The sequence below is a fragment of the Artibeus jamaicensis genome, unplaced genomic scaffold (genome assembly GCF_021234435.1).
Source record: "Artibeus jamaicensis isolate MK-2021 breed Jamaican fruit bat unplaced genomic scaffold, CSHL_Jam_final contig_3230, whole genome shotgun sequence".
NCBI lineage: Eukaryota > Metazoa > Chordata > Mammalia > Chiroptera > Phyllostomidae > Artibeus > Artibeus jamaicensis.
Genome location: NW_026521764.1, coordinates 119,608 through 263,786, shown reverse-complemented (window position 1 = coordinate 263,786; position 144,179 = coordinate 119,608). Strand labels below are relative to the sequence as shown.

General features: G+C 37.1%; 2 protein-coding genes across 2 annotated transcripts; one reads left to right on the top strand and one right to left on the bottom strand.

Annotated features, from left to right (window-relative positions):
• Positions 1 to 9,443: 9,443 nt before the first annotated feature.
• On the top strand, positions 9,444 to 11,964 carry SP8 (Sp8 transcription factor). The gene is made up of 2 exons (XM_037163883.2): positions 9,444 to 9,464; positions 10,468 to 11,964. Exons 1-2 carry the CDS (start codon positions 9,444 to 9,446, stop codon positions 11,962 to 11,964), a joined length of 1,518 nt encoding a protein of 505 aa, XP_037019778.1.
• A 21,287-nt stretch (positions 11,965 to 33,251) lies between these two features.
• On the bottom strand, positions 33,252 to 128,762 carry ABCB5 (ATP binding cassette subfamily B member 5). Its single transcript, XM_037163916.2, has 27 exons — positions 128,710 to 128,762; positions 125,606 to 125,663; positions 123,061 to 123,211; positions 117,156 to 117,210; positions 110,575 to 110,766; positions 110,326 to 110,497; positions 108,075 to 108,199; positions 107,813 to 107,990; positions 106,345 to 106,458; positions 105,902 to 106,012; positions 103,718 to 103,843; positions 102,214 to 102,417; positions 93,194 to 93,364; positions 76,179 to 76,340; positions 74,553 to 74,690; positions 66,527 to 66,670; positions 65,519 to 65,623; positions 65,271 to 65,348; positions 60,240 to 60,323; positions 52,355 to 52,558; positions 49,500 to 49,600; positions 48,511 to 48,651; positions 40,222 to 40,378; positions 39,676 to 39,873; positions 38,363 to 38,569; positions 35,053 to 35,199; positions 33,252 to 33,449 (listed from the first exon to the last, which is right to left on the bottom strand). The coding sequence occupies exons 1-27, from the start codon at positions 128,760 to 128,762 to the stop codon at positions 33,252 to 33,254; spliced, it is 3,774 nt and encodes a 1,257-aa protein (XP_037019811.2).
• Positions 128,763 to 144,179: the final 15,417 nt, after the last annotated feature.

The window sequence follows — 144,179 nt, the reverse complement described above, 5'->3', positions numbered from 1 at the left end:
CTTCCAATAGACTGACCTTGGGTCCCACCGTCAAATCGTTTCAGGCCGCAGCAACTGCTTTTTCCAGTTTCACGAGGGGAGGAGGAATTGGCCAGGTTAAAGTAGGCATAATCTAGCAAAGTACTTGAAGCACCATCCACAGAAAAGTGAGAACTTCTGTCCTTAGTAGTTGCCCTTTTGAAGGTAACAGGCATTCCATTTCTGGGCTGTAAATGCTCAGTGTAGACTCCAGAGTAGTGGGCTTTGGTGCTTCCACTGTTTGCTTTCTTCAGTGTTGATCAAAGTCCTATGTGTTAGCTTTACGACGCCCCATTGGAAGATGTTTTTAGAGCAGTTACAGACGACAATAATCAGTTCATCTTACTTCCTTCACCTTAAGGAACATTGCAAAAAAATTTAAAAGGACTCCTTTAAATAAAGACAAAGAGAGGGAAAGGGGCACTGCATTGCTATTGCCGGTTAAGTGCAGACACTTCCAGGGGAAAAGGTTTGATCCTCATTTTCCCCCTTCCAAAGTCCTGCAACCCTGGCCCTTGTTTTGAATTAAAATGGGGCAGCCTTCTTTCATGGCCAGCAGGGTCCTTGTTACTTAAGATTAGGGAATCCTCACAGCAACTTTGGGGGAGGGGTGATGCTAAGGATTGGGTAGAAGGAGCTGCGGAAACAATTCAGCAAGTCGGAATGTTCGGTAAGGCGATTGTGGGAAATTGCCTTCTAAGTATCTGTAGACATTTGTTACTTTTCCAGAACCCATAAGCAAGAATCAAGATTTTATTTCATCAAGAGGTTACATTAAAAAAGTAACCTCTACTGAGTATTGGAGTTGATAGTTGTCAATCCTTAAATTAAAACGTGTCCCCTATTTCGACTAGATAGGCGTTTCTGTCAGGACTTGGAAGAGGGACTTCCCACAAGATAAGGTAGATGCCCTTGAACTCAGTGATTAGTGCATCACATCACAAATTTCCTAGAGCTGATGTAGATGTTTTATTTACAACACCTTCTGAAGTGGGGGGGTGGCAACTGTTAAGGGCTCCTCTCTCTGTGGGCTTATATCCTGTTCCCTATCCCAGCAGCCCCCGGGGCCCCGGAAAGAGCCTAAGGTGGCCAGTGCAGGTCTATTTAAAGGGGCAGGAGGACCGCATGGACGTGACGCCATAAACAGCAGTAATCCAATTTGTAGTCTGGGTTGACCAAATTAATCACTGATTCCTTCTGTTTCCATCCAGACTCTTCAGTCACCAGGAAAATCCTCTCCATCTTCTCCAGAGAAGGAAACATAGTATTTGGCCAGTTGGGCCAGGACCATTGCGAAGTCTTGCACAACTCACTGAATTCAGTTGTAGGAGATGTTAGTACATGAACCGGCAGAAGCTTTCAATGTGTAGAGATGAGTGGGTTTTGGGGGGGCTAACTCTAAACGAGGAGGGCTGCAGCGGCGGGACTCACCCCCACGGCTGTGCTAGACCAAAGCACATCCTGGGTTCACACGACACGTTTTGCTGTGACCAACACAGATGCCCAGTCTGATGACCAAGGAAACTCTCCAGGTTGATTCACCGTGACCCAAATATGGGACCCTCCTCATTTACTGGGAGGAATGACTCCCTGAACTTGGGAGGCACTGGAAAATATGGCACCGTGGGCAAGAGCGTGCGTGTGTACATGTGGAGGCACACACACATGTGTGCAGGTGTTGGAGCACAGGTGAATTTCCAAACATCTTTTGAAGTTCTCTTCTCATTTGTAATTTACAAACACAGTCAATTACAAAGAGCTTGACAGTGTTATCAGATACCTTACATGCACTGTCAATTTTCCTCCAAAATTAGGTTTTCGTTCTACTCTTAAAATTCTTCGCCAAGAATTGTGTGAACTGGCCTTCCAAATTCCCCTCTAGGAAACACTAAGTCAAGAGAACCGGCTTCCATAGATAATATGAGCCAGGTAGGTTTTTAAATAAAAAGTTACTGTGAAGCACACAACAATATTCCAATATACTTTGCAACCTCTTTCAAGAAAACATATCCTTCACATCCCCATGAGAGTTCTTTGCTCTAATGTCCTCCGTGTAGCTTCTGATAGTCCCACTTCTTAAGAAAAGGGGGAAAAAAGCTTAGCGAAAGCCTGCACCCAAGTTTTGGTTGGGATTCAATATTCTAAGCAAAATATGCTCAACAGATGATAGTAGTGATGAAGCCAGAAAACAACTCCAGCTATTTAAACTGCCAAATGAGACATAAAGCTGCATTGTAAAAATCATCTGGAAAACAGGTTTTCCCATTGAAGTCGCTATGTGTTAATTACTGTGAGCTGGAAGGCTGGAGACCCAGCGCCTGGAAGCCGACTTTCACCCCGCATACGTAAGCCGAGAAGTGCTGAACCGCAGCCAGGGGGCTCCTGCGCGGACTCATTGTCATGCATGCCTAGACATTAATATGTGTTCGTGGAGGGCTCGTGCAGTACGAGGTGTTATTTCCTTATAAAGAAACACCAGGTCTCGCTTTCCCTTCTTCTTACAAAATTATTCGCATTATTTATGCTACATTGAGCGATCTAATTTCTTCGTGATAGTCAACTAATTGCTCTGGCAGGTAATTAGAAACGGTTTACAACGCAAAGGGCTTTTGCATTGCCCCTCGGATTATTAAATTGCGCTGTAAATTATACCATATTTGCTGGAGAAAAATTCTTTTGAGCAAGTTCTCTTCCTGCGATCCGAGATGAAATCGGCTCCCCACCCCACCCCCCACACACGTACCCCTCCCTAGCCGCCCCCACTGCCACCACACCCCCTGCTTTTCCTGGACTCAGAGTCGAATGATTCTAAAGCACGCGATTTTGTTCGTGTTCACTGGGCCGAAATAACGTGGCCATTATGGCCTGAAATGGGCCAGGTTTGAAGCGAGCTTCCTGCGCGCCTGCAATATCCAGCAGGCATGTGGGAAAAGAGCGGCTTAAATGGGGACATCTGTTCAGTGCTGCTCATCTTACTCTTTACAGCCAGGTCAGGTTAAGAGAATAACCTGTTCGCCACCTTTTTTCTTGTTAATAAGACTATTAGAAAAAAAAAAAGCAAGCACACACATACAAACAACACTAATTGAGCTGCCATATAAGCAAAGAATGAGACACACAAAGGTGGCAGCTGAGTTACAAGAGGAACTGTAAAAAATCATAATTTGGCTATTTCAGGGGAAATCTATGGAACTCCTGTAAGAAAAAAAATAAGAATATGTGAGATCAAAAGTGCTCTCTATGAAAAATGGGTTTATATAAGGGATTTTAAGACCTCCTCAGAAGATGGTTTGTTATTAGGTTTTTGTTTTAATAAAATTGACCTGATGGTAAATGCCAGTGGAATTTTTTTTCTTAAGCTTTAAAGTACTCAGAGGCCTCCGTCGCTTCTGTTGTTGGTCCTATTTTTGTCTGTGTTACATCTGAGGGTCCCTTGACAAACCCCAAGTGGGAGCACCCTAGTTTGTCCCCCGATTTTAGAAGAGAACTGTGTCCTCTTTCAAAAATATCACCCATTTGTAAACCTTGTACGATGCCTTGAACACATGCGTGGTTAAAGCCAGAGACCCGGTGCAGCTCCTAGATTATTTGTAATTAAACACAATTCCCAAAGTAACATTTATCTTCCGAAACTGCGATTGCAATTGTCAGCCGTCTGGAGGGGACGGTGAGGTAATCCGGGAGCACTGCCTCTTCCAGTAACAGAACGGAATGAAAAGAAATCAATAGTGTTGAGGTTAAGAATTTAGTAGTTTTTAACTCTGCGTGTTAGCTGTGAGAAAGTGATATGTAATACCAGAGAGAAAACAGCCAAAGCAAATCCATTCTAGGAAACAAATCGGGGAGGAACTCATCTGAATGTCGAAGTCTCCTTTTCTCTCTTGCCTCGAACAGCAAGAACACACACCAGACACACACACACCATTCTCCCAAAATGAGGGAACCCTCCTTTCCTCGCGGTTCCTGCATTTACATGAGGAAGGAGGAATACGAAGTGCTGTAGCATTCATTGTGGATTTCCTCTGTGGGCCGGTGGAGATGAATATGAAATATACCACGGAGTGCACGCCTGCCTGTAGAACTAGCCCTGGATCTTGTCAACCTACCAGGAGCACGTGAACATTATGCATGTAGACAACAAATAAGGAGATATACATGTTTGTTCCTTGAATAGAGGAAGGTAGACCAATTTTGCTAAATATCTTCATATTTCTCCTATGTATACCTATGAATTTACCTACATAATCACATGATTGACACATGGAGAAAGTCCCTCTTGTCTCCTGAAAGTATGCAGCGTGAATGAATGCCCTAGCTAACGTGACTCAAAGCACAGGACATCCTAAGTTAGATAACATCTCTTAATGAAACAAACCATCTCTAACTTTTGAATGCTTTGAAGTGGCAGAGAAGAAAAAATAAATATTAAGCAGTAGGACACGGAAGGAAAATATAGGGTCGATTAAGAAAAAACAAAACAAAACTATGAAATGCTTTTCCAAGGGGTCCCATGTATTCAAAGAGCCAACGAGGCCGAGCTTCGCCTCCACCGGGAGAGCCTGTGCGAGCAGAGCGAGTCACTATGGCTTCGCTGTGGTCAACAAACGCATCCAATTAAGCAGGGCCAGGAAAGTAAGGACGCGGCTGTAAAAGTGGCCGGACAGTTTGAAACCGAATAACCTCACTAATAGGGGCCATTGTTCAGCATGGAAGTTCTTATTTTCCAATCAGGAAAATGCAGCCCTCTGCGGGTTCTGGCCGACTGATCCCTTCCCACCTACGGCTCCACAATCTGCCACCAGCGAGGGGCTTTTATTACCTCCCTTCCCAGGAAATGTTAGGCAACTTCCTAGAAAAGCCGCCCGAAAGCAGGAGTGGCCAGCAAAAGGGCACCCCCTCCGGAATCCACAGGTGCACGGCTGGCCAGGGTTTCTTTTCAGCGGGAAAAAAACTTGGACCAGAGAACTTCGGACCGAACCGGGAGACACCCCCACCTGGCCCAGCCCTCTCCTCCCTCCCCGCGGCCGCGGGCGGCGCCCGGCTGCTTCTCTACCCCCATCACGCTTGATTTTCGGAGCCAAGGCATCCGCGCGCGCGAGGCCCCGGCCCAGTGGCCGGGGATCGGAGGCCGTCTCTCCTTTTCGCCCGCCAGGGATGCGTGGCAGCACCGCGTCCACGGGGTCCGCAGCGGACACCCGCCCGCCTGCTTCGGAGGCGAAGGAGGCCCTGCCGACGCTCGGGAAACGGAGAGCCCGCGAGCCCCGTTCACCCCGTACCCAGCTGAGGTGCGCGCCTGTGTAGTTCACGTGCATCGCCCCCACCCCCTTTCCCCTTTCGGCTTTTTCAGTGCTGTGTATACATCGGGCCACACTTAGGCTGAAAACCGTATTTGGTGTAGATGTGACGACGGCCGCTTGAAAGCCTGGATAACTTTGATGTTTTCGACTATAAATCCCTAATTGTACTTAATGGTTACAAATGGCTTTATTTACTTGTCGCTGTATCTACGCATTTTAATCTATTTGACCAAACAGTAGAGGCATGTTTCACTCCCCACTCCCTGAAAAGGAAAAGCAGGGATCGAGGCCTCTAATTTGCTTTTAGGACCTTCTATTTCTTTAGTCCATAGAGCTGAAGGCGCAAGAGCTCCAAATCACAGCATTGATTAGTCTTCGAACCCGCCTGAGGCGGGGGTGGGGGGGTGGTGGAAAAAAAAAACACACCTCTCCTTTTCTGCTCTAAGGAGATGTTGATGTAGATTGTAGATGCAAGGTGTTAGATATACTTGAGCAAGTTGTCCCAGGATGTAAATTAGGTCCCAAAAGCTGTTGTCCAAATCGAAGAAACAGAGAAATTAATCTGGGAGACTATCCATCATCACCGGTAATAAAGAGAGCGACATGGATGAGACAGATGATATGATTAAGGGGCTGTGGTCGTTTTAATTAACTTTTTGCTGTCCTGTAATGATCAAACTGGTCACCAGACCCGGTCAATAAGCATGTTAATATCAAACAAATAAAACCAGGGATGATTAAAAACCTCCTGGTTTATTAAATTTGAAATTCAAATGAAATTTATGCTGCAGATGCATACTGAATGCTAATAGATTTTAGCTTTATTGAAAGTGGATCCCACAGGTTTGCAAGGAACAGCAAAATATCCATCTACCCCCTCCTTGCCAGAACATTAAACTTCATTTGGAGTGGGGAAGACTTTTAATTGTTAGAAAGCCAGTACTTCCTATCTCTCTTCCCCTTCCCCTTCCAAACCTCTGTTACCACCATATAATACTTAGGTAATAATGATCAAATGATCAATATCACAAAAGACAAACTGAACTCTATGCAATGTGCAATGCTTTGCTAGTCAGGCTGTGTCTACAGTGAATTACAGATGTTCCCTCGAGTGGGGGATTAAAAAATGATGGAGTCACTTCTCAAAAGTGGAGAAAGGTGCCATTAAGACTAGTTACACTGAAACCTGAAGCAACATTATTGCTGTTTTAATGTTTGGTCAATCATATAAGTTTCTTTGTCTTTCCTTTTTAACTCTGCTGTCTTATGGATTAGGACAAATACTAACCACTTATTGGGGGATAGGGGTGAAGGGAGAGTAGTATAAGAAAAAAAATGCACTTTGACCAATATTAGCATTATGAAATAAATACCCAACTTTTTAAATGGGAGTAACTGGAATGCATATACATTTATGTATTATTCTAGTGAAGATCCACATACAAACTCCTGTGCAAATCCTCAAATGCTGCAAGCCAACCTTACATAAATGGAAGGATACAAAGTAGTCATTAAATCCACACACGAATTGTGACCCATTGTCCTGGGAAGAATTCATATGATTCTAAAGTGAATTTAGACAAATGAAAAAAATCTTAAAATTAGGTACCTCAAAATAGTCATCATATGATGCTGAGTTTTTCTAATTCCTGGCATATTTTAAAGAAATGGTGGTGAAGGGCTCTTTACTCTCAGAATTAGGATTTAACTTTTAATAGTCCTGCCTCACTTTCTTCCAAAAGATAAGAAGATAAAAAGATTAAACATTCACAGAAGGGAGTCTTCTCTCAAAGTATTTTTTTTCACCCTCCTTGAAGGGTGCCGGTATTGATTAGAATTAAACCCCAAACTTGAACAACTGTATATTAGGTCCTTAAAATGAATATCATTATAGAAGGAGACCAAAGCAATGAAGTTAATTCTCTTTTATTTGTTAAACGGAGTTCCCTCCTTCCCCCACCCCTTCCTCCTTCTGGGCTGGCCTGTCACGCCTTCTCAACATGCTAAAATCATTCAGAGTGGCTTGCAGGGAGAAACACGACATTTATGGTGAACGTCAGCCTTCACAGAAAGCAAGCAGTTCATTAATTTACTTCACACTTACTTCAAAGTATAAGAGTGTACCTTGCTCCCTTAATCAATAGATATGATGTACAGTCAATATCCCAACAATGTTAGGAAGGGGTTGGAAACACACACCCTCACACCACATCAGCCTCCTCAGGGAAACTTACACAAATGATGCTGCCTGACTGGATTTCAGTAAGCCCCAGGAGGACCTTTTTTGTTTGTTTGTTTTGTACTACATCTCTGGAAGCTGTGTTACACTTGGGGAGTGTTCCAAAATGATTAAAAATTTTTTTACGCAGTCAAAAGAAAACAAGTCTCCCAGCTAAAAACATTTTATTCAATCCAGCCTTAAAAAATAGATTTCTGGGAGCATTCGTAGCTGCTTAAAATATGAATTACTTTTTTTAAAAACATGAATATTCAGTAGGGCTGCAAGGGCTGTGGACTTTCTGCTACACTGGTGTGGTGCTCTCTGTGGTTTATGATGTTCCCTTGTGGTGGCAGTGAAATTGTAATAACATTTCTGAAGGCAACTAGTAACATGAATGGCAAGCCAGTGACTAAAACCCAGTGAATCTGAACTGAGTGTACCTATTAACATGCACACACATTCACAGATATCTGACCCAAACACTGTCAGATGCAGACGCCTCCATACATGTGCTCCAAAATTTGTCAAAACCTTGTCTCTATTCTCAGATAAATAAACCCCACACATATCCATTAACATTCTAATTTTTCTCTCAGAAAGAGGCAGTGGGGATTTCCCGTGAAAACTTCTAAATTCCACAAAACGCTCCTCAATTTTTCACCCAAAGAGAATACAATCCTCTCTCGTCCCCTTCTCTATCTAATCCTTTTGTATTGAAATTTACTCATCGCCACGGGACAAACACACCCCTTCCCGTAGACTGAGACTGGCACTTCCAAAGACGAATCCCTCCTCAGGAGGAAGGGGAAAAAAAAAAAAAAAAAAGAAAGGAAAAGAAAGCCACCGCAGCAAAGTAACGACTGGTGAAGGAAGGCGCACACACGCCCTAATCACCCCTAAAAATACCCTCAGCCTCCCCACCTTTCTACCCTGCCTCTGTGGAGTTGGAAAAGGCAAGGTAGGTATTAGTACGGTTTTCCTTTAAAAATGTAGTAACAATGTCCAAGAAGTTAAAAAGAAGATCACTGAAGATTTTAGGTCCAAGGAACCAGGGAGCTGGCGACAGGGATGGTGTTTGCGCGTGTTTACTGACTCAGCCTCCCCCCGCCTCGCAGCTCCTTCTGCAAACCGCCGGTCTCCCCGCTGCCTCCCGTCGCGCACTTCACCGCGCTGCTCCTTTCCCCACCGCAGCTTTGTCTCACACTCACGCGCACACACACGCCCCGCGCTCACGCCCGTCGCCCTCTCCCACACACACGCACACCGCCTCCCCGCACCCCGCCTGGAGCGCGCGCACGCACGCACCCTGCCCCCTGCTCCACGCGCACAGACAGACCCACACTCCTCCTCGCCCCTCCCGGGGCTCGTCACTCGCGGTCGCACTGTAGTACACTCACTCACACCTTTCCCCCCAACACTTTCCTGGTCTGCCCCCCTACCCGCCTTTGTCACCCGCAGCCCCGCTGTCACCCCCCTTCTCTGCACTGCCCCTCCCCTCCCCTCTGCTCTTCCCCACAGTCACTGTCACGCCGTCACACTCCGTCCCTACCCCACTCCCCGGGCTGCACTGTCTCCCAGCTCGGACACACGCGCGCAGCTACACGGTCTCCCCGCCAGACACCCGCTCCGCGCCCCGCGCGCCCCGCCCGCCGGCCCGCCGCGCACCCCCGGCCCCCCCAGCGCGGCCAGCGGCTGCGCCGATGACCTCACGGCGCGCGCGGCGCGGCCCGGCGAGGCCGCAGATTGGCTGGCGGCGCCTCCGCGGCACTTCAAAGCCGGAGAGGGAGCTACAATTGTGGTGGAATGGGCGGAACTGATCATTGTATTGCACACCTCTAAAAAAAACACTGCCTCTGATTTATCAATATAAAAAAGATCCTCTGAGAGGAGGAGGGCACTTTTGTGTGATGGCAACTTCACTTCTAGGGGTGAGTCTCAGGATTTTCTCTTGCTGGTTTAATTAGTTTCCTTTTATTGCCGATCGGAGGGGGTTAAAGTCGCCCCGGCCAGGCCACGGGCTATCAGTCTCTATTGAGAGCTTTTTTTTTTTTCCCCTTTAAATACAAGTGAGTTTGGAGAAAAGAAAGAGGGGGAGAGGGGAGGCAGAGTCACTTTTTTTCAGCGCAGGAAAAGGTTCGGAGGGCAGTTAGACCAGCCACCGCGCAGCGCCCGGCCGCTCCCTGCCCGGGAGACGCGCGCCCTGCCCATTTCGCAGGCGACGATTTCGGGGTAAGGAGAGCAAGTTTTTCCTCCTGGGCAAACTGCAGATTTTCCCTCTTCCCCTTAAAAAATTCCGCAGCCCGCCTGGTCTTGCAGGTACGTTGAACCCGTCTCATTTTTTTTAAAAACTATTGTAGACTTTTTTTTTTTAAAGTAAAGTGAAAGAAAGGCAAGAAGAGCGAGTGAGCCAGCCTTATAGTTTGACCTCTTTTGGCCTGGGAGACACATCCCGGGACAGGTTTCTGGGGATCGGAACAGAATTTTCGAAGCTCTTTCTGGATTACACAGGACGCGTTTTTAGGAGCAATCCAGTGGTATTCCCCGAGGCTTCTCGGCAAAGGAAACTTCCTTTCTCCCTAATCTGGACTTTTTGCTTGCTTGTTTGTTTCTAAGTGCCTGGGGCCTTGTGTGCACGAGAGTGTTGTTTTAGGTGAGAATATTTGTCAAACTCTTCTTTAGCATGGCGCTTTGCTCCCGAATCAGACGCCAGCAGCCAAACTTGTCCCCTCACGTAGAGTAGGAAGCAGCCGGGCGCCGGGGCTGTTGGGGGAGCCAGGTGAGTTGGCGGCGCACGCCGCAGCGAGAGATGGGGTGCCAACGGGGCGTTTTGAGGGCTACCAGAGATCTGATGCAGCTTTCTTTCCTCCCTCCCCCACCGGCCCTTTGCCCACCGCCCCTCCCCCACCCCTTCTCCTCTCCCCCTTCCCGCAGGAAGAACCGAGGTTGGGATCCACTCCTCTGGCCATGCTCGCTGCTACCTGTAACAAGATCGGCAGCCCCAGCCCGTCTCCCTCCTCCCTCTCGGACAGCTCCTCTTCCTTCGGCAAAGGCTTCCATCCCTGGAAACGATCCTCGTCGTCCTCCTCCGGCAGTTGCAATGTAGTGGGTTCCAGCCTCTCTGGCTTCGGTGTGACGGGGGCCTCCAGGACCGGCGGCTCGTCCTCTGCGGCCGCGGCGGCCGCGGCGGCGGCGGCGGCGGCGGCCGCCCTGGTGTCCGACTCGTTCGGCTGCGGCGGCTCCCCGGGCTCCAGCGCCTTCTCCCTCACCTCCAGCAGCGCCGCCGCCGCAGCGGCCGCGGCGGCCGCCGCTTCCACCTCGCCCTTCGCCAACGACTACTCCGTGTTCCAGACCCCCGGCGTCTCCGGGGGCAGCGGCGGTGGAGGCGGGGGCGGCGGCGGTGGGTCCTCCGCGCACTCGCAGGACGGCTCGCACCAGCCGGTGTTCATCTCCAAGGTGCACACCTCAGTGGACGGGCTGCAGGGCATCTACCCGCGCGTGGGCATGGCGCACCCGTACGAGTCGTGGTTCAAGCCCTCGCATCCCGGCCTGGGCGCCGCTGGCGACGTGGGGTCGGCCGGCGCTTCCAGCTGGTGGGACGTGGGCGCGGGCTGGATCGACGTGCAGAACCCGAACGGCGCCGCGGCGTTGCCCGGCTCGCTGCACCCCGCCGCCGGGGGGCTCCAAACCTCGCTGCATTCGCCGCTCGGAGGCTACAACTCGGATTACTCGGGCCTGAGCCACTCAGCCTTCAGCAGCGGCGCCTCCTCGCACCTGCTCAGCCCCGCTGGGCAGCACCTCATGGACGGCTTCAAGCCGGTGCTGCCCGGCTCCTATCCGGACTCGGCCCCGTCGCCGCTGGCCGGCGCCGGGGGCTCCATGCTGAGCGCGGGGCCGTCGGCGCCGCTGGGGGGCTCCCCGCGCTCTTCCGCGCGCCGCTACTCGGGCCGCGCCACCTGCGACTGCCCCAACTGCCAGGAGGCGGAGCGGCTGGGCCCGGCGGGGGCGAGTCTGCGGCGCAAGGGCCTGCACAGCTGCCACATCCCGGGCTGCGGTAAGGTGTACGGCAAGACGTCGCACCTCAAGGCGCACCTGCGCTGGCACACGGGTGAGCGGCCCTTCGTGTGCAACTGGCTCTTCTGCGGCAAGCGTTTCACGCGATCCGACGAGTTGCAGCGGCACCTGCGGACCCACACCGGTGAGAAGCGCTTCGCCTGTCCGGTCTGCAACAAGCGTTTCATGCGCAGCGACCACCTCAGCAAGCACGTGAAGACGCACAGCGGCGGCGGAGGAGGCTCGGCTGGCTCAGGCAGTGGTGGCAAGAAGGGCAGCGACACCGACAGCGAGCACAGCGCTGCGGGCAGCCCGCCCTGCCACTCCCCGGAGCTGCTGCAGCCCCCTGAGCCCGGGCACCGCAATGGCCTGGAGTGACTTGCACCCCTCGCCTGTCCCTCCCCTTGACCTCCTCCCACCCCGCTCCGTTTGGTCCCCGCCTGTCCTGGTCTCAGCTCCGGCCTCTACACTGCATACTGCTCTCTCTGTGTCTCTGTCTCTCTTCTAACTCCTTGTGTGACTTAAGTTTGTAAAGGGGATATGAACATGTAAGTAACACGCATTGCAATTCCGGGCCCTGGCTTTCCCCTCCACCCCGTGACGCCGTCCGACACAACCCGAACACACGCCCTTCTGGGCCTTTAATTCTCGCCTCCCCTCGTCCTCTGTCCGCCATCCCAGGGTATGACAGGCCTATTTTAGAGGGAAGCAGCCCTGGAGGTAGAGCTGCATGATTCCAGAGCCTGGGAGATTGGCCTGCACTCGGGCGGGAGCAATTCAGCTGAGCAAGGTTGAGCACCGCTGTGGGGAGAGCGGGGCGGGCGGCCTGCGCAGGGTGTTCTGCCGGGGACAGCTGCGTACGTGGTTCCAGAACCGCGGGGCTCGTGCCCGGCCTGCGCCCAGCCGTCGGAGCTTGGTGCTTGTGCCCGGCATCTGTGCTCAGAGATCCGGAGTTTGCAGAGTTTCGCTCTCCCAGCTTCAGCTCAGTCTCTTTTTCTTTGTTCCCTGAGGTGGAACCGATGCAAGTTTCAGCTAAGGGCAGTCTTAGTGAATCGCTACAGTAGCCTTCTTTCAACTTTATAACATTTTTTTAAAAACTAAAAACCTACAGGGAAAAAAAAAAAGGCATCCTTCCACTCGGTTTCTAGCTAGTTTTTCCTCTAGCAGTGAGCAAGTCTTTCTCTTCAAACTGTGCTAATATTGATCCCAAAGTTATTTTGATCGCATTAGCTTATGGGGTGGGGGTGGGTAAGTGTAGGTGTCTTTCTTATGCAAAATACCCCTTTCCGGTGAGAACAGATTCACTATCTCCGTGTTTGTCCTTTTTCTACCTCGTTTTTTCACCACTCCCGAGCCCAGTCTCCTTTTTTTTCATGCTAGTCCAGACATCAATTTGTATAGTACTCATTTCTGTAAATTCTTGCAGTTCATTGACTATTCTTAGGGTGAAACTTTTTTTTGTGTGTGATTTAAACTAACAAACAAGTGAGGAAGCTATCGTTTATTCCAGACGAGGCTGTAGTTTAAATGCCAAAAGAGGGAACATGGGGGGCGGGAAACTTTGTAAAATATATCTGAACCTAATGGTTTGTACAACTGGAGAATCGTTCTAGATTAGTTACCAATTAACTATAACTCCACCAGTGTATGGATGCGAGGTGCAGTTGTCCAGGAGACGATTTTGTATAGTATTTTTCTTGTACATTACTCCCAGTAAATATTTGAAAATATATTGAAGTAAACTTGATTTTTTTTTTTGGTTACCAGAAAATATTAAGAGTTATTGTTGCAGTTCTGAGGAGCTGCAGGTTTTTTGAACTCACTTCTGGAGGTGCAGAGCCACAGACGCACTTTCGGGGCCTAGTTTTGCTCGAATATTAATTTAGATAGGTATCAAACTGTAACTAAGACAATATTTGATAAATGTGGGATGACATTTAATTTAATGGAGCATGTACTTATTTGCATTTGCTGGCAGTTCAGGCATAGTTAAAGTGAGAGTTATCCTATATTTCATAACTGGGTTTGTCAAAACCCATGTATTCAATAAATTGTCCAATTGAAACTCAACTAACTTTGGCCTTTGTGTATTTCCTGAAGGTAATATTGTTAGCTGTTAATCAACACTCCTGATAGTACATTTAAATGTTTGCAAATTCTGCAAACTAATTGCTCATTGTAATGTTGAAATAATTTGGATATTTCACATTGAAATGAAAAGCCTTTCTCTGGAACATTTTAGACTTGCATTTTAAATGCATGAAATGTAATTGATTTATTTGTAATATTTTAAATGGTATTAATAAACACAGATAAAAGACTAGGCCAGTTAATTTGTTTTTGTTTTCCTTTTTAAACTGTAGACATTTGCATTTTTTCAGTTAAATATCTAATTTAAACAAAATATAATTCTGTTTTCTGATAATATTTAAATAATTGCCTTTAATATGAGGTAGAATGATCTATTTGGCAAAACTGTTTTCTCCATTTACAAAGAAAAAGATTAGTGTCTAAGAAATATAATTAATTACTTACCAGTAGATTTAGCTCAAAGCATCAGGACTTACTGACCTCTTAAAATCTGGACTAAGTCACCAAACAATTCAAAGAAATTTCCTGTGTTGCTTCCTTCTCATTCTCCAGGAGGAGTCCGGTTGATTGCATTTGGTATTTAAGAGGGCAAGACTTACACTGGAAGATCAATACATCTAAAATAAAAACATGAGTTCGGGGATAACTTTTGTTGTTAGGGGGTGGAGGAGGTCAAGCTAACAAAGGCTTGTTTTTGGCATTCCATGTCTTAGCTAAAGATTATGTAGAGGTAAATATCAGTAGTAGATGCCTGTTGAAATGAGTTATCTGTTCTTTTAAAGTCTCTAAACAGCCACCAAAGAAAAGGAAGGTTAAACCTTAATCTATTTACTAGGCTTTTGTTCATAGGTGTCAATGATGCCAATAAAAAATATTGTCTTGTTATGTCTAAGTGCATTTAAGCAATGAGTTCCTTGAGCCATACTTTTGAAGGTAAAAAAAAAAACCACTTTAAATGTTGATTGTTGTTATATCAAACTATTTCACTATTAGATTAATATTTTGAATCAAATTGAATAAAAAGTTAGTGTTCAGATTATTTTAAGTTTAGCTTACTTCTTTCGGTTTGCCTTCTCTCCGCCCCAAGTTCAGTCTGGGTGTGTATCTCAAACTGAAAACCTTCTATTGAAATGTATATAAAGTCATTATTACCTGTAAAAACAAGTGAGACTATAGAGTGCTATGAATACTGTAAATTTAGAAGAAACAATCGATTAGTGATTAAAGTGTTTCAGGATAAGGTAGTGTATGCTTCAGTAGCTGAGTGCCTGAGTCCTGCCGTCTCTGCAGATACTCGAGACCTCTAGTCCCTAGGGTTTGAGGGAAGCAAGTTAGTTCTGAGTCTTTGGTATACTGTAGCTCCAAATAATGGTTTGAAAAAGTAAAAGTCTCTCTTTCTGTCACTCTTTCCTAGGAATAACACGCAGAACACAGTTTAAGTGTTGTTTCTTTTTTATTGAAAGTTGCAGTGCTGAGGAGGAACCGGTTCTGAAGGAGTTAAATGTAGTGCCAGGTAAGGAGAGCTGCTTGGTGCGTGTATAATATCAGTTGCATTACATACAGGTCGCATTCATTTTAAGAGGTGGATGGTGACATATTGTCTAGGAGAAGATTTCTGTGGGGCAGTTGAAGGGGGACAGATATTTCTGAAGTGTAAAATTCAAACTTTCACTTTCTTCTTTTGGCGTCTCCTTCCGTTTGTAGCTTTGGTGTATTTTGTTGTGATAATTGTTGAACAGTATTTCTAGGCTCCTGTTCCGCAGGGTGGGCAGGGTTCCCTTTTGGAGATGGACATCCTCTTTTCAGAGGACCGTGTGGATGAAGTACAAAATTGTGATTTCTCCCTGCCTCGTCCGTGATAAAGCACCTCTAACAGTGCCTTAGAGGCTCTCTCAAATGAAATCAAAGGCCGGGGTTCACTGGCGACCAAGGAACAAGCTTCCAGTCTTGCAGATCAAGGTAGAGTTAAACTAGTTGTTGACCCAGAGGTCAGGCCAGCATGTATCAGCCCAACCTCAGTCCAGCCTTTCTGTTTACCTGCCTTATTTCTTCCCCAAACTTCAGTGTTTCTTCCTTCTACTGCTTTCTCCTTCTCTGGCTCCACTCTTGCTTAAGGACATACATGACTGTGATTTGTTGAGGTTGGACTATCAACAAAAATATTTTATGATAGAAGCTTAATTTAAACAGATGCAGTGAGTGACTTACTGTTTGGTTATCAGCTGATCTTGGAAAAAGTTCCTGGATGCATTCGCCCTCCTTCCACTGTCCTCATACTTCAGTTTTGTTATAACTTCTCAGCTGGGCTTCCCCTGGGGAGAGAATGCTGAAATTAAAAATAAAAGACAAGCAGGTGGTGAGATGAGACTCCTGAGTGGGCAGATCAATAATCCTGCCATTAACATTTTCATCCCCCCTCAGATCTTTTGGTGAGATTATTGAATGTAATGTTACAGCAGGCCTGTAGAGGAATTTCTTTAAAATAAATATTTTATCTTAGAGGATTAGATAAAAGGTCAGATGGAGGTTGAGGTTGGTACATCAAGGAAGAAAATTTAGAGGAAAAGAGTATGGATTTAATTGTCCTTCACTCACCTAATATGGTAGAGATAAATATTATAATGAAAGAAGTTCTGCATTTTGCTCAGTTTTTCATACAAATAGCTTCAAAGGGGGATTGATTTAATGCAGATATTTTGAATAAATTGGGGTTTTTAGTTTCCTGCTGATTTTTTTGCTGCTTCTGTCCAAACTGGCATTATTTTTTCCTACACCCCTATGAAAAACTCAGGTATGATCAAGTCTCTTCCTTTTTAAAAATATGATTTCTACCGTTGTCTGCTTTTTCTTAAAACATAGCCCCGTGGATTAATTTTATCGTTGCACTTAAAAGAAAATCGTGTTGAGAAGCAAAAGGAGTGAGGTGTAGACTAATGCGGTACTCATTTTTAAGTTAAGACTATCTGTGTGGCATCTTTTGAAGACTTTGCTCGATACACAATTGTTGCCGTTGTTTAAAAAATAAGATTCAGTATTTGCCAGTGCCCCTGTTTGTTCCCTGCTTCCGGATTAGAGGAAAGCCGGTAATTCCTTGCTATCCCGAAGCTCGGGCCGCTTTGGTTTAAGGTGATGCGCGTCAGTGGGCGTCGCTTTTGGTCCGCTGCTCTCCCCCTGCACACAAGTGTTGATCTGCTAGAGTAGCGGGGAGGGGGATCTATTTTCTTTGGTCCCTGGGCGCGTGTTTAATTTAATTTGATTTTCTGCGGAGTCTCCTGGCGGTGAGGGAGGAAGCAGCCTTCTGCATTTTGCTTTGGCTCCTGACCACAGCCAGGCTTCAAGAGCTCTAGGGCAGCAGAGAGCTTAGGGGTGACTGAGAAACCAGACTTAAGCGCCTGCTCCAAGTTGTCACTTTTCACTGTTGTTCGAAGGACATTCTTTCAAGTCCATCTACTGGGGCTTCTTATAAGCCCACTCCCTGATTTTGCTTCTCAGGCAAGCACTTTGCTGTGAAGGAGGGGACCGTGGAGGCGCCCTCTGCTTCTCTTGCAGGGCTGTTGGCTGAGGTCTGTCTGGACTACCCGAAGTTTCCTTCATTTGCCTTTTCAATGAATTCGGGGGGAGATTTTGAGCCGGGGATAAGTTCCCTGCCTTTCGGAATGCTGCGTCTTCTTTTCTCGGGATGTACCCGTGCGGGCTGCTCGCAGACGGACCCCCAACCCCGCGGCGGCCCGCCCCCATTCTGCCTGTTACAGGGAAGCGGGGGCAGCGGGGCGGGGGTCGGGGGTCTTCTCTAGCAGCCCCCGCCCACAGTCCCTCCCGTGCTGCCGGGCCCGCCGCCGGCGCACACACAGAGGTGCCGCAGATAGCGAGCGCCACCCTGCGCCCCACGCCCGCTCTGCAGCATGCCAGGGGCGGGCAGTGCCGGCCCTCCGGCCCTGTGCGCACCCACCCTGGGAATAACGGTGGTGAGCCTCCTCCAGGTGCACCTTCTGCCTTTCAAAAGACAAAGGGGCGGGACCCGGGTGGAGGATTCCCTTCCCTTCCCGGGCTCTCCAAACATCCTGGCTGCTCTCAGTCATCCAAGTCAGCGCCCGGACCTTGGGGACTCCGTCTCACTCTACCCAGGGTGGCAGGCCCCACATTGCGTCCTGCCGGTTCCATTGTGGACTGGCCAAGGTTGTTTTCACCAAACTTGTTTGGACTTCCCTCTTGACCTTAGTGGTCACTGCCTGCCCGCCTTCACCTACTGTGGTCTTTTCTTGTCCAAACTGTGGTGTTCACTGCCATCTGCCTCCCCTCCCGCGGAGGTCTTCAGGGAAGTGCAGCGTTCTCTATCGGTGGGAAGTTTTATTCTTGTCATTTTATTATGGCTTTGCCAGTCTCGAAGGAACTTGCGCACCTTTTCCCACGCTGTTATTTTAAAGGAAGGAAAATTAAGGCTAATTAGCTGTGAAACTCTGCCCTTTTTGATTTCACTAATCAAAGAACAGGTTAGCCACATTGGTGACTACCTAGGGGAGCATTTTATATAGACATATAATCCACTGTACCTGTTGAACAGAACTTTTTTTTTAATCGTGTAGTACCTACACCCCAATAACTTCTCCAGGGCTTTCTTCCTCTTCTCCTCCTTGCCTTTCAGTCCTTTGGGAGTTGGGAGTGCCAGCGGCATTCCCCGGCCCCGTATATTGGCAACATCTGAAGAGAGGTGAGGGTGGATAGCCCTGCCCGAAGTGCGTCCCATACTCCCTTGAAAGGTTTTAGAGAATGTACCCTCAACTCAGGGAGGAAGGTGAGGGAGAAGTCAGCTCCTAGGAAACCTCTCTCCTGCCTCTGTCTTGGGCACTTCTAGGACTTAAGCCCTCTTGTCTTAGAAGCTCATCATGCAGGTTGGATTCATGGTTCCGCTTCGTATTCCGGAGGTATGTCAAGGATTAAATTTGTGACTTAGTGATGGTTGTGCATGCACCACGTGTGTGCGTTTAGGGAACCTTCTGATGAGGCTGGAGCATAAGCATCCTTCTCGACATCCACATGCGGGGAGTTCTCAGAGTCGTACCCCAGTGCAGGGGCATGGCTCCGGCCATGGCTGGCCTATGGTTCAATCCACAGCCTCTGCTGGCTCGGATCTCTGTAGCAGGGAAGGCAGGGTGATGGCCTCTCTGATCTGCAGTGAGGGCCTCCATCGCCAAGCCTCTGCAGCTGCCCGTGGAAGCTCTCTGTCCACCAGGCGCTCCCAAATCCCCCACCCCCTCCGCCACCTTCCACCTACCCCGCTGGTGACTGGAGCCCTGCCCCCACCCCTCTCTGCGGCCGGAAAGCCGGGAAGCGCAGGAATGCCGTGTTCTCTCATCCTATTGGGCTTAGGTGTTGGAAACCACCGGAGGACAGAGTTTCAGTGCTTTGATCTCCCGTTCCAGCCATTCTTTAGCACAGAGGGGTGAGTTTAAATTAAATTTCTTTCTCTGCTGATAAGTTGTAATGGGCCTCAGAGGTGAATAATTATGCAGTAACATTTCATGGGCTGTTGGAGTGGGAATTCCCACTGCGCTGTCACTAGGAACAGAATATCCCAAGGAAGCTACAAGTATCTTTCAGACCTCAGCGCAGATGAACTCGTTCTTGCCCACTCTCACTTTTCTTGTCCCTGCAAAGCAGTTTGTCGTCACATTTTTTCATTCAACTTTTATTTGTGGTTTTAAAATACTTTAAAAACCTCTCCTGAAGGATCTTGTTTGAGGGTAAAAAGATATTTGCTTTGGTGAGTAAATATGAATTCCTATCAGGACAAGGTACACATTGATAAAAGCTGGGCTGCGTTTTCCTGGGAACAGGCAGATTTCCTGGGCTTGCCTCAAACCACCCAGAGTTACTCTCACCACCTCTCTTCCCTTGTTTTGGTGAGTTACTACTCTTTTGCTTGACTCCTGAGTAAAAGGGTCAAGACCCGGGGCTGCACCAGCCAGTGTTCTGACCTACTTGGTTTGCAGTTCAGAAATGAACTTTCCCTGGGGGGTAGGGGGGCCGTTATAAGGAAAAATGCATTTGCTGCTTCATTGGAAATACTCACCTATCTACCAGGGAATGTGGACTTAATTCTTTAAGATTTCGATTTATATTTAATTTCTCCCCAAGACACATAAGAAATAGCATCAACAATTTGAATATTTCAATGGGTCATGACATGTTGAAACTCAAAAGGAAATCAGACTCTTAACCTAAATCAAAGAAATCTAAATTTGTAATTTAAAAGCACAATGGAATTCTTTATTGTTTTGTTTTTCAAAGAAAACCCTTTATACTCCGTTTACATCAGTGTTTCCTTGCACAGCATTTTCCTTGTTTACTTTTCTTCCCTTTAAATTTCTTCCATTAAATACACTGAGCTCCCACAAGCTTTAAGATTTCTAAATCAACACATAGAAACTGGAGCCTGCTTATCAAGTTTTCACTCCTCTCTTGGCAACTAATTTGAAAGGGCCCAAACAATGAGTTGATTTACAACATTATGCTCAATTCACCTTGTACTGTAAGAGAATGTTGGAAAAAACCCTCACTAATTCACCTGGGGTTATCTTTATGTCTTTGAGGGAACCAGTCTTTTCAGCTTTAAGTTTTCTAGCTGTTCCATTTTAAGCACAGAAATGGAAGAAAGTAGATGTCCACTCCCCCACCCCCCACAAGAGTTCAGGTGATTGTCTAGTTCAACTGAAATTAAAGGATTTGTGCTGCCCAATTTTGCACCCAATTTAATGTCCCTAATTACGCAGTTACCCTATCATCAGGTTTCCCGTCATTTCAGGAAGTTTTGTGCTCATTCTTCTACACTGATCAATGCTTCATTTCTCTATTACATTCTTAGCCCTTAGTTTGGCTTTATTTTTGTTTCCTTTTTTGCTTAAGCAGTTTCGCTTCCCTTTTAATTTAATGAACAATGGTCTTTGTAGGGGAGGGGAACCTAGTGGCAGGTGGGAATGCATTTATAAGATAGTCACATTGATTTAGGGAAGTTTAAAAAATATCAAGTTATATATATATTATTTAACAGAATTTGTCTCTACAAACAAATAGAAAATATGAATTCTCTATTTTGAGGGGGGATAATCAATCATCTTTATAATATTAAATTATATCTTTCTGAACTTTAAGAAAATAAGGTTCTTCTAGGTGGAAATTCAGTAGCCTTTGTACTATTAAGCAAATTAAGCTTTGCTTTCTCCCAACAAATATTCAGCTTAAAACTTCGATGGTTAAGCTCTTGTAAGGAACGTGTATATTTCCTATGCCCTCAAAAATACCATGTTTTAGTTTGTTATCACAGTCAAATGCTGTAATAGCAATAGAGACCAGTAAAATAACCTTGTAAATATTTTGGTGAAAAAACATGATATATTCTTCAGTTGCCTATACTTTGTAGAGAGCATATGATTTCCTTTATTTAGTATATGGTATAATTATTAAGTGTGAACATATTTTGCTTCATGACGTGTTTGCCTGAACATTTTAATATGCGTGCCAGGAAAATCAGAATCATTGAAGTGTTGTTCCATTCTCAAAGTTTTACCTGTTGTGCTTTCAGAGAAAATTTTGCTTCACAAGAGGGATATATAATAGTAATCCCTGTTATAGAGAAATGGTATTTATGTCTGTGAAGTGGTTCTGGAGCTACTCTTAGTATTTTATGTTCCAAAAGCAGTGGTATATTTTGTTTTGTTTTTTTTTAACTTAATTTTTTAAAGTAAACTTTTCATTTGGGAATCATTTTCGATTTACAGAAAAGTTGTAAAAATAGTACAGTGAGTTCCAGTTGTTTTCCTTCTTGTTAACACCTGCCATTACGATGGTATATTTGTCAACCCTAAGAAATCAACATCGGTATATACATTAAACAAAGAACGAAAGGCAACAAGTGTTGCATGGCACACCTGTCAGTGGTAGGTGGTAGCTCAGCAAAAGGTTGGCCTCTTCTTGGGCGGCTTCTCATGGTCAGAGCTTCTTGCAGTCAGCTCGCCTGTGCAGAGGCCGTGTCCTGAGTAAGTTACTACAGAGCTAGTGCTCAGGGGTCTGTCTTTCAAATAGTTTCTTAGAAGGAAACATTTTAATTTTTTATACATAATTAAAATCTAAGAAAATATTGTATATCTAATTCCATGTTTATTTTTATTTCATGTTTGGAAGCACCGGATTAACTTTTGAATGGTTGATAGTTTCACTTCAAACTAAGAAAAATGTATTTTTAGCAATATTCTGTTTGTAGTCTAGGCTTATTTTGTATGCTACAATTTTGGATGACTTACTTATTATTATTGTCCTTAATATAGTAACTACAAAGTACGAATAATCTAATTATTCAGGTTGTTTCCTCCATATTTTTCAAGTTAAGTTTTAGGGTCATTTTTGTGGAGGAGCTGTATCTCTGAGTATAAAAAGCTTTAAAATCTTAATGGTTGACTTTTTAAAATAAGCACAGGTAAATGTCTCCTATACTCCATGGAGCAAATACATTTACATGGATTTTTGTCTTGTTTAAGTAAGATTGTAGGGAGTTTCATGAAAAAGAAAATTATTCTTTATTTAGAATGTATTTACACTTTACCTAGGGTTGCCAGATAAAATACAGGATATAAGGTTAAACTTGAATTTTGATAAACCATAAATAATTTGTCACCATAAGTATACCCCATGCAATATTTGGGGAATACTTCTAGTAAACATGATTTTTTTTAAAGTTCAAATTTGAGTAAATATCCTGATTTTTCATTTTTAAATGAAACTCATATATCTATAAGGACAAAGCTTGAAAAAAAGAAAATATAAAAACAAAGTAACTCATGCCTGTTCACAAAAACGCTGGGGATAGCGTTCTGTACTATTTTAAAAGGGAAATGAAGGACATAATGAAGTTAGGATTTACTCTTTATCTGCAGGTGACAGTTGATTTTCCGATTATTCCTTTGTGCTTTTTAGTTTTCAGCTTGTGTGGCTTCATTCTGTCCGGGCTATCCTCAAACATTTACCTAGCTCTAGTACTACCGGGCTGTAATCAGGAGCTACATTTACCTAGCTCTCTGGAAAGTAATATTGTGCTGATGTTTGCTGCTCAGCCTCTCCACGCTTTTTTATTATAATAATGCTGTAAGAAAGGAAGCACTTTGTGCTTTATACCCACCCCCTTGTTTAATTGCTCTCACTTAAACTGTCCAAACATGGACTCTTATTCCAAGAAGTCACGTGTAAGTTGTAGCAGCAGTACTACATATGAAATTCACTCGCTAGGTGTTCTATAAATTATGACCAAATAATCAGAAATCAAAGTACTCTATCCCAGGTGAGTCTGTCTTTCTGCTGTGGAAGTATTGCTATAGGAAATAGAGGTACTAGCCACTCATTTATTCATAGCATTTTCTCAAAACACAATCCATTATTGCCCTGGCTGCGTGGCTCAGTTGTTTGGAGCACCATCCCATCCACCAAAAGGTTGCAAGTTTCGTCCCCCGGTTGAAGCATGTGCATGAGGCAACTCACTGATGTTTCTCTCTCTTTCTCTCTCTCTCAAATCAATAAACAGATCCTCAAGTGAGGATTAAAAAAAAGAAGCAATCCTTATTTAATGTAATGGCTTTCTGTTTTGTGGTTCATTTATGCCATTCATTTAATTTTTCTAATAATTTCCTATCTCTCGATAATGATTACTTGTGATTATCCCAGAAATAATGATAAAAATTCTGCATAGCTTGTACACAATACAGGCTAATAAGGGGTCAGGGGAAGAATGAACCCGACATCTAAGGTTTATCCATATTGCCTTCACACAGCTCAACGAGGAAGTAAAAACAGTATTAACAAGTGGTGTATGCCCATCAGATAAATCATTAAGAACAATACAGCCAGTCTTATATCCATAAACAGAATGGATAGTGTAGGTATTTAGGACCTACACTTAAAAGGCAGCCACCCCTTAGATTCTGCTTTCATCAGGCAATAAAACTACAATAGTGAGAGTTCAGAAGAAACTGGTAGGTGGGAAGTTTAGAGACACTTAATTTAAAGGCTGGCTTGATGGTAGCACTCCCTGGAAAATTGAATTTAAAATTAAATTTTAAACAGATTCCCACAAACTGCCATACTTATATTTTCACTTCGTTTTATAAAACCAATCAGATATTCATTTGGATTAATAAATATTAAAAAATATAATTATCTCTGGGAATTCCAAAGGGAGGAATTTTGGACAAAATTAGATGCTCAGTGAAGATAATCTAGAAAGTACTAGAAATTGTGAAAAAGCAGAGAAAACAAATTACCTTAACACCACTTCTGAGATACAGCTGTGTTTTTACTTATAATCTTTTTTCTATGTGATTTTCTTTTTACATGTATGTACAAGTGTATAATTTGCTTTTCTCCCCATTAATATTAAAATAAATTTTCCTTACTACTAGAAATTCTCTGTAAATATAATTTTAAACATTTATAAGATATTTAACTGTATATATCAACTTTTTGCCTACTTCCCTAATACTGCATATTTAATTGTTTACAAATGATTGAACATCCTTATGCTTGACATTTTGTTCAAATTTCTGATTATTTCCTTAGGATACTAGAAAAGGAAGAAATTCTTGAGGGATAAGAGCATTTTAGAGGCTCCAAATAGAGATGACCAGATTACTCTCCTGGAAATACGTAGCAGTTTGTATTGCAGGAAACAGCAGTTAAAACACACTAATTTCTTAGTCTTAGTTCATTTAATAAGGGAGGGATGAATTCATTATTGCTTTAAGATGCAAATTTTACAATCAAGAAAATGTATTAAAAAAGAAGTGATTTTGGAGAGTAATAAAAGAATCCTATTAAAAAGATGCAAATATTAGATTCCTGTACTTTTCCCATATATTTATTTGCCATTTTCACTTCCTCTTTTGTGAATTGCCCTTCCATGGTTATGCCCTTTTCTGAACAAGAGTCCACTTGATTACAAAATGAGGCAAATGATCTGGGCTAGTGGAGAACATTCTGGAAAAAGTGAGTGCTGGCCCTGGAAGCAGAAATTCCCTTCATGCCTTTGCACCATAGAATTGGGTCCCACAAATAGATTCCCTTTTATTAGTAATAGATTAATTATGGTAAGAGGGCAGATGTGTTATACTAACATTTTACAAAAGAATTTTGGGAAAACAACCAGTTGTATTTCCCAATTAAGACTGGACATTGTTTTGCACAGGCATGTGGTACTAAAATATACATTCAAATAAACATGTTAGCCATAACTGGTAGAAAAGTTAAAAAAAGATTCAATCAATGTGTCTATAGGATACACAAAAAATGACATTTTAATGACTTTATTAATTGAATTAGCCAGATGTTTTGGTCTCTGGCTGCATGAAACTTTTAAGTTTATTCATTCATTCATGGCCAACACGGGCAATAAATCTGATTAGAGTCAGCTGTTATAACTGGACAAAAAGATTTATTTAAAAATTTGGTATTTTGTGACCATTGGAGAAGTAGTGTCCAAGAGTTCTGCTGCCTGTAAAGTCAGGTCTACTTAGTCAGCAATTAATTCTAAGTTTTTAAAGTTTCCTAAATAATTCTATATAGTTAAAAGAGTAACTCTTTAGCAAGCTTGAAGTTTTGCAATACCTTGGTGACATATTCACTAGCACTTGAAATGCTAGTGAATGCTAGTGAAAAGAAAAGCTTAACTACAACCACGAAAGATTCTTAAATTCTTGAGTTGTTGAGAGGAGGGAGAGGAAGATGGTGAGTAGATGGACTCGTGAAATCCTATCACATTACATCTTATCTTTAATATAGTCTCAGTTTGTAGTAGAGATAAGAGTTTAACTTAGAGTGATATTTTAAGTGATTTGCTTTTGTTCAAAAATTTAAAAAATCAAATCAACAAATACTGAATGTCTACTTTGTGCTAATACTTTGGGTTAAAAGTTAGCCTTGAGCATGATCATGAATCACAGTCATAATTTGAGAACTCACCCATAGTTGTAAAATAGAAGTTAATTCTGAAATTCTTTCTTTAAGGGAAAATTTTTGTTTAAAAAAATGCTCGTCATCTTGCCCTTATGACTCTAAAATTAACTATTAAAAAATTAAAAACATGTAGGTATTATAGTGTAACAATTTTAAAATGTTCTAAGTATGTTAAAATAAAATAACTTCAACCTTGATCTGCAAGTATGTATGCATTTATTGGAAATTAAGCCCAATCTATTTTATCTAAAATTGCTACAAGGGGACAGAGGTTAATTTAGTTTGTCCTCCAACCAAAGTTACTTGATTATTAAGTAAATTTAAATATTCTGTGGTGTAAAACAAACTAAGAGAACTCAGTCATGGTGGTAAATAGACATTTAGAAAAGGTTTTTCTCAGTTTAAGAAATTATTAATACACTGAAACTCAAAAGAAACTAAAAAAAGGAAAAAGTAAAGAAAGGAGACAAGAGCTTATGTCTTTTTAAAACTCTAGTGCAGCAGAGAAAATAAGTTACCACTTACTGGTATTGATTAATTGTTCTGCATAGCTCAGGTTTACAACTTTTATTAATAAAGTCTATAGAAAGTGACTGGTTTTATAGACAGATTTTTTTTATTGTCTACAGCAATGCTTCTCAACCTTTCTGTTGTTAACAAATCCCTTTGAGACTCTGATAAAAACTATGGATCTTATCTTAAAAATATGTTCATCTCAACACCTTTCTGCTGCCTGTATATGGAGATTTAGAGCTAGAGGCCCTTTCAGTCCCTAGTTTGTATTTTTACTAAAATGGCCCACAAAATGTGTCATTAAAAATGTACCATAAAATTAGAAGAATTTTAATGGCGTAAATCAAAGAAAGTGGCTTATCTTTGGCTGTACAATCTACCTTGATAAAAATTAATACGGAGAAAGGAGGAGGGTTAACTCTTGTCTGACTGTGGAGTTTCTGTGAAGATACTAAATTCTTATTGAAGGAGCAACTTGAAGTATGTAAGAGAAAAACGTGGGAGTGTTGTCCCTCACGTTTCAGAAGTGTATGATCAAAATTTTGTTATGTTTTATACTTCTGTTGCTTACTTTATATATGCTGGGTTTGTGATACAGTTTCTAGTGGTCACTCCAAATGTCTTAATTGTGTCTAGGTTAATGCCATAGGCATTCTGCCAATATATAGGATGTTATTGTTAATCATTAAACACCCTAATTTTAAAACAATTTCATTACTTGAGGTGGTATTTATTTTACAATATTTGGAAAGTCATTTGTATGAACAGGAGCCTTAGTATAGTTAAGTAAACCTAAACCACTTTTGACGACTCCACCTTAGTCAACACTTTACCTCACTACTTTCTTTCAGTTACATTTGTAAATCTGTCTGTGTTTTTGCATGATATAGCTATCAAGATCTCTTTTATCTTAACCAGGGAGAGGAATGATGCACTGGCTAGTAGGTTGCAGAATGGGACAAAAGAGTTATGATAAACACCCTGAAGACAAAGATAGCAGGGATTGTCTCTCTCCCGCAGTGAGAGACAATCTGTAGATATCAGGGTCTAATCTTCCCTGATGTTTGTGAGTGTGTGGGTGTGAAGGTAGGGAAGACCAAAGGGTTGTGAGGAGATCATGCTATTGCTGGAGCAGCTGTATCACAACCCTTCCAAATTGTAACTGGGTTTTGTACAAGAATTTTTTCAGAGTATGGATAGGCAGAAAAATCCAGCTTCACACCAGAATGTTAACCAAAGAAGAATCTGTACCTTTTGTGTTTTCGCAGTGCAAGGAGGAGGCAAAGGGCAAGTTCTTTCTCTCCCTCCCTCCTTCCCTTCCTTTGTCCCTCCCTTCTTTTCTGTTTTAAAGGCAACAGCCTTTAAAAAAATATTGGGGTGTGTGTGTGTGTACAAGGGGGGGGGTGGTGGGGAGACATCAACTTGTTGTTCCACTGTTTTATGGATTCATTACTTGGTTCTTGCATGTGCCCTGGCCAGGTATCAAACCGGCAACCTTGGTGTATTGGGATGACACTCCAACTAACTGAGCTCTCAAGCCAGGGTGAAAGTTATTTTCTAAGGGAACAACTCAAAAGTATCTTACCATTTCCATCCAATTCCATCTCAGAGGGATAATGGGTCAGCTGTGGAGTCAGATTTTCTGGGTTATAGCCTCATTCTCTCATTTCCTTGGTGTTTGACCTTGGGATAGTTCCAAAATTACTCTGTGCCTCATGTAGTAAAATATGAAAAATAATAGGAGGTATTCTACCGTCAGTAAGTTAATGCCTATAAGGCTTAATCCAGTGTCTAATACATGTGTGCTCAATGCATATAAAGTTATTTTTAGTAGTTCTAGTTTATTTTATATTATTAATTGTATTATTATTATTATTTTTTTCCCCAGGGCAGGGGTGAAAACCACTCCCTATGAACCCATCACCATTGTTCTCCCAAAAGTCTTCTTTTTTTTTTTTAATGTTAAATTTTATTTAGTTACTTTTCAAGTACATTTTTTTTAATCTCTTTCTCCCATCCCACCCCCCCCCCCCCGGTCTCCCCCCTCTTTCCCACTCCCCCCCCAGTCTTCATCCCCGTGTCTTTCATACTTGTTCCTAATTGTATTATTATTATTGCAATACTAATGCTGGGAACATTCCACTTTATCATGGACCTTTGTTACTTTGGAGGTTTTCTACTTTCCCCATTTTGGGATCCCCGTTGACCTTGTTCTTGATGAATGTCTCTTCATTTTTGGCTTAGCTCTAGGAAACTGGGAACTAAGAGAATTTATGAAACTAATATAGGCAAATGTGTAATTTTACCTGAATTGGGGCCATGGGACTAGGAATTTAAATTTAGATTTGTACCTCTCTTCTTAAGTTTTCTGAGAATTCGATAATAGGATATTTTTTCTTCCATTACTAAGCTGATTGCTGGAGTGCATTACATTCTTTGTTGCTTGTTTTCTAATAGGTTTTTCTTTCTTTAGCTCTTGTTATCTCTCTCTCTCCCCTTCCCCCCCAATTGACCTGAATGTTTTGGTAATTTAACAACTTTAATCCTTTTCATAGAATCTCTTCATGATTTCCAACTGGGTAGAGAATATTTTAGCCATTTATTATATTACTGTGATGTAATAGAGTTGGTGATCAAACAAAATACCTCCATTCAATAGCAAATTTTTGGGGCTTATAAAGAATAGCATCCCACCATTTACATCTACAAAAGCACAGATCCATCCACTAGACCATTTTTCCCTCAGTCTAATAATGAGGCTGTGATTACTTGTGTGTAGTTTTTCACACCTCATTGTCTGGTTTTTGTTTTTCTGAAATCTCAATAAACTAATATCTTCTTTAAGGAGATCCTCAAGCTGTTTAAAAAGAAAAACATTTTCCTAGGATTAAACTTAATTTTAAATCATTAATAGAACGTGTCCAACAAATTCAATTATATTGGTGATGACTTTGAGCTTATTTTCAAAGATATTATAATCACATATACTAAGCTTTTGTCTAAGAGGTATGTGTCTTAATTTTTTTTAGTTTAAAATTCTCATTTTTCTGCCATTTTACCCATTACAATTTTTAAAAAATCTATGACACCTATACAGGTAAGTCAACACTAAAGGAAAAACAGATCTCATACCTTGGGCTGAATTCAGTCTTGTTCCAATGGTGTGGATGTAGAGAGTATTTTTAGGGTGTGGCTGGCTAATTTTATTAGACCATGTAACTGCTGCCAAAAGTTTGGTTTTATCCTCACACCAACCCGAGGGACTCCTATGAGCAATGACTGTGCTTGCTGTTCAGCCAGCCATCTCCCTGCATAAACTGTAGAGAGAAGTCCTCGATGCTATGGTTGAGACTGTAGGCTCTGGAGTTAGACAAGGATGTGAATTCAAGTCCAAGCCTCAACAAGTTGCTGAAGCTTCCGTTTTCTTCTCTTTAAAGAGGGATAATATTAATAACATGTGCCATTACAGAGCTGATGCAAAGACTAAAGAGAAAGTGTACATAAAGTGTTTATCCCATGTTTGTGTGAAAAATTTTACCAAAAAAATGTTAGCTTTCATTAGAAGCAGTAGTTTAAAATGATTTTAGGAATATTCCCAAAAGTATGGGGTCAGAAGTGCATGAAGCTCCTATATTTACAGGATACTGTTTTTACTTGCTTGCACATAAAGTTATTAAGTGAAAAGAAAATAAGGTTAAGTAGAATTTAGTATAAACTTCTACTTAGTAAGTCTAGTCTCAGGATAAAAGGAAATAGCAACAATAGCAGCATCCAACAGAAGTGAAGACAGACAAATGCATTCCAAATCCTGGCCCAGAAATGAGGATAGATAGCATGTTGTGATGGAAATGTATGGGACTTGGAGGCAAGAAAAGTGAGTTTTTGCTTTCTCATCAACATATAATGGTGATGTTGGACTGGATGTTTTCAGGGTTCTCTCTGAGCTTATCCTCAATGCAAATATATGAAAACTTGTCTTCTCCATGGACTAAGAGTTTCGGTGTGTAGCCTTTGTAGCAGACTGAGTGATGGCCAGAGAGGGATGGATGGCGATGTGACGAAGGCAGCGGAGACCAGAGGGATGCAGGCCCAAGAAACGAGCAGCATCTAGAAGCCGGAAAAGAACGAGGAAGAGATTGGTTCGCAGAGCCTGCATGAACTGATTTTAGACTTCTGACCTCCAGAACTGTAAGATTAATTTGTGTCGTTTCAGTCCACTAACTCTGTGGTAATGTGTTAAGCAGCAACAGAAAAGCAGTACATGCTTTATCAGCACGGTTTCGTTAGAAAGAGGTAAATAGCGTAGCTTGAGGTAAGGTGAAGAGATGTTTGGTGATTTTTGCTTTTAAAAAATATGGCTTTTAAATGAACTTTTTAACTTCCAGTAATTATTGCTGATAGCAAGGCAATGAAGGCTCAAAAGCTACTGTGTCTCCCAATCTCTCATTCTTCTAGTTCAGTTTACCCACTTTCTTCCCTGGATTAGTTCTTTTTTTTAAAGATCTTATTTATTTTTAGATAAAGGGTGAGGGAGGGAGAAAGAGAGGAAGAGAAACATTGATGTGTGTGTGAGTTGCCTCTCATACCCCCCAACTGGGGACCTGGCTCACAACCCAGGTATAGGCCCTGACCAGGAATTGAACCAGCAACCCTTTTGGTTCACAGGCTGACTCTCAATCCACAAAGCCACACCAGCCAGGGCTGACTGGTTCTTATAAGTGAACTTCCCAATCAATCTAAGATTCCACATCACAAACCCGCTTGGAATAAGACCTCTAACTAAACAAAGAGCACATAGCTCAATACTAACAGGAAATCTTTTCACACAACAGGTCATGTGCAAAGTACCTGTGCATACTCTATGCACACAATGGTACAACAGGTCAGGTGTAAAGCACTCGATGCATACCATGGAAGTGACACATTGAGTAAGCTAAAAACCAGGTGATTAGCTATGACCTAAGTTGACTTAACATGAAAACACACCACAGCTTGTTTTAAGGAGTGGCAGGATATAAATAGGTTGGCTGGGTTAGTTATGAAACAGGAGTGACATGGTAGGTTTTTTTTTTTATTAACATCTGTGCCATAGCTTATCCTTGCTGAATTGTTTCTATTCCACTGGTGCTCTCATTGGTGTTGCAGTTATTTTAAGACTCACTGAACAGCCTTTCCTCATAGGAAGGAGTCTCTGATAGATCCTGGCCTCTTTGGTGAACAATTTTTGTTGTATTTAGAGCTTTCTAGGCCAGGTATTTACAGGTCCCCACCTCCTCTCTTTTTAAACTGGTACATCATTATTATCTCTTGTTACTACTGTATATCCAAACCCAAAGGCAAAGGAGAAGCAGAGGGCACGCCTGAACAAGTTTGAACTGAGGTCATTCTGGGTAAGTATTAGCATGTGAATCATGACTACCAGAAATCAGTGTTTTCTTGAGACCAGGAAATACCTGAGACTAAGGGATGTGTCATAATATAAATAAATGTCTTGAGGGAAATTAGCCAGTGTATAAAATTCGGCAATGTACACTCAAATGCAAAATTATTTCAAAATTAAATAAAACCAACTTGAACTATGGTACGATTAAAATTAAAAGAAAATTCAGGTAATTAAAATTACATTTGCCATGTGAATGCAAAGGAAAAGTTAAGCGAGCTAAGAATAGAAGTATCCTAGCCAATGGGTCAACAATGACTGATCATAACCCATGACAAGGTGAAGGTGTTAAAGGTACCCCTGCTTCCCAAAACTGTGCCTTGTGCCACTTTCCTTTTAGGAAAGACCTACGTTAGTACCTGTTTTCTCCATCCAAAAGAAGCCTGAAGAGGATGCTCAGTTTTTCGGTAAAAGGGTTAAAGTGAAAACAGTGTTCAGGGTTTGTTCTGCAGCTAGGGGTTACAGAGGCACAGCACCAGCTGAGCTGAGACACTGGCAACCCCGGGCTGTGGAACTACACTCTGCACCCCAGCATCGAGTCGCCAAGGCTTGGAACTGTCTGTGAGCACCTGGGCTTTATTTCGATTTATTTTGTATATCTGTTAGCAAGATTATATATTACTGGAAAAGTGTACTTTAGATAGGTTGGCTGTGTCACTGTAAATGAAAGAAAATATAATTAGAATGGAAATATAATCACTACATGCAATTACATATATGGGTAAATGGAAAACATGACTCAGATTACCAATATTGTTATTTACACAAAACTTTTAAATCACACATATATAAAATAAGGTATGTATACAATTTAAACAAATCACTTGATTAATAATAAAGGTATTTTAAAAATTTCACCCATAATAAAAGTAGCTCTTATTTCAAGTAAATTTAAGTGTTCATATACTGGTAGGCCTGTGATTTATTCTGCCAAACCCAAAACTCAGAATAATGGAATTTTCAAGATGGATCACATGAAGCATTTCACTTACTGGCAAAGTGAAAGATAACCACCTAGTTCATCAGAAATTTTACACTGTCATCCTGCCTATCCCCCTAACAAAGCAAAATAATTTTTGGAAACAGTGAATATTCATTAACAGAAACATTGAGAGAGATATTATGAGAGAAATTCCTGAGGTCTAGAGAAAAGGACTGGCTCAAAGTCCTCTAGTAAGAGTTACAATGTGCTGGAAGTTCCAAATGAAAAATCATTCTTCCTGTAATGCCACAGGCCCAGCTATATCTTACTCTCTCTTTGCTAAAATCTTTCAACTTAGTTAACTTGATAAATTTTCCCTCCTGGAACATAGTCCTGATTTTATAACAGAAGTTGGTGGGAAAATCAAGATTCACTTTGCAGAAAATTGCTCTATAAGCAAGAATGCTAGAACACTTTTATAAAGTGAGGGATACAGGCATCATTTTACTCAAATGAGTTTAGGAAATTTTTGTTTCCTTTAAAAAATCTGAAGGGAAGATGGTGTGTAAACACAACATGTCTGTACTTGCAGAGCATGATTCTAGATATTGATATATCAGTAAAAGAGATCAAAGCATGCCGAACAATTACTAAGTAATCTTTCTTTTCATCACACAAAGATCAAGGTATGTGCTAACTCTAACAGCATCACTGCACTGACTGTGCATTTACTAATTTAAAATACATGTCTTGATTTCTCAGGAGCTCTTGGTGAGTGCCCCATTCCTTTATTTTTCCATTGTGCAGAACCACTATCAAGTCTGCATTCTGTATCGTGGAGAGTCTGTGAGCCACCACTAGGCACGTCCTCCCCTTACTGATCTCATCAAGGGCATGCTGGACCACCTGGAAGAGAGAAGGACTGGTGATCACTAGCTCACATTAGATGCTAATAAACTTACCTAAATCAAATCAATTAAGGGGATTTAATAACATTCTTTGTTTATTTGCTTATTCCCAAGGAAGTTGCCCTACTTTGAGAAATATTCATCCTATTCGACAGAAATCTAGAAAAAGTAATTATAGACATTGTAAGTAAGACTTTTAATTGGACAAGTGTTTTTGGACATGTGACAATGAATAAAAATGAAATGGTTATTTGTATGTAAGTGGTTCCAAATTCAAGGTCAGAAAGTAGTATTTCCACACATAAGTAGAATTCATTTACTTTCGTCATTTCTTTTCATAGTATTTTTTAAATAGAATTTATCTGTAAAACTTTTCTGACCAAAACAGTATCTCAGCCACAATAAGGTAATAAGGCTGTATAAAGGAAATAAGACTAGAGGTCAAAAGCAATATTTGTTGAATATATAAAATGTTCCAGATTTAAATGTATCCCATTTAAATCTGCAATAAACCTGTAAGGTGGGGCATTTTCACTTTTCTGATGAGTGAACTTAGATTTGAAAAGCTTCAGTCACTTCACCAAGGTCACATTGATAGTAACTGATGACACTGATGAAAAAGAAAGTTTTTCTTTCATAACACACTGTCTCCTTGGAAATCAAGAATGATAATCACCTACAAACAACAGAAGAGCAATTGAGTAGGAGTTAACCATATGAGCTCTTAGGTCAGACACCCACTATTGGCATTTAGGGAAGTTACTTTACTTTTCTAAGCCTTAGTGTTCTAATCTGTAATGAGCACAATGATAAAATAACCTAGTTTATTGAATTGTTAAGAGGATTGAGATAACAGCATATAGTGAACAGCCAGTAAATACAAGTTGGGGCAAATGTAGGTTTATAGTTGTGAGTATGCAAAACAAAGTTTATTCTTGTATTATTGTTACTGTATTAATTTCCATATGGACAACTGTAAATCTATGTTTGCCCCACCCTGTATTAATTATTATCATTTATTTAACCAATGTTCATTTAACAAATAAGTGCCCACTAAGAGTAGGAAACTCCTGAGGGACAAAGGATGTAGCAAAACCCAACATCTGAAGGCGTTGGCGGTGTGGGCTTCCTGTCCCCGGGCTGCCTGCTGCCTTGCCTCCTTCTCAAACGGAGCTAATCCTCTGTAGGAGATGGAGTAACCAGCAGGCTCTGACGCTGCTGTGCAGATCACTGTTACACAGGAAGGTTGGTAGACTGCCTTCTTAATTTGTTTGGCTTAATAGGACTAATAACAAAATAGAAAAGTTAAATTTCTTGTGCTTTTTTCTTGAGTGGATAAACATCAGGCATCTTTTTAAATAATGAGACAAATTCAAGAGAGGAAACCTTTCTAGAACATGAGATGCCCTGGGTCCTAACTCTCTCCCACTTCCCCACCAGCCCCTAACCTTATTTTACAGGCCTATTCTTAATTAGAACTGGTGACCCTGTGACTACAATTCTCTCCAGTCTGTTTCTTCCTTTAAACTGACTTAATTTCTTCCATGATACTTCACTCTCATATTTGATATTATATTCTGAGGTGAAAAAGAGGATGTTACCTTTTCATTCTCATTGTCCAGGGCTGAGGTGGCTTCATCCAACAATAAAATTTTGGGTTTTCGGAGAAGAGCCCTTGCAATAGCTACTCTTTGTTTTTGTCCACCAGAGAGCTGTGCTCCTTTCAGTCCAACTTGTGTGTTGTATTTCTATTACAGGAACATGCAATTAAGAGAGCAAGGCTTGGTTATTTAAATTACCATGGCAACTGTGGGCGAGGACTATCTAAATATTTCAAATTTTGCTACTCTGGAAAAATTTGTGTCCCAACAAGTGCTGAAGTGTATTGTTGTGCTTTGTTGTAAATAAATGCTAAACCAGCAGTAAACACCATCTCATTTACATATCTAATCTGATCACATGCAGCAGACTTTTGCCAGTGTGCTCCTACAAAGGAATTGTCTGAATTAAAGCATAAGAAAAAATTATTGGCAAAAAGAATTTCCAAGTAAACACAAATCTTTTTCCATTGTTACATTGCCTTCTATTTTTTGAGGTCAAAATAACTTAAAGCATCTAAGCACATGGGAACTTTTTGGTTCCTTTATTTGGCTTTTGCTAAATCCCTATCAGCAAATCCCTCCAGATGCCAGGATGCTGTTCTCAGTGTGCAGGTAGGTATCTTTCTGACTATAAGTTAGGCTGGCGTCTTGATAGTGACATTTAGCATTTCACAATGTTTCCAAAGCTCTCCTACTTACTAATGACCCCCTCCAGTGTTTCCCTCTGTAGAGGGTAAAGGAAATTTCTCATCTCCTGTAGCCTTTGTAGTCTGCTAAGTAACGATTGGTCGGTTTATTTGGTGAAAGCAGTCTCCTGCTTGTTTTCCAGATGGTCCCATTGACTGCTTCCCTCCAAGGTTTCACACCACTTTCTAGTAGTGGTAGCCAGTTGTCTAACAAATACATGCCTTTGGTACCCAGACTAGAATGGGAGGGGGGATTAGTTCTACTGGAAAGTAATTCCAAGGGTAAACCTTCTAAAAGTGAATCCTGTGGCAGATCACAGAGAAGATGCAGCATGTGATTATATGCTGTTCATTTTGTCTTAGTACATTGGAGAATTGGAATACATTGTCTCTCCCTTTACATTTGACTGCTTCAGGAGGTGCCACTCGGGCAAAGTGAGTATGAAGAGAGCCTATGACATAGTCTTATGACAAATGTGTCCACTTATTTGAAGTTCATTTTTCAATTTAAAGTACACAGTTGCTTGCTTTATATAAAACAATGCGTGTCTGAATTATTAGAGTTCAGTGAATGTGTCTTCTCCGAAGTGAAATTCTCTACAAAGAAAACAGACTTCAACCATCTCCTTTGAGATTTTACCTGGGACTGCCTCCTAAAATTTATTTTTTATGAACTTCAGAATTATAGGGCAGAGTAATCTGATAAAACAATGTCATTTATTTCCACACACTGCAAAATTTCCATCTACATTAGAGACTCCAATCTTAAACCCCAAATAGAGAAGATTGGGGAATGATAATGGGTTTGTAGCTGTTTCAGCTAGACTTGCTTAAATTGTAGATGGGTTTTTCCATGTATCTGAAGAAGGTTCGTTCAATACTATTTTAGAAATTACTTTGCATTTCTTGGCCTTCTCTGGACTGTAGGAAAATATAAGTCTCAAGGATGAATTAGATGAAAATCAAATTCAAGTGTTTTGCCTATCATTAAAAAGAACAGATTATAAATGTAGATGTGCACATTGTCTCAACAGCAACTTTAAAATGTTTTCAGGTCCTTAAACTGAAGATTTTTGTTTTTTTAATGAAGAATCATAGAGTTCCATTCTTTTCTGTTTAAACTGAAAATCTAAATCAGTTTTCTGGCAAACACTGGGATGGTGAGTGTTCGGAAATCACCTGTTTTATGAGTTCTGTCGAGAAGCGATCCAGCCATGTACAATGAAAAATAGAGACATTTTCTGAAGAAGATACAAATACAAGGAACTTTGTACACAGGACAATGACACCTCAGTCCCCTTCAAAGTAGGTACCTTGGGACCTCACACAGCTCTTCCATTCACCATCAGCTGCCCTGTCATATTTTTCTGAACCTCACCAATGGTCTGAAATCTCTTCCCTTTCAAAGGTGATTTTAGTTTTGGGAAAATCCAGAAGTCAAAGGGCACCAAATTGGGACTGTAGGGGGACTGAGTCACCTGCCTGATTTGATGTTTCACCAAAAAACTCTGTATGAGATGTGATGCATGAGTGGGTGTATTGCAATGAAGCTGCCAATCACCAGTTGCCCACAGCTGTGACCTTCTAAATCATCTCAGTAGTTCATGTGAAGGAATGTTCAAGCTTAACACAAAATTGGATACAAATTCATTGTTCTACTCCCTCAGTCAGTTTGAATGCCATGGCCACACAGTAAATATGCTCACTCACTGGCATCTACCACCCCCACTGACTAGTACAGTGAAGTTGTCATTGTTCATGCTCATTCTAGTCCACTCTTGGCTGCCAGGTTACATGAATGTCATGCACACTGACATCATTATATTAACAATGGTTGGACTTTTTCTCGAGAGACCTGGTATGAGATGCTCAAGGGCAATAGCTTCTTACTATGAAACAGGGGCTAAAAGCCATTTGGGTCCTACAGGGAAAATCAGAAAGAGTCTAATCCTCAACCAGCTGGAAAATCCTGCAGGGCCCTAGGGAAGAGTTGCAGGGTGGCTCCAGTGGTCTAAGTCCTACCCAAGGAGCCATGATGTGGCTTGACTAAGCTGCCACTGTGTGTAATATTGTGGGGACCAGGGGACATCTAAACATGGTCTGTTTCTCGGAGGAGCTTTAAGACCAAGGCTGTATTACTTAAAGTTGTCTCCCACGCCCCAGGCTGACACTTCCAAACACCTGCAGGTCATCTCCATGATACATACCATACATATATTACCCTTAGCACACTTCAGATTGACTCCTTGGTATTCACCTTTGTGAAATCCTGAGGGCTATATCTGTTTAAGCATTCCATTTTTTTTGGTTTAAAAGAAAATATACTATAAATTGTGTAGTATATTATAGTATAAATTGTATAGCAATTTATAATCCAATATATGAATATTTGTGAGGAAATATTTCATTATTCATTCTAAGTAGGATTAAAAAAGGCTACATATAGCCTCATGTCATTTTGACCACAAAACATACAAAATTTATGCATGTAGGGGGAGGGGAGGAAATTAATTTTAAGAGCTTTTGGAAATTGGAACTGGGAGTGGCTGCCTCTGAGCTGGCTCACTAATCTGTCTAGGCTAACTTAGCAGCTTTGTAGCTCAAGATTTCAGACATTCTCTTACCTCAGGGAGACCCTCAATAAAAGAATGGATATTTGCTGCATTTGCTGCTTCTTTTATCTCATCTAATGGCACCACACGGCTATTATCACCATAGGCAATGTTCTCAGCAATGCTGCAGTTGAAGAGCACAGGCTCTTGAGAAACAATTGCTATTTGGGAACGGAGCCATTGCACGTTCAACTCCTTTGCATCCACACCATCAAATAGCTGCCAAGACCAGAATGGAGAATGGTTTGTGCAGATCCAACACCGTGTCATATTACAGTTCACTGTATTCAAACATATACAAATCATAACAAGAAGTTTAGGCATTCAAGCTATTTAGTAGTATAATGTTACCCAAGGAAGGCTCATAAATCATGTGTTGCATACAAGCCAACAGTGAGAAATGACTAAAATGCCAACTCCCAAACTTACTTGTCATTTCTAGGAGTGGCCACATATTCTAGACACCTGCTCAGAGTTGAGAATAAAGCCTGCTGCTCTGTTCTAAGTTCACTTGGAAAATGAACAACCTCCACTCTAACAGGACTGTTGCATTTCATCAATTGTCACTGAGAATCAGTGATGGGGAAAAGGTGGCAAATTACAGGAGAATAACAACTAATAAGTACTAACAAAAGTCTTTGACTTCTAGGGGCTTTTTTGTGTGTGAGGAGGAAGAGGCAGAACAGGAGGTGGTGTTTGTGTCGTGTGTAATGTAGTGGTGGTTGAGGGGAAAGGATAAATGAAAACCTGAAAATAACGTAGAGTAAGAAAACCCTCAGGTGAGAAAAACAGTCTTTGGAGTTCAAAGGAGGGAGAGGTTGCATTTTGAGATCAGGATGCAGGATTTACTGGAGCTAATTCAGATAAGCCCCAATCATGAATAAGGTTTTGAGAACTGGGGTTGGGGGTGTTGAAGATAGCCAGGGAAAATAGCAGAACACCTTAACCAGGGAGGCAGAGGAAAAGTATTATCTCTCTCTTAAACCAGAACAAAATAAAGGAAGAGCCTGGATATGGATATTAGACCATTCTTCTAAACATTAGGCCTGTATTTTAAAAGAATTCCATGGCTTATAAGATCAAAGTTTCTACTGCCATAATGGTTGAAGAATCTTTGGGTCTTTCTACTCAGCCTCAAAGTCCTATCCATCATTTTTGTTACTGGTTTGCTTGTCCTCTTAGTAAAGGGATAGAATTTGTTTTCTTTCTCTTAGCTACTGTACTGTTTTGCTCTACCCAAGCCAGTGAGGATGTTTAAGCTCAAGAGACTGTTTAAGAATAGCATCACCAATCCACAGATAAATTGTATTTAAATTAGGTCTTACTATTTGTCCTTTCACGGGGTCATAAAATCTCTGAAGGAGTTGGACAGAAGTGCTTTTCCCACAGCCACTGCTCCCAACAAATGCTACTGTCTTCCCTTTCTCAATACTGAGGGATAAGCCACGAAGGATGAGGACATCTGGACGACATGGATAGAAGAAAGAGACTTCTCGAAACTCTATATTCCCTTCACATGTGTCCTGTGAAAGAAAGTTGGCAGTATTTAGAAGGATGCCTTTGAGAGGCTGTAATACATTATAGCATTCTGGCTGAGTGCTTTCTGGAAACTGTGCATGTTTCCATACTATTTTAATTTTAAACATCATATTCCTCTCCGTAGAGCTGCTGATTTCACATTGGCTTCTGTTACTTTTGTTTACATTTTTATATCTGTAATTCTTGTTGTGTTTACTACTGGGCTTCACAAAATTGCTTGAAAGCCCTGGTTTCCTTCAGATTCACTACATAGACACAGTCCAATCTGCAGATTAACTGTTAATATGGACAATTAACAATATGTGGACATTTAAAATCATAGCTGTACTTACTGGTTTTTTCCCTTCTTGACTATAGCTGTCTATAGTTGGCTTCTTTTCCAATAAAGCAAATAGATGTGCAGCCCCAGATTTGGCTCTTGAATACTCAGGTGCCAAAGCAAGTGTTTCTCCAATGGCCATAGCTCCATATGCAATTGCAGTGAAAACTCTATTGGAAGATAAAGCATTGGGATCTTAATTAGCCCCATTTCAAACAATGGCGTACTAAAAGTAAAGGAAAAAGCAGGCACAGGAGTATAATGTTTTGAACCAGACAACACCACTAATGCTAAAGGCCCAACAATGATATCTCTTTTGTAATAACTGCAATAACCTTTGAAGCTCAGGTAATCTTAAAAGTTTCTCTTCCGCACTGGCTGGCATAGCTCAGTGGATCAAGGGCGGGCCGAGAACCAAAGTGTTGGTGGTTCGATTCGGGGCACGTGCCTGGGTTGCAGGCCAAGTCCCCACTTGGGGACACACAAGAGGCAACCACACATTGATGTTTCTCTCCTTCCCTTCCTCTCTCTCTAAATATAAATAAAAAAAATCTTAAAAAAGAAAGTTTCTCTTCCAGTTAGAGACACAGATTAAAGGCCCTATCTAGTGAATATAAAATTTCTTAGCCATCTTGATATAAGGCTCACTTGCTTGGAAACATGAGAGAGAATTCAACTGACATTAGGAGGAATGAATGTCTGGAAGTGAGATCTGAATGTACACATTCAATATGAGTGTTCTCCCCCTTTTTTCTGCATATACTATCATGTAGTTAGACCAGATAATTGATGCCATATGATTTTTAAAAAAGACATCAAAGCACAGAGACTTTGTTAAGCTCCTCAAAACAAAACCTGATTAAAATGTTTTGCAAATGATACTTGGAAGCATATAAAATATTCATGGAAATGTAGCATACCACACGATCATGGTTAAATATTATTCCTTTCCATTTTAGACATGAAAACATTTTACTGAAATGAAAAATAATGCATCTTAGTAAGCAGAGCTAAATGTATATTTCAGCTAAGACTGGATAATAAATTTCACAGGCAACATCTAAACATCAGACAGTAAAAGGAGATCACAGAACCCAGTTGCTTGTGTGCTGTGCTGAATCACAGCAAGGTTAACAGGTGTGGGGTCCTTATGAATTTCTCTGGAGATGGCACCTATCAAGGGGTGGATGTTGATGCAATCTCTTCAGTGACCCAGACCTTAGGTCCTGACTCTCGTTTTCACAAATGTTAAACATAGTATAAAATATAAAAACACCCAGTTTACTAAGATGTTGGATGCTAAAATTATTGTAGCTACTAGTTCTGTGATGTCAAGGCATTTTAGTATTAATATTTAACAGACATTGTTTAAAGCTCAAAATGCCTTGCAAAATATTTAACACCCAATTATAAATATTGGGAGTGGTTATTGAGTTTAGGTAACACATCAGGGGTTTTTCTTTTTTATAATGCAAAGAAAAAAATCAAACTGCATCAGATATAAGCCTCAGTTTAATCTATGAGCCAGCAGGTGAGATGGGAAGATAATTGGATTATGAGTCAGGTGACTTGGATTCTGTTCCCACAGGGATAAAGGCTTTTCAGAACAATTGAGAAAATACCTTCCTCTTCTGATTTGAGAGGTCTGAAAATTTTTACCTGTCCCAAATTTCAACTATTATAAGTCAGTTAAAGCATTAGGTATAAATGTATAAAGGCTAATGTTTTTGTTACATCCCTTGTGAAATGGAAATTTATCAATAAGGGGAGAGGGACCTTCCATTTAGAACTTGGGTCTGTGAGAGCTAAATGACCAAATGCACAACAGCTCAAAAAGAGAAGTTTCAGCAGAGGAGGTAGAATACCAGTTCAAAGCCCCGATGCTGTCTTTATTGTGTACGTGTTGAGGGGAATGTGAGTGGGATGGGGGTTGATGTTCATGAGGGTTATATGGGTAGAATCAGGGACATTTCATCTCCTTTATATTTTTCCCCAGGTGCAGTAGGCCAAGGCTAGCCTGCTACAGAATCTGTCCTAACCTAGTCCAGCCCAATTCATTAGAGTAAACTAAACTGCAATTGACTTCTACTCAGTGTTTAGTGCACAGCAACCGGTGCTGTCACTCCATGTCAGAGTTAAACCACATCCTTCAAATCTGGTCCAGATACTTGGAAGCATTTGAACCAAGAGCCTACTCCAGAGAAATGTTCAGGCCAACTTCCCACGCCACTGCTTGTCTGGGGGATTTCATCTACTTGGGAGTATATAAAGAGGAACAATTTGCTATAATAACAAATGTTTTAAAGTCACTCTCATCACATTTGTTAAAGTATTAATCTATAACAATTGCCTGTATATTCCCTTCATGCCGCTAAGTAAGATGACAAGAAACATTGCATAGTTCAGAAATGATTTTCATGTTGAACTTTTGATGCATAACTATGTAAAATGGGAATTAAAAATCCTAAAATTTAACTTCCATAACTTTTTTAAGCTTAAATTGTACATGAAAGAATAAATCTTATCCACAGTATTATCCTTAAATGGATTTATACTGAATTTATACTTCTATACTGAATGTACAGTAAAAATGTTTGGGTTGGTAGGGGTTGAGGGAGAAGAGTATTGAACAGGAAGGATTTTCAGGTGCTGGGTCTCCTCTTCTCCAACCTTATGGGTTCTCCATGGGTTTATGGGGCCATTGTCACTGTATCCTCACTACACTGGTCTTTTCAATCATGTCCAAACAGTGGGAAATCCCGTTGCTCATCGTTGCTGCTGAAATACAATTTCAATTTTATAAAAGATCTTTTGGCTAAGAAGAACACAAAAAAGCATAGAAATAAATAATCCTTATTTAAGACAAATGGCAAGTAGGAATATCCTACATAGTTACTGGTTTGGGTCTAGTTTTCCCCTTTAACCCTGCTCCCATATATAGTTCGTACCACTTTGGTGACTTACTCTAAGAGGGATAACATGGGATTTGGGGGTTAGGGGTTCAGAGTGAGGGCTCTGAAGCCAGATGACTGGGACAACATACAAACTCCACCATTTATTTGCTGGCTGTGTGACCTTGGTCATGTTCTCCATGTTTCTGTTTCCTTGTTAGAAAACCAGAGATGACAAGGTTATATACATCTTAAAGGGTTATTGTGAGAATTAAATACATTAATAGCACAGGGTGCTTAGTATGATGCATAACAAATGTTTAAGTTATTATTCCTTTCATAGAACTGAAAATTAGTGAATGGCATGCTTTCTGTTGGAAAATAATATCTCACAGTTCTATAAGCATAGATTGGCACAGCAGATCAAATTGCAACATTGGAGGTCCCCAGTTTCCTTTTTCTGACTGGAAGGCAGAGTATCTTTCCTCACGGAGGTGACCATTGTAATTATTCCTATACTCACACTCGTTTCTCCTAAAATCCATATAATAATCCAAAACTCCTTTCTTTCCTACCTAAATTCTTTCTTCAACAAATGGGAAAGAGAATATACACAATTTATATTTATTTGGTACTTTGGGTTTTATAGAATGTTTTCATATATGTTAAACCATTGGATTACCTAGGAGATAAGGGCAGCAGGAACTCTTATCACTTCTTAACAAATGAGAGACTTTAGCCCAGAGAAGTCAAGGCTAGATTTGCCTAGGATCACTAACCATGAAACTTGGGACTGGAACTGGAACCTCTTTATTCATTGTTTTCCCTTACATGTACTCTTTCCAACAGCAAGCTGGCCTGAACTATCGATCTCTGCATGTTGGAGTTTGTTACCACTTGCCTCCCCTATTAGAATCTTCAGAGGACCCTAGATATCAAATCTCCCTTGATTTGTCTCCTTTAGGTCCCTCCGGTCATTGACCCCTCTATTTAGTCTCCTTATCTGTCCACCTCTCTTCTGGATAATCTCTGGGGAGGAGAGGGGCAGAAATTGGGTGGCTGCCATCAAAGTGAACACTGGAGAAGACTTGTTTTCTTGGTTTGGCTAACTAAGGTTGCTTTCCAAATTACAATGATCACATACACAGTTTTTCCAGGGCTTTCCAGCCTACCAGAGCAAAGGTAATAGTGGAAGCCTAGTTGGCTTTTCTCTTTCCCCATTATTCAAGCTATCAACCAACTACCAATATTTATTGAAAAATCTGGCCTATACTGCTCTTTTGGTCAGTAATCACATTGAATTTTCAAAATCCTATATGATTTCCTGTCAATAACCGCATTTGGAGTTTTGAAGGACTAGGCCTCAATACAAAAGCCTATACTGGCTCTGCTTCACAGGCTGCTTTCAAAGCTGTGGCTTTATTATTACTGTACTGAAGGCTGTCATGCCCGGATTCTTTCTCAGCTGTGTGCTCTACTTTGCTCCCTGCTAATACATGTAGCAAAGAAGAAGGAACAGACAGGAAAACTCTGAAGTGGGGATATGAAGCGTTAAAGAAACTTCTGCTGGTCAATAATGGTTTCTGGACAATATTGCAAAAGGAAAGTCAGCTAGAAACTAACCTAAAGGCACTAAAAATCAGACAGAAGAAAATTATTTTCTATTTCTCAAAGTCTACACATTTATAGTGAAGTAAATAGAAAGTGTTAACAGGGCTAATGGAAGCAGAAGGGGACAGTTTTACAGAATGTATGTGTATGAGAGCCCAAACAAGAGATTTTTACCTGCCTATGCATTGGTGGCAAGGTAGCAGAGTGAACATTTTATCACCTTTAAAAAAAATGCTCATTTCAGAGAAAATTCTATAACAATAGAGATGGATGGAGACAGCTTCTACTGTAAGAAATGTGTGTGTTGATCTTTAACTGGAACAGAATCAACAAAAGAAAAAAAGCAAGCAAAATATAACCAGAGTCACTGAAATTAAGAACAATCTAACAATAGCCAGAGGGGAGGGGGGAGTGGACAGTGTGAAGAAGGGTGTTCAGGAACTACTATAAAGGACAGGTGGACAAAACCAAGGGGTAGGGTGGAAGCAAGGGAGGTGGGTTTAGAGGGGGTGGAGGGGAGGGGTGGGGAGAAAATACAGACAACTGTAATTGAACAACAATAAAATAAGATAAAAAAAAAGAAATGTATGTTGCTTTCTTTTAAAGGAAGAAGTTAAGGCTGATAGTAGCCATGCTGATAAACTAATACTATGAGTACTTTAAGGATTGTGCCTCTCCCTTTCATTTCTTATGGCACACTGTCATTTCTTAAAGAGAGACAGCTTACCCATCCCTATAGCTGTAAATCACGAAAATACATGCACAGTTTACAGGTGAATAAAACATCTTTAATAATAAACTAAAATATAAAAAAATAAACTAAAGTAATGACTTCCCCAATTTTTATATAAATCTAGGAGATTTCTAATAGTGGCCAAAAGAAAACCCTAAAGTTTTAAGCAACTATGGAGAGTAGCCTGGGATTCTGTCTCCGTGTTTATATTTCTTGAAAAAATGTGATCCTCAGATTCTATTCCTCAGAACAATCTGTGATATTTGGTAAAATATAGATTCCTGGCCCTAAACCAGATCTACAAGTATCTGGGTTAGAATTGTGGGGTGAGTTTTGGGTATCTGCATTTTTAACCAGCTCCTTGATTGGAAACTGAGTTTGGAAACCATTGATCAAGAGAATGACACAAACTTCTTTTTACCTAAGGAGCATTCTAGAAGGATAGAGTATCTTTGTAAACCTCTTCCATTCAATTAACCGATTAGATAGAGAGCTATCACCCTAGATTCTGGGATGCACAGAGTCTTCTAGGCCAGGCGTAATTTAGTGTGTCTAAAGGGACACTTGTGACATATTTGTGGTGGTTGGGGGGAATACACTGGGTTTCTAAGAGGCTAGAGATTTTGGTGTTGAAGACAAATCTCATCTATTCACATTTTTGCATAGTTCTGTACTCATATTTTCCAGAGACTCTCTCTGTTTTGTCCAACTATAAAAAGCATAGGTATGCTTATTTTGTCTGTAGTCTCATTAAATGAAACTCAGAAAGTAATATGAGTTGCTCTACCTCAGATAGTTCCCGGTTTCTTCCTTTCCTCGGGGCACTGGGGAATACCAATGTCATATTATTCACTAATCATTACTCTTATGTTGATAATCTACATATGTTCTGACAGCTAAAATGCTTTGTTCAGAAATGACCCTTTTTAAGGGATTTCATGAAAAGTAATTCAGGAAATATCATATGCTAGTAGGAACAGGAGTTCTTTTATTGGGGCCTTTGATTCTCTTATATTTTAGGGTCGAAAAATAACATCAAGCAAGCTATTTTTTCCACTTATGTTAAGAGAATCAAACCATATCTAGATATTCAAATATTTAGAAAACTAAGAAGTTTTTAAAAAAGTAATTTTACAAAAAGACTCTATGAAAGTTTGTCTACAGAATTAGTAACAACAGTAAATCGTAATAACAATAATAATAAAAAATGTCTGCCAAGCAAAGTCTCTGCCATATTGAATCATGAAATTGATTTGTGCTTTGCCACTTACTGATTAAGTGACTTTGGGAAAATTAGGTGACCTCCTTGTGTCTTAATATTCCCCATCTGTAAAATGGGAGTCATAACATTTCACAGGGTAGTTGAGAGAATGAATCAGATAATGCATGACAAATCTTTAATACAGGGTTTGCTGTTACAGTCACTGTCATATGAACAGAATGGCCGGCAGTCTTGAAAGGCCCTTTTCAAGAAACACCCTGCCTGATTTCACCTGTAGGCATGACATTAATCAGCATGATGTTGAGATTGTATCATTCTTTAACTAAGAAAATTCTTTACTTAGTTTTTTTTTGTTTACTTGCTTTTAATCAAAACAAATCTCAGTATGCAGTAGACTCCCCAATAAAAGCTTGGTTGCCTTTGACTCAGACCCAGTTCTGCTGCCAAACTACTTGGTGTTAGGTGTGAGGATGTAAGGGGGGGGGAGTAGAATAATCTTGAAAAATAAGAGTGATATGGAAAAGTTGACTCTGGAAGCACATTTTCAGGAATGACTAGATTGCTTAATTATGAAGTCCAAATTTCCTCCTTTATTTTTATTTTATTTTTAATGTTTTATTTATTTATTTTTAGAGAGAGGGGAAAGAAGGGAGAAAGAGAGGAAGAGAAACATTAATATAAGAGAGAGACATTGATTGGTTGCCTCTCATATGCCCCCAACCAGGGACCTGGCCCACAACCCATGTATGTACCCTGACTGGAAATCAACCGGCAACCTTTTGGTCTGCAGACCAGCGCTGAATACACTGAACCACAGCAGCTGAGGTTCCTCCTTTAGTTTTGATTCAGTTATTAACTCAATAAATATTTATTATGTGCCTACTATGTGCCAAGCTTTTGGTTTTGGTTCTAGGGAAGCATCGGTGACCAAAACAGGTTAAGGTCTGCCCTCCCTGAGCTTACAGCCTATTCACTCAATAAATAAGGAAACAAAAAGATAATTTCAAGTAGTGGTAAGTATTATACATAAAACAAGGTGATAAAATGGAGAATGATGATGAAGAGGGGCAGGGGGATTGCTTAGGGCCATCAGCAAAAGGCCTTTTGAGGAATGGACTTAAAAGCAGAGGCCTGGATGGTGAGAAAGAGGTAGCTTGGCAAAGACATGGGGAATGATCATTCTAGGCAGGGGGAAGACCAAGTGCAAGGAGATGGTAGTTTCAAGAGCAGAAATGGCAAGTGTGGGGCTGATGTGCAGGTCACAAAAATTACAGTGGTGGATAAGGTTGGAGAAGGAAGGCAGAGGCACAACATTCATACCTATGTAAACAGAATTCCAAAATAGAAGCTTCAATAAATATTTTGGGAAAAGGCAACTTTGTTGGGATGCCATAATTAATTTCAAATGTGACTTTTCTGAAGAGCAATACTGACGTGTATTTCTTCTGGAACATTTGTTTAGCAAAGAACTCAACCTCAATGATTTACAGTCATGTTTGATAAAGCTATCTGTACCTTCAGAGTTTTATGAAGCTTCACTAATTCCAGAAGGAATGGATGACCAAAAGGCATATTTTACCTATACATTCCCAAATTCTGATAAACTGAAATAGGGAGCAATTCACTTAGGAATTTAACTCAATAGATTACCTGTGTTATATCAGTACCAGTATTTTACCAGCTAGATTGAACTTACAGATATTAAATAACAAAAAAATTAAATATTTTCCCAGCATGCCTTTCCCATATATATGATTTAAATGATAACACCTATAAACTGGACATCTTTCTGGTTAATTTAAGTACATGGCTCATTAACAAGGTTTATATATTTGTACAACTTACATGAACATGCCCTCTGGGGTCATTCGTCCAGCTTGAATTAAATAGACTCCAAATCGAAACCCCACTGCATAGGCAAAATATACAAAGGCATGGCTGAATGCATAACAGCATCCAATGATCTGTGCTTTCTTCAAGGTATTTCTGAAATGCACAAAATTTACTAAATAATGGGTCATAAGTTATACCAAGAACATTTTAATAGATGTAGAGTAAGGAATACAGAAGACTAGAAATGTTATTTAGGGGATATACATTTTCTAAGAATTAGAAAGCATTTTTATAATTACTGAAAATTATTATTGGGAAAACAGAAAATGTAATGATTTTCTCTATAGCTATACACTTAATTCAGTATAACAAAATTGCCTCTATCTACTTTTAAATGAATGGATAAGACTGAAAGGACAGTTAATGAAAGAGTTAAAGAGATTTAGTTTAGAAGTATTTATAAATATTTTCTGTCCTAATCTTTCACTAAGAGAATAAAGAGTGGAAATTAAAGGTCAGTACCAATCACAAGCATGGCTACAAAAGGGTACAAAGCTATCTCTGTGATAAAGTAACACAGAGTCTCACTGAGTATATGATAATGAGGACTAATTTAAAATTAAAAGGGTTGATCCATTTATTGTGTATATATTCATTTTAAAATGTGAACCATTTTAGAGACTCAATTTAAAATGCTGAGCAGTCTTGTTTTCTTTCTTGAATTTATTTTTCTGGTTTTCCTTCAGGAAAATAAGAAAAGGTGTGCACTTAGTAAAAGCACATGGCAATGTGGCAGGAGCTAAAACATATTCTAATGGTGCTTGCTCTCGATTACTCTTTTAGTCTTCTCTTGATGAAGTCAAATGAGAAATTATGATATGCCATTACTAGGAAAGATTCCCAAGCAAATGACTTGGCAGGCAAAGCACTGGGGTCACCAGGAGTACTGCCTTTACAGGAACAAACTCTAGTTAATGGAGTCAGTATGAATCTACAATCACCTGTGCTGAGTCTGAAGCGTCTCCTCATATGTTTGCTCAAAAGCTTTTTCTCTGGTCAGTGACACTATAGTACGTATATTTTCCACAGCTTCAGTTGCTATCTTATAAAATAGGATAAAAAGAGATAGAAATAAAGTTAGTAAAGGTCAAAATTCTCTTGGTTGTGAATTTCAGTCACTTACATAGGGGACATATTAAAGTAATGAAGTCGGTAAGTTTTCCTAATGAGTTTCTTAGCTTCCCTTTTTCTTTCCCCTAAAATAAGGTAGGAAAATAGCAGTTCAGGATAATAGGCTCAAGGAAAATTTCTTCTGAAAAGATTTAGTCCATTGATCTAAATTTAGCCTCCTTCAATTTTTTACTGAATTTCTATTTAAACTGGTTCCATAGGCTGAAGTTTCAAACGTTAGTGAGCATTATGTCCATATGTAATTATGAAAAAGAACTGTCCTATGAATTAAAAGATAATTCAACAGCAGATATAATCAAATAAATAACTATTTTATTCTAGCAGAGAAAAGCAAATTGCAACCAAAAGCCTCAGGAATATTGCAGTAAAGTAACAGGGTGTGGCTATAGAATTATGTACAAGCTTCAGCTGTTTCTTACTTTATTGTCTGTGAAACAAGATATTTAATTAAAATCTAATTGATGCTTTTTCATATTTATATAGTTTAAAAAAGGAGTAATCATGTAGGATCCAAAATGGAGACTTTTGGCTTAGAATAAGTTCATGGACATGGGAATACACATAGACTTGAAAGAGAACCTTGCTGCTTTCACATTCTGTTTCCAGACTGGCCGAGTGAGCTGTGGGACAGTGTAAGACCTAGGTGTACACCAAGTATTCTTTGAAGGGAAGTTGGGGTTATAGGGAAAGACTAAGTTGCTGGACTATGGCCAGGAAACCTGAAATCTACTCTCCATTTTGATGTTTTGTTTGAAATTCTCATTAACTTAAAAACTGAACTCAAAGAAATCTCAAATTATAACATTCTGTGGTATGCAAAGGAAATGGGTAAGAATGCTGAAACCTTGAAAAAATTTGAAATGAAGAAAAAACATGTGATCATTTTTCACATTGGAGAAAGTGTTATTATGAATTTAGAACCTTAGAATAATGCTTCTTTAAACTAATACTTCCATTTTAAGTCTTAAAAGGAAAACATATGATATTTGTCAAAAGCTATACATGCAACCAAAGAAGGAACAATATGTTTTATTTATCCATATTCTCAGTTTTGGTGTCTGAAAAATTGACTGATTTAAAGCTACTGGGAAAGCTACTGTATATTCTGTGATTAATCACACAAAAAGGAAAAATCAAAGGGCGCATGTACAACTAAAGCTCATGACACAAAAATTAAGATGAGTAAAATATAATTAATTAGTGTCCCATTAATTTGGGAGTTGTGATGATTTGCACATGGGGAGAGTTAATAAATTTTCACTGTGTTAGTCACAAATAATACAGTATGTAGTTCAGTCTGCACTGCCCAAGCAAATATTCCAAGGTGCTTATCTAGTGCAAGAAGCGTGGAAAGATCCAAGGGTCATGCAAACCCAATTTTGATGGGTCACATGTTTGACGTCCCTCTTCATGAATATTCTTGCTCTTTATAATGTGTGAACTGTGATACAGTCACTGTCTTACAGACCTTTAATGAATATTAAAATCATTTTCATATTTAGGGGATGTTTAACAGTGTGCTAAAGACATGTGAAACTGTATTGTGAGAATAGGTTAAAGATCTGGGGATGGATGGACTAGACAGGACGCTGCATTGATGTGAAGTAGCTTTCATAAGAAACAGGCTTTGGATCTCTAGCAAGATGAAAGCCAAGAAGAATAGGATAGAAGACCACCAAAAAGAAGAAGAAGGAGGCAGAAGAGAAGGAGGAGAGGAGGAAGAGGGGGGAGGGGGAAGAGAAAAAAGGGAAGGGGAGGGAAGGAGAACTGAGAAAGTAATGCACTGCTCTCAACTGAAGAAACAGGATGGGTAGAGATGGATGGACACTTGACAGGTTGGCAGGGATATTGTACAAGGGAGTCCTGCTTCGGGTGCCTGATTAGATAAAACGACATCTCTTTTAATTGTTAGATGTTATGGCACTACAATAATAATGTTTCCCTAAATCTCTAATACAAGACTATTTGCATGAATATGGTTAATCCCAAGAAGCTTAAATATGTCAAAGCATTTTCCAAGAAATTAAATAAATTGTTTATTTTAATCAGCATAAAAATGATTCTTGTTTCTAAAACCTTGTTTTAGTGACTATCAATTAAAAAATGTGCAGCACTTTGTATTCAGTAACTATAATATTTCTTCTTTATTTTGAAAAATAAAATACCCAGAATTATTCAAGAAAATTTAATTATTTAACAATCAGAAGACAGGGAATCATATGTTAGCAAATTCTCCCATGATGTGGTAACAGTAATAATGGCTTACATTACTGAGTACTTACTGTCCAGATGCTATTCTAAGTGTTTTGTACATAATAATACTATTTCATATAATTTAAAAATCTGTAAGTGGATAGTAGTATTCCCACTTTACAGATGAAGAACTGAAGTCTAGAAATGTTGATATACTTGCTCATGTCACACATTTATTAGTGACAGAATATGGATTCTAATTCAGCCAATTTGACCCCAGAGCCCATGGTCTAAATCATGCACTCCATTCCTATAACAGACCTATATCCTATCTTTAACTTGCCTGTGTGCATTTTGGTACATATATACCACTTTATAGATTCCTAAGAAAGGAAGTTAACATATTGTAAAAAAGGGATCTCTGACTGTTTTCCCTTAAATGTTATAGTGATAACAACGGTCTTTATTTTACCTTTCCAGCACGCTTAAGTTCTTGTTTATCCTTGTTGGCAAATCCAGTCATTGCTGAGGTTTCAACCATTCCTGTCAGAGCAAGTACTGGAGCAATACTCAGAATCAAGAGTGTCATCTCCCACCCATATATGAAGGAAATGATAACTGACAGTCCCATGTTAGTTGCATTTTGTGTTAAGACACCAATCCTTGAACCTGTTGCCTATAATCAGATATATTTTAGGAAAAAATATCAGTTAATTTAAAATTTATAAGAATTGCTATTGTAGTTTCTTGCAAAACAAGGTAGGCTCTTTTTTAAAAAAAGAATTTATACTTAGATTCCTTTTATTTAGAATAACCTTTTTTTTTCTTTTTCTTTTTTTTTAAGCAATGTCCCCACTCCCAAGTTGGGCCAGTAAAGATTACATGAAAACTGGCACACCTATTGGTTGGAATACAGATGCACCAAATGAGGATTTAAAAACTTTCCGAGCGAAAAGTAGAACAACAACAACAACAACAACAACAACAACAAAACAACGAATCTCCTAGCATTTTCCCCAAAGGTTTCACTCTCCCACCACATGTGGGTCCAAACCCAGCCCTGCCCCTGCCCCTGCACTGATGGAAGGCTGGCTTCTCAGCCACTCTGCTAGGGGAGAGCTGAATTGAATAACTGAGGATATTAATTAAAATGTACACTTTGAAAGGGAATTAAAAATTATATCTTGAATTCCCTTTCTGTACTTTATAACTTAATTTCACTAAGCAAAGTCCAAAGAGGTATTATCAAAGTGGAAAATAAGTTGGAAACATCATGGTATAGGGTAACAAAAAATTTAAAAATTAAATAAGTAGAAATATATTTATTACTATTTTACAAAAACCACATGTTTTTGAATCAACTATCAGTAGAGGAGGTGAAACATAATAAGGAAAATGTTAAATTCCTTTAGTTCTGGGATGAAAAATGAGACCTATTTACTTAGAAACACAGCTATAATCAACCAGTATGTCAATTCACATTTTAAAACATATATTTTACTTGGATCATGAAAGTATGACCATTGGAAAAGGTTTAGATAAAGCTAAAATTTACATCCTTCCAGACACAAATATATATATTCAAGTTAGGATTGTTATGTATATGTAGCTTTTTCTTTCTGGCTTTTATCCCTTTACATTATACTATAAGCTTTTCCCTGGGTCATTATAAATAGTCTTAAAATATTTAGATTGCTTCTTATTTTTCACTACTACTAATAAAGATGTAATGAGCATCTTTGTGTGAAATATTTGTGCTTGTATTTCATTTCATAATGTTAAATTCCTAGTCTAGAGTTATATGTTAAACAATATATGCTCTTACATTTTTGGTAGCTATTGTCTAATTGCTTCTCTAAGAATTATATCAGTTTTCACTAAAGTACTTCTAAATTAGTATTGTCATAGAAGTAACAACAATAAAAAGCCCTTTTTCTCCCCCGGGAGAAAAAACTTATTCCTAAAAAAACTTCTGTGCCTTCAGTTTCAAAATTGTATTTGGCACTGATCCACTATTTACAAATTTCTCACTAAGTTATCAAATAAAATTCCAAAAAAGTAAAAACAATAAGAACCAACACCAAACCAGCCACTAAATACTGAAAACTAAGATAGCCAGATAACCTATTTTAAGTGCCTTAGGGTATAATACACACAAACTCTAAGATCTATGAGGTTGAAGTAGGAATGTCACTTGGTAGTTAATGATGACTTACACTCTGTCTCTTGAGAGTTTAAGAATGAGATAAATGTTTTACATACAAAATTATGCAGTATGTTAAAGAAAGAGGTAGAGATACATCTCTAAATAAACATTTGAAAGCTACTTAAAATTAGTGCAAGGATTGTATATATCAGTCTCATTTCTCAAAACAATTAAGTGTAAACTTGTCAAAAATTTTAAACAATTTTGTTTATCAGATTTTTGATGAGACAGTTTTGTAGTTGAGTGTTTCTTGGTACTTACTTTTCTACAAAGTAAACTGCACTTGTATATCTTTGCTTACCCAATACATTTTGAATATCTTCTTGTGTACTTAAACTACTGCTTGAAAATAAGGTTATATACCTTTTTATATGGTATTTTAATTTAGGCAACCGGAAACTTATTGAAATATTCAGTCATTTCAACCAAGAACAGGCCACAAACCTTGCTTTTTGGTGAGGGTGGTAGAATAAGAAAAGTATGAATATATTCTTCCCTTTCCATGAAGAATTAACAGAAAATAACAGGTATTTGGTCTTGAAAAATACTATGAGAGATTGAGCAAAAAAGAAAAAAAAGAGAAGGAACTCATGTACACAGACAACAGTGTGGTTTTGTGGGTGGGAGGTGGGTGGGTGAAAGAGGTGGGGGTGAAGAGAATAGACAGATAAATGGCAATGAAAAATATAATAAAATGTAAAGAAAATAAAAAAAAGAATAATACTGTAAGGCCCAACAGAAAATGGTCTCAAAGAACCTGAGGAATTGTGGGTACCTATGGAATAAATTTAGAACTGGAATCAGAGTAAATTCAATGAAACTTCCTTAGATAACAAAAATATAGTTATTTTCTTGGAAAGTAAGGGCAGAAAATTATGGTTAAACAATTCTTTAGATAACAATTATTTCTGGAGTATCTACCAAGTCTAAGGTAGCATGCTAAATGCAGGGAATACAGTTTTTATAAGAAAATTACAGCATACAAAGAGGAATGGCTAGCAAAAAAATAATAAAGCAAAGGAAACTTAGTACACAATTGTAGAAATAAAATTCCATATGGTACAATTTCAGCTTCTGACCAACATGGAGTAATGGAATGATTTTATGCTCCCATCTAAAACGAACAAAAAATAGGCAAAAAACATGAACCAATGGTATTCAAGGTACTGAACCTAAGGCAACCAAGGGCAGAGATGGGAAACAAATAAGGTAAGTCCTATCACTGCCCCAGCTTACCCCTTGAAAGAGCATCCAGGCTGCAGAGCAGGAAGGGTGAGCTGACAGAGCCCAAGAGATGCCCCAATTTGAGTGAATGAAGCTGAGATTGGGAGAGCTGAAGGAAGCTAGAATTTGCTGCACAGAATACCAGAGAGAGGTATATGGAAAGAGAAATGTAGATATCTGCAGAGGGTTCTCCTTCATTATTCAGCTGAACAATGCATGTGTGAGGGCTCAGAATAGTACCTGGTCACACCAGTTAGACTGGAAACCTCATGATTCACAGTGTTGGGTAGAGTATGTAGGAAAGTCTTGCCTCAGTAGTAGGCTCTAGTCCTGCCTAATAAACCTTAAAATCAAGACCCAAAAGGATCACAATGTTTTCAGGTAACTTAACAGCATCCCAGAACAAAAACAGACTTACGGAAATACAAAATTATCCAACACTCAAAAATATTAAATTTGCAATATGTGACATTTTCTCAAAAACTACCAGTTATGCAAAAAAGCAGTAAATAGAGTCCATAATGAGCATGAAAAATTAATCAACTGAAACTGAGCAAGAACAGACACAAAAGTTAGAATACAATTAAATGAAGAGCTATTATTGTATAACATATATTGAAAAAGTTAGATAATGAAGATATCAAAAAGACCCACATCAAACTCTACAAGTGAAAATTTCAGTGTTCATAAATAAACTTTCATTAGAACAAGTTATACCCTTTTGTTTACCTATAGTCTGACTGTTTTAGTGCCACAATGACAGAGCTGAGCGGTTGCTAGAGAAACCGTAGTTCTCCTTGAGTTGCGCTGCTGCTCAGTGTGCTGCAAATCTGTGATGTGATTATAACTTGACTGCATGTTAAGTGCCACATGTGTTGTTGAACTGACATTTTATCCTAATTTTAAAAACTATGAGTACAGACTTCCGGGCAAGATGAGGCATAGGTGGAAACACTGTGCCTCCTTGCACAACCAAGTTTAAAGACAACAAAGTTTTAGTAACAAAAACGCAATTAAAACACAGAAAATTGAACTGTATGGAAGTCTGACAACAACAAACCATTCATTCAGATGGATAACAGGGGTAGAGCCAGTGGGTGGCAGAGCAGGGTTGCATGGGAAAAGGTGGCCGGATGACCCAGGCATGCAGGCTGTGGTTGGCAGATCCCAGGTGTGGGGTGGCAACGGGCATATCCAGTGAGGGCACGGGGTGGCTGGCTGACTGAGTCACACATTCATGTGCAGGTAAACCAGGTGGAGGAGTGAGCAGTGAGACAGACAGCACAAACCAGGGCCCTAGTGTTGGGAAATAAAGCCTAAAAGCACCGACTGGAAAAACTTTCTGGGTCGAGGGGCCAGGAGAAGCTCCCAGGCTCAACAAAGAGAGTTCGTTAGAGAGACCCACAGGGTCCTGGAGGGTGCACAAGCCCATACACCCGGGAACCAGCACCAGAAGGGCCCAATTTGCTTGCAGGAAGCAGCAGAGGGGACCAAGATCCAAGAGAGAGTAGAACACCATTGCCCCTCTCTGACCCCACCCCCTGGGTTGTGAAATACAGCCTCACAACCCAGCAACTGGGTCACCCTACCCTGGTGAACACCTAAGGCTTTGACCCTTATACATATCAGGCGTGAACAGACCAAAACATTATGGCTCAAGAAGAACAGTTCAAGGCCCCAGAGCTAATACTTCTAAGCGACCAAGAGATAGCTAACCTTTCAGATGCACAGTTCAAAACACTGGTGATCAGGATCCTTACAGAACTGGTTGATTTTAGTCACAAATTAAAGGAACAAATGAAGGCTAAACTAATTGAAATGAAGAGAAATGCATAGGAAACCAATAGTGATGGGAAGGAAACTGGGACTCAAATCATGGGAGTGGACCAGAAGGAAGGAAGAAATATTCAACCAGAAAAGAATGAAGAAACAAGAATTCAAAAAAATGAGGAGAGGCATAGGAACCTCCAGGACATCTTTAAACATTGCAACATTCGAATTATAGGGGTACCAGAAGGGGAAGAGGAACAGCCACAAGTGGAAAAGTTATTTGAACAAATAATAAAGGAGAACTTCCCTAATCTAGTAAAGGCAGTAGACTTCCAGGAAATCCAGGAAGCTCAGAGAGTCCCAAAGAAGTTGGACCCAAGGAGGAACACACCAAGGCACATCATAATTACATTAGCCAGGGTTAAAATGAAGGAGAGAATCCTAGAAGCAGCAAGAGATAAGGAGATAGTCACCTACAAAGGAGTTCTCATCACACTGTCAGTGGATTTCTCAAAAGAGACCTTACAGGCAAGAAGGGGCTGGAAAGAAGTATTCCAAGTCATGAAATCCAAAGACTTACATCCAAGATTGCTCTATCCAGCAAAGCTTTCATTTAGAATGGAAGGGCAGATAAAGTGCTTCTCAGATAAGTCCAAATTCAAGGAGTTCATCATCACCAAGCCCTTATTTTATGAAATGTTAAAGGGACTTATCTAAGAAAAAGAAGATAAAAAATATGAACAGTGAAGCAACAGGGGAGTTGGAGGAGGAGAAGGGTGGAGAAGGTACAGAGAATAAGTAGCACAGATGGTAGGTAGAAAATAGACAGGAGGGAGGGCAAGAATATAATGGAAAATATAGAATCTAAAGAACTTGTGACACATGGACATAAACTAAAGAAGGGGATGGTGGGAGAGGGGGTGTGCAGGGTGGAGGGGAATGAACGGGAGGAAATGGGACAACTGTAATGGCATAATCAATAAAATATATTAAAAAATAAAAAAACCCCAAAAATCTATGAGTGCATCTTCAACATCTAAAAACAAGAAAGGAAAAGACTTTGAATGTCCTGCTCTTAAGAAACAGTGAACTGTGCATTACTATGTGTTCTGACTAGATACCACAGTGTTGTGTTTATTATGCCATGACACTATCAATTACTAAAATATATAAAACATATCAACATTAGCAGAATAAGCACTCATCTCAATATTCTTAATCCACAGGAAAGCAACATTCAGAATAATTCAAAAATTTAAAATGAAGTATCTCATCTTAGCATAACTTTTTTGTAAGACTAAACAGTAAAAATGAAGGTAAAATCAAGCCTCTGAGTGGTTCATTTATTAGCTAAGCAAAGAAAGCCATTTATATATAGTGAGTTAATTAAATCATGGTTGCAGCAGTGGAAGCAATGTGTTTAGAGAGCATAAACTTACATTGGATGATTAGCCTTTGGTGAGAACAATTTCTCAAAAAGTTGAGAACCTTGACAAGAATAACAATAGTCAATTAAAAACAAAGGTAGATTTTTTGGATCGCTTTACCTGGTTCTTGATAGGTTGGCATATGTTACTGATACTGCTCAACTGTATGTAGGTTTTTTGAGGAGCCAATGATGAGTTTGAAGTAGCTGAAAAATTAGCTGCTATGAATAGTCTGTGTGGAACAGCTACGGGTGAAAATATTTTCAAAGTTGAAAAAACTAAGTCAGTACAACTTGAAGTGGAACCTACCAAGATGTATTATAACTGATGGTGAAATTATTTGTAGAGCAGAATAAAAGCTTCGTTGGACAAATATACATATTTTGTAGGAATGTAATATAAAGTGTTTAGTATTTTTATTCATTGCATTATTCATCAGCAAGTATTTTGTGGAAAATAATTGCATTTCATAAAGACTATTGGGACAGTAGGTACGGCTTGTTGTTGCTGAAAAGGGGTTGCAAAAAGAGACAGCAATTATGTCCTTATAATTTCATGGAATCTAGTCTTCCAAAGAATCTAAAATGGCCTCATACCTTTAGTAAAATGATATATTACCCAGAAAATAGCCTGTTGATAGATATACTGGCAGTACACCATTACCTCAGGCTGAAATAATACCAGCTAAGTTAGTTGTATTTAATCAACTATTTCAGGAATCATATTGTCCTATGACTTTATTTCACTAGCATGTTCTTCTCATGGCTCTCAAAATATCAGGCCTTCTAAAAATTGCCAGGAGAATATATTTGTGATCATTAGAAAAGGTTTCAAAATAATTTTATGTATATTAAGGAGTGTTTTTTAATCAACATTCACCCTAATAAATTTGATAAAATAAAGTGTCACTGAAATTGCATGATGAAGAAACTGAGATGAAATGTAAGTTGCTACGATAGGAAATATGGCCCTGAATTATTTTTTCATGATTCTCTAGTGTAGTGTGACTTTATGGGAAAAGAAATAAGATGGTAAATATTTTTTTCTTTAATAAAAAGAGTATCCATTCAAGCAAGGGTTTATGTGAATAACATGTTAATAGACACAGACTCAGTCTTGAAATCTTTCTTTGGTTATTTTGCTTTTTAAATTTAACAACTTTAAATCTGCCATCAGTATTCCAACCATTTTTCTTTAGCTACTACTTTTCATTCAGTGAAAATGATTTCACCTGTTCAGAAGTTCTTATGAGACCAACCTTCACTAATTGCAACAAGAAAGTTTCAAGTGATCTGAATAAAACTTAGCACATAATCATTTCCAGATGTACACATGAATCCAATTTGTCAGACATTATGGTAAATAAGATCTTATTTGCTGTGGGAAGAAAGAATACTAAGTTCTTATCAAAACTTCTAAATTTTGTGTTTTTATTTTGTTACTTTTTCTTGTTTACTTAATTCTAAGCTCTTTCACTAAGTCATTCTTGCATCTTCTTCAGTGTACTGGTTCTACTACATCTGCTAAATCTTCTTTATTTTTGGTTAAAAATATCCAGAACAGCAAGGCTTCCTTACATCTTTTATTGAGAATTCTTTGTTAGTCTTGGGACTTACCTGGTCTCCATTGTGGGTCATGTCAGTGTAACTCACACATGTGCAGTCACTTGTGTGTATGTGCACACATGTACCATATACATATACCATTTAAAATAAAAGCAATATACATACTCCTTGAATTTGTGCTATATCTATGGCCAATATTGTTGTCAAGGCTCCTGTGTTGTTTTCCTTATCATCAAACCAGGAAATATCCTAGAGAAAAAAGAAAATTAACATATGATTAATAAAAAATTTCTCTGAGTTGTCGTTTTGCTATAGTATGTCACAAGGCATTTACCTGTCTCCTCATTCACAGGTACTTAATTTTTATAAATATTGTGGATCAAATGACTTGTTTCTTATTTCACAAAGATCTATACTTAGATATAAACTGAAAACTTAAGTCCAACAGTGTGGACTCATTGCCATCATATAATATTGCTATAATAATTAATGTTAAAATGGTCAGTTTGAACCACCAAGTAATTTGTAGTTTTATTTTGCAAGTAATTTGTGGAGAGTAGTAAGGTGAGCCCTGACTGGCGTGGTGAAGGTTTGGGTGTTGTTCTGCAAAGTGTCACTGGTTTGATTCCCAGTGGTACATGCTTGGGTTGAGGGCCAGGTCCCTGGTTGGAGGCATGCAAGAGGCAGCTATTTGATGTTCTTTTCTTCTCTTTCTCCTTCCTTCCCCTCTCAAAATAAATAAGTAAAATCCTTAAAAAAGTAAGGCGATGTGCAACAGAACTTAGAAATATTTCCAAACCTTTCTACCTAAACTGATTAATAATAAAAAGCTTCCTTCCCTTTCAGACACACATAAAGAAGGTTTTTCCTGATACTTCATAATACCCCCTAGATTTTACAAGCATGGGCCATTGTGAAAAGCTAAGGAGGTGAAAGGCTGCTATAAAATGTGTGTAGCTAAGAAGCATGCAATCTGAAGGAGACAGGTTAAAAATACAGGCGATAAAAGTATCATGTTAGAACCAATTTCATTTTCAACAGCAAATAGAGACAGCACTTAGCACTTCTCAAAGTAAGGAATTCTGATTTTCTTTTATTAGCTATTGAATGTTTCCTCCCACTCATTCAAACCAGTTATATCTCTTGTGGATTAAAACTTCATGGAGACTGTCTCTAAAACATGACTTATTTTTAGCAAGTGAGAAAAAAACTGTGGTCTTGTAACAAGCCAGCCAGGAACCTGGTGCTCAGGTTAGAAATTTCTGCCAATTAGAGAAAGAAAAGCATAGCACATGGAGGGCTGTGCATTAATCATGAAGTCACATGGGAAGAAATCTCCCATGGAGGAATATGGCAGGAGCCAGAGTGTGTATAACCCTGGCATGACAGTGCTGATCTCTAAACCCCTGCATTGCAATAGTGTCCCAAAGACTTTAGGGTGTTTGATATCCAAATGGCATCCTGTAGAGATCTTGATCTGCACAGCACAGTAACTTTGAAAACACAAGCCTAGTTAAGAGCCTAACATGCTGTGCACTTACATCAGAAGCAATAATGCTATAGCAATCTTGAACTGGAAGATAATGTCTGTTTTTTATTATATACTAAAAAAATTAAGTCTACCATACATTTTCCAATTATTTCTATATTGTGACATGGCATGAATTGCATAAAGAATATTTAGATACAATAGAATGTTAAAATGTAGAAACAGAATTTATTACTGAATATTACATTCTTAATTCTATAGCAACACACAGGCATAGAACACATCTGTGACTAGTCTTAGTCATTATTTGACATTCAATCAGCAAGATGTCCAACACTGCTTTTCAAGTCAGCAGCTGTACACTCTAGGGATTGTTTTCCAGCATAGGGAATATATGCTTAAACACTTGGCAGAGTTTCTAGAACTCTGCATAGCAGGGGCTGAGTAAAAATTCTTGCTTCTTCTATTCCCTATGGTAAAACAATTACAAGTAAGGCTATCATGTCTTTTGATACTAGTTAATACATTCTTTTTTCTATCAATAATTTTACTAGAAATGAGTAGACCGATAAGTACTTGTTATGTACTTTGCCATTTAACCATCACAATTCTGTGAGGTAGATACTATGATTATCCATATTTTATAAATGAGGAAACTGAGGAACTGAGAAATTAAATAACTTGTCTAAGGCCATACAGTTGGCAAATGCTGAGGCCAGGATTTGAACTTCGGCAACCAGATGCCAGAGTTGTTAATCACCTATGCCCCCCATCGAACTGAAGCATCGTAGTTGAGTTTCATTACCTGTTTCTCCTGTTTGTTTCAGTACTTGTTACCTGAAATCCTTCTGGAAGTAGTTTTTTGAGATCCCTTAGTGATCACCATTTAATACCATCATCGTATGAATTAGAGACCCTCCCTCTGAAGCCTTAGCCACTCTAATTTAGAGAGTAATAGGAAAAAATAAATTTCAAATCTGTTGAAAAACCCAATGGATCTATAGGTGAACATTTATCATTAAGAAATATGTTTACCTTTGAAACACAATGAACAATGAATTATCCACAACCACTGAAGTCAGCAACAATTAGAACATTCTTTCAACTAAAAGGAGCTCAAGTAATCAAATAAAATATAAATTTTATACCTACAAAAGGACCACACCTGTTTCCATAAATACCTCTACCTCAAATAAAGTTTCAAAATGGTTATAAAAAATGCTGCAAGTCTCAGCATGCTTTGTAAGACTTAAAGTCTCAGGACAAAAATGAGATAATAAGAGTTAGGCAAAACTGAACATTAGGAGCTTCCCTTACTATAGACAAAAGTAAAACTGGTAAGATATTTACTAAGGAAAGGCGAAGTATACTATTACTTTCTTTTTCTGCAATTAAAAGAAAACACAGATAAGAAAAAAAAGAATACTGAAAGATGAAAAGAGAAAACAAACAGTAAGCTGAAAGGGCTGAGTTAGATTTATGAGGACATTTAAAAAGGCAGAGAGCAGAGAGGTTCTGTGTGTGTCTTTGTATTTGCATGTGCATGTTTTTTGAAGGACCAGAGTTTATGGCTTATAGATGGGTACATTCTTTTGGGCAGAAACGACTTTATTCAAGAATGTTACTGTCCTGATGTTCACATGGCTAATGCTAGGCAGGGCATTAGTGCCCATCACTAACAATCAGGATATTGGATTAATAATATCTGCTGGCTAAACTGGCTCATGGCCTTGAGATTCTGTCACTAAAAGCATACTGTGAACCTCTAGAGAGGAATTTCAAAGTAAAGTTAGAAAAAATTAAAATGTATGCTCTTTTTAAAAAATCCTTACCCAAGGATACGTTTGGGGGGTATGGGGAGGAGGGACAGAGAGAGAGAGAGAGAGAGAGAGAGAGAGAGAGAGAGAGAGAGAGAGAGACAATGTGGGAGAGAAACTTGGACCAGTTGCCTTTGGTGTGGGGATTGAACCGCAACATGGGTATGAGCCCTGACCAGAAATCCAACTTTGATCCTTTGGTCTATGGGATGATGTTCCAACCAAGTGAGCCACATGAACTGGGGCAAAATGTACGTTCTTTAGCTTAAAACATTCAGACACTCAGGGAATGTTTTAAAAAATTCCCAGGAATTGAAGAGCCTCAAACATGAAAAGATATAAATCATAAAGAAAAAAAACGAGCAGGAATTGTCAACAAGTGTGAAATATAGCATTAGTTAATTATAACTCCACCTTATTTAATCAGAGATGTGCTGTAGACATAACATAAAGTGTTCATTAAAAAAAAAGCCCCTAAAGTACTAAGTTTAACAGGAGCAAGATGTGCAGGAATTAAAACGTTTTGTGGTCCCTTAGGTAGATTTTTCTTTTTCTGGATTAAGGAGTGTCTCCACTTGTCTCTGACTTGATCTTTCTGAGCACAGGGTGTCAGGCACCAACTGCTTCTGAGCATCAGGTTGCTATGGGAAACCTCCCATTTGTTCAGCAGCATTTTGGATAGCACAGTTCTCTAAGCACACAAAGGCAGAGGAGTTTTGTTACACGGCAGTCCTCCAAACGCTACTGCTAAAAGTCACAAGATTTAAAAACTGGTTTTGATGATTTGGTTGGAGTGACAGAAACTCTATTTCTGAAAAGAAATGACCCTGGCAGGAAGCTATTTGTTCTTGCACAGTGAGCTCTGGTGACAGAAAGTGTGGTGAAGAGCTCCAGATTACTGGCTTTCAGGGTAACCCAATACACCTCAGCCTCCTGAAAGAAAATTCGAGGTGCTGAACTGCGACATTCCTGCCATTTGCTCCCATGACTCACTTCTCAAGATTATTACTTAATCCACCTAGTTTTAGTTATTTCACAAGTGTGATTGATCATCTGTGTGCAGCAGGCTGACCTGCCAACTAGACTGATGTTACCTGAATTCAGGGCTCTTCCCATTGAGGGAGAGAGATTGGATGCTTTAAAAAGTATGAAGTGAAAAAAAAAAACTTAAGGGGGATATGGTAATCGGGAAAAATGCAAAAACCAAAATGAAACAAAACTAAAAAACCTTAAGCTGTGCACATGGATGAGAACAGGGGAAATTAACTCATCCTTTTAAAATGTTCTTCAAGATATTGCAGCTCTTAACCTTTCTTTGCAGTTTTAATTTGATCTTACATTCTGATCCTAGAACACTACGTTATACATTAAAGGTAGATTTGTCAAGAAAAGTGCAAGGAACAAGAAGTAGACTCCAAACCCTGTTTCTATAAGTTGTAATTTAGAATATAATTTTGGATTTGCTTATCTTAGAAAAATATACTATGAGAATTCTGACATCAGATGCTGGTTGGAACACAAAAAGCAAGCTTTTTAAATGAGAAAGAAGAGATTATATCAAGCAAGCAAAATTTAACCAGAAACATTGAAATTAAGAACAAACTGATGGTAACCAGAGGGGAGGTGGGAAGGGATAATCGGGGGAAAAGGGTAAGGGCTGTCAGGAACATGTATAAAGGACACATGGACAAAACCAGTGGGGGTTGGGATCAGGGGTGGGAGGTGGGGATGGCTTGGTGGGGAGTGGTGGGGGGAAATGGAGACAACTGTACTTGAAAAACAATTAAAAATAAAATAAAAAAAGAAATCAACTTGAAGAAAAACTCAAAGCTAAAATATTTAAAAGAACATTGTAAGTAAAACAAAAAAAAAAGTCAACTGAACACTGACCTGATATAACATGGCTTTAAATGCCAAGTGTCTTAATCTCATGGTTAAAATTTCCCCTGCTCTGCCATAAAATAATCCCTGGAAAACAAAAAGAAAATCTGTATTTATTTTTAACTCTTTTCTATTTCTTTGTAGTAGTAACTATATTTACTTATTTATATTTTTAGTTATTATTTTTAACTCAAATAGAGAAGGTAACATAAAAAGTAATCATATGTTCAAATTTGTTTAATTCATTGAACACTTACCTGAATAAAATAACTGACAAAGCAAATAACACCCAAAATGACAAATACCATGGAATACATTTCCGCATCATGCTTTAATGTGGTTTTATCATCATTTTCAAACATCTGAAAAGGAATATATTTTTTTTATCAGGTAATTGGAGGAACATATGACAGAAAGAGAAAAAATGAAAATGTCCATTCATTAGGATTTCAAATAAATTTCAACATAATGAAATTATATACATATTTCAGGAGGGAAAGAACACCATTGTTCTATCCTCTATGTTTATTAAATATGGTAAAAACATAATTTGCTCTTAATTTTCTCACTGAGCTATATAAATATTAAATCAGACTAATGAGCCCTCCATCTGTTATTATTTTCATAGTAACTACCTGTTTGAATTATTTCCAATAACTTTTAATGACTCAGATTTCTTAGTATTATTCTATTTAGAGCACTACCTATAATATGAGAACTTTGTATATGTCCCTAGAACTTGTTCCTAAAATTAGTAATTATATATGTATTGGAATCTGTGTTGACAAAGCATAGCTGTGCAAATCTGGGAGACTGAAAAATTAACATAGCTCTAGTAAAATCCTTGAATCCATCAACTTTCCTGGGTCCGTCAGCATAATACAAAACTCTACTTCCTCTTCCTGATCTGGCTGGTAATAAAAAATGGTCATTGTCTCAACCAGTTGAAAAAAGAGCAGTTGTATCTGTCCATTTTATTGCTTCAATGCTTTAGAATGCTGATACAGAACTGGAATCAAAATTAGAAAATAATGCAGTTCCTTTACTGATTGCCCAGTCAACAAGGCCCAGCCAAACATTTCACAATAGAGGCAGGCTTATTCCCTGAGAACATTTAGTTAACCTTTCTACCATAGATCCCAATGTGGAGGTGACCCTACAAGTTCCAGTTTTCCCCTTGGCAGATCAGAATACAACAGGTCTGTTCTCTCAGACAACACTTTGTTTAAAATTGTTAAAAATATTAGCAAATTAGTTTTACTTACAGTTATGATTTTTGCAAAGATGATGGAAAATATGGGATGAACAGTTCCATTTAGAACAGAAGCCAATGTCCCCAGAACCACAGAAAGCCATTCAGACTTATTTAATTTAAAAATTTTTAATAGTGAAACTTCAGGAAGACTTGCCTATAAATAAAATACCTTGGTTAAAACCCAGTTTGAAAGCATGATAGAAATTGGCATTAGTCGTCTTCCTGTAATGTAAAAGTCATATTTTACATTATAGACAGATCTGTAATGTAAAATAGCAAATATAATAGGTGGCAGAGTAGAAAGAATTGTTAGAAAGATTTCACTGACCTCATTACTGATGGGGATCTCAAACATACAGACATCTTGCCCCAAAGTGACTATTTGTGCAACTTTTCCTGGCATTTCACTCAGTCGCTACCATTAGAAGTAGAAATTAACTCATGTGTTCTGATAGCTAAGACTCACAGAAGAAATGGCAGTCATGTTTTCTTTATTCCTGTTAAACTAGATGGAATATCATATTCTAGGCTAGGGCAAAAATCTGGGTAGGAACTGAGCAGAGACAAAAGGTAAAAGTTTTATTAGCATTTTAAGCTTGGACACTTTCCATTTTCATGAGAATTTACAGAAACATTTTCTAATACCTTTGTTAAAAGCTTGTTTGCAGCTCCCATTTACAAAAAAATTGCTTCAATATCTGACCATATTACTTACACTTGCCAAGCCTCAGTTTCCTCATCTTTCTAAGGGGGATGGTATCAATTCCTGTAAGATTGTTTTTAGAATTAAGCTTAACGCAGTATCTGCAAACAGTAAGTTCCCAATAAATGTTAGCTGTTGTTGATGTTATTATTACAGAGAAAGGATTATATTATGCAAAATCCCAGGTCTTATATAGAGAAAGCACAATGCAAGTAACTGTTCTGGTATTTGCCAGCCCTTCCAATGGGATGTGTGGACGCTGAGATAAACTTTCAAAATCTTGTGGACAGCTTTGTGCTGAGTAATTATTTTGAATAGGAAAGTAGACAGAAAACTACTACACATTTCATATATTAAAACTTTCTTATGGTATTCACTCTTGAAATAATGACATCTATAAACCTAATAATCAGTGAATTTTTCAGGAAAGACTATAAATAGTTTATCATTCTTGCTTTAATTTTATCTGGAAACAATGCACACTCTATTGTTTGAACAATAGAACTTTTCAAATTCTAAAGCCTTGAAAGTATTTTCAGGATGGGTAAACCACAATTACATTGGGTTATTTAATTTCACTATTTAGTCTTTCCTCTTGAAGTTTTCTGAAGATCATCATCACATACAGCCTAATTTTTTAGTTAGTTGACTATTCAAAAAATGCAGAAATTAAAAAAGTTGCATACTAACAACTCTTTGTTGAGCACTGAGCATGAATGTTTTAAATAAAATCACCTCATTTTGTAGTAAAACAAAGGCTTAGTGTATCCCAGGATATAACACCAGTAAATTACAGAACCAGTCAGTATATGCAAGAGGGCTATCTTGCTCCTATGGAATAATCTATCATTTTGCCTCTGGGAAAATATACAATAGCAGGTTAAGAAGTAAATATCACTAAAATAATGTTATCAAGATAGAAAATGATAAAATGAAATAAGATAAAAACAAAATAAATATACTAAAGCAAGGCATTGAAAAAGTCTTCAAAAAAATTCACTGAAGCCAAATGGCAGCCTCTCACAGCAATGCCTGCTGGTGCACTGACACAGATGGCTTCCTGTAACACTCACCTAGCAGGGGAAGCCTGTACTACAAAGGGCCTACCCTCCCCTTTTTGGGGCACCCTCCATTGTATACCTACTATGTGACCCAGTCATTCCATTTTTAGGTCTTTACTAAAGAGAAGTGAAGGCATGTACACACAAAGTCTTATATATGAATGTTCATAGCAGTTTTATTTGTAATACTCCAAAAGAGTGAATGACCCAAATTTATGTCAACTGGTGAATGGATACATAAGTTGTGGTATATCCATACTCAGCAATAACAATGAATGAAATGTAAATTCATGCAATGACATGAATAAATCTCAAAGTAATTATGTTAAGCAAAAGATTCCAGATGAAAAGAGTATATATACTGTCTGATTCCATTAACATAATTGAAGAAAATGCAAAATAATCTGTAGTGACAGAAAGCAAATCTATGGTTGTAGGAAAGGAAGATTGGCACCTAAGAGGTGTGGGAGAAAGGGGTTACAAAGGACAGGGGAACACTTCTACAGGTAATGGGTATGTTCATTATCTTGATTGTGGTGATGATTTCACAGGTGTGTAGCTATGTCTCAACTTATCAAATTGTACATTTTAAATATGCACAGATTGTTGTATGAAAATTATAACCCAGTAAAGCTCTAAAATATAAAAGATGAAATTTTAAATTCTTTGGGAAAGTTTAACTTTTTAAAAACCCTTTTGTACATTTTTACAGAATGCCTATAAATTCATATACTTTTATATCAGAAGATCTTAAAACATGCTACCTAAGTATATTTAGGAGTGTTTCATGATTTTACTACATATTTTAATATTTAGTATCAAATATTTAGTATAGAATTAGAGTTGATTTTTTATATTGATAATGTAGCCTGCAGCCTTGCTAATTCAAAGATGAGTTTTAGTACTTTTTTTTTGTGGATTCCATAGCATCGTTCACATGGACAGGACAGTTTTACATTTTCCTTTCCTATTTGGATCCCTTTATTTTCTGATGGTGTTGTGCGGTCTGGAATTTCTAGGATGATCTTGAATAGAGGTGAGAATTTACATCTTTCTTTTGCTCTAGATCTTAGTCTTTCACCCTTCAGAATGATGCCAGCTGTAGATTTTTCTGTTGATGCCCTTTAATCAGTTGAGGTAATTTTTTTTTCATTTCTGTTATGTTGAGAGTTATTGGGAATGGATGATACATTTTATCAAATGAGTTCTCTGCATTTATTGAGATGATTAGATAGTTTTTTCTTTAAAATTTTTAAATAAGGGAAATTGCATTAGTTTCTGAATGTTAAACCAAACTCACATTCCTGGGATAAACACTCCTTATTGGTAATGCATTATTCTTTTCATATATTGTTGATTGTAGTGCTAAAATTTTGTTAAGAATTTTTCCATCTATGTTCATAAGGTATATTTGTGTATAATTTTATTTTCTTCTAATATCTTTGTGTAATTTTATAAAATTCTCATTTGAGGACATGTTCACCGATTTTTAGAGAGAGGGGAAGGGACAGAGAAAGAGAAACATCAATATGAGTAACATCAATTGGTTGCCTCCCATATGTTCGCTGACCCAGAATCAAACCCACGATCTAGGCATGTGCCCTGACCAAGAATTGAACTGGTTTATGGGATGGCACTCCAACCAACTGAACCACACTGGCCAGAGCTCTTTGTCTAATTTTGATGTCAGAGTGATGTTGGTCCCAGAGAATAGGAACTCCTTCCTCTTCAATTTTCTGTTTGGTAGAATTCACAGTAAAGCCAGTTGGGCCTGGAGTTTTCTTATAAAGAAGATTTTAACTACAAATTCAACTTCTTTTTTATAGATGTGAGATTATTCAAATGATTAACATATTTTTGAGTAGGCCTTACTAGTTTATGTCCTTCAAAGAATTTGTCCATTCTATCGGAGTTGTAGTACTTGTTTGCATAAATGTTTCCATGTGATGGCATTAATAGCTGCAGAAATGTAGTGATGCCAGCACTCTAATTCTCAATATTGTTTTCTGTCTAAGTTCTACTTGCCCAGTCAGTCCAGAAGTAGTCAGTTTACTGATGTTCTCAAAGAATGAGCTTTGGATTACATTGATTTTTCTTCTTTAAAATTATTGTTTTCTTCTAGTTTCTTAAGAGGGAACTTTATTAGTTTATTAATTTGAGATCTTTCTCTTTTAAATAATATAGGTGTTTAGTAGTATAAATTGCTTTATTACCCCTTTGTGCTTTACCCCATACATTTTGAAATTCTCATTTTTTGTTCAGTACAAAATACTTTTGAATTTCTCCTTTCATTTCTTCTTTGATTCCTGCATTATTTAAAAGTGAGTTATTTAGTTTCCAAAACCTCAAGATTTCCCAGGCTGCATTCTGTTTTTGTTTCTGATTTTATTCTATTTTGTGCTGAATTTTTAAAAGTTCATTAAGACTTGTATTATGGCCCAGAATATGTTCTATCTTGATAAATGTTTCAGGTGTACTTAAAAAGAATGTGTATCCTTCTGTTGACAGGTCTGGACTTCTCTAAATGGTCAAGTTGGTTGATAGTGTCATTAAAGTCATTTATAGCTCAACTGAACTTTTGTTTATTTGTTCAATCAATATTTAAGAGAGGGGTATTTAAATCTCTGAATAATATTGTGAATTTGTCAATTTATCTTTTCAGTTCTTGATAAACTGATGTTTTTATAATTATGAAATAACCCTCTTTATCCCTGGTATTTTTTTTTTGCTCTGAAATCTACTTTGACTGCCATTAACATCACAGTCTACCTTCAATTATAATAATATGTATCATTTTAGAACCTTAAAATAGAATACTTTCATTTCTCCCTCCTAGTCTTTTGGCTATTTTTTGTACATTTTCATTTGTATTATGTACCCCACACTGTAATGTTATTTTTTCCTTTAAAATGTAAATTATTTTTAAAAACATACTTAAAAGACAATTATTTTATATTTACCCATTTACATACTATTTGTGATACTCTTAATTTCTTTAGTATAGATTCAGATTTCCATCTGGCATCCCTTTCCTTCTGCCTGAAGAATTTACTTGAACATTTCTTGGAGTAGAGGTCTGCTGGTGGTAAATTACTTTAGCCTTTTTGGTCCTGGAAAATTTTATACATTGCTTTTATTTTGAAAGGCATTTTTCTGCATGTAGCATTTGAGTTTTTTTCTTTTCAGTACTTTACAGATATTGCTTTATTGTCTTCTGGTTTGCATTGTTTCTAATGAGAAATCTGTGTTTTTTCTTACCTTTATATATATTGTGTTGATTTTCTCTGGGTGCTTTAAAAATTTTCTCCTTATTACATTTTTTAAAGCAATTTGATTATGATGTGCCTTGAGATAGTGTTACTCATATTTACTGTACTTGAAATTTATGGAGCTTCTTGGATCTGTGGGGCTTTAGTTTTCACCAAATTCAGAAAATTTCTTTTCATTATTTGTTCAAATGTTTTTTTGTTCACTCTAGCTTTTCCTTTGGGGACATATGAAATATAGTTGCAATAACTCTTTAATATTCCCACTAATTTTACCAAGTGTGCTATTCTTGAATCTATTTTTATTAATAATTTTTCTTTTCATTAGGAGTACTATTGTTCTTCATTTTAATTTGCCTGATGATTTTTGATTGAATGCCAGACATTGTAAATATTTCTCATTGGCTATTTTAAAATTCATATTGAGCCTTGTTCTGGGACACTTTAAATTACTTAGGACCAGTTTGATCCTTTTGAGTTTTTCTTTTAGGCTTTGTTATATGGGCCTAGAGCTTGAGTTTAGCCTAGAGCAAATTTTTTTTCCTCTCTCTGAGGCAATACTTTTCACCTCCCTCTCCCTCCTCTCTCTTTCTGTCTCTGAGAAGTTTTCTAACCTCTCATTCTTTGCTCTGAAGACTCACCTACTTTTGACTACCTAGGCTGTGTCTGGGTTTCTCCTTCCAGCTCTGAGGCTTGGAAACTACCCAGGAAATAACCTGGGTCAATGATAAGGTTCATCTCATTTTTCTTCCCTTTCTTAGGCGTCACTGTCTTATTCTGCCTGATGTCCAATGTTAGAGAACTGTTTCATGTATTTTGTCCAGTTTCTTAGTTGTTTCAGGCAGGAAGGTAAATCTAATCACAATGAACCATAAATAAAACTTGGCTGGAAGTAGAAATTTCTAATTTCATCTGGTTTTCACAGCAATTGACACAAATGAACTCTTCCTTTTTTTTTGGTAACACTTTGCGTAGCTGGCTTGTATGAAACCGCCCTCTCCTGGATTTTCTTTTATTTTCCAGTCGTTCTTTAAGCTCCTTTACTGGCTACTGCTTTTCAATCTGAATTTAAATTTTGCAGTGTTCTAGGTCTCAATCTCATTCTACTTACTTCTCCACCTATACTGTATTTCTCCTTAGACAGCTTTAGTCAGGCCTATAAGGTCCCTTATTTAGTCACCATCATCTCTTCCCTGCTGTGTTATCCCTGGTCCACTCAGGCCCCAAACACCATTTCCACAGAGCAGCCACATCAAGTAAATCAGTTCATGCACTCTTCTGAATAAGACCCTTTCATGCAACAGTTCTAACCTGCTTTGTGTGGTGGAACCCTTTTGAACAATGGTGAAGTCCATAGACTCTTTCCCAGAAGAGTTCGCAATGATGTACTAAAATAACCCACAGATCTCAAAAGAAGCCAATTATGCTGAAATATGGCATTCAAAAAATTTAGCAAAAAATTATGATTGTTACAGTTATGAATATGCTTTATTATTAGCACATTAAATAAAAAGATCTAATAGTGATGAGTGTAAATAGATCTGAGATGTCTAAAATAACTAATATGATATGAAAATTTCTGTGATTTTCATTGGTGACATCACAGGCACTGGTAATTCTACTCTACTTTGTTGTTTATATTCATAATAAAAGTAAATTAAATTTCTATCAAGGATAGGTGGGGAAAAATTTTGTAATTTTTTCCCATTTAGGTTCACTGCCTCTCAGTTCTAACCAGAGATTCCTTGTGGGTCACGAACCATTAATTAAAATCCTGATGGCTTTCTGTTTGAATAAGAAAAGTGTCCAAAGCTGTTATTATGGCCTACAAGACACTACTTGATTTAGTCCCTGAGTATCTCACACACTTCCTCTGCTTACCCCTCTCTTCTTTAGTCACTATAACCCCCAACTCCAGGCCCTTATATTTGCTGTTTCTGTACTTAAGATAATATCACCTCTGTCCTTGTTATTAATATAACCAGGTCCAAATTCACCCTTTCGCCTGACAAATATTTCTCCTTTAACAAGTAGTAAGATATCAAGCCCTGTCTGCAGAGGGTACTGGAAAGATACTGCAGGAGGAAGAAATTATTCTCCCTACGCTTTCTGGTAGGTCACTGGGAAGGCTCCTCCAGGGTGAACTTTTTCTCCAATATTCTGCCTGCAGTGTTTTCAGAACAAGGTGCCTGTGCTATATAGTTTTCTCATATGTTTGGCTACCAAGTACTTTCTCTAGCTCTTGGCTTGGCCAGTAAAGGTATAACCATGGGTCCAGACAGCACGGGTCTGTTTCAGCCAGATCATCGATGCCTGTATCCTCCTATACACAGCTTTGTTCGCTTGGGCGAGGAGTACTTACGCTCTTGCTTGCTTCCCCACTCTTGCCCCCAGGCTTTTTCATAGTCCACATCACCTTTCTTTAATCACCTTTATATTTCATACCCCTCAGTAATACTCTCTTCAATTCCCGCTCTTATTTCAAGTCTCATTTCTGTTTCCCCATTCGGCCTCCCTTTTATTAACATGCCCAGCACCACTTTGGGCCTCAGCCCATACTCTGAACATTTTGCTCAGCACTCTGTCTGGTTGTACCCTAGGATTAGACCACTAGATCCTGTATGTACATGCTGGTGCTTATCTGTGTCCTGGTAGTGGAGTGGATTTGAGACTTTATATGACCCTAATTGATCTTGAGCATCACTGGTAGTATCTGTATCACACTTGCTGAGCCACTGTTTTAACCCATGGTTAGCTTCATAGGAAAGAGTGGCATAGCATTCTCATGAGATTTCTTGTTCACACAATGACCTCTGATGAAAATGCAGTCTTACCTGAGGACCTCTTTCTCATAGTGGATGCTAGAGTGAAGTTTGGGAAAGACTTATGTTTTATCAATTTAGTGCTCTAGTAAAATTTTATCATAAATAAATTCTAAATATTATAAGGATTAAATAAAAATCCATTGGAGAACATGGTAAAACTTTTTGATAATTGAACCATTACCTCTTTATGTTGAGTAGATTCCTCAGACTTGTCAGTAAAGTCTGACTTGATGCTATTCATGGAGCACAGAGGAAGAGAGTTGGTATTTTTTTCAGAATATGCCATTGATTCCAATTGTTCATCAGCCTTTTTAATATCCTGAGTAATGAATACACAGGTTACCATTAGAATAATGCCTTAAAGATTCAAAGGAACTTTATTAAACACCCCTCTAAAACTATATTTTTGTCTCTGTTATTGAAGTGGTATTCTCTTATTCTCGTGCAGGTCTTGCTGAAGTTTCCAGGCTTCACAGAGAGCAAGTCCAACTCATACTAAAATGTTAGTGAGTGATGATAACTTATTCTGCCTCCACCCCCTCCCCAAAGATCTGTATAATTAACTGGAGAAAATAATGCCTTAATCCAAAACAATTCTTTCACCAGCAGGGACAGATCTTAGTTAAGGGAGCTTTGTGAGGGAGATGACTCAAAGACACTCTTTCTGACCTCTTCTTCCTGGTTTATAAATTTGTAACATGTAGTTTATAACACTTAAATGTGAGGCTTCCCCTGAGCCTGAGGGAGATCAGAGGAGAATAATATGTTCCACGCCTGCTACTGCTGCCCATTGCAAACTGATCAAAAAGCACAATTGCTGAGGCCAGCTCATAAACATAAGAAATTCCAAAAATATCAAGTTAAACTTAATGAGACTTTAAATTATAGGATAGGGTAAAGCTCTAGACCAAAATGCTCTGTCTAGTTTTGTTCTTCTTGGTATTTAGGGAAATGAGACCAGTTTTAGTGGTGTGAGTAAATAAATTTGACTACCCCATGAAGAGCAGGGAGGAAGGGGACGAGACAGGAACGGAAGAGGACCCCAGTGAGGATGATTGTGGCTGAGATCAGGGTTGGGAGTGGAGATGAAAGACAGAGGTGGATTTGCGTACAAAGGCGAATACGCACATGAAAGGCTTCCCAGGGACACCGGTTCTTTGCCAGGCTTAACAACTGTTAATCAGTCTTCTCAAAGTACAGTGAACTTTAATCATTCTTATACTATCCTAACATCTTTAATCAGACATTCCTTTATGCTATTACTTTCTTTCCCTTTAAAAAAAATTTCTCTACCAAGAAAAAAAATCTTTTATTTGGCTTTGTTCAGAAGATACTTACTTTGTGACAAGTTTAAAATAAAATTTTGACCTCTTCTCAAATTTTTCTAAGGTGTTTTAATGGGACAAAGACAATTCTTTTTCTGGGAAGGCTGCTAGACAAGGTAAGTTTTGGTATGTATATATTTCTACTTGTTTTGTTTCATTTTCATGTGGGAACTCACTAAAGGAATATGTGACAAATAATTACAAGACAAATAATTACAGCATTAGTCTCCATGGTTTGAACTTTTCTGAAAAGTTTGATAGAATAATGCTAATAATATAATAAACTTAATTATGTCAACAATAATTCAAAGCACTTTACATGATTTAATTTAACACTCATAGAAATTCATGAATAGGTTACTATTATTTTCCCCATTAGAGATTAGAAAACCGAAGCAAAAAAAATTAAAATTACTTGCTCAAGGTTCAAAAACTATTAAGTGGCTGAGTGGGGATGCCGGTTTAAAATACGTAAACATTACCTGCGACATTGCAAGTGAATAGTATAGGCCTTGTTGTGCCATCAGTTCAGCATGAGTTCCTTTTTCCACCACCATCCCATCATTCATGGCCACAATCACGTCGGCACTTCGGACAGTGGAAAGTTGGTGTGCTACCACAATTGTTGTCCGGCCTTTGCTGGCCTACAAAACAGTGGTTATAGAAAAAATTATAAAAATAGTAGAAATAACAAACTCTTTAATATTCGAGAAACTGCTTGTCATATTTTACATGTCAAAGAATGTCATCTTTGGGTATAGGAATTTAGAAACATTGATAGATTAGAAAGGCCAATAAAAAATTAAAATAAAAAGAAAGTCAGAAAGTTAATTGGATTCCATATTGGTGGATTTATAAAACCACGATATCTTAGAATTAGAAAAGCAAGTAAAAACCATTTAATCTGAGCCATCTAAGAGCTATTTGTATAGTAACTAAAAGTAACTAAGTAAGTAACTTAAACTCAATATTCCTCATTTTCTTTGTCTTTAAAATCATGATATTTCTTAACTAAGTGGGTACAGATTCAAGGTAATATATGTTTTTAACTTTTTTACAAGTATCCTACACATGTGAAAAAGTACATATAAGTGTACAGATCAATACACTTTCACAAATGGAATGCATAGCACCCAGGATGAGAAACAGATTATCAGCACCCTGAAACTCTCTCGGCCCTCTTTCAATCACTGTTGTCCAGCTCACACACACCAATGGTAAGCACTATTCTGATTTTTAACAGCATAGATTAGTTTCAATTTCTTTGGGTATTTTATATAAATGGAATCATGTAGTATGTACCCTTTTATGTCTGAGCATCTTGTTTAACATTATGTTTCAGAGATTCATCTATTTTGTTGTATATAACTGTGAGTCTTTCATTCTTATTGACAAATCATATTCCATTGTACAAACACATGATTTATTTACCTGACCTACTGCTGTTTGACATTTGGGTAGTTTCAGGGCTTTTTTTCTCCCATAATAATTTTATGGATGTTTATTTGGTGAACATATGTATACAATTTACTAGTTATATACCTAGGAGAGGAATTGCTGAGCCATATACTCAGCTTTTTGGGATTCTGACAAACAGCTTTTCAAAGTGGTTGTCCAAATTTATAAACCTCCAAAAGTACAGGAGAATTTTAGTTACTCTATATTCTCACCGACTCTTGGTAAATTCTGTCTTTGTCTTGTTGGTTAGTACTATCATATTGTGGCTTTTATTTGCATTTCCTGATGATTGATAAGTTAAACAACTTTTCCTATGGTTAGTGACAATCAGGATATCCTCTCTTGTGAATTGCTTTTGCTTATTTTTCTATTGGAACTGTTTTTTTTTCTTGTCAATTTTCAGGAGCTTTTTATATATTTGACATATGAGGATTTTGTCAGATATTATGTATTACAATTATTTTTCCTTTAAATGGTAGCCTTTTCATTTTCTTAATGGTGCCTTTTGATGAACACAATTTAAAACTTTAGTGGAGCCTAACTGATCAATATTTCTCTCATAATTTATGTTTTTTAGTCTATCATATTCAAGAAATCTTTACTTCAGTGTCATGTAAATATTTTCCTATCTTTTCCTTTACAATCTTTATCATTTGCCTTCTCTACTTAGATCTATACACCATCAGAAATTAATTGAGTGTGGTGTCAAGCAGGAGTCAGTGTACATTTTCCCCATACAGTAGTCCTCCCTTATCCAAGGTTTCACTTTCCATGGTTTCAGTTGCCCTGAGTCAACTGTGGTCCGAAAATAAAGAATGGAAGTTTTCAGAGACATTTTGAGAGAGATCACATTCATATAATTTTTGCTACAGTTTATTGTTATAACTATTCTATTATTAATGGTTATAAGTCTCTTATTGTGCCTGACTTATAAGTTAAACTTTATCATAGGTAGTATGTATTGAAAAAAACACAGTATGCATATGGTTTGGTACTCTCTGCAGTTTCAGGTGTTCACTGGGGGTCATAGAACATATACCCTGCAATTAAAGGGAAAAATGTATAAGTTAACTAATAGTCCCAGCAGCACTTTTTGAGAAGACCATCCTTTCTCTGTCGCACTGCGGAGCTCTCTTTGTTATTAAGTCAGGTGACCACTATTTTGTGTCTGTTTTTCTATTCTGTGTACTGTTCTATTCATTTTGTCTTTATAACACCAATACTACATTGTCTTAACTACCATAAATTTAAAATAGGCCTTTGTATCTATTTACCTAAGTCTTTCAGCTTCATTGCTCCTCTACAAGGTTGTCTTCATTATTCTTCAGGTAATGTAGTTTTGTAATTGCCTAACACAATATCTGATACTGTGGGCATACTATAGGCACACTAAAAATTTTCTGAGTGCTTAAGAACTTCTAGCTAATGTTATTATTATTATTAACACTATGGTACTAATATATTACTCAAATTGACTTTTTATTCTTATCCATTACAGAGAAGGAAACTGGAATTCAGAAAAGTTAAGAGGCTCAAGGAATCATCTGGTCACTGGAAGGACTGGTACTAGAACCTGGTACAGTGTACTCTGTTCTCTGAAAAGGGTCTCTCTATTGCAGAATATATTCTCAATGAAGCAGATGAGTATTTCTTTCAAACTCTTCTATTCCAAATGTATAAGTGAAGAAAACTTTTTTGAGAACTTTTCAAAACAACAGTGATTGATAGGTGGAAACAGATTTATGATGTAATGTTATATGCAAAATGTAGGAAAATATATTCATCATATTATAACTATGTTAAATATCTATCCATAGAAAAAGATACTTATATAGAAATATATCAAAATATTAATAGTGCCTGTATATATAATTATTGGGCCTATGGATTGTATTCTTCTTGTCTCAGTTTTCTCAATTTTATTTACTAATATACAGGTATTACAATTTTGTTTAAAAGCAATAGAGCTAAAATAATTTGGAGAAATATGTTCTATTTTTTAAAAGGTTTTGTTCCTATTATATTTACAGACAGATACAGGAGCAACAAATAAAAGTTATGAAATACTGAATAGTAACACTGTTATTATTAAAGGTCTTTTTTTACTACTTTTATAGTACCTTACTTACATTCTGATATATTTAGCTTATGTTGAGGTGACCATCTAAAGTATCATCTAAACCAGGACACTCTTGAGCGGGACAAACTGGGAGATATGGTCATGTAATTGTAACTTAAAACCCTTTGAACTGATGGTCTATTGTCAGGAAAGTAAAAGGGGAATCATATATCGCTCAGGTTAAAAATGGCAATAGAGAAGTGGTGACTACCTAAATTAGACTTTAAACTTGCTTTGAATAGTGTCTTCATCCCCAAATAGTACTGGGGATGAAGACACTAGAAATCATCAAAACTAGGCTTCCATAATAAGCAGACATTGTTATTAATTTTGGTTTTTGAAATATACTATATATCTGTAAATGTCAAACACAGATATAGTTATGTCAGGAATATATACATTCATATATACATACACTTGATGTGCATGTGTGTGTGTACATACACATTTCATACTCCACCAGGCCAACTAAGAATGTTATCATTTGGGTTAGGAATGAGGATTGATGCCTAAAGTTCAGCAGTGAGCATAAGTCACTGTATCATAGTCAGTCTGAAGTTCCTCCTAGTCATGATAGCAGTAAAGGGACCCCTAGCAGGACCAGATTCATGAGTATATGAACTATGTAGTTGCTAAAGACCCATGCTTAGAAGGGTCCTGCTTTTGGCTTAATGCTTTGTTGCTATCTTGCGATTCTTTTTTTTTTTTTTTTTTGATGCTGAAACCCAGGATTGACATCTTGCAAATTCTTAATTTTGAAAAAGAAACCCATTTTTATTTTTCACTGAGCCTCACAAACTATGTAGCTGACCCTGACCATTAGTAAAGGTAAAAAGGTTTCCAGGTAGGTGTACCATAATTTAACACAAGGATGGATATTAGGAAAGTCCTTTAAACAGGTAAACTTAAAAAAAATAGTTTGACATATATCCAGTGCAGGGTCCTTTCTTGTCATGACCTCAGTTACATTCTAATAATCAAACTCAAAGTATGATTCAAGGCATTAAGTTCAAAGCATCTAAATTTATTTATATTTAACCTGCATTTCCTGCCACATAGAGCAGATGGGAGAGATTGCCCTTATCAGCCCAATGTTTCAGATATTCTTTCTATAAATATGAAATTAAATAATACAACTAGCACCAAAATTTCCCTCGTTTTTTTTTATTTTGAAAGGAGGTCATTATCTAAATTGCTTAGATATTACATGAATATCTAAGCAATTTTCTTAAACAACAAAGAAGACTGATGATGTAGGAATGAAGTCCACTGTTTCAATAAAAATTCATAATACAGTTTACTCTGACATATAATGATGAGCATAACTCTTACTGTACTACATGTTAACTATATGCAAATTGTAAACAACCTCATAGATAAGACTGTACAGCAGTGGTCCCCAACCTTTATGGCACCAGGGACCAGTTTCATAGAAGACAATTTTCCCATGGAATGTTGGGGGAGGCAGGGAGACAGGAGGTAGAGTTCAGGAGATGCGAGCAGCATCCATGGATGGGGAGGAGAGAGGCTGGGAATGCTTGCTGCACAGTGAACCATGTTGCTAAAGGAAGATCTAATTTTCAAAATTTTTTTGTTATTTGTGTTCTCTAGAGTCACAATTCTTAGACTTGAATCTGGTTCCTGCCAATATCTGGGTTTGTGGTCTTAGATGAGTTTACCTCCCTGAGTCTCAGTTTGCTCATTTGTTAAATGAGGAAAAATCATGCTACCTGTATTTTAGCATTCTTGTGCAGATTAATGTTCTTGGTATCATTACTTGTACATGAAAAGTTTGTAGCAAATACTAGTTTTTAAGTTATTAATTGAATATCTTTAAGCTGCAGACCCTTGACTATTTATTCAGGCCAATTCAAAAGATAAGACACAAAAAAACTGTACTTGAAAAATAACTAAATAAAATAAAGAAAAAACAAAACAAAACAAATAAACAAAAAAGATAAGTTAAGGTCCTTGACCTTCAGAAGACTAATAAAGGAGGCAGAAAACAATTTAACAAAGTAATAAATCTATAATAGAAGTATATAAAAATACTACAGAAGCACAGAAGTGATTAACTGTTTAGCTGAATAGAGAAAGATCGCCAAATCAATGACTTTTGAGTAGAGTCTTAGTGAATGGATAAAAGTTTGTCAAATGGGAAAAATAGAGGAAGGGCAATTCTAACAGAGGATACAGCAAGACAAGGCAGTTGGTCCCAAAAGAACCTGGATTTGTGGGGAATAATGAGGTGCACGTACAGTAGAGGTTGTGGAAAACAGAAGAAGGTTATGGGGCTAGGAATAGAATTTAGGGCTAGTTCATGTAAACCAATGTTAAGGAATGTTTTTCCTGTAGGGAACAGAATTCATTGGAGATTTCTTTTTTTATTTATATTTTTAGAGAGAGGGGAAAGGAAAGAGAGAGAAGGAAAGAAACATCAATGTGTGGCTGCCCCTCATGTGACCTGGCCTGCAACCCAGGCTGGTGCCCTGACTGGGAATTGAACCAGTGACTCTTTGGTTCACATGTTGGTACTCAATCCTCTGAGCCACACCAGCCAGGGCTATTGGAGGTTTCTGAACAGGGCAATAGTGTACATAAATGAAAGCTGTTATTTAAAAATTACACATCACTCTGTAGTTACATATGGATGCAGAACTTTTAAGGTCTTTTTCTATTAGATTTCTATCTTTTTCATACAGGCAGATCTTAGCATATTTTCGAGACTTAAGAGGTTGTATAATGATCAAGGTAAAAATGATTGATGCTGTAATGAATAAATATAGACATAATATTCTGAACTTTTTATTGCTCTTTTTTCATTCCTTAAGACAAATAAATATATATATGTAATGTATATTACATATATAAATGTTAATTTCAGGTGATGAACAGTAGTCAGTTCTGTTATCTGTAAAAAAGAAATCACACCCTGGCTGGTATAGCTTAGTGGATTGAGCATGGGCTGGAAACCAAGGGGTCACAGGTTCAATTCCTGGTCAGGGCACATGACTGGGTTGCGGGCCAGATCTCCGGTAGGGGCCATGTGAGAGGCAACCACACACTGATGTTTCTCTTCCTCTCTTTCTCCTTCCCTTCCCTTCTCTCTGAAAATAAATAAATAAATCTTTTTAAAAATAAAAAGGAAATCAAAAGGCCATAGAAACAGTCATCCACCAGTAAACCAAACAATGTTATAGGTTAATTATTATTAACTACAGATGGCTAAGGTTCTGTAACATTTCTCTCTTTGGTTTTGCTTACACAGTTCTGTGAGCTGACTGGGAAAGTGTGCTTATTTTCCTCTGAGAGACTGAGACACAGCAGCTCTGAGAGGTGAATGCCAGGCCACATAGCAAGGCTGAAACACACACTGAGGTCCTCTGAACATGCAAAGAGCATAAACCCTGCCACATCTGTTAGGTGTCTTCCCATTAATGTGACTAAAGCTCTTCGCATTGACTACTTCTTATACCTTGCAAATTTCCTGTTCCTGTACCTTATACTAGTACTAAGGACAGGCTTTCATTCAAGTGAACACTTTTGTAACAGTTTTACATGTGAACAAAGCTGACTTATTTAAATTCCCTCTGTTGAAATGTAGGTAATAATAAGAATTACTGATCTTTAATACTGATCTTCCTGATTTAAGCATGCATACCAGAGATCTATTTTTGATTGTATAATTTACAATATACTTTACATATAAGTTCTTTATAATATAATTTACATATACTTAATTTACACAATATTTACAAACTATACCCTCCGATAGCTTATGTATGATTCCAAAAATGGCCTTTTTTGAATTAAAAAAATAAATAAATTGATTTAAAAAGGAAAATACCAATGTAGTGCCTCAAAAAATGAAGAGTCAATTGTATAAAAGACAGATTCTGCTTTTAAGCAAGATGGAATGTCAAGAATAAGATTTACCTTCTGATCTGAAACCAAGAAAACAACTGGAAAAATATATGGAAAAATGGTTTTTAAAACACTGAACATTATTAGGCAGTGAGACACAGTGATCCCTGAGATACTTGATACACAGAAGATGAGTACTATAGCTCCTCACCATCATAAACGTAACCTAAAATTGATGTACTAGCCATAGGGAACAAAAAAAAATTCAACATTAATTAAGACTTAAAACACAAGAGATTTTGGAAGCTAAAGTCCCCTAGAAAACTGATCAAAGAAATTTGAGCTGATGCTTTTTCTTTTAGTAAGAATTACTATAAAGATTAGAGAATTTAGTGCAATCTATTCCAACATTGTTTTTTTTTTCTGAATGCCTCAAAGTAGGTGTGGTAGATTTCCAATATGCCTTTCTCACTATTATTTCTTCTACAAAGTATCAATTTGAAAGAATTCCCTAGCATCTCCTCTCCTCCTTCACAGTTCATACAAAGCTAAAAGCTAAGCAATTAGCTATTTGACCAAAGAAAGGTCAACAGGAAGGTAGGCTCTACTTGACACTTTGCTGGCATTTTTCAGATTATTTCACAATTCCATACACAACCATAAATCACCAGGTAATTATTTTGGACTTTGAAATAGAGGGTAATTTAAAACACCCTTGAAAGAATTGCTAGTGTGGAGATAAGGGCCTGAGGAGATCAGCTAGCTTCTCACCAGTGGTGGTAATGGGCCTTGGATAAAGGTGGGCAACAGGAAAAGAAAGAACAATGCAAAGCTGTGAGCATTTGAGAGGGCCTGCAATTGACTGCTTGGTCAATTAACAGGGATAATATACTCTCTGGGGAAGCCAGTAAACACAGAGTTCTGGTGCTCCGCAGCAAGTGTCGGGTGAGAAACCTATGAGAACACAAGTTCCCACACATTGCCACTCAGAAGGTTGGCTCCCATGGATTGAGCCCACTGACAACATATGCTTGTGGCTTTCAAACTTTTTTTAAGCTTTTAAAAATATTTTAAGCAAAGTCCTTTCAACAAATAAAAGCTCATGTGGAAACTTGTTATGTTTATTTATTTATTTTTATTTTAAAATTTTTGTCTTAGTTTCTTAATGGTTTTCTATTTTTAAAAAAATTATTTAATTGTTGTTCAAATACAGTTTTTGGTCTTTTACTCCCAACCCAGCCCACCCCCCAGTGCTCCCCACCTCCCTCCCCTTTCCAACCCTCTTAGTTCTTGTCCATGTGTCTCCCACATTTGTTCTGTAAACCCTTCCCCTTTTCCCCTGAAATTCCCTCCCCTCTTTCCTTTGGTCTCTGTCAGCCTGTTCTCTATTTCAGTGTGTTTGGTTATATTTTGCTTGCCTGTTTGTTTTGTTGTTTAGGTTCCTGTTAAAGGTGAGAGCATATGGTATTTGTCTTTCACCACTTGGCTTATTTCACTCAGCATAATGCTTTCCAGTTCCACCCATGCTGTTGCAAAGGGTAGTAGCTCCTTCTTTCCTTCTGCTGCATAGTATTCCATTGTGTAAATGTACCATAGTTTTTGGATCCATTCATTTACTGATGGGCATCTAGGTTGCTTCCAGCACTTGGCTATTGTAAATTGTGCTGCTATAAACATTGGGGTGCAAAGGTTCTTTTGGATTGGTGTTTCAGGGTTCTTAGGATATAATCCTAGCAGTGGAATTGCCAGGTCAAAAGGCAGATCCATTTTTAATTTTCTGAAAAAAATCCCATACTGTTTTCCATAGTGGTTGTACCAGTCTGCAATTCCACCAACAATGAACTAGGGTTCCCTTTTCTCCACAACCTCTCCAACACTTGTTGTTTATTGCCTTGTTTATGATGGCCATCCTGACCGGTGTAAAGAGGTATCTCATTGTGGTTTTAATTTGTATCTCTCTGACAGCTAGCGACACTGAGCATCTTTTCATGTGTCTCTGGGTCCTCTGAATGTCCTCCTTGGAGAAGTGTCTGTTCAACTCCTTTGCTCACTTTTTAATTGGGTTGCTTGTCTTCTTAGAGTGGAGTCGTGTGAGTTCTTTGTATATTTTGGAGATTAAACCCTTGTCTGAGGTATCATGGGCAAATGTTTTCCCATATTGTCGGTTCTCTTTTTATTTTAATACTGTTTTCTTTAGTTGTGCAGAAGCTTTTTATTTGTATGAGATCCATTTGTTTATTCTTTCCTTTATGTCCCTTGCTCTAGGGGACATGTCAGTAAAAATGTTGCTGCGTGAAATATCTGAGATTTTCTTGCCCAATGTTCTCCTCTAGGACTTTAATGGTGTTATGGCTTATATTTAAATCTTTTATCCACCTTGAATTTATTTTGGTGTACAGTGTAATTTGGTGCTCGAGTTTCATTTTTTTTTGCACATAGCTGTCCAGTTCTCCCAACACCATTTGTTGAAGAGGCTATTTTTACTCTGTTTTATGTTGCTGTCCCCTTTGTCAAAAATTAATTGACCACAGAGACTTGGGTTTATCTCTGGGCTCTCTGTTCTGTGCCATTGGTCCATAGGCCAGTACCAGGCTGTTTTGATTACAGTGGCTTTGTAATACAGTTTGATGTCAGGTATTGTGATCCCTTCTACTTTGTTCTTCTTTCTCAAAAGTGCAGCTGCTATTCGGGGTCGTTTATGGTTCCATATAAATTTTTGAAGTGTTTGTTCTATGTCTGTGAAATACGCCATTGGTACTTTAATAGGTATTGCATTGAATCTGTAAATTGCTTTGGGTAGTAAGGACATTTTGATGATATTAATTCTTCCAATCTATGAACACAGTATATGTTTCCATTTGTTTGTGTCTTCCTTGATTTCTTTCTTCAGTGTTGTATAGTTTTCTGCATACAGGTCTTTTACTCCTTGGTTAGGTTTATTTCTGGGTATTTTATTTTTCTTTTTGCTATATCGAATGGGATTTTTTTCTTGATTTCTGCTTCTGCTGTTTCATTGGAAACTTGATATATTTAAATGAACCATACTAATTAGTGGGTGGCTGAGATGATGGTGGGGTTAACCTGACCTTGCCTTCTTCTACTTCTCAAGAGGCTTCTGGAAAATCCTAGCCCCTAGTACTCCAAGAATACCATCTGTGAAACCTCTCACTACTCTTTTACAAATTTCCATTTTTTTAGCTACTAAAGTTTACTTGACTATCTGCTCTAAGAAGGTCTTTATGGTAGTTATATGGGAAATATGAAATTTCTGGTATTTTAACTACCTTACCATGATATCAAAAGCCAATTAGCTTGCCATTCTTTTGGGTCAGCACTGGTTTCATAGCTGAACAATGTCAAATTACTGTCAGGTCATTTCACCTGTCCTAGAATAGTTTTTATTTCATAAAATGGGATGACAAATAGGAAAATATCAGGCACTTAGAGCCATATTTGATAAGTGACTCATCTATACCTCGGTGCCTTCCTTTCAACTTGTAGGAAGTTATTCATGTGAATACAAGTCAATCTCTCTCTCTCTCTAAATATATATATTTAACACACTTTAGAAAGGGAAAGACATCCAATATTTAAATTCTTTACTGAGATAAAACCAAGTATACTATCTAATTAGTAACAAGTGATAATACTCTGTACTATGAAGTTTTCTTTTTATAGCTGGAATCTCTTTTTTTTTACTTCTAGTAAAAAATTAACAATTGACAGTAATACGATGATTTATAGTCATTTAATATCTTTCTCTTACATTTAGCTTTATTAACAGGCTAATATTTGTAGATAAATAAACAAGAAAAGGTAAATGATGAAGTGGTTGGCAAGAAGAAAAAATGCTAAAATAACTAGCTCATCTTTCTTCCATGAGGGAGTAATACCTTACCTATACAAGAATGCTGACCAATGAATAATAAATTATAGGTGTCTTATTGGGTAGCAATTATGAAAATCAGTATGTTAAATATAAGAGTTTCTTTACTTGTCAGCAAGGGCAAAACTTAAGAGTAATTTGAATGTACAGATATCACTAAGATACATATCCATATCATAGAAAAGTATTTTATTGTATTTAAAAGCATTGGATTGTATTTTTAAGACCTTGAAATATCCTGCTAAGTAATAATGATTTAAATTCATTTGTAAAAGAAATATCCAGTACCTATACATACAGTAGGATCAAAATAAGCAGCCTAGGGGACAAAAGTGAGTCTATTATAAATCTATATGAGAACCTCAATTTGGGGTATGGTTTGAGTATTTATTCTAAGAGGACAGAGTGGTTTTGGGAAGAGGCGAGATTGTTATTTTTGAAATACTGATAAAACATGCATAATATCCAATTTATGATTTTAACCATTTTAAGGGTAGGGTCCACCTGGATCTGAGAGGCTTATTTCTTTTGTATCACTGTTATTTTATATTCAGGCTTAGTTGGCTATTCTTGTTTTGTAGTAAGATATAAATAACATAAAAATTTGACCATTTTAAGTGTATAATGAAGTGGCACTGGGTACAGTCACACTGTTGTGCAACCATTACCACCACCATCTTGAGGACATCTTCTTCATCCCATACTGACTCTATACCTTTTATATTATCACTCTCCATTCCCCCTTTCTCTCAGCACCTGGTAACCTCTATTTTATTTTTTGTGTGTAAGTTTGACTATTCTATGTATCTCATATAAGTGTAATCATACAAACTCGTCTTTTTGCATCTGTCTTATTTCATTTAGAATAATGTCCTCAACATCATTGTTGTAGCATGCATCAGAATTTCCTTTTTAAAACTGAACACTATTCAATTGTATAAATATATCAAATTTCATTTATCCATTCATTTGTTGATGGACATTTGGATTGTTTCTAACTTCTGGCTACTGTTAATGATGCTACTGTGAACATGGGTACACAAACACTGGTTTGAATCCCTAATTGCAATTTTTGCGGTACATACCCATATAGGAACTGATGGATCATGTGAGAATACTATGCCTAATGAAAGGCTAGTTTAAAAAAAAGATTTTATTTATTTTTTATTTTTAGAATGAGGGGAAGGGGAGGAGAAAGAGAGGAAGAGATATGTCAATATGTGGTTGCCTCTCGTTCGCCCCCAGCTGGGGACCTGGCCTGCAACCCAGGCATGTGACAATATTTCTTGCCAGTCCCTTCTTGCCTGCAAAGTTTCTTTTGAGAAATCAGCAGATAGTCTTATGGGAACACCTTTGTAGGTAACTCTAAGCTTTTCTCTTGCTGTTAAGATTCTCTTTTTGTCTTTAACCTCTGGCATTTTAATTATGATGTATCTTGGTGTGGTCCTCTTTGGGTCCAGCTTGTTTGGAACTTTCCATGGTTCCTGGACTTGCATGTCTATTTCCTTTGCCACATTACGGAACTTTTCTTTCATTATTTTTCAAATGTTTTGAAAAAAATGTGAAGATTTTTTTCTTTCATTATTTTTTCATTATTTTTCAATAAGTTTTCAACTTCTTGCTCTTCCTCTTCTCCTTCTGCATACCTATGATTCAGATGCTGTTATGTTTGGTGATGTCCCAGAGGCTCCTTATGTTATCATAAGTTTTTTTTAAATTTGATTTTTTTCTTGCTGTTCTAGTTGAATGCCTTTTCTTCCTTATGTTCCAAATTGTTGATTTGAGTCATGGCTTTCTTCCCTTAACTGTTGGTTTCCTGTGGATTTTTATTTATTTTACTTAATGTAACTTTCATTTCTGTCTGGGTATTTTTTACATTGTTGCTGTACTCAATGAGTTGTCTGAGCATCCCGATCACCAGGTTTTGAATTCTACATCTGAAAGGTTGGTTATCTTCTTTTTCTGGGGTTTTGTTCTGTTCTCTCATTTGGGCCATATTTCTTTGTTTCCTCAATTTGGCAGCCTCCCAGTGTCTGTTTCTGTGTATTAGGTAGAGTTACTTTGACTCCCTGTCTTAGTTAGTAGCATGGCCTATTGCAGAAAAGGCACCTGTAAATTGTGTGGGTTGGAGTCTTGGCAATGGCCAGGTTGGGGCTATCCACTTCACCTCTTTGTGGCTGTGTACAGAAGGAGGCTTCTGGATGTTTGCCTGGCATTTGCCCCATTTCCTGTCACTTCATCCACTTCCCATCTGTGCCCTGGTGTTCAATCCCAGAGTGAGTGGGTTTGTGTACATTCTAAGTCCATGTAGGCCCCTTAAACAGAGTCTCCTGAAAATCTGGCAGTTTCTTATACCACCCCAACCCCCATTGGTTTTTATAGCAAGAAGTTATGAGGATTTATCTTCCTGGCACTGGAACATTTTTAGGCTGTGCTGTCTGGCCTGGGGCTGGGATTGCTTGCTCCCAAGGTATCCCTCCCAATTTTTATCCACTCTATGTGAATGTGGAACTGTCCTTTCTGCCACCTCTACCTGTCAGCACCACACTGCATCTCCGTGCCTCTCTGCCCTTTTCCACAACTTCACCCCTTCTACCTGTCTGGATGAATGTGGCTTCTTTAAATCCTTGGTTGCGGGACTTCCATACAGCTCTATTTTCTTTTTCTTTTAAGTATAAAAGTCTTTTATTATTTTATTTTTTTAATTAATTATTGTTCAAGTACAGTTTTCTGTCTTTTACTCCCACCCCAGCCCACCACAACTCTATTTTCTGACTGTTCTAGGTGTTATGTGTTTTGAGATCTAGTTGTAATTCTTTCTGTGGTTGCGCAAGGAGGGAAAGCATGTCTACTTATGCTTCCATTTTCACTGGAAGTCTTGCAACTATTTAACTTAATGTTTGAAGAACTTTTAATTGCCCAGAATGTTTAACATACTGGATGAAAAGACAATGGTGACAACATTTAACATTTAAACAACTCTGGAGCCTGTTACAGTAAGTTTTAAAAATATTATAAATGTATATCAATTATACCTCAATAAACTTGAAAAAAATCTTATGTAACTTAATAGGTGATTTAGTTTAATCATTTTTAGTACATTCAAGCCCTAAGAAATGAAATATCAACAATCCTAAACACAATTTGAGTGCATTCTATAGGGAGAGCCCTGTTCTAGATTTTAAGTATAAAAAATGAATAAACATTAGTCATGCCCTGGAGGGAATCGCTGTTTCTCCTTCCCCCAAGTGAACCAAATTATCAGTGTTCACAATAGACATGAATATTCTCATCAGTTGTTTATGAAAATAAATATGTGCAACATGTGACACATTCATCATGGGATGAAAACAAGGGTAAAAAACTTATATAATCTGATTTGCAAGTTGATAATAGTAAGTAATTAATTTTTCAATAAGTGGTGGGCACTTTGGCTTCTAGTAACCATTTCCGTTCCCAGAAAGTCAGTATTTAAAAGGAAAAGCCTGTATTTTCCTCGAGAGAAAACCAGCACATTTTCTTTTCTTTTTTAAAGCATATTTTATTTATTATGCCATTACAGTTGTCCCATCTTTTCCCCCCCTTTATTCCCCTCTGCCCTGCAACCCCTCTCTCACCAACATTTCCCCTCCTTAGTTCATGTCCATACACATAAGTTGAAAAACAGCACATTTTCAAACAAGTCAAAGTAAAATGTGCTATTAACCCTTGTGAAGGATTTTGAGGCCATTATTTTTTTTAATTTTAAACTTTTTTATTGATTATGCCATTACATTTGTTCTATTCCCCCTCCATTCCCCTCCACCCTGCATACCCCTCCCCCACCATCCCCCCTCTAATTTATGACCATGTGTCTCAAGTTCTTTAGATTCTATATTTCCCCTACTATTCTTACCCTCCCCCCTATCTATTTTCTATCTACTGTCTATGCTACTTATTTTCTGTACCTTCTCCCCCCTTTTCCTCCTCCCACTCCCCTGTTGCTAACCCTCCATGTGATCTTCATTTTTATGGTTCTGCTCCTGATCTAGCTGTCCTCTTAGTTTGCTTTCGTTTTAGGTGTGGTTGTTACTAACTGTGAGTTTGCTGTCCTTTCACTGTTCATCTTTTTTATCTTCTTTTTCTTAGGTAAGTCCCTTTAACATTTCATATAATAAGGGCTTGGTGATGATGAACTCCTTGAATTTGATCTTATCTGAGAAGCACTTTATCTGTCCTTCCATTCTAAATGAAAACTTTGCTGGATAGAGCAATCTTGGCTGTAGGCCTTTGGTTTTCATGACTTGGAATACCTCTTTCCAGCCCCTTCTTGCCTGTAAGGTCTCTTTTGAGAAATCAGCTGACAGTCTGATGGGAACTCCTTTGTAGGTGACTGTCCCCTTATCTCTTGCTGCTTCTAGGATTCTCTCCTTCATTTGAATCTTGGCTAATGTAATGATGATGTGCCTTGGTGTGTTTCTTCTTGGGTCCAACTTGTTTGGGACTCTCTGAGCTTCCTGGATTTCCTGGAAGTCTATTTCCTCTGCCAGAATGGGGAAGTTCTCTTGTATTATTAGTTCAAATAAGGTTTCCACTCGTGACTCTTCCCCTTCTGGTACCCCTATAATTCGAATGTTGGAACATTTAAAGATGTCCTGGAGGTTCCTAAGTTTCTCCTCATTTTTTTGAATTCTTGTTTCTTCATTCTTTTCTGTTTGATCATTTTTTTCTTCCTTCTGGTCCACTCCATTGATTTGAGTCCCAATCTCCTTTCCATTACTATTGGTTTCCTTTGTATTACCATTCATTTCAATTAGTTTAGCTTCCATATGTTTCTCTAATTTGTGACTAAAATCAACCAGTTTTGTGAGGATCCTGATAACCAGTGTTTTGAACTGTGCATCTGAAAGATTGGCAATTTCTTCATCGCTTAGACTGATCGGCTCTGGGGCTCTGAGTTGTTCTTGAGCCATTTTTGGTCTGTTCGCGCCGTTAAGTAAGCGGAGCGAAGCCTTAGTTGTTTACCAGGAGGGGGCCACCCAGGTTGTCGGTTTGTGATGCTGTGTGTGGGGGCGTGGTCAGAGAGGGAGCAATGGAGGTCCTCTCTGCTAGCCCAGTCTGTCCAGTCCCACCATTTGCCCCGGGCCTGTTTATCTGATCGGAATTGTGCCAGCCTGCTGCCCCGCGCCTGCTCCCCTCTTCACTGGTTTATCTGCACGCAGATGCGCAACCGACCACAGACAGCCAGCCGCGCCTCTTCCCTGTGTGCTCCTGTAGCTAGCCCGCGATCTGCACTTTCGGCTGCTTCCGCACCACCCATTCGGGGATTTTTTTTTTGCCAACCTGCTCCACTGCTGGCTTCGCTCCTCTTACCGGTTTAGCTGAGCATTTCGTTGTCTTTGGACTCCATATTTTTGATTTTCTGTGTGGCCTGGTTGTGTTTTTTGTTGTTAAAAATAGTTGTTCTTAGATTTGGTTGTGCACGGAAGCAAGGTGGTTCTGCCTACACCTCCATCTTGGTGGAAGTCCCTTGAGGCCATTATTTTAAAGAGGGTTTGGTCATTGAAAAAATTATCTGATGTTTTCTCAGTGCCACCACCAACTATCCTCCCAGATGCAATGCAGTTTGGTAAAGAGTTACAACTGCACTGTGGGCTTGAAGCATGTGACTGCAGTAAGCAAAAGGTCAGTGTGAGGTTTGAGTGTACATGGGCTATTGGGATTGGAAGTTCAAGATTGAGTCAAACCACACTGTATGCTTCTCTACTTGAGGTGAAATGAAGTTAAAATAAGTACTCCAGGGTTGCCCTAATGAAGAAAAGTTGTCAGAGAAAAGAATCCCACAGGTGTGTATGGAAAAGGCAAAGGTATAGGCATGATGGTGGTAGTGGTGTGGGGTTACTATGGGAAAGTGGAAATTGCAAACTCATTGAAATGAAAGTTTATAGAGGATGACTGCTTGGGATATCAGCCTCAAATATATTTTTAGCACCAATTATAGCACTTCCTCTCTTCTCCAAATCATTTCCTATAACCATTGCATATATTTTTACCAGAGTGAACACCCTGTATCCATACATTAAGCAGGGTACTAAACTTAATAAATAATCCACTATGGCACTATACTTCTTATATTTAAAAACAATGCTAAACCAGAAATATAGAAATAAGAAATGTGTCTGCTCACTTACCTTTTCTAGTGCAGCTTGAACAACTGATTCGCTTTCTGTATCTAGGGCAGATGTAGCCTCATCTAAGATCAGTATCTTTGGGTTTCGAACTAAAGCTCGAGCAATTGCAATTCTCTGTTTCTGTCCTCCACTCATTTGAGCTCCTTTTTCACCTACTAAGGTATTAAATTTCTAATGAAAAATAGGAAAGAGCACAGAAACAGAAGAGAACATGATCAGATGATTAGAAAAGGAAATGACGAACAATCACAGTTATGTTTTAATACCAGCTTAATCTCTAATTCAGGATGTCTGGTTTTGACCTTTGATTTGTTCTTTGTAAAAACAAACAACTATTAAAAAAAGTCTAATAAAGAGAGGACCTAAGAACAATTGGGCTATCAATAAAAGAAATGAAAATACATGACAATCAAAGATTTTTTTTTAAAAAAATTTTCAACCCACTTGGCTGACTTTTTTTTTTTTTAAGATTTTATTTTTTATTTCTTTAGAGGGGAAGGGAAGGAGAGAGGGAGAGAAACATCATGTTTGGTTGCCTTTTGTGTGTCCCCTGCTGGGAACTGGCCTGCAGGGGACTGGCCTGCAACCCAGACGTGTGCCCTGACTGGGAATCGAACCGCGATCGTGTGGTTCGCAGGCCCGCACTCAATCCACTGAGCTATACCAGCCAGGGCCCCACAATCAAAGATTTTTAAGAAGATTAATAATTTGATCCAATATTCAGTTTTTAGGAAATTTTTAGAATACATTGACATTAAAAGAACATTGTAAAGACATACTTAACTACTATTCAAAATGTTAATTAGCAATTTAATGCATTATATATAATCTCCCTGGATATTACAAAAAAGAGTATGCAAAATTACTGTAAAAATAAACTTTCCCTCAAAGCTTTTTTCAATTGTAGGAGACTTTTTAGGTCTTCTTTCACCTTTTTTTTTTTTTTTTTTGGTAAATGCATCTTTAACAAAGTAGTTATCTTTAGATATTTGAGGTTGGAGGTAACTTTTAGAGCTAATGAGGCATGGTTAGTAATATTCTATTGGATAAAGTCCCTGATCCAAAGTTCATTTCTTCAAAGATATAAATGTATTGAATAAATATCCTTTCTAAATCTTTAATTTCTAGTTTGACCTTCAAATTTGTTTTTTCAATATATAAACCTAATTGAGGAATAATTTAATAATTATATACCTATAAACATTATACACTCAATAAAATGCACTCAATTTAAGGATACTGTTTTATGAGTTTTGACAAATGGCTATACACATGCTATCATCATCCCAGTGAAGACTTAGAATATCTTCATCAACCTAGAAAGTTTCCTCATGACCCTTTCTAGTTGAAACCCACACCCTGCCTCAAGATAGCATTGATTTGGTTTTAATCACTATAAATTAATTTTGCTAGTTCTAGAACTTTATATAAGTAGAATCATACAGTGTCTACATTTTAAGAAGACTTTTTATAGAGCAGGGTTAGATTCAGAGCAAAACTGAGAAGGTAAGGAGATTTCTCGTACATCCCATCTCCAGACATGCACAGAATTCCTCATTATCAACATCAGTGATATGTTTGTTACAATTGAACCTACACTGACCCTTTATAATCACCCAAAGTCCATAGTTTACACTAGAGTTCACTCTGGATATGATTTTGGACAAATGTATAATTATGTATATTCATCATTATGGTACAATACAGAGCCATTTTTACTACCCTAAAAATTCTCTGTGTTTTATCTACTCCCCCTCCCCCATATCATCCCCACCTCCAAACCCTGGCAACCACTAATCTTTTACTGATTCCATAGTTTTGCCTTTTCCAGAATGATATATATTTGAAATCATACAGTATGTAGCATTTCCAAACTGGTTTCTTTCACTTAGTAATATGCATTTAAATTTTCTTCATTTATTTTCATAACTTGAAAGCTCACTTTTTTTTAGTGCTAGATAATATCCCATTGTCTAGATGTACCACAGTTTACCCATTAACCTATTGAAGAACATATTGGTTGTGTCCAAGCTTTGGCAATTATAAATAAAGCTGCTGTGAACATATTTCTGTAGGTTTTTGTGTGGACACATATTTTCGACTCCTTTGGGTGAACACCAAGGGACATGATTGCTGGGTTAATTGGTAAGAATATGTTTAGTTTTGTAAGAAACCACCATAGTGTCCAAAATGGCTGTGCCATTGTGCATTCACACTAGCAATGTTCTTGCACCATTAGTAGAATGAGATACATATGTCCAGCATCATCTGTTGAATGAGAGTTCCTATTGCACTGCATCCTTACCAGAATATGTCATTGTCAGTGTTTGGAATTTTGGCCATTCTAAATTGAGTGTAGTAGTATCTCACTGAGGTTTTTAATTTGCATTTTCCTGATGACATGATGTGGAGCACCTTTTCACATGCTTATTTGCCAACTGTATATTTTCTTTGGTGTGGTGTCTGCTAAGATCTTTGGCCTATTTTTCATTGTGTTGTTTTCTCATTGTTGAATTTAAAGAATTCTTTACATACTTTAGATAGCAGTACTTTTATCAGCTGTGTTTTTTGTGAATGTTTTCTCCCAGTTTGTGGTTTATCTTCTCTTTTTTTGACATTGTCTTCCATAGAGCAAGTTTTAACTTTAAATAAGCCCAGATTATTAATAATTTCTTTTATGATTTGTACCTTTATCATGTCTAAAATTTCATTGCCATATGCAAGTCATCTAGGTTTTCTCCTGTGTTATCTTCTAGGAATTTCATAGGTTTGCATTTCATATTTAGGTCTGTGATCCATTCTGAGTTAAATTTTGAGAATGATGTAAGGTCTGTGTCTATATGTATTGCTTTTTCTTTTTTTTACAGGTTGATGTCTAGTTGTTTCAGTGCCATTTGTTTGTTGAAAAGACTATCCTTGCTCTATTATATTGCCTTTGCTTCTTTGTCATAGATTAGTTGACCATATTTATATGGATGTATTTCTGGACTCTGTACTCTATTCCTCTGATATATTTGCCCGTTTTTTTCAATAATTTCATGCTGTCTTGATTACCGTAGCTTTACAGTAAGTCTTAAAGTTTTATAGTGCAGTCTTTTAACCTTATTCTTCTTCAGCATTGTGTTGGCTATTCTGGCTATTTTGTCTCCACATATAAATTTTAGAATTTGTTTGTTGATATCCACAAGATAACTTGCTGGGATTTTGATTGAGATTACATCAAATCTATAGAACAAGTTGAGAAGAACTGACATTTTGGCAATATTGAATCTTCTTTTCCATGAACATGAAATATCTCTCCATTTATTTAATTCTTCTTTAGTCAGAATTTTATAATTTTCTTCATACAGATTTTATTAGACTTATACTTAACTATTGTGGTTTTTACTTTGGATTTCTCTGGTAACTAATAATGTTGAATATTTTTTTCATGTATATACTGTTCACTTGATTCTGTTTTTGTAAAATGTACAAGTTTTCATCCATTTTTATATTTTCTTATTAGTGTGTTGTAAGAGTTCCTTATATGTTCTGGGTGCATGTCCTTAGTCATATCTCTGTATTGTGGATATTTCACTCTGTCTTGCCTTTTTATTTTTTAAATGGTATCTTTTAAAATTAAATTTTAAAGGTTTTAATTTCAATAAAGGCCAGTCTATCATTTAAAATAGTAAATCCTTTTCTGTCTAAGAAATCTTTACCACAAGGCCATAAAGGTTTTCACCTAAATTTTTAATTTTGAAGTTTGACAGCTTATGTTTTTACATTTGGCCATGGCAAATTAATATGTACATATAGTGTGAGGAAAGGGTCATACTGAATTTTTTTCACATGGATACCAATTTTTCCAGCACTATTTGTTAAAAAGACTTTCCCCCGCTGAAATATATTGGCCTTGTGAAAAATCAATTGACTAGATATATGTGGGTTTATTTCTGGACTTTCTATCCTGCTCCACTGGTCTACATGTCATCCATTCTTATGCTATTACTAGTGCCTTGATTGCTGTTTTAAAATTAGATAGTACAGGTCTTCCAGGTTTATAGTTCTCATTTCAAAATTATATTGGCAATTATTAGTAATTTAAATTTCCAAATAAGTTTTGTAATCAACATGTCAATTTCTGCACATAAAAAAGAATGCTCAGATTTTGATTGATATAACATCAAATTTATAGGTTAATTTGGGGAGAATGCATAGCTTTAAAAATATTCAATGTCTAAATCAATGAGTAAAGCACATTCCATTTATTTAGATCTTCTTTAATTTCTCTTAGCAATGCTTGATATTTTTACAGAGATTTACATATCTTTCATTAAATTTATTGTTTTATATTTTTTATGCTATTGGGAATGTAGCTTAATTCAATTTCATCCGTAACTATTACTGTTATTTAGAAATCTAGTTGATTTTCCCTTTACAATTATAGTCTTACAGTTATAGATTATCTACACCTCTTTGAGTGACTTTTGGTAGTTTGTGTCTTTCAAGAAGTTGATCCTCATCAACCTGTCAAATTAATGGGCATAGCTTTGTCAATGGTAAGCTTTTTGATTTTTGAAGTATATTTTATTGATTATGCTATTATAGTTGCCCCAATTTTTTCCCATTTGTCTCCCTCTGCCCATCCCACTTTCCCTCCAACAGTTCCCTACACCCCCTTACTTCATGTCCATGGGTCATGCATATAAATTCTTTGGCTTCTCCATTTCCTATACTGTTCTTAACATCTGTGTGTCTATTTTGTACCTACCGTTTATGCTCCAGATCCCTATACCATTTCCCTCATTTCTCCCCCTTACTCCTCCCAGCTGATAATCCTCCAAATGATCTCCATATCTTTGATTCTGTTCTTATTCTACTTGTTTCTTAGTTTGTTTTTGTTTCTTAGATTTGGTTGTTATAAATCTGTTGACATTTTAATGTTCATAGTTTTGATCTTCTTTTTCTTAAATAAGACACTTTAACATTTCATATAATAAGGGCTTGATAATGATGAACTCCTTTATCTTTACCTTGTCTGGGAAGCACTTTATCTGCTCTTCTATTCTAAATAATAGCTTTTCTGGATAGAGTAATCTGGGTTGTAGGTCCTTGCTTTTCATCACTTTTAATACTTCTTGCCAGTTCCTTCTAGCCTGCAAAGTTTCTTTTGAGAAAACAGCTGATAGTCTTGTGGGAACGCCTTTGTAAGTAACTCTCAGCCTTTCTCTTTCTGCTTTTAAGATTCTCTATTTATCTTGAACTTTTTACATTTTAATTATGATGTGTCTTGCTGTGGTTCTCTTTGGATCCAACTTGTTTTGGACTCTTTGGACTTGCATGTCTATGTCCTTTGCCAAACTAGGGAAGTTGTCTTTTATTATTTTTCAAATAAGTTTTCAACTTCTTGCTTTTCCTTTTCTCCTTCTGCATCCCTGTGATTTGGATGTTGGCCCTTTTTGGGTGTCCTGGAATCTTCTTAAACACTACTCATTTTTTTGAATTCTTGTTTCTTCATTCTGTTCTGGTTGAATGTTTATTTCTTCCTTCTGCTCCAAATTGTTGATTTGAGTCCTGGTTTCCTTCCCTTCACTGTTGGTTCCCTGTATATTTTGCATTATTTCACTTTGCATAGCCTTCACTTTTTCCTCTATTTTGTGACCATACTCAACCATTTCTGTGATCATCCTGATTAACAGTGTTTTGAACTGATCTGAATAGTTGGTTTTCTTTACCACTTTGTTTTGTTTTTGGAGCTTTGAACTGTTCTTTCATTTGGGCCATATATATATATATATTTTGTCTCAGTATGCCAATACATAGCAAGGGGTGGAGCCTTAGGTATTCACCAGGGTCGAGCAACCCCTGTCACTGCATTGTGGTGCTGTATGTGGGGGAGGGGTCAGAGAGAAAATAATGCTGCTCGCTTGGCTCTTGCAGCTTTCTATTGCTTGACCCACTACACACAAGCAAATTGAGCTCTTTTGGTGCAGATTTCAGGGTGGGTGGGTTTGTGTACATTCTAGGACCCTGTGGGTCTCTCCAATGAACTCTCCTCTGAGGCTGGGAATTTCTCCATCTGCCACAACTCCCACAGGTTTTTACAGCCAGAGGTTTTGAGGCTTTCTTTCCCATTGCTGGAACCCTCAGTTGCACAGTCTGTCTCCCCCCCCAGTTGTTCCTCCCAGTTTATCTGCATGTAAATGTGGAACTGCTGGGTCTACCAGTCACCACCTTACCTGCCTGGTCCTCCACGTCCTCTCAGCCCCAGCTGCCTGGCTCTGCCTCTCCTACCAGTCTGAATGAAAGCTTTTTCTTTAACTCTTTGGTTACTGGACTTCCCATGCAGTTTGATTTTCTGGCAGTTCTGGTTATTTTCTTGTTTTTAAATTTGTTGTTGTCCTTCTTTTGGTTATGTGAGGAGACATCTTGCCATGGCTTAATCGGCAGGATAATGGTTTAATACTATTATGAACTAAGATCCTATTCATTTTTATTTTAATGTTCCAAGATATTGTTTATCTCAGTGAACATTACATGTGCACTTGAGAAGTATGCATTCTGCAGTTATCAGTTAGAGGATTTTATATATGTCAGTTAGATCTACTTGGTTGCAGTATTGTTCTAGTCATCTATATCCTTCCTTTCTGCCCATTCTATCAAGTACTGCAGATTTCAACTAAAATTTTGAACTTGTCTATTTCTCCTTTCAGGATATATGTGTATATATGTATATGTATATGTATGTGTGCATATATATGTATATGTGTATATATACACATATATATATATTTTGCCTCAGTCATTTTGAAGCTTTTCTGAAGTGCATAAACATTTAGATTATGTTTATGAAAAATGTGGATCATAGGTTCTTATTTCTTTGCATGTGTAGTTTTTTTTTTAAGCATATGTACTCAATTCTGTGTGTGATATGTTGGAGAGACTGAATTTTGTTTGGTTTTAAAAAATGTTGATTTTTTTTTTGTTCTAGTAGGCAATTCATATTTTGACTTATCACTTTGAACTTGTGTAATCTTGGTTTTATCCTTTCTTGGGAGTGAATCTGTGGAAAGTCTTGAAACTCAGCAGGATCCAACCTCCAAGTTCTGTCTCTTCTGGAGATCTTGTCATGGCTTGGTTTTAGGATTTGTTAGAACAGGTCTAGTGTCAGCCATTCTCTAAGGTGTGGTCTTTACTACTAAGGTATAGCTTTTATTGGTGTCTCAGCTCTATGTTTGAGGTATTAAAAAGATGTTAATGTGATCTCTCCATTCTGGCTGGGCTGTGATTTCAATATCTCCACCATCCTGCTTGATGTCTAGTATTTCTCTTCTATTCTCAGCTTCATTGCAGCTGCTCTCTGTGGTAAATCTTACATAGCCTCATCCTCAGAGTTTCCCACAGGATGCCTACATGGCATCCTGCCCCCACCTCAACTCCACAGATCTCTCACTGCCTTTCCCTTTGCTTAGGCTGCCCTGAAATTCTATCTCTGTCTTTCAGCTCTGTGGGACTGCCATGTTCTGTCTGGATTCCAGTTTCCAGAAATGTCGTCAGGAGTTTGTACCCAGGCAGAATGCTGCAGATTCATGGACTTTCTTCATAAGTTTCCTTTCTCTCAGGAATCGCAATTTATGCTACTTTTTATCCAGTGCTTGGAAACAACTGTCCTATTTTAGCCAGACTTTTGGTTGTTTATTGGAAAAGGCTAGCAAATATTAGTTAGTCCTAATATATTAATTAAAAATATGTGTGTATCATAGGAATATCATAAAAGTGATGGTATTTTTTGAGCATAGCTTTCTCCAATTTTTCACCTATATGAACTAAACACTTTTGAAATATTTGTTTAATACTATGCTTATTCTTATTTCACTGGATAAACATGGCAGTGGAATTTTGTTTCCATCATCATAGGCCAGTATCTGTAATTTGTTCTTTGGATTATATCTTTAGGATTTATTATTCTATTTATAGCAGGGGTCACCTTTGTGTAAATATGAGACTTTTGGTAAAAGCGAGTAGTAACTTACAGGGTATAATGTAAGAGGCACCAGAAAGCTCCCTAATTCCAAGTGAGAAACTGAAGATGACTGGTGTTTTGAAAAAAGGAAGTTGTAGTGTCAAAATGGCAAAGAAAGAAAGTCTGTGTTTTTCCAAACCATAAGGCAAAGAATGACCTTAAGTCTTTCATGAATTTGCTATCTAATTATGATGCTAAATAATGGAGATAGAATGTATTTAATAGTATAATGAGCATTTTTATAAGAAAAACAAAAGAACAAAATTAGTATAATGTATAGAGGGCAACTTATAAAATATATACTTTAAAAAGAACTTTTTTTGTTATTTTTGCCTTCAGGGATGGTGGAACTTTGTCTGTATTTTAATTCCAAGCCTTACCCTTTCACATGCCATAGGGTATTTACTCCCCACTACATTTTCAGGTGATACTGAGGAATGGACACTTTGGGAAATGCAAATAAGTGGTTTTACAGCAATCAGTTCCAAATACCCATTAGGATATGTCCTCATACCAAGAATTTTAGCTTGCTATATCTATTTCCAGGTATGATTTCATGTTTCTTGCCCAATATTAGCTCCATGCGCTTCTGAAAAAAAGACTGTCACAGTATTTCTTTTGCCTCACCACAGAACCAGTTTGAACATTCTGTGTGACATTCCCACTTTGAGCCACAAGATGGCCTTGCAAAGCAATATTTTGTAGACATCACTTAGCTTGTAATGATTTTGTTTCATGTAATCTTTGTTATTTTTCTTTTTCACTTACAGTGAGAACCAATTAGACATAAATATAATTTTTAAAATTTGCCTTTCAATGATATACTTCTTTTGGTTGTTACCACACTCTCTCATTTAGGGACGTTTTGCCTAGAACAACTAAAAAATGAATCACATCCCCCTACTCTGTAGAAGTTATTGCTTTGTTTTTTCATTTTGGAATATTGTAGTACTTACACTCTAAGCTAAGGCAGAGCCTGTGTCTACACTAGGTGTAGACTACATAGTGTACTTACGTTAGGAAATTCCATTATAAAATCATAAGCATTTGCTTCCTTTGCTGCTTTCTCAATCTCTTCATCGGTCACACCTTCTCTTCCATATTTAATATTGTTATTAATGGTAGTCCCAAACAAAACAGGCTCTTGGCTGACCACTCCAATATGCTCTCGATAATGTCGCACATTTAAAGTTCTGATGTCGCTCCCATCCACGGTGATCTGCCAATCCAAAGGAATGGATCGTGTTGTGATGCCTGTGACTGTGCTGTGTTGGGAGCCTTTTTTACTAGTCTAAAACGTAAGCTGGGGATTACGGTTTTTCAGGAATCAAAGATTGACTATATTTTGATAAAATGTTTATAGCATTTATATTGTTGAGACTTTTTCTGGTAGGCATTAGCCAAAAGAACTTTTAAAAATTGGCTTAAAAATCTCACCACATTACCTAAATATCTTTATTCTAAGACCCACAAATTAGATACTGTAAAACTATATATTCTAGGAGCCACAATGGTATTGTATAGACACAGGTAATAAACTGATGTGATCTTTGCATTCTTTTTCTAGGAAATATCCTTCCTTATTTCTCTTCAACACCCTGCTCCCCTGCAAGAGGCAAAATATCTTCAATTCATTACTGTAAACAATAGTAAATAAGTGTTGTCTTTCTCATAGATAGTGCCGTTACTTATTACCCTAACTATATTCCAATGACAGAACCCAATGTTTGATGATTATAACTCAGAGTCTCTTTCTCAACAACTGTGGTATTCTGTTTAGGAAAGGGTATTCTATGCAACTACTTTATACATGAAATGATTATCCAGTAATTTATTTTATGTTAGTATGAATGCATAAATATAGTAGACTGCAAGTGAAGCCTTACTTAAGAAGTCAAATTTAAGTGAAACCAGGCTACTGGAGAGTAAATTTTTTTTGAAAATAATAGTTGAAAAATTGAGTAGAAGCATTAAAAATTATGCTTTTATGACTATCACAGTCTCATTCTCTATGTCATATACAAGTACATATTAATTAAATTAAATTGATTAAAATTAAGTGCAACTTAATGTGTGACAGAATGAAACAAGAGAGCATATCCTGTATAGATGTCATTTTTCTAGGGTGTTTTGGGAAAGTGAAATTCTTGGTAAGTTCTGGGTACTACATATTACTATGTTTTTTTTCTCCATAGCATTTAATACCTTCTAACATACTATATAATTTACTTATTTTATTTGTCTGTCTCTACTTGTAAGAATGTAAACTTGATGAGGGCAAAAGTTTTTGTGCTTTGTTCACCAATGTATGCCCAGAACCTACAACAGTACGTGGCACATAGTAGGTGCTCAAGAAATATTTGCTGAATGAATGAATGTGTAGGAAAGAAATGATATTGCTTCTCTGTGCATTCCACTGTTAAAAATGAAAAGTTGCCATAGCTATAAAATCTTTATAATAGGTAGCATTTCTAAGTCTCATTGTATAGACTGTGCATAATATCGCTAGGTGCACTTACAAAGCCGTCTTCAGGATCATACAACCTCTGCAGAAGTTGGACTGCTGTACTCTTTCCACTGCCATTGGGGCCAACCAAGGCTACTGTCTCTCCAGACTTAATTTTGAGATTCAGACCTTTTAGAATCTATCAGAATGTACGGGAAGAAATTCCATAAGACTAGAATAAGTGAGAATATGGTTTACATATTTTTGAAATTTAATGTAACTAACACAAAACTAATTCTTCTGTGATGCTTAACAAATTTAGACCTTGTTTTACAATATCTGTTTCAATATAATAATAACTTATGTAATATTGGAAAATAATTGTAAAAGATCTCTCATCATCTCTCTGCATGAAGAAGAAATCTAAATTCAGTTTAGTTATTAAATATTAATTAGCCATAACAAACTGTATTTTCAGCCGACATACTTTATATGAATTTCACGGCTACCAAGTTAGTGAAAATTTTACTTTTTAATTTGCAACAGCTGAATGGAATCTTGCCAGATATTTCTGTGAGCTATTTAAGAAAGTTTTTTAGAATATATTTTAATATCATTGTAAAATATATTCTAAAGTAAAACAATTGTTAAAACTGCAGTGCTTCCTCTGAATGAGATTCCATAAATAGGAACCTTCCCTTTTCTAGTGGTGGCTCTCCTGGGAACATTTCAATTTAGGGGAAACCTTTAAAATTTTCTCAATTGCTGAGGATTGCTACTGGCATTTGGTGTCTGAAGGACCTGCGACATGAGAGAAACCTCCCAAAATGACAACAGCAATCCCACTGAAAAACTCTCACCTGTCTTTGCTTGCATTTGTATGTACTCAGCCTGAGTATAGGAATCTTTCCTTGGATTCTCTCACTTTGATCTCCTCATTTGTAAAGAAATTGACCCTTTAAATGGTCAAACATAAAAACTTCAAAGGTCCAAGCAGAGAAAAATTCTCTAAAGGAGGTGAGAAATCAGAACCTGCAGTGGGAAGAACTCCTCCTCTACCTGACTTTCACTCTAGAGTTGATTTCTGTTCTTTTTTTTAAGAAGAATTTGTACTTTATTTAAAATGAGTGAATCTCTTTCTTAAAATTATTTACTCTTCAGCTTAACAAGTAGAGCTATGTCTCAAAATTTCATTAACAAATAGTTGCTTAAATTCAGAGAGCACTTTACTACGCAACATAGCACAATCTGTGCTCACATTTCCAGGAGGCTAACTCAAATGTTGCAAAATGGAGTTAAAATACTCTATTTATGTTAAGAAAATGATAGTAGACAACAATACTACAATAATGGTAATTTAGTAATAAAGAATTAAAAAATAAAGACCTTTGCAAAGAGAATTCCATTCAAAGACTTAAAGAAAAATAAGGAAGTAGGAATAGGTAGATCTTTCATGATGCAAATTATGCAGAGGACATTTGTATATTTTAAAAGACATTAGAGGTTGATGACATTAGCAATTTTATTAATTTCACTTAAAATAATGTCTTTTTTCTACAAAACAGGTATTCATTAGTACTCTTTGCAATCTTTAATTACTTTTTGGATAAATATACCATAAAATGAAAGGAGGAAGAAAACAGAAAAGACAGACACATTTTCTCAAGAATTTGTTAAAGGCTGAAGGACAGAGAAAGGAGGATAAACTGTGTTGCATGTGCATGTGTGTGTTTTTGCATGTGCAAAAGTGAGGTGTGGGAGTAACTGAGGCACAGATGCTGTGCAGTATAAGTCCTAGGGAAGAAAGAAGTGAATGCACAACCAGGCCTAATTCTCCCAGATTAGAAACTAGGTTAAAATGAGTTATGATAAGTGGGACAACATCCAGGGACCACCAATGGATGACTTTTTGGTGGGTGCCGCCAAATCCGGAGTGAAGGAGTTCCAGGGAGTTGAAAGTGCTTTAGTCAGTTGAATATAGAAAAGAGGCTGCAAAATGTAACTGGCTCATCCAGAGTTATTTGGATTAGTTATTACTAATAACTAAGATTAGTTATTACTAATTTTTCTATATTTCCTTCCTTCCTCCCCACTACCACCTTCTTCCCTGCTGTCTCTCTGTTTCTGTTTTCAAATCTCTGAACAAAGTAGCTAAATTTTGGCCCAAGTGATTCCAGATTATCTCATAAGAGGAGATCTTAGCCAATATACAGTGATACCAGAAAACAGTACAGTTCTATAATTAATTTTAACCTACCTTGACAGAAGGTCTTGATGGATAACTGAAAGAAACATTTTTAAATTCTATAGTGCCCTCTATGCATTCTGGTTTATAACCTGTTGTTGAAAAGTTACCTATAGCAGGTTTCTTGGGGGAAAAAAAGAGAATATTATAAATCTTCAAGGGACTAAATTGATACTCTCTAGATTCTAAAAAGTAATTTAAAGATGGGTTTCTTTTACAATGTTTTCCTTTTTGCTTTGTGCTTCATGCTAAATCAGAGGTGCACTGATTTAGAATGAAGGTTTTAATAGGACACAATCTCCTTGTAAAAGAATTAAAACAATCTCTCTCTCCATAGCCAATTGCCTGACATTGATTTTGCCCATCTTTTGGTTTTAGTGAAATGAGTGTGCCTGTTTTTTGGTTTCCTTCTTACAAATATGTTAGTTATCTTTCAAAGAAATTAGAAGACTTACCTTATTGATAATCTGAAAAATATTAAAGGCAGCTCCTCGGGCTATAGTGAAGGCTTCAAAGTTAGGGACTGCTGTTCCAATACAATAACTACTATGGATTACACTAAAGAAAACCTACAAGGACAAAAAATTACCCTCCCTCAGTTATATAAGAGAGACAACAGAATATAGTGTACACTCGGTTGAGACTCAGACTGATATTAGAAAAATTAAGTAAGGGAGAATAGAAGAAGCTGTCAACTATAAAGGAAACAAGTTAATTCCAGTATGCTTGGGCTTTTCCTAATGTGGGTCAACTTTTGATTGTCCCACAGACTTGTTATTATCACCCTCTGGGAAATCTGAGCAGGAAAACTGGCTCATGGAGGAGTGCCTCCCATACCTGAACCTGGTTGAGTTAGGAGGTGAGCAGCACTCTCTTCCTTGTTGTTTAGAGAGAAGGATGTGTTAGATTTCACTAACACAGACACATTGTACCATTTCTGTCCAGACTGTATGAATTGTTGTCTTATTAGACACCTGTTCATTTTTTAGAGAGATAAATACATCTCTGCAAAAAATTAAATAAAGAAAGAACCCTACAACCTAGGTGCTATTTTTCCTATTTACAGATGAGGAAGCTGAGGCTAAGCAAGTCATTTACCCAAGTCACACACAAACTGAGGAGCAAGGAGTAAGGGTGTGCCCAAATTCATTGTGTTCCAGTTACATTTATATGAAATAAATGAGCAGCTTAAAGTCTTAACTATGAAAGTGTCAAATTCATAATATAACCTTGGCTGAGGAAAAAAAGATATCTACATAGAATAGGAGAGCTAGACAATTCAGTTCATCAAGGCAAATAGTTCTTAATCCTGAAATAATCTGTTGATTGTTGAAATTTGGGAGGATAACTGAGTAAATTCAAATTTAATGCATAACCTCTAAGAGTTAAAGAATTCTAAATTGTGATGTTGGACAGAGCTTACATAGTCTGTTTAAAAAATTTTTTTATTGTTCAATTATTGTTGTCCCCATTGCTCTCTGCTGCCCTGCCCACTCCCCCTCCCCCATTATTATATGCTGAAAGGACAGAGGAAGGGCAGAAGAGTTCAATCCACAGACTATTTCCAGACGGAAGACATTTAGCAAGCTAAATGTAGAGTGCCATCATATATCAACAAGACTGAAAGGAAGACGTCTCACCAGAGACTGGCCTTTTGGACTGCTGGATTAAAAAAACTCTCTCAATGGAAAATTAAATTATGATTCTTCTAAAAGTGTGATGGCTTTAGAAGACAGGCTGGAAAAATATATCCTGCCATTCATAAATATAATTTAAAGGTAGATACAAATAATTTGAAGAAAAAATAATAGCTTATTAAAAACATTTATCTTTGAATATTCAATGTTATTCAAAGAGAAATTTTTATTATAGCAAGAAAATATTTATCCAGGCCAGTTACTTTTGTTCTCAAAGAAGACTTACAGCAAGGACAGTTCCAATGGTATAACCAGGTTCTCCATTCAGAATCAAGGAGGTTCCATACCAGAAAGTGAGGCCATAAGTTCCATTCATAAAGAAGTACACAGCACCAAGAGAGAGTTTTGAAGCTATAGCCTTCTTAATGCCCACCTCCTTTGCATATTTTAGATTGTGCGTATACCTTAAAAAGAAAAACCATAATGTAATGAATAGTCTTTGGGAAAAATACAATCAAACATGTATTGTCATAATTAAAAGAACAGACCTTTGAATTTCTTTCTCTTGGGCCCCAAAGGCTATGACTGTCCGGATTGATGACAAAACTTCTTCTGCCACAGCTCCAGCTTTTGAATAGGCATTTAATTCCTTACTGGTCAATGAGATGACTATCTGTAATAAACCACCACCACAGTTAGCCAAAGAATGACTTTGGTATAGTAACAATGTAGAAAATTTAACTCAGGTAGAATCTAGAATAACATAATTTTATTATTGCAAAGGTACTTTACATCACTTAATCCAATCTCATCAGTTTGTACACAAGGAAACCAATGACCAGAGATACTGACTTTTTGGAGCCTCACAGCAGTGGAGGAACTTAGCCTAATATAACCTAGAGTCTAAATCTCTATATTTACCTTCTACTAGTGGAGTTTCACTGTTTTCTCATTGTATTTTTAAAAAATTAGAAAACATGTATTTGTATTAATAGAATTGGTAAAGACTTGATTTGGAAAGGACAGTAGGGACACAGTTCTTTTTGGATACACTCTGGAAATTAGTAAACCTAATGTAACTTAATTTGATTTATTATTATGGGTAAAGTAAGGCTTCTAGAGGATCTTGGTCACAGGGTTGTGGCAGGAATAGAATGATGATCCTGCATATACCCAGAAGTGCCTCCTGCAGCGATTCCTCAGCAATACAGTGTAGTAAATTCTGTACCTCTGAACACTAACAGCTGAGGCTCTAGAGATAGAGAGAGGAGAATATCATGCTTCATGATATTAGGTTTATGTGACTTCTCAAAAATTTAAAATTAGAATGGGCCCTTTTCTCTATTAAATGCACTTACTACTCTTTTGATTAGTAAATAATTTAATTTATTAATTAACACAACAGTTCAATGAAAGGGAACAGGAAGAAAATTGTCCTTGGAGCTGTGAGTCTAACTATTACCTACTCACATAACAAATCATCCACGTTCAAAGTACATTTTGCACACATAGTGCTAATTTGATGTAAGACATGCTCAGCCAGTTGTTAAACTCAGAAGGTAGCATAAGCTGAGTAATAGTTATTATTTTACTTTTAAAAGATAATCATTTCTATGATATATCACTAGAAGGAAAGTAGCACCTAGCAAAAATCCTTGTACATAGCAAGTATTTAATAAATGTTTGCCAAACTTAATTACATTGCAGGAAGATAGAACTTAGATTCCCCACTTATGTTCTTTTCAAAAAACTTGTCTGTGTCACTTCCCTGGGTAGTTAAGTTAAAGATCTGATCTTAGTAACAGACTGTGGGTAATCTTTCTCAGATGTTCTCATTTCAAATAAGCTGGACATGAAGATCTTGGTAAGGGTTACCAGGTAAACACTAGAAGCCACACTAAATAAAGATTTGTTGTCTAAACATCCAAGTCTATTGTTAAGGAAGTATTCAATGACAAAATATTTTTATTGCTAAAAATTCTTATTTGGTTGATTTTGTATATTGTTAGCAAATAAAGTTGGTGATTTTTTTGGCTTTGATTTTCGTAAAGAACAATTAGCTTTCCAAAATTAAAACTCTATCCCTCAAGAATACATTATACCTCAAATCTTGGAAATGGGTATATACATTGGTAGAACTGACAAAAACTTGATTTGGAGAGAGCTATTAAGAATATATTGGTTGTTTTTAGACTTCACAAGGAACATTATTTTCAAAATCAGGCTGTAAATAGATTAATATTTTGTGGTATATTCATAGTGTAATAGTGCAAAAATAATTTAAAATGCACATACATAATTTGTTAAAATTTACATAATACATAAAAATAGACAGCAGCAAACATTTTAAATATAATTTAGAGCCTTATTAAAACTTTAAACTTTAAATGGTTGTCATAAAAATGTGCTTGAGTATTTACTGTTTCATGATTTTCTCATTCTGTTCTAGTGAAATAAATTGCACCACATTTACATGGGAATTTAGAACACATAAGATACTGCCAGCAGCCAATGTACCCATGCATAATACTTTACCCATGCTATCAATTGAAGCTGCATTACGCTACTAAATGAAGAGGAATATTTTTAATGTTAGTAAGATACTAGAACCAATTTCACTGTGGCCTAATAACTTGAGAATAGAAAGGTGATTAATGGTGAACAAAATCAAAAGTAATTTTGTGTATAATGTCCCCATCTATTTTGGGACATAAAAAACAAAAAAAAAAACCTTTCTGACATAGGGAAACACTAGTTCACATTCCTGCTTCTCGTCAACACATTAGCCATCTTGCTTACCCTAGAAAACATGGCCGCTGAAGCAATTATAAGAGGAGATGTTGACAGAGTTACCAGGGTGAGTTTCCAGCCTTTCACCAAACCAATTGCTAGGCCAATAGAAAATGTAGACATGTTTTGAAAAAACAGAGCAATATTGTCTCCAATGCCATTGTTGATTTTGTTGATGTCACTGAAACAAAGGCAGCAAAGTCAGTTATATGACATATATAAAAACAAAGTTGATAAGCTACACATCCATCTTCTTACTCAGTCATTCGAGTGTTAAATTCACCCATATCACAGCCATCAAACCAGCTAATGTCCTGTGCCAAAATGGAATGAAAAAACTGCTTTCGAATTCTCTTGGTCTGTCGTGCTGCAGTCATAATCCAAAAGGAAATCTGCATGTAGCCAAAAACCAAGGCAGTAACTCCTATTCCAACATAATACAGGGTCAACCTGAAAAAAAGATTATTGGAAATGTTAGTGAGACTGAAGAGCAACTTCTTCCCTTGTTACTAACATTTCCCCCCAAATGAAGCAAACAAACAAACAAACAAACAAACAAACAAACAAAAAAGAATCCAATATTTGAATTAAAAGTCACATTATTTGACTAAAAGAATTTATTTATTTTTATTTAATCCTCACTCAAGAGTATATTCATTGATCTTTGAGAGGAAGGGAAAGAGGAATAGGGGTAGGGGGAAGAGGGAGGGAGGGGGGAAAAGGGGAAGGAGAGGGAGAGACTGGTAGAGAAGGGAAAAGATGGGGAGAGAAAGACACCAATTTGTTGGTTCCTGTCAAACCCACAAACTATGTATGTGCCCTGACTGGGAATCTAACCTAGAACCTTCCTGGTATATGGGACGACATTCCGTATGGAACCCAGCAATTTCACTTCTATGTAATCTACCTAAGAGAATAACCTATTTCCACATATATATCAATGTTCATAGAACGATTATTTTTAAATAGCCAAAAAACCCAGAAACAATCCACATGGTGAACATATAAACAAAATGTGATATATCTATGCAGTGGATTACTGCTAAGCAATAAAAAGGAATAAACTACTGATACATGTTACAAAATAAATGAACCTCAAAAACATGGTAAATAAAAGAAGTCAGGTACAAAACTCACACATATATGTTTCTATGCATATGCAATGCATTTAGAGGTAGAAAGCAGATAAGTAGTTGCCTGGGGCTGGAGGTCAGAATGGGGACTGACTGCATGCAGAGAAGGGATCTTCGTAGAGTGATAGAAGTGTTCTGAAAGTAGATTGTGGTGATGGTTGCTCAACTCTGTAAATTTACTAAAAACTATTCAATTGTATTCTTAAAACTGGTGAGTTTTATATTAAGTAAATTATACTTCAATTAAGCTAAAATCGTATGAACAGTATAACTCCAATAACATTAAAATTATATATGCATACTTGTACATGTAAAAAGACGAATAATATAAACCAAAATTAATATTTATTAGTCATTAGTAGTGGAAATATAAGTTATTTAACTTCCTTTGTGCATTTTTATCTTTTGACACTTTCTACAAGGAATATATTGAGTATTTAATCAGAAAAAGTAATTAAAATGATTTTTATGTAAGTACTGATTCACTTTTTAAAGACTATTCCTTGAAAACAATGAAAAAGTTGCATTCAATTTATTCCACATGAAAGAACTGTACTTAATTTTTCTCATTTCTCGTTTTCCTGTTAATCAGTCTTCCAAACGACCTGACACCCGGAAGAAGAAACACTACTAGTCCCATGACCCAGGCTTTATTTTGCATCAGGAAATGAAACAACCTTCAGCGTCTAAGTCTTCTACATTCAAAAATGTATGCAAATTAAGACTGATTTAATGACTCCATTTATTGCACATTTATTGTGTGTTAAATATTACGCCAGGTACTTTACATATCTGAGCATCATTGAATCTTCAGAAAGTATTCACATCACGTTTTACAGATGAAGAAGCTGAAGCTTATACAAGTTATCTGATAGTTTCTATAGCTGGCAAGTGGCAGAGCCTGCCATTTGAATCCTGAATCTGTGATCTGAATTCTTAGCTTATGAGCTGAATCACTCTGGCAATATTTCTGGGAATAAAAATTCTCAGATAGGTTTGGGAAACACTGTATACTTAGCATCACTGCCCCTGGAAATTGATGATATACATAAAATATTATTTAAAATCTAAAAGCAAAAAAATAGTTCAATTTTGTTTAACCTAGGATATTACAGACCAATTAAGCATAACAATCTCATTCTTTTAAAATATATTACCTATTAACATCAGTCACTTCCACCATATATAATTTGAGAAATGTTCCAGGCTATGACTTGATGCAGCAGAAATAACTATCTATTTAATGTCACCCAATATCTGATATTCTTCTGAAGTAAGAGAACCTCCATTTTACTTGCAGTGCTAATATGCCCAGCTAAATTGGATGTGGACATATGACTAGTAAAAAGACAGAAGAATTTTTGAGTTCTTGATTACATCTAAGCCATACTTCATCTTTAGACTGCCTATTTTTATGTGTGAAAGAAGTAAATTTCTATCATGGTTAAGTGACCATCATGCTGGGTTTTACATTAAATGCAGTGGAACTAAGTCTAACATGGTTCTTGGTCCTCTTGTTCGCCCCTTCATTTTCAATTAGATTATAGTAGATATATCCAAAGTAGCAAAAAATGAAGACACAAGTTGCTTAAAAGTTCATATAGAATTAATTAACTCTTGACACAAAAAGGAGGCATCATATTCACTAACAATAATCTTAGGACTATTTAATCATTATAATCCAATTCAACAATGGGGGATTCAATTATTTTCAGAATAACTGCCTGATAAATAAAACAAAGGCATAGACCTAACATTAAAACATTACATTTTTATAAAGCTATAAGTCATTGTCTTTGGAAAATAGGTAAATAAAATTCTTCAGTTCCTGATGATTATGGCTGATAGAGGTATTAGTTTATCCTAATAAAAAAGTTACATAAAGCAATAATGTGGTCATTAAAACATTAGTTCCACAGAATGTTACTAGAAGTTAGGAGAAAAAATTAGGTTCCATAGTCAAATAGGTTTGGAAAACTTGGATTAATGGGAGACTTTACCTTGTTTTTCTGTCCTGTGTGTATCCAAGAGGAGGATGTCATATACAGTGTTTTCCAAACCAATTTGACCATGGAACCTTTTAAAATTATGTACCTCAAATAGTTCCAAGAAAAGAACACTGGTTTGAGAAATAGTAGCCTAACAAATACATTATAAATGTTAAAAATGATTTTTTTAATGGGCAGGAGAATCCTGGATGCTTATCTGTTTATTTTTTTTTATTTTTTCTGTTTTTTAATACATTTTCTTAATTATGCTATTACAGTTGTCCTATTCCCCCCTTCATTCCCCTTCACCATGCACACCCTCTCACACCCACATCCCCCCCTTTAGTTCATGTCCATGGGTCATACTTATAAGTACTTTAGCTTCTACATTTCCCATACTATTCTTCCCCTCCCCTGTCTATTTTCTACCTACTGTCTATGCTACTTATTCTCTGTACCATTTCCCCCTCTATTCTCCTCCCACTCCCCTGTTGATAACCCTCCATGTGATCTCCATTTCTGTGATTCATTTCCGATTCTAGTTATTAGCTTAGTTTGTTTTTGTTTTAGGTGTGGTTGTTAATAATTGTGAGTTTGCTGTCATTTTACTGTACATGTCTTTTATCTTCTTTTTCTTAGATAAGTCCCTTTAACACGTCATATAATAAGAGCTTGGTGATGATGAACTCCTTGAACTTGACCTTATCTGATAAGCACTTTATCTGCCCTTCCATTCTAAATGAAAGCTTTGCTGAAGAGAGCAATCTTGGATGTAGGTCCTCGCCTTTCATGACCTGGAACACTTGTTTCCAGCCCCTTCTTGCCTGTAAGGTCTCTTTTGAGAAATAAGTGACAGTCTGATGGGCACTCCTTTGTAGGTAACTCTTTCCTTTTTTCTGCTGCCTTTAAGATTCTCTCCTTTTCTTTAATCTTGGCTAAGGTAATTATGATGTGCCTTGGTGTGTTCCTCCTTGGATGCAGCTTCCTTGGGACTCTCTGAGCTTCTTGGACTTTCTGGAAGTGGACTTTCCTTTGCCAGATTGGGGAAGTTCTCCTTTATTATTTGTTCAAATAATATTTCCACTTATTGCTCTTCCTCTTCCTGTTCTGATGCCCCTATAATTCAGATGTTGGAACATTTAAAGATGTCCTGGAGGTTCCTAAGCCTCTCCTCATTTTTCTGAATTTTTGTTTCTTCATTCTTTTCTGGTTGGATGTTTCTTTCTTCCTTCTGGTCCACACTGTTGATTTGAGTCCCAGTTTTCTTATTATCACTATTGGTTCCCTGTGCATTTTCCTTCATTTCACTTAGTGTAGTCTTAATTTTTTCATCTAATTTGTGACCGAATTCAACCAGTTCTGTGAGCATCCTGATCACCAGTGCTTTGAACTGTGCATCTGATAGGTTAGCTATCTCTTTGTCACTTAGTTGTATTTGCTCTGGAGCTTTGATCTATTCTTCTGTTTGGGCCATTTTTTTGGGTCTGGTTGTGCCTGTTACCTATGAGGGGCAGAACCTTAGGTGTTCACCCAGGTAGGGCAACCCAGTTACTGGGTTGTGAGGCTGTATGTGGGGCAGAGGTCCAAGAGGGAACAATTGAGCTTGCTCTGTTCTATGTTGTATTTCAATCCCTTCCACTCTTTCCTCCAAGCAAACTGGGTCTTTCTGGTGCTGATTTCCATGTGGATAGGCTTGTGTACATTCTAGGACCCTGTGGGTCTCTCCAACAAACTCTCCTGTGAGGCTGGGAGTCTCGCCCGGCACCTCAACCCCCACAGGTGTTTTCAATAGGTGTTTTGAGGCTTTATTTCTAGGCACTGGGACCCTGGGTTGCATGTCTCGTTACCCAGTTTCACCTGGTTTATCTGCGTGCGAATGTGGAACTGCTTAGTCAGCCAGCCACCTTGTGTGCCTTGCTGGGCTTAAATTGCCACCTGTCTGGGTCTGCCCACTGCTGTCTTGCACGCCCAAGGTTTGTCAGCTGCTGCCCTGTGTGCCTGGTGCCACCGTTTTTTTTTTTTGCCACACCTCTCTCTGCCTGGCCACCCAACTCCTCCCCTCCTACCAGTCTGGATGAATGTGTCTATTTTAACTCCTTGGTTGTTGGACTTCCATACATTGCAATTTTCTGTCAATTCTGGTTATTCTGCTTCACAGGCCTGTGCTCAATCCCCCGAGCTAAACCAGTTAGGGCCAATTCTGGTTATTTTGTTTCTAAATTGTTGTTGTCCTTATTTTGGTTGCAGAAGGAGGCCAAAAATGATTTTAATGATTTTAAAGTTTAGTAACCTTTTAATAACTGTACAGACATACTTTTTTAGCTTATTCTCCCTTTCATTTGTTCTTTAAATGGATATCCATATTTTTAAAAGCTCTAAACTTTTTATAAGAAACTCATACTTCATAATAGTACCTCTGAATCTTGCTTTCATACTGTAAGAATAGAATTCAGTAGAAGACAATACCCTGGATCCTAATGAGGAAGTTTTAGAAAACACATTATAAAGAAACTTTATGTGAAAGTTGCTAAAAAACAAAAGAAGTTTCCCTCAAGGAAACTTGAGGTTGCAGCAAAGCACAACTTGAGGGGATTTCATTCACACAGTACAGAACAGCACTATGGCAGAGCTTTCGGTGATGAAGAAAATATTCCCTATCTGTATGTAGTGATTCTCCATCACTATGGCAGCCAGCCACATGTGGCTATTGAACACCTGAAATGTGACTGAGAATGAGGAACTGAATATTTAATTTTATTTAATTCAAATTTAAATAGCCATATGTGGTTGTGTCTAACATATTGGACAGTACAGGTCAAGAATTATGATCCAGCCCTGGCTGGCGTAGCTTAGTGGATTGAGCGCGGGCCTGTGAACCAGAGTATCGCGGTTCGATTCCTAGTCAGGGCACATGCCTGGGTTGCAGGCCAGTTCCCGGCAGGGGACACCAAGAAGCAACCATACATTGATATTTCTCTCCCACTCTTTCTCCTTCCCTTTCCCTCTCTCGAAAAATAAATAAATTAAAAAAAAAAAGAATTATGATCCAGAGGATGTCACTGGGATGTGATAGGTCTCTCATAGGGCTGTGCAACATGCGGGCTTCACTTTTGGGTGAAAACATGGGACATCTCTTAGGTCTATAGCAAAGATTCATAGTTTTAGTAAGATATTACTAAAACCCAGTAAATATACTCAGTAAAGTAACATCTCTCTGACTAATAAACTCAATATACATCACAGACAAAAGCATACTGTTCAATATATAAAATGACTAACACAAAATATCCTTATAAATTACTTATTTCAGACTTTACAATTTTTAGTCTAATTAAGACTATAATTGTCTGAATAATTAGTTTCCAAAATCAGTCAATCAAATTTTACCATTTGATAAAATGGTAAAACAAGTCCTTTAGTGTCCAGGGAATGTACCTTCAGTTCCAGGAGGAAAAATTTATGTGAAAATGCAAAACCCCCAAAACAACTTTTCTCTTGGTGATAATTTTGTCAAATACAACTTAGAGCATATGAATCTATATACCTTTTAAATAGAAGAAAATATTATATAATAATTATATTTTATAACTTAAATGAATAAAGAGGACAGGTTTAATCACTTGTAATATTAATGATCGAACTTTTCATTTTTTTCCTTATAAATGTTAAATAAAGCATCAGGCAGTGCATATGATGTTCACATTTCATTTTGACTTACACAATCATATCTTCATTCAGCTTCTCTTGAGACTGAGTACAGTTTCGATAAATCGCTGCAAAAAATTTTTTTAAATTATAAAGGCAGTTAATTTACAACTGGTCATACTGTTTCATACATATTTCTCCAAACCAAATATAGTACATTCTCAAGAAAATAAACTTAATAATGCTTACACACAAGTTTATGATTACCTTATTTTCTATTATTTATCTTAAAATTTGAAATAATTTTCTGTGGTCTCAATAAATACTTATGCAACATGAAAGATTATAAGTTAATATTAACTATGAATTTCATACCAGGAAAAAATTCTTTAGGACATCTCTGATTTCAGTCAACAGTTGTATATAATTAATAGTAATGAAACTCTCCTTCCCTGCTTGCTAAGATCATGTATTTAGAATTCTGTTGGAGATACCTCTGGGAATAAATTAGAAAATCCAAGAAAAGCAAGAACATGTGAAAATTCTAGAAGCAGTAGTCATGGGAAAAATTTAAATAAAGCTCATTGAAATATGTTGAATGTAACAAGGATAGCAACATAATAGAACAGTATTTAAAACACTCCTTGAGTTATAAATTTTCTATATAAACTGTTTTATGTATCTGGTAAAACATATATCAAATGTCAATTATTATACCAAGGTCGTGATTCCACCAACAGCACAAAACAATGGTTAATAATCACTATCATAATATTCTTTCTTAAACCTCTATAATAAATATTTAAAATGAATTGCAAACATCATGACAACATCTGTTTTTAAAATCCTCAACTGAGGATATGTTTTATTGATTTTAGAGAGAGAGGAAAGGGGAGAGAGTGATTGAGAGAGAGAGAGAGGGAGAGAGAGAAACATGCATCAGTGGTCTCTCATACAGGCCCCTGGGATTGAATCTACAGCCTTTTTGGTAGGTGGGATGACTCTCCAACCAACCGTGTCACCTACCTAGGGCAACATCATGACTCTTCATCCTGTACATAACCCCAGAATCTTCACATATGATAATATTTATGATCATTATTTATATGCAAACAAGCATTTCCCTCTTAATCCATTTATGAAATTAAGGCAGGAAAAAATTTTAAAGCAGTATATTCCAACTATCACAATTAACATAGTAGAAGAATTGACTAGTAAAAGGTTTTAATGAGATTAATGGAGCTAACAAAAATAATAAACATTATTTCTAAAAGTGGCACCTAGAATCACATAAAAATGGCATAATCTCATTTTGGAGACTATATTAATAATACATGTAGCATGTGCAAGAGCTCAACATTGGCTCAAAAATGGGCCCCTGATCAGTAACAGCTTTATTCATACTATCATCTTTTGGAGCAAATAATCCTCCTCTTATCCTCCAGAAAGTCAATTATTAGAAATTTATATACTCCACAATGAAACAAAACCCTCCCCCCACAAAAAAATAAAACTGGAAAAGCCTGAAAAAGAAACAAAAATTAAAATTCAGATCAATATCAATCAGCTATGTTTGGCCTGTCCTATCTAAAGCTGGTAAGACAATCAATTATTGAGTATATCTAACAGAAAGAGTACTCCCAAGGACATTGCCTTAAGTTGCTAGGTTTTTCTTTCCTTCCTCTTTTACTCATTTGGACAGAGAGAGACGTTATTGGCAATCATAAATATTTGCTCAGCAAATTGGTTGTTCCTTTTGTTTAACTAATAGAATAACATCCTTAATTTAGCTTCTATCATTAAACTATTAAAAAAATTATTGGGTTGGCCATAAAGCCCATTTGTTTTTTTCCATAAAAGATACATTTTTTATATTCACCAATAACTTCATTGATTTGGATACTTGTAAGTAGGCTATCTCCCTCTCCTGCATGGTATAATGTTGAATGTTCTCAATTAATGTCTCGATTTGATCACTATCAACTTCACTTGGTCTACCCAACCGTGGAGCATCATCTACCATGAAACTTCGCAAACCACTTTTGACATGTTAGATCGGGCACAGAAGGTTCTCTATACACTGCACAAATCTTTTTTTGTGTTTCGGTTGTGTTTTTACCTTTCTTGAAACACTGAAGCATAATATGCCAAAAATGTTGCTTATTTTTCCCATCTTCATGTTAAAAAGGCTACATAAAAATTCACTAATTTTAGACTTCTGCCAAGATGGAGGCGCAGATGGAAACACTGTGCCTTCTCACACAACCAAGTTTAAAGACAACAAAGTTTTAGTAACAAAAAACGCAGCCAAAACACAGAAAATTGAACTATACTGACGTCCAACAACAACAAACTGTTCAGCCAGACTGGTAAGAGGGGTGGAGCCAGCAGCGGGGTGGGGTTGGGCAGGAAAGATCCCCCCACCCAGGTGCCCAGGCAGCCATGGGCAGATCCCAGGTGCGCGGTGGCTATGGGCCGACACAGTGAGGGCACAAGGCTACAGGCTGACTACAGTCACACATTCGCATACAGATAAACCAGGGAAGGAGCGAGCAGTGAGACAGACCGTGCAGGCCCCAGCAGCAGGAAGCAGCAGAAGGGACCACTATTGCTCCCTCTCTGACCCCACCCTCACATATAGCATCACAACCCAGGGATCTGGGCAGCCCCACCCTGGTGAACAACTAAGTCTCCTCTCCTCATACATAACAGGCCTGAACAGACCAAAACATGGCTCAAGAACAACTCAAAGCTCCAGAGCCCATAACTCTAAATGATGAAGAAATAGCCAAACTTTCAGATGCACAGTTCAAAACACTGGTGGTCAGGATCCTCACAGAACTGGTTGATTTTACTCATGAATTAGAGGAACATATGAAGGCTAAACTAATTGAAATGAAGGGAAATGCACGGGAAACCAACAGTGATGGGAAGGAAACTGGGACTCAAATCAAGGGAGTGGACCAGAAGGAAGAAAAAAAACGACCAAACAGAAAGGAATAAAGAAACAAGAATTCAAAAAAATGACGAGAGGCTTATGAACCTCCAGGACATCTTTAAACGCTCCAACATCCGAATTATAGGGGTGCCAGAAGGGGAAGAGGAACAGCCACGAGTGGAAAAGTTATTTGAACAGATAATAAAGGAGAACTTCCCCAATCTAGCAAAGGAAATAGACTTCCAGGAAATCCAGGAAGCTCGGAGAGTCCCAAAGAAGCTGGACCCAAGGAGGAACACACCAAAGCACATCATCATTATATTAGCCAAGATTAAAATGAAGGAGAGAACCCTAGAAGCAGTAAGAGTCAAGGGGACAGTCACTTACAAAGGAGTTCCCATCACACTGTCAGTGGATTTCTCAAGAGACCTTACAGGCAAGAAGGGGCTGGAAAGAGGTATTCCAAGTCATGAAATCCAAAGACCTATATCCAAGATTGCTCTACCCAGCAGAGCTTTCATTTAGAATGGAAGGACAGATAAAGTGCTTCTCAGATAAGGTCAAATTCAAGGAGTTCATCATCACCAAGCCCTTATTATATGAAATGTTAATTGGACTTATCTAAGAAAAAGAAGATAAAAAAGATGAACAGTGAAAGGACAGCAAACTCACAGTTATTAAGAACCACACCTAAAACAAAAGCAAACTAAGAGGACAGCTAGATCAGGAGCAGAACCATAGAAATGAAGATCTCTTGGAGGGTTAGCAACAGGGGAGTGGGAGGAGGAGAAGGGGGGAGAAGGTACAGAGAATAAGTAGCATAGACGGTAGGTAGAAAATAGATAGGGGGAGGGTAAGAATAGTAGGGGAAATATAGAATCTAAAGAACTTGAGACACGTGGTCATAAATTAGAGGGGGGGAGTGATGGGGGAGGGGTGTGCAGGGTGGAGGGGAAGGAAGGGGGAAATAAAACAACTGTAATGGCATAATCAATAAAATATATTTTTAAAAAATTCACCAATTTTGATGTTTTTTCAGTATTTCTATTTATTTACTTATTTTTTATTGTTGTTCAAGTACAGTTGTCTCTATTTTCCCTGTACCACTTCCCCCCCAGGCTCAGCCATCCCCACCTCTCTCTCCTGATCTCACCTCCCTTAGGGTTGTCCATTTGTTCTTTATAGTTGTTCCTGAAAATCCTTCTCCCTTTCCCCCCATTATCTCCTCCCACCTCCCTTCTGGTTATTGTCATTTTTTTAAATGCACACTAATATGATAGCTGTCAAAATACAGTCTAACAAAATTGTTTCAAATGAAATTAAGAACAACTAAGAGTTTACTAGCTCTATTGTATGGAAAAAAACAAAAAAACTTTTTGGCCAACCCAATAGTTACTGTGTAGACAAGACATCATCACATGCAAGGACATGGAGGTGAACACAATAGCTTTATTCCACCCAAACAAGATTGGAACACTAGAAAGATTAGCCCTCAGGTGGAAAACTGGAAGGTATAAATTAGTACTTACAGTCAAATAGAGCACAAAGAGAGGTATAATGTATAAAGTCAGGCTTGTGTCTAAAAGACAGGTTTTAATGAGACATTTACCTAGTTATAATGAATAGTCAAAGGGTACTTCCTTCCTATTGTGTAATTTGGGGAAAAACATAATATCAGGGAATTATAAATATTAATATTTATAATATATACCAGATTTTTTTTAAAAAGTGAATATTCACTATATTAGTGCCTAGGATAATTGATAGAATTTACATCTAAAGAATGTCATGTTAAAGGACATGACCCTAAAATCTGATGCTACAAAGGTAATAATACACTAAGTATATCTATAATTATGGGAAGCATAAAGACAGAAAACTGTACTTGAAAAATAATTAAATTAAAAAAAACCCACTTTTTCCCACACCTGATTGCTGGATTCCCCTCCTATCTTTATTCAAACTATCTGTCTCCAGTACTATAATTTCCTGTATGTTCTTTTTGGTTTCTTTGCTGTATTATGTTCTATAGCGTCATGTATGTCTGTATACTACTAATGAAATTCTAAAAGTTCTCAGAAAGATTTAGCCATTCTTGATTTCTTCTTCTTAAAGGGTGAATTACAGATAAATGGCTGGAATGGCCCAAGCCTTTAATTAAATCCTGATATAATCATCACATCTTCTTTTTTTTTTAGATTTTATTTATCTTTAGAGGGGAAGGGAAGGAGAGAGGGAGAGAAACATCAGTGTATGGTTGCCTCTCATGCATCCCCTGCTGGAAACTGGCCTGCAACCCAGGCATGTGCCCTAACTGGGAATGGAACCGAGATCATCTGGTTCACAGGCCCGTGCTCAATCCACTGAGCTACACCAGCCAGGGCTCTCTTTTTTTATTTAAAATAATTTTTTATTTTTCAATTACAATTGACATACAATAGTTTCAGGTATATAACCCAGTGATTGAACACTATATAACTTACTAAGTAATTACCCCAATAAATCTAGTGCCCTTCTGATACCATACATAGTTATTGCAATATCATTGACTATATTTCCCATGCTGTACTTTAGATAGAAAATTATTTGAATATGTAGAGAGATAAGATGAGCAATACTGAGTCTCAGATGATTTTTATATATCATGAGTAGATGGCTATTGGACTTGAATTTCAACACTAATTTTCCCCTCAGTGTTCAGCCAGCAGGCCCACCATGTAGATTTTGGACTTGCCAGCTTCAATTATTGAGTGAACTAATTCTTTAAAATAAATCTCTCTCTCTCTCTCTCTCTCTCTCTACACACACACACACACACACACACACACACACACACACATCCTATTGGTTCTGCTTCTTTGAAAAATGCTGATGAATATAAATTTTGGTTCTTTAGTCCCTAGCAATATAAAAGTCTGACTTAAATACATACTGTATAGATACTGTTTGATAATACAATAATCTGTATTATGAGCTCACTGTTCGTTTATTTAATGCTTTTAAGTTTCCAGTAATATAAAGAAGAAAATATTATACTCACTTGTGTTGGTTTTGACTAGACACCCACTAAGAAGGTTATCACTCATTTCTCCTAAAATCATTGACATTACAGGAAGACAGGCTCCATTTACCAATGATGCCAGTAATCCCAGGACCATGAGTGTGAGATCCAGTCCATCAGCAAAGCGAAACTGGAAAAATGAACAAAACATGGTAGCAAATTAAAACCAAAAAACAACCTATAGTTTTTGTCATCAAATAAATTTTATTTTATAAATTAATTAAGAGACTAAATAAATGTATAGAATCATTGCTAAGTATTTATAAAGTTAAAAAATCACCAGTTCTAGGGATTTACAATGCATTTTAAAGAAACTGTTGACAAATATAAGGTAGCATAATCAGTACAAATTGTAGACTTGTGATGTGAGTCAGATCAGATGTGGGCATGAATCAGAAATTTCCTCGTATTTGGTTGATTTTGGACTAAATTAAGATATTTCAAAAGACTGCAATGATAATGCCTTTGTTGATGGACAGTTGCTCTTCAAATTTTCAATTCCCTAGGCTTATCAACATCATAGCAATGAAAGTGCAGCGAGCAGTAACTATCCAATAAAAATTAGTTTGCCAAATGTAATTAATTATAGTTTTAATTCTAATTTTAAATTTCTCATATTTTTTCTATGCAGGACCGCATCTGTTCTGTAAATTAGGGTCTACAATAATTTGCAAAGCTGTTTAGAATAAGAAAGAAACAACTGAAAGTCAAATACTGAAGTGCTTCACATTCTATTCTATAACAGGTCCCTACAGCACTATCTAAAACCAAAAACATGAACTTGAAAATGTGGGTTATTTGTCTTACCCAGAGAGGAAAAGATAAAATGTATTATGGCATTGAAATGAAATTAGGTTTGAATAACAGCAAGTGAAACTTAGTACACATGAGGTCTATCTGGGAGAGGTCCAGCCATTGTTAATATAATGAGAATGGTTTGTGCAACACAAATGTAACCTGGCAGCCAAGGACAGTGGACTGGAATGAGCATCTGTGAACAATGACGACTTTACTGCACTAGTCAGTGGGGACAGTAGACACCAATGAATGAGCAAGTGTACCGTGTGTCCCTTCACATTCAAAATGACTGAGCAAGTAGAGCAATGAATTTGCATCGGATTTTGCATTAAGCTTGAACATTACTCTGAAGAAACAATTCAGGTGATTCAGAAGGCCAAGACTCTGGGCAACTGGTGATTGGCAGCTTCATCATGACAATATGCCCATTCACGCATCACGTCTTATGCAGAATTTTTTGGCAAAACATCAAATTACCCAGGTGACTCAGCCCCCACATAGCCCAGATTTGGTGCCCTGAGACTTCCAGCTTTTCCCAAAACTAAAATCACCTTTGAAAGGGAAGAGATTTCAGACCACGGATGAGCTTCATGGAAATAGGATGGGGAAGCTGATGGTGATTGTGAAAACTGTGTGAGGTCCCAAGGTGCCTATTTTGAAGGGGACTGAGGTGTCATTGTTCTGCATACAATATTTCTTGTATCTTCTTTAATAAATGTCTCTATTTTTCATATGACATGACTGGATACCTTCTGGACAGATTTCCTGTGTTATAAGTGGAGACTGAAAAATATTTAATGTTTTCCCATTCATTCATGCAATAGCTAATAAATATTTATGAATTAAATACCATAGCATTGTACGTGGTACTAGAGATAAGAGATTATCTGTTTTTCTGTGCACCATCCTCCAGAATAGTGTGTTATCTCCTTGATAAAGTTTCTCATGTTCTGCTACATCTCAGATTTTTTTTAAAATTGACTTTTGAAAAAAAAAACAGATACTGTTTCATGTGTATTTCTAGTGATATTTATAGCTAGGCTGATTTACAGCTAGAGTAGATATAAGGGCTGTTTTGGGAACACATTTCTGAAAATATTTCTTGAACACAATGCCAAAGAATTGTGCTGATACACACTCTGTTGCATAGCCTTTACAAAATATTTAGATAATTATTTCTTATTTAAAAAGGATTTGTAGCACTTTAAAAGTAATAAAAGCAACTCGTCACTGTCTTTTCATTGGAAAATACTGAATTGTAAACAAAATAGTAAAAGTCATTTATAATTGCACACCACTCAGACACAACCTGTGATGTTTATGTATCTCATACACACACACATACACACACACACAGACCCTTTCCCCCAAATCAGAATAATTGTATAGCTACTTCTTAAAATAATTAAACCTGTTCCCTTTATTTTATTTTTCTCTTTTCTTTTTCCTTTTTTGCTCAATCCCTCCATCACCCCTTCCCCAGGTTACCTTATCCTCACAGCTGTCAGCCACAGCTGTCAGCCTTTTCTCTATTATTTGCTCATTACCCCTTATTGTAGAAGTGCTGTTGGGTTGATTATATTTTTCAAATTGGAAATAATATTTTGATAAATTATTTTAATTGCCCTTTCCTCCCAAGTAGATGTAAACTATCAATCATTTTATGCACTACTGACAATTTGCTAAAATTTTCTGATATGCATACATTCTAACTGATTTCACTTACTATCTCAAAAGGTCCAACAACTGGGTTTCTTACTTTGGGCAGTTGTTCTTGTAGTTTTCTGGAAAATAAATGTTTAAAATGTAAAGGTTACAATGTGCATTAATTTGCAACATTTTCCAATTATAATTGTGCTGAAGTGTCAAATTTCACTCTTGGTAGCAAATTTATAACAATGATGAAATTTAAAAAACAAGTTTAATGATAGACACCACAAAGCTTTTTAGTGTAATCACTGGAAAAGTAAATTATCTCTAGCTGTCCACATTAGTTAGTGTAACAACTGAAGGTACACATCTGGAGTAAAATTTTTTTTAAAAAATATTTATTTATTTATAGACAGAGGGGAAGGGAGTGAGAAGGAGAGAGAGAGAAACATCAATGTATGATTGCCACTCGTGCACCCCCTACTAGGGACCTGGCCCACAACCCAGGTATGTGCCCTGACTGGGAATTGAACCAGTGATCCTTTAGTTTGCAGGCCAGCACTCAGTCCACTGAGCCACACTAGCCAGGGCTGGAGTAAAGTTTTTTGATTGTAGTAAAATACACATAAACATAGAATTTACCATCTTACCTCTTTTTAAAAAGATTTTATTTATTTATTTATAGACAGAGGGGAAGGGAAGGAGAAAGAGAGGGAAACACCAATGTGTGGTTGCAACTCGTGCACCTCCTATGGGGACCTGGCCTGCAACCCAGGCATGTGCCCTAGACTGGGAATCGAACCAGCAACCCTTTGGTTTGTAGACTGGTGCTCAATCAACTGAGCCATACCAGCCAGGGCCATCTTAATTATTTTTAAGTGTACCGTTTAGTGATATCAAGTACATTCATATTGTTGCGTTACATCACCACTACCCACCCACAGAACACCATGAATTTTTTAAAAAACTGAAACTGCCAGCCTCTAGCTAACATTGTTCTACTTTTTGTCTCATGAATCTGACTACTCTAGGAACTTCGTATAAGTAGAATCATACAGTATTTTGTCCTTTTCTTGTGGGCTTATTTCACTTAGCACATCACCAGAATCAATCAAGTTGCATCAAATATCAGAGTTTTCCACCTTTTTAGGGCTAACTAGTATTTCATTGTAGTATATACCACAATATTTTTGAATTTTAATAACATATATATTTCTCTAGCCAAGGTAATCACATTAAAAAAGTCTTTTCTTCTATTCCCTAATCAATGGATACTTGGGTTGCTTTTACTTTTTGGCTACTGAGAATAATGCTGCTGTGACTATGAGTGCATAAATATCTCTTTAATTCCTGCTTTTGATTATTTTGGATATATATATCCAAGAGTGAATTGCTGGATCACATGGTAATTCTATTTTTAACTTTTTGAGGAACCATTATACTATTTTTTCATAGCAATTTCATGATTTTACATTCCTACCAACCATGTACACAGTTTCTTTACACCCTTACAAATACTTGTTATTTTTGTTTTATTTAATTGTTATTATTAATTTTAGTAGTAGCTATCCTAATGGGTATGAAGTGGATTAGAATTTTTAACCCTTTGCAACAAATTGCTCAAGAGCAACTCTAAATGTTAAATGAAATTCTATTGATTACACATTAAATAAGTATACTGTGCATTGTGTTCTCCATTGAACATTTTATTTTGTAGCTCACATTACAAGTAGGTCCACATGAAAACTGTAAATTTTATCTATTTATTTCAGAGAAATTTTTCAATTGACTACACACCAATTCTTAAACATTAACAGAAGACTGGAGGGGATCAGATTAAGTTTTCTAAAAAAGATATCACAGAAGGGCAAATTTCCAACTTTTCTCTCCAGCTTTACAGCATACTGTTCCATCAGCATTGACAAATGAGATGTCACTTAATTCTATTCTATGTGTGGTTAATAATTTACTTGTGTTTTGGGCCAACTACTTTGAGACGATTCATGGATGACAAAAAGTGCTTTATGATTGTGAAGTCCTTCCTCCAGCCCAAATGCGAATTTTAAAGCCTAAGACCAATTAACTCTTTTTTAATAAATTTTATTTTAGGAAAACACTCTGTCTACTATTGACCTTCATGGAATGCCTTGGAAGAAGGGGTTGAGTAGTCTTTTAGGAGTCTCATGCTGTAGCAACTGAGCTAGCTGGGTGTCCCTTGGGTAGTCTTTTAAAAGTCTTTTTTCTACCAGAGTTGATAGTGAAGACTCATAGATAGAGAACAGACTGACGGCCATCAGAGGAAAGGAGGGATGTGGGGCTAGACATAGGAGGTGAAGGGATTAAGCAAAAACAAACAAAAACAATGACTCAGAGACACAGACAACAGCATAATAGCCTGGTGATTACCAGAAGGAAATGGGGGGAGGTAGAAGAGGGTGTAGGGGGAATAAATGGTGAAGGAAGGAGACTTGACTTTGGGTGCTAAGCACACAGTAGACAGAGGATGTATTTATAGAATTGCACACCTGAAACCTATATAATTTTATTGACCAATGTCACCCAATAAATTCAATAAAAAGATTGTACAATAATAATAAAAACAAGAAAGTAAAGAAGAGCACATGAGCAGGTACAGCGGGAACTCCCTTTTTGGCTGTGGTAGCCCTACATTAATGAACCGAGCGGTCCAGAGGGTTCCACCTGAGTCTCACAGTTTATACACTGAAGTGTAACATGATTATTATGGTAAAGTAGAAATATAATAGATTTTAAACAATTTTTATTCTATATCTCTCAATTAATGAATTATAGGTGAAGACAATTTTATAACATACACACACAGACATCCATTTGGTAAAAAATCAGAATCTAATATTTTCTTTTATTAAATGTGCCATGTGGAATGGAGGATCCATAGAGAATTAAAATTGAATTCTCTATCTGGTAAGCTACAAGTTCAGAAGAGGTGATATCTGAAGTACCAAATAAATCTTATACTATTAACACTTCCTAAAATTACTATCAGATCAGCTGCAACACTGATTATGTTGAAGTCCAGCAACAAGCAAATAACATTGCTAGTTTTGGAAAAAATATAAACTTTATTTGCTACAGCTATGAAAGCAATAAGGTATCTTTGAAGTTGCAGAATACTTTTTATAGAATTTAGGTAAAGCTTACCTATTTCTTTGGTGATTTTCTTGCATCTCTGCAGCTCTTTCAGAATTTGCCATCACAGTCACCATTAAATTCTTCTGAAACCAAATATTAACAAATATACCATGACTACATGAAATTTTATCACTTAGTTGATATAAAACATTCTTTATATTCCTAACAGCTTTTGAAAAATCATGCTGCTGACTTTCACATTGCCTCTCCAACTCCCCTCCCCAACTGAGGTTTCTGGTTAGGTATCTATTCAAATTTTATCATTGAATTTATAACTTTGTTTCATTCTGGACTTGGGTTTGAACCCAATAAAAATTCTATGCTAGATTCTATGATAATGCATAGTTTTCAGGACACTGAATTTTATTTCTACTCTGCCACTGGTTATAATTGATAAAAACTTTATCTTATGGTTATTTTTCTTATGTATAAAAATTTGATGCAGTAGTTTCTGTGGGTGGTTTGAGAGAGCAGGGCTCTCTAGTTCATTCAATATAAGCAAGTTAGAGCTTCTACCAAATATAAACTAATGGTTATCAAAAATAGGATATATTAATAACGCATTATTAAACTTCTATTAAGCATAATGTATTCTTTTTTTGATGACACTTCAGAATCCTAGCTTATCTTAAGGTTACAATTATTTACATAAATTATCATTTCAATGCAAATGTAATGGAGTTTTTTTAACTCAATCTCATTTGTTAGATCATATAACATATTACCTATATTAAGATGATTATACAAAATATGGATTTAAAATATAGAGTAGAATTACTAAAATCATTAAATATTACCTGAACTTCTGAAAAAAAATACACTTTGAAATAGTAAGCTTCTTCCCAAAGAGAGAAGTCCTAATGGGTTAGCTTTTAGTACCTGAGAAAAAAGGCATGTTCTTCCTTTTTCAGAAATCATGGTCATAACTCCGTGTAGGAAATCTTTACAATTGCTATCCTAACTTTACACCATTTTATTATTTTGACATACGTGTAAGAAAAGTAATAAAACATACTGTATCAATCATTTGTATTTTATGGTAATTAACAATTATATAATAAGACTCATATTCATAAAAACCAAAACAACTGAAGCTCACCTTATTAAGTGTCTGATCTATTCATTTACATCAAAATCATGTGTGGTTTCTCTTCTCAACAAATAACTGCACCTTCATAACTGTGCTTTAGAAAGCTCATTTTCTGATCCTGCTGTAATATCTGATTATAACAGTGGTTAATTTCCAGGTAAAGCACATTGTGTTCTTCATGTCATGCTGCATACCAAAAAACAATGTAAGCAAAGTACGATTTAATGAGCCAAATAAACACTCTTTTTAAAGATCTGTAGTGTTTATATGCCCAGTTTTCTATTTAGTCCCATTATACTTTGAGTTAGCTGAATTAGTAATTATAATAACTAAAATAAATCTCTTTAATATGTCAATGTCACATTGGAGTAATAAACAATCATTGAGTAATGCTGCATGCAGGGCATTCATTCAAATTACCTCATTGTTGCTATCTATACACAATCATCTCCTTTTATGCTTTGCTCTTATCTATATTACATTCTTTGACAAATTCTGCCTTATACTATAATTCTAAGTTACCCTATTATATTTCTTTATCTAGTCCTTTGTGAGTTCATTGAAAAAGTGTTTGGCTTATACAATATGTCAGCCATTAGTTTATAAAAATAAAAAGATGTGTCCTTCTCCTAAGGAACTCATATGCTTTTTTTTTCCCTCTATACTACAGCTCTGCTATTCCGTGAGGTCCCAAGACCAGCAATATCTGGTACCTTACTGAAAATGCAGAATTAATTTTTTGAATTGTCGCAAAACACACATAATATTTCATTTATTTCATTATTTTTTATGCTAATATAAATAAAATTGTTTTCTTAATTATTTTCTGATAATTGTTAATGTGTAGGAAAGCAATTTTTTTTAGATTCCACACTAGGGTAAGATTATGCAATACTTCTTTTTTTCTGTCTGACTCATTTTACTTAGCATAATGACTTCAAGGTTCATTTGTTTTTTTAGAGGGAGAGCAAGTGGGGTATGTGTGGGGTCGGGAAAAGAAATCACTGTTTCAAAGAGGTATTGGCACCCCTGTGCTATAATGAACATGGGGGTGCCAATACCTCTTTGAAACAGTGATTTCTTTTCCTTCATATACATAATCACAGGTGGAATTGCTGGATAATATGGTAATTCTATTTTTAATATTTTGAGGAACACACATATCATTTTCCATAGTGGCTGTACTGCATTGTGCTTTTTAAAATTTATTATAGAAATGTAGAATTTTGGATCTCTTCCTAGAACCACTGAATAGAACCTGCATTTTAGTAAGATTCTCCAGGTAGTTTGTATGAATATTAAATATGAGAAACACAACTCTATAACACCTAGCACTAAGTATTGGCAAATAGAAGGCATTGATTTCTTAGAGAAATTTTTATTTTTATTTCTGCAAAATTTAAGAATATAAAAATGAAATTCAAAATGCAGTGCAAAACTAACAATGTTATTCTTATCTACTGTTCATATCATGGTTTTAAAGTATGATCAAAGAACCTCTTGACATCAAAATCTCCTGGAGGGCATGTTAAAAATAAAACCAACTGATTTCTAGGCCTTACCACCTCCTTTCCCTCATGCGGTGAGTAAGAAGCTAAGGTAATGATCTGGGAAATCTACATTTTTAACAAGCTTAAATGATAATTTTTAAAAATCATCACCCAACAACATTTTTTCATTGCTTTTTTTGGGGGGGAGGGAGGGGGAAGAGAGGGAGGGGGAGAGAGAAAGATCAGTGTGAGAGAGAAACATCTATAGTTGCCTCCCATATTCCTAGACCAGGGATCAAACCTGCAAACCTAGGTATGTGCCCTGACTGGGAATTGAATCTGCAAACTTGTTTATGGGATGACATTCCAACCAACTGAGCAACACCAGCCAATCTAAATGATGATTTTTTTTTTTTTTTGGCACTGAACAGCTTAGAAGTCTCTGCTGTCACAAAGCTTACACTCTATTTTTGGGACAGTCACAGTTTTAACAAAAAACATACATAAATTAGAAAAATGAGATAGTGGTAAGGTTTTTTTAAAAAAGATTTTATTTATTTTTAGAGAGAGGGAAGAGAAGGGGAAAGAGGGAGAGAAACATTGATTGGTTGTTCAGTTGTTTCTCTCACACAGATTGGCCTGCAACCTTGGTATGTGCCCTGACTGGGAATTGAATCGGTGATCTTTTGCTTTGCAGGACAATGCTCAACCAACTGAGTCATGGCAGTTTTAGACATAGGTCTAAAACAGGGCAATGTGATGAAGAGTAATGTGGTCATTATACTGTCCAGTCAGGGTAAACCTCTTCTAGAAGATAATTTTGAAGATGAAAGCTGAACTGTAAGAAAGAGGTTGACTTATAAAGATCAAAGAGAGTATCCCAGAAAGAGGGAGTATGATTTATATGGTGGAGAGAAAAAGTACATGACACAAAGGGACAGAAGATGAAAGAACATGGGACAATGAGGAGGTCATCATTACATGGAAAGTTATAGGTTAGCCATGAAAGCTACCTCTTTGTTCCTCTATATCAATGTTTTGAAAAGAAAATAAATTTGGTTTGAAACATATCAAATGTGAGATACTGGTGAGACAATCAGGTAATAATATCCAACAATAAGTGGGTAATATGAGAACAGAACTGTGAACATCTTACTTGGCCTAAGTTAAATCTGTCAGACAGCTCTTACTGTTTGACAACTATGTAGAGGTTATCATAGAAAATACTATAGAGGATACAAAAAAATGCAAAATTAGAAAGAAATATTTTGTTTACAAGGGTTCTTGGCTAAAAAATTTGGGCAGGGTGGGGGAAGGTTCATGTGCCAAGATAGAAAATCAGATGAGAAACTGTGAGAAGAAAATTTCTGAGTGGCACTTAATACTGAAATATGGTAAATAATAATAACATGATGCATAGCTAAGATAGACAGGTTGGATGGAAAACATGAGATTTTTAATTAGATGAAGAAAGATATAAATTTTACAAAAGCTCCAAAAGGAACAAACTAGTAGTAGGAAGACCATTGTTAAGTATGGACAAATTTCACAATTTTTTTTTGTTTCTATCTTCTCCATAAGTCTATTCTTTCTGAAATGAAGTGTTTTATACTCTCCACGAGCTGTAATTAGAAGGTTTTCATACCTTCTAATACCTGACTTATCGCGAGTCCTCAAGTGCTGTTTCCTTCTTCCATCCACATGTCTAACAAGACTGCATTATTGAGAATTATATGTAAGAACTCTAAAAAACATACATACCCAATGTGGTGATTAATTTTATGTACAATTTGGCTAGGCAATGACACCCAGTTGTTTGATTAAATACCAGTCTACATGGTGTTGTGAAGGTATTTTTTTAAGATGTTATTAACATCTAAATCGATAGATTTTGAATAAGACAGATTACCCTTCACAATGTGGGTAGGTCTTATTCAATTAGTTAAAGTCTAAGAGAAAATACTGAGGTCCTATGATGAAGAAAAAATTCTGCCTCCAGACTACCTTCAGACTTAAGACATCAGCTTCTTGCCAGAATTTCCAGCCTTCAAGCTTGCTCTGAGGATTTCAGTGTTACTGGCTACCACACTCATGCAAGCAAATTCCTTAACACTAATCAATCAAAATTTATCTATCTATCTATTATCTCTTATACCTATATATATATAAACACTATGTATATATTCATATTCTCCTATTGTTTTTGTTTCTCTGGAGAACCTTGACTAATATAACTATTAAAACAAAGTTATGTGATGAAAAGTACATAGAGTGACTGACTATTCTAGCATCTGAAAAGAACATTATGACCTAGAATGGTTTCACTCCACAGATGAGGAGGGCCCTGAGGAGGAAGGAGAACATAATTTCAGGAATTCAAAGGTAAATGATCTCACAATTGAAGAATAAGACCAGCCTGGTTAGAACAGACAGTTCATGCAGAAACAGAGAAAGAGTTGAGGTAGATGAGATTATAGAAAGCATTGAACTAATTTTTTAGGGAAAATACTATAATTTTCTGGAATGGGAGGGACAGAGTCCTTGGTATTTGAACAATTAACCTGATGTCAGGGGTAGACTGGAAGGACTTGGGGCAAGATAAGATTTAGGTAGATCCATTATAATCCAGTTTGATAGCCATAAGAAAGTCATATTTGAGAGATGTTTCTAAGGGGAGGTTGACAGGATACAGATTCAGAGGACAAACTGAGGTGTGTTGTGACTGGGGGGCAGGGAGGAACTGGGAGCACACCAGCCAATGTTCAGTATGTTAAATATCAAAGGGATGCAGATCCTATTAACTCCATGGTGGACTCTGTCACATACAAGGACAGCACCATAAGTTTGTCAGTGGATTTTTCTGCAGAAACATCAAGAGAGAGTGAGGTGATATGCACAAAATGCTGACAGGAAAAAACAACCTGTTAGAAAGTCTGCTCATGAGTTGTTGGAGATGCCTTGCCTGCAGATTCTCCCCAACTAGTTCATGGACACTCCCAACATTCTGCATGCATCACCCTACCCCTGCCACCCCAACCAGTGATAATCTCCCTGTAAATACTCCTAAGGGCAGTGGAAGCAAATCTTCGCAGAGAGCTAGTGAGCATGCACATGCATAGCATGGGGTTGGGAGAAAGCACACAAAACCGAACGGTAGGAAAACAAAATAATGAGAAACTGTCAGCACATGGTATGGTTTTGCAGGATGAATAGAAGGTATTCAATCTTAAGAATTTTCCTCCAAGAAATGTGGAGCAACATAGTCATAAAAAGGGTCTGAGAATGCCTTAGAATCCCTAACAGGGTTGATGGAAGGTCTCTCTAATCCAGTCAGTAAAAACAGGAGAGCATTGCAAGACTTCAAGAAACATGAAAAAATTAAAGAAACATGACTCCACTAAAGAATCACAACATTTATGAGTAACTGATTCTAGAGAAATGGGGATCTGCAATTCGCTTGATAAATAATTCAAAATCCCTGTTTTAAGGAAGATCAGTGAGCAACTACAAAACAGAAAGACAATTCAACAAAATTGGGAAAACAATACATGAACAAAATAAGAAGTATAACAGATTATAAAAAAAGAAACAAACAGAAATTCTGGAGCTGAAGAATACAGTAAGGGGTAGACTGGGTACCCCTTACTGTATTCTTCAGTAAGGGGTACCCAGTCTTCAGTAAATAAAATAGAAAGCAATCAACAGCCCATTGGATCAAGTAGAAGAAAAAAATCTATAAAGTGTAAGATAGGTCATTTGAAATGACCATTCAGAGAAAAAAGAAAAAATAATGAGACTAAAGAAAGACTGTAAGAACTATAGGATACAATTAAGAGATGCAGTCAATGCATTATCAGGACTCATAGAAGAGAGAAGGAAAGGGGCAGAAAGCTTATTTAAAGAAATAATGACTGAGAACTTCCCAAGTCTGGAGAGGAATTCTGACATCCCAGTTCATGAATTTTATAGATCTATAAACAATTTCTAACGAAAGTGATTGTCTCTAGTACACATTATAATAATATGGTCTTAAATTAAATACAAAGAATTTTAAAGCATCTAGACAAAAAACATTCTCATATATAAGGAAACCCCCATAAGGTTATCACCAGATTTTTCCACAGAAATAGAGGCCAAGAGAGTAAAATGATACATACAAATTGCTGAAAGAAAAAAAAAAACCTGTTAACCATGGAAATTTAATGTGCCATAGTTGTCCAGAAATGAAGGAGAGATAAAGACTTTTCCAAACAAAAGCTGAGAAAATTCATCACTACTAGACCTGTCTTATAAGAAATCCTCATAGGAGGAACAAATAGGAAGGACACAGGGACGAGAACTAAGGGGGGTGGAAATGGGAGGGAGGTGGGGAGCAAGGGGCGGGGGAGGCTGGGATGGGAGAAATAGACAAAAAACTGTACTTGAAAAATAACTAAATAAAATTAATTACAAAAAAAGAAATCCTCATAGGAGTTCACAAAGCTGAAGCGAAAGGATGCTAACTAGTAACATGGCATATAAAATAACTGGTAAAGTCAAGTGTCCAGTCAAATACAGAACACTCTAATACAGTAATGCGATGGTGTGTTAATCATTGAACTCTAGTGTAAAGATTACAGGACAAAATTTAAAAAAAATAACTTTAGCCACAATAATTAGTTAATGGATACATAACATTAAAAAGGTAAATTGTGACATTAAAACATAAAATATTGGTAGAGGAGTAAAAGGGTAGATTTTTTCATATGCAGTTGAAGTTGTTATCAGCTTAAAAATAGATTGTTATATCCTTAAGATGTTTTATGTAAGCCTTGTGGTAAGCGCAAAGCAAAAGCCTACAGTAGATATACAAAAGATAAAAAGAAAATAACCAAAGCATACCACTACATGAAATCCTTAATTCACAAAGGAAGAAAGCAAGGGGAAGTACAAAACATCCAGAAAACAGTTAATAACATGGTATTAGTCCTCACCTATTGATAATTATTAAAATGTAAATGGATTACATTCTCTAATCAAAAAGCATAAAGTGACTGAGTGGATTAAAAAAATAAGACCTATATGCTGCCTAAGAAAGATTCATTTCAACTTTATGAACACACATAGGCTCAAGGAGAAGGGTTGAAAAAAATATCCCATGCAAATGGAAATCAAATGAGAGCATGGGTAGTTATACTTATATCAGAAAAAAATGAATTTTAAGCCAAAACTGTGATAAGAGACAAAGAAGATTATTCTAGAATGAAAAAGGGGTCAATTCATCAAAAGAAAATAACAATTGTAAATATTCATGAACCCAGCATTGGAACACCTACATATATTAAGCACATACTAGCAGCTTTACAGAGAGAAACAGGTAACAATACAATAATAGGGTAATTCAATACCTTACTTTTGACAATGGATAGATCATCAAGACAGAAAATCAATAAGAAAATAATGGACTAGAATTTTAGAACAAATAGATTTACTAGACACATATGTAATATTCCATATATACAGTAGCAGAATACACATTCTTCTCAAGTGCACACAGAACATATTCTAGGTTGGATCATATATTAATTCATAAAATAAGTCTTACCAAATTTAAGAAGACTGAAATGACAACAAGTGCCTTTTCTGACCACAAAGGTATGAAACTAGAAGTAAAAAATGGAGGAAATCTGGAAAACTCACAAATGTGTGGAAATTAAACAATATGCTCTTAAATAATTAATTCATCAAAGAAACAAAAAATATTTTGAAACAAATGAAAATGAAAGCACAACATACCAAAACTTATGGGATGTAGCAAAACAATTCTAATAGAAAAGTTTATAGCAACAAATGCCTACATTAAGAAAAAGAAAGATCTCAAATAAATTATCTAACTGTACAGCTCAAGGAACTAGAAAAAGAACAAACCAAGACTAAAGTTAGTAGAAGGAAGAAAATAACAAAGATCACAATGAGGAGAAATGAAGTTGAGACTAGAAAAACAATAGTAAAGACAAAAGAAACTAGGAGATAGTTTTTTTTAAATATAAGCAAAATTGATAAACTATTAGCTAGACTAATAAAAAGAAAGAAAAGAGCCCTGGGTGGTGTGGCTCAGAGGATTGAGCTCCAGCCTTTGAACCAAAGGATCACTGGTTCAATTCCCAGTCAGGGCACATTCCTTGGTTGCAGGTCAGGTACCTGGTGGGGGGCATGTGAGAGCCCACAACACATTGCTTTTTCTTCCCTATCTTTCTCTCTAATAAATAATTTTTTTAAAAAGAAAATAAATGTTAGAAATATTAAAAAAAAAATAAAAGGACCAGAGGGGAGAGGGGAAGGGGTAATGGGGGAAAAGGATGATGGGTTTACAGGAACAATTATAAAGGACACACAGACAAAAACAAGAGGGGTGGGGTTTTGAGGAACAAGTATGAAAGACACAGAGATGAGGACTGGGGGGGGGGGGATGGGAGGGAGGGGGGAGACCGGGTGGGGGGGGGGGGTGGGATGGGAGAAATAGATTAAAAAAAATGTACTTGAAAAGTAACTAAATAAAATTTAAAAAAAAACAAAAACAAGAGGGGTGGACACAGGGGAGGGAGGTGGGGATAGCTGGTGTGGAGGAGAGGGGTAGGGGGGAAGGTGGAAAACTGTACTTGAACAACAAAATTCAGGAGTATTTAATAAAAAAATAAAATAAAGAGATGGTAAGAGAATGATTAAAAAATAAAAACAGAGAAAAGACTCAAATATATAAAAATCAGAAATGAAAAAAGGAGCTATTATAATTGGTTCCACATAAATACAAAGATCATAAGAGACTACTAGGAAGTCCCTGACAAACTGTAACTTAGAAAAAATGAACAAATTCTGAGAAAAAAATTCAACCTACCAAGACTGAATCATGAATAGAAAATCTAAATAGACCAATAATGAATAAGAGATTGAAAAAAGCTCTTCCCCAACAAAAAAGCCCAGAACTAGATGTTTTCTCTGTAAATTGTACCAAATGCTTAAAGAATTAATGTCAATTCTCAAACTATTTCAAAAAATTGAAGAGGAGGGAACACTCCTGAACTCATTCTTCTGCCTTGTGGTACCATGGTACCAAACTAGATGAGGGTAATACAAGAAAAGTATAGGACAATATCGCTTTTAAATGTTGATGTGAAAATCTCAAAATACTAGCAAACCAAACTCAACAGCATAGTAAAAGGATCATACTGCATTATCAAGTGGAATCTACCCCTGGGATGCAAGAATGGCTCAATGTATGCAAATCAACAAATGTGATACATCACATTAATAGAATAAATAATAAAACATTATATTATCAACTCAATAGAAGTAAAAAAATTACAAAATTTAACATCTTTCATGATAAAAGCCCTCAAAAAATTGGGTATGTACCTCAACATAACAAAATCCATACAATGTTAAACCCACAGCTAACATCGGCTCAATGGTCAAAGTTTAAAAGCTTTTCCTCTAAGACATAGAACAAGAGAAAGGTGAGAATGTAAACTGATTTAGCCAGTATGGAAAAGAGTATAGCACTTCCTTAAAATACAGGCATACTTCATTTTATTGCACTTAGCTTTAATGAGCTTCACAGATATTGTGTTTTCATAAAAATTGAGGCAATACCCTCCATCAGCAAAAAGATTATGATTTGCTGAAGATTCAGATGATGGTTAGCATTTTTTAGCAATAAAGAAATTTTTAATGAAGGTGTGTACATTGATTTTTTAGACATAATGCTATTGTATACCTAATAGACTAGAATATAGTGTAAACCTAACTTTTACATGCACTGGAAAACCAGAATATTTGGGTGACTTGCCGTATTGCATTTGCTTTATTGCAGTGATCTGGAAACAAATTCACAATATCTATGAGGTATGCATGTATTATCATATCACATTATAATATGATACTGCAATTCCACTTCTGGGTATATGCCAAAGTAAATGAAAATGGCATATTGAAAAGATATCTTCACTCCTGTGTTTATTGCAGCATCACTCACAATAGCCAAGATACAGAAACAATCTAAGTGTCCACCAGTGAGTTCATGGATAAAGAAGATGTAGTATATGTATAAAATTACTCAGCAAGAAAAAAGAAGAAGATCCTGCATTTGCAACAACATTGACTTGAGGGCATTATACTAAATGAGGTAAGTCAGATAGAGAAAGACAAATGCTCTAGTATCTCACTAATATGTAGAACCTTAAAAAAACTGAACCCATAGATACAGAAAGTAGAATAGCTGTTTCCAGGGACTTGGAGGTGGGGGAATTTGGGAGATGCTGATCAAAGAGAACAAACTTGCAGTTAGAAAATAAGTTCTGGAGATCTAATGCACAGCATTGCAATTATAGTTACAATATTGTACTCTGTACTTCAAAATTGCTAAGAGACAAGATCGTAAATATTCTCACCATAAAACAAAACTATAATTATGTGATGTGATGGCAGTGTTAGCTAGTGCTGCATTGGTAATCATACTGCAATTTATAAATATATCAAACCAACACACATACACCTTAAATTTACACAATGTTATATGTCAATTATATTTCAATAAAAACTAAATAGTTAAGAAAATATGAAATTTGACTGAATGATAGTAGAAGAAAAGTAACTTGAGCTAGATAGATTTAGGAAGATTATTAAAAATAATTACTAACTGATTCAAAAGATAGAGTACACTAGAAATAAGTAATATTTTAATCTTCATTGAATTTTTGGATATTAAAATCTATCAAAATATTAAACAATGTCATCATTATAAAACATATTAATTTAACACTTTTAAGCTATTTGAGCCATAAGTTTTTTTCAAGAAAAAGTCCCATTTGGAATTCTTCACAAATTATGAGAAACAATTAAAAGCAGCAAATCCATTTTGCTACCTCAGGTAATCCTGAGGATTATAAATTCAGAAACACATTCAACTTTCAGGCATAATAAAAAAATTTAAAAACTATAGAGTACAGAAAAAACATTGTAGGGAAATATTTTTGTCTTTTACTTATCTCAGATAAGTCTATGTAGTAAGACAAATGTGCTGTGTAGTGATTTGTATGAGCTATTGGCAGTTGTTTGTAAAATTATGGTTCTTCACTGTCATGTTAGACTAAAGTTTTTACTAGGGTTTTCAGTAAACATTTTAGAATAGTTCTTTTATACTGTAAGCTATTTTATGATTTGATATTCACCAAAGTATCAATTTTACAACTCCATCTTTGGCGTTGGTACAAAGGATATGTATATGTGTACACACATGTATGTATGTATGTATTCAGAGACACCTCTATTATGGAAACATAACACAGTAGAACTTTGAAAAAGATTTTGTGAGAAAGTTTTTTTTAGTGACACTGTAAGACCTACTTCTGCTTTATGGCCCACAGTATCAACCAAATTCTCAGTAGGCTTGGATACCACATTTCCCCTGAATTCTAACCCTTGTTGCTCTAAAATCCATGGGAATAGAGTGGTCAGTTTACTTTGGTTTGAGCCTAACTGCATGCTTTAAAGTGACTCTTTAAAGAAACCCATTAAAAATCCTCCCACTCTGGAAGTGTTCTGCCAAGACCAACTCAAAGCCACAAAAGATTTAGGACTGGTTCCAAGTTGGAACCTGTAAGAACTGTGTGGGCCTTTAACTCAGCAAAAATTCCATCTTTAACAGAAACTCAGAATATTAAACATAAGAATACAAAGTAATTTTCCAGACCCAAGAGTAGCTGGGATAAAATTATGGAACTCTACAAGGGAATTCCCAAGTAGAAGTTCTTCTTCTGAATGAAATAGAGGATCACAGTGGTCTCTGGAGAAAAGACAAGGTCTTGGACAGAGCAGAAATTTGACCCTGCCATGGAGTCATATTGTGATCTTGGCCTAGCTATACAGTCTCTTCATGTCTACTCTGTTTCCTAGTAAAGTAAATGATTATAATGGTGATGAATAACTTGTTCATTAGCCATCTCTTCACATTCAGAAAAATTTATTACTTTATTCTTTAAGTTAGCAATAGTAATGATAGCTCACAGACATTAGCAGTACTTGTAGCGTGTGTAGGTGGGTGGCTTCTTATATATTAATTCTGTCCTGAGCAGTATTCTCCTATACACTGTGAAAAAATATGATATGGAAGCCTCAATAAATATTAGATGTTACTAATATGCAAAGAGGCAATTAAGGCTTAAAAGACTTAACATTGTCAAGTTGAAACAACTGTTAAAGTGGCAGTCAAATCTGTTCACTCCAAAACCTATGTTTTTAGCCTGCATACTACTCTGCCATTCTACAAATCTGCAACTCATCGTGAGCTCTGAAATTTACAGGAACATTCTAATGTACACTAATTCCTTGGTATCAAAGGCAAAAAAATGCCTATGTTTCCAGGGGCTTTGAGGCTCATTCCCCCCCCCCGCCACGGAGTCTCTGAGCAAGTACTCACTGTGACAGACTGGGGTGGAACCTCATTTGTAAACTGGACAGTACACTGTACCCTCTGGCATCAATGGGTTGTGGTTTCTCCTCCCCTATCTTTTAATAAGAATACCTACTATTTACTGAAGACTTACTCTTGGCTAGGTATTGGGCTAAATGCATCACATATGATTGCCCCTTCAATCCTCACTCTAATTCTGTGAAGGGGCATTGTAATCCCAATGTAAAGATGCAGAAATTGAGATTCAAAGTGTTTAACTTGCCCTAACTAAGAGAGTTGATCAGTGACTGACCTGAAGTTTCTACACACTTATATCTGGACCTAAAAGGGGGAATAATAATAAGAAGAATAGAAAATCTAAATATATACCTAGACATGTCTTATATGTAGATATATTTGTATATATATAAATGTATATACTATATATATGAAATTAATATTATCAGCTCAACATTTGGAGAGAAGCTGCTACTAGAAGCTGCTACTTGGGTCCTGCTACTTTAGGACCCAAGCTGACAGCTGGCTGCATACATGGCTCAACAATGAGTCTTTAGAAGCAGAGAAATAGGACCCTGGTTTCTCTGTGTCTATTAAATTGTGATTCTTAGAACATCTGTGTCAGGATGAAGAGTGTGTATAAAAATGCAGATTCTTGAGCCTCTCCTTAGACTACTGAATCAGAATCTCTGGAGAGTATGGCCCAAGAATATGAGTTTTAGACAAGCACTACAAGTGATTTTATTCAAATTACAATTTGAGATCATTGCTTAAAGTAATGGACACTGGCTCTATCCCTGGTTGTTTTCATATACAGAATCTTCTTAAAGATCTCCTCCTAAATGGAGGAAAAATAACTTCTCGGGGACAATGATATTTTTATTTCATAATATAAATTACAAAAGATTACATTAATGGGGCTCTGATGTGTAAAATCTCTCAGTCAGGCAGCCAACACTCGTAAATCTGTTTGACCACCAACAGCCCATCAATTCCATTCTCATTTAGAAATCAATTTTAAAAAAGGTATAATTTGATACAAGATTGATTTCCTATAGGAAAAAAACACCAGATCACCTGTGGGGGCCACTTGCTTGTTAACAGCTCCTCTGGTAAATCAATGAGAAGATTAAATCGCCAGATCTAAATGAACAGTTAGGCAAGTTGTTAGAAGCAATGCCTTTCCCCTTTGAATTTTATTAAGTTTTCTGAGATCATTTCTAATTGACAGAGGGAAAATTACTTTTCCTTTCATGACTCACAGTGTTTTATGCATTTCAAAAACACATTATAGAGACTTCTGTAAACCACAAATCCAACTTTATGGACTGTATTACTAAAGCTGCCCTAAAAATATGGAAGTGATTCATTCCAACATAGTCTCAATGGAGTTGAATTTTCTTCTCTCCTGAAGTCTTGCTTTAAAAAATGTATCTCAAGAAAACCTCTGAATATTGTTAAAAAAATTAGATTATTAATACATTTACTAAGAAAAGCTATTTTTGCCAAATAGTTAATAAAATATTAGATGCCAAAGTTTTAAAATGTACTCAGGATTTGTTTTAATCAAGTATGGTAAGACATATAGATACAGAATGAGTGTAATAAAAGAATAAGCTTATAATCCCAGAGCCCTAGGAATATTAAATATGCCACTCCCCACAGGGCTGCATAGGGAAGCACCATGGGTTTGCCAGGAGGTAGAGGAATCAGGGGGGAAAGTGTGCAAGAGCCTTTATTGTGGTTTCCGTAGGAAAGGCATAGCAATGCCAGATAAACAGGCTTAGAATTGGCTAGTTTGAATAATTTCAATGAACTTGGGGTGTAGGGGTCATCTCTAGTTGTTTGGCACCTGATCTTGGACTGATAGGGAAGGGGGTAGTGGTTTGCTCAGCGTGTGATGGCTCAATAAAGGGGATGGAGGAAGGTATGGGCTCTGGATTGGTTGGTTTTGAAGAATCACTCTGGGATGATTGTTTGTTGTTTCCAGAAATTAGCCGACCCTAGGAAGGGTAGTACTTTCATGATCAGCAAGGCCCAGGATATCAAAGCATCATAAAATACAGAAAGTAAAAAACATGATCAAGAGAATTATACTGTTACTATAAAACAGGACAAATTCTTGAATTCACACATTAAATACACTTGTAGCATATGTGGGTAGGTAGTCTCATATAATACTAACTCTATTCTGAGATCATGTGTTAATGTTTAACCACTTCTGGAGGAAGGGAAGTGTATTTTTAAAAAATGATAGCTTTAGATTAATAGTAAACTAAGCATTATAATGACATTTTAAATTTAGAGCAAGAAAAATTAATGTATAGCAACTTGGCATCTAGGCCCATCTATTCTGAAATTATGTGCATGGCCAAAGAGAGGTAATAATTGGTTTTCTTCCTTGGAACACCTAACACGTGATACCACAGGTTTAAGGGATGAGACCTGAGAAAAC

Coding starts and splice junctions, on each gene's coding strand:
- ABCB5 (XM_037163916.2), bottom strand. CDS start 128,762: ATGGCAAATTCTGAAAGAGCTGCAGAGATGCAAGAAAATCACCAAAGA. Junction 102,418..103,717: donor ATGATCCTGAAGACGGCTTT/GTAAGTGCACCT, acceptor TTGGATTGGCAG/ATCACCGTGGATGGGAGCGA. Junction 76,341..93,193: donor TTCAAGCTGCACTAGAAAAG/GTAAGTGAGCAG, acceptor ACTGTTTTGTAG/GCCAGCAAAGGCCGGACAAC.
- SP8 (XM_037163883.2), top strand. CDS start 9,444: ATGGCAACTTCACTTCTAGGG. Junction 9,465..10,467: donor TGGCAACTTCACTTCTAGGG/GTGAGTCTCAGG, acceptor CCCTTCCCGCAG/GAAGAACCGAGGTTGGGATC.